This window comes from Crocodylus siamensis, chromosome 1, assembly GCF_052110815.1.
Source record: "Crocodylus siamensis isolate JL-2025a chromosome 1, ASM5211081v1, whole genome shotgun sequence".
In the NCBI taxonomy this organism is placed as follows: Eukaryota; Metazoa; Chordata; order Crocodylia; family Crocodylidae; genus Crocodylus; species Crocodylus siamensis.
In genome coordinates, this window is record NC_143395.1 from 367303968 (window position 1) to 367448146 (window position 144179).

The 144179-nt window shown below is 43.9% G+C and overlaps 4 protein-coding genes and 1 long non-coding RNA gene across 10 annotated transcripts in view; 3 read left to right on the plus strand and 2 right to left on the minus strand.

Annotated features, from left to right (window-relative positions):
* KPNA3 (karyopherin subunit alpha 3) overlaps positions 1 to 2941 on the minus strand; it is a 91636-nt gene extending 88695 nt beyond the window's left edge. Inside the window, exon 1 of the mRNA XM_090026119.1 lies at positions 2781 to 2941. Within this exon, the coding sequence (XP_089882245.1) occupies positions 2781 to 2861 (81 nt within the window). The 5' untranslated portion in view covers positions 2862 to 2941. The remainder of the gene's footprint in view (positions 1 to 2780) is intronic.
* Positions 2942 to 5400: 2459 nt separating this feature from the next.
* On the plus strand, positions 5401 to 53775 carry LOC149875025 (uncharacterized). The gene is made up of 3 exons (XR_016439020.1): positions 5401 to 6519; positions 34286 to 34411; positions 53724 to 53775. It is a non-coding gene; the product is annotated as an uncharacterized LOC149875025 (long non-coding RNA).
* An 11616-nt stretch (positions 53776 to 65391) lies between these two features.
* SPRYD7 (SPRY domain containing 7) lies at positions 65392 to 76836 on the minus strand. Its single transcript, XM_090026341.1, has 5 exons — positions 76679 to 76836; positions 76062 to 76178; positions 74457 to 74623; positions 71515 to 71617; positions 65392 to 66566 (listed from the first exon to the last, which is right to left on the minus strand). Exons 1-5 carry the CDS (start codon positions 76782 to 76784, stop codon positions 66469 to 66471), a joined length of 591 nt encoding a protein of 196 aa, XP_089882467.1. The 5' UTR covers positions 76785 to 76836; the 3' UTR covers positions 65392 to 66468.
* Positions 76837 to 89384: 12548 nt separating this feature from the next.
* Positions 89385 to 106373, plus strand: TRIM13 (tripartite motif containing 13). Of its 4 annotated transcripts, XM_090026349.1 has the most exons (3): positions 89385 to 89621; positions 92523 to 92588; positions 105141 to 106373. In XM_090026349.1, exons 1-3 carry the CDS (start codon positions 89544 to 89546, stop codon positions 106371 to 106373), a joined length of 1377 nt encoding a protein of 458 aa, XP_089882475.1. In that variant the 5' UTR covers positions 89385 to 89543. The 4 variants fall into 4 exon arrangements, with proteins under 4 accessions (XP_089882475.1, XP_089882488.1, XP_089882480.1 ...); XM_090026362.1 differs by lacking the exons at positions 89385 to 89621; positions 92523 to 92588 and adding an exon at positions 100393 to 101370; XM_090026354.1 differs by lacking the exons at positions 89385 to 89621; positions 92523 to 92588 and adding an exon at positions 101464 to 101748.
* Positions 106374 to 108304: 1931 nt separating this feature from the next.
* Positions 108305 to 115688, plus strand: KCNRG (potassium channel regulator). Of its 3 annotated transcripts, none has more exons than XM_090026518.1 (3): positions 108305 to 108889; positions 111123 to 111331; positions 112362 to 115688. In XM_090026518.1, exons 1-3 carry the CDS (start codon positions 108309 to 108311, stop codon positions 112487 to 112489), a joined length of 918 nt encoding a protein of 305 aa, XP_089882644.1. In that variant the 5' UTR covers positions 108305 to 108308; the 3' UTR covers positions 112490 to 115688. The 3 variants fall into 3 exon arrangements, with proteins under 3 accessions (XP_089882644.1, XP_089882663.1, XP_089882654.1); XM_090026537.1 differs by having other exon boundaries at positions 111123 to 111219; XM_090026528.1 differs by having other exon boundaries at positions 111123 to 115688.
* Positions 115689 to 144179: the final 28491 nt, after the last annotated feature.

The following is a 144179-nucleotide window of genomic DNA, read 5'->3' on the forward strand; positions in this document are numbered from 1 at the left end:
TAAGATTTCCTAAAAAAAAAAAAAAGCAATATTGTAAGGTAGATAAATCAGCACATATGAGTCCAACTGTCCAACATCCAGAATAGTTCATTTTTCTACTAATGTTACCTTACAAAGATCTCAGCTCACTGACCATCCCAAATGATCAGTAGTATTCCTCCTGGCTTCTGGAGTTCCTCTTTTGTTAAAAAAGTTATCTACAAACATAAAGGCAATCATTTTGGAAGAATTTCCTATATTATATAAAAAGCACCTTCACTGTGGCAAAAGGCTCAAAGCAAGCAATTCTCAACTAAGAGAGAGAACGCAACAAGTTGAAGACTAACTTGTGCCCCCTACCCTTCCTGATCTTAACTACCTCTCCTCTAGTCAATGACACCACCACCCAGTTGAATGAAATGGACTGCAATTGATCTACTTTAGAATTAGAGTTAGACTTTAAGGTGCCACCCTTACAGCTGTTACTCAATTATACTAGTTCCCAGGTCCATAGCCATATCACAGGATGTAAATCCTTTGCCTGGCATACAATTCATTTTACACTGCAATAAACCCGCAAGTCAGCACCTTTTGTTCAAAAAAACAGTTCAACACATGTGGCATTCCCTAGAGCAGGGGTGTCAATCATTGGGCCAGCAGGCCACATTTGGCCTATGGAGTCTCCCTATCTTGCCCACCAGACTGCACAGTTGGACCCTTTGGTTCTGTTGGGCATGGCGATCAGTAGTAAGCTTGGCTTGCTGCCATCAGACTCCGGTGTTCCTCCTGCCCCCACCAGACCTACAGCGCCCACCCTGCACCACAATGGCTACTGAGGCAGCCCTCCTGCCCCAGGTTGGATCCAACCTGCAAAGAGCCCTGCAGTCCAGATCCAGCCCAGTACCCCATTGTGAACAAATACCCCTGCCCTATACTAAACTAACTCATCAAGTCTTTTAAAATAATCCCAGCAGATACACTGGTATAACAACTGGTTAAAGCAAAGCTACTGATGAGGGTACTTCTACTACCAGTCTCAGGACTGACCTCCATGTTAAACAGGAAAACAAATCAGGAAGCCAACAGTTAACCAGAAATATTGAAAATCACCAAATGTTTAACGTAAACCACATTCTGACTTTTAAGAGTTCTGCTTAAATTGTTTGTTTTTTAAACAGACTAAATTTAATGTAAAGCATTTAACTTTTAAACTGAATATCTAATTTCTTCTGTGAACATAAAGCTTTTTAAGTACTACCATACTTCTTTAGAGAATAATAACATTTGGGGGTACAGAAATTAATGCTGAACAAGCTCTTTTACCACCTTTTAACTCTAATACAGAACCTTTTATACTCCACCAGGGCTAAGTATTGTGACCCTCTGAGCTGGGAAGCTTCAGGGCTAGTCTATTCAGGAAAGCTGACCACAGAATAACCATAGGAGAGTATACCATAATAAGAGCAATTAATGCAGATTAACTACTTAAGAACAGCAGCCACACAAGGGAGGTGCACCAGCATAACTGAAGCTGAATAATTCTCGAGACAGCTATAGCAGTTTCCCCTTTGTAAACAGAAACAGATCCTTTTCTGAGCTCACTAGCCACCAGCTTCAAACAAGTCCATATACCAGGAAGCCTAGATGGCAAGACATACCAAGTGAGGATATCAGCCTGCCCCCACTTAGTTCTCTAATCAGCTCAGCCAGCTGCTGGGAAGACAGAAAATGAAGATCCCGATTTCCCCAGAAACACTGAAGCAAAATCAATATTCTCAATATAGGGAGATGGGAAAAGAGGATGAATGATTTCACAGGGTAAGAAGCAGGCAAGAACCAGTAATGATAGAAGCCAGCTACTTAATCTAAGGGTGGGGTATTTAAAAAAAAATAAAGATAACAATAATTTAGTTACCACTGCTGGTCTGCCAGGCACAAAACCTTCCCTTCACGTGTGCATCCACTTTGCAGAAAGCATGATTTTCCTCAGATTAACCCCCAGCAAGTACCATATACATGGAGACAGAGATTAGTTTCCATTGTGAATGTCATCTGTACAAAGGCACGCTACTGCTGAGCTAGGCCTGCACAGACCGGCCTCCACCCAAACAATAGCAGCAAAAGTGTGAGTTCTACCCCAGCACATAGGAGCTGGGGGGAGGGAGGTGCTGCTTCAGAGCCCACTTTGGACTGAGCTGGCCACTCTCGGGTGAGCGCAGAGCTGTCAGAGCAGGGCACACAGGGCGAGGCTCCGCACCCCTTTCTTTCCGGCAGGTTGACTCTCACTTCAGGGGAGTGGAAAGAGGCTCCTGCTGATCTCAACTGGAGGACAACAGAGGCTCCCCGCCACCCGCTCGGCCTACATACAACGCGAGTCAGGGAAGACACCCGGTGCCACGCAGAGGCCTACCACGGCCCCCACACCCCGCCGGGATCCAGCCCCCTTTAGCGGCCCAGCCGCGGCCTCCCCCGCGGCTGGGAGGGAGGTACCGGGTGGGCGCGCGTTCAGCGCCGCCCCCAGGGTCCGCGAGCGCCGCCTCGAGCGCCCGGAACCACCGAGGAGGGAGGCGACAGCGGCGGCCGCAGGGCCCGGCCGGCAGAGCTGGGGTGGGGAGGGGAGGGGATGTGCGGCCCTGTCCGCACCCCGCGCCCGGCGGCGTGAGGGGGGAAGGATCCGCCCCCCTGCCCCGCGCTGCGCCCGCCCGCGTGACGGAGAATTAAAACCCGGAGGCATTTTCCTAGCGGCCCCTCGCCGCCGGGCCGGACCATGGGAGCCGGCTGGCGGGGTTCGCGGCGCTCACCTCCACGTCGCGACCCTTGTTCTTGAAGCTCTTGATGCGGTGGTTCTCAAGGCCCGCGGCGGCGGCGACGTTCTCGGCCATGGCGGCGGCGGCGGCGACGGCTCCCAGCTCCTGCGAGGCGGCTCCGGCGGCGGTTCGCGGGGGGCGGGGCGCGGACGTTCCGTGACGAGGGGCGGGGCGGGGCGCGCCGTTGGGGGAGGCGAGGGGAGGGCAGCGCCGTTGCTGAGTGACGGGGCGCGCGGCCCCAGGCATGTGACGACGCCCGGACGCAGCTGCGCGCGCTGGCGCAGAGCCGAAGCCGTTGCGGCGGCTGCGGACCACAGGACCCAGCATGCCCTGCGCCCCGCCCCGCGCGCTGACCCCCGAGGCCCCGCGTCAAGCGGCACTTGCTCGCTCGCCGGCCCGGCCGCGCTGCTAGTAAAGAGGGGGAGGGTACTCCGGCCTCAGGCTGTCGCCACACGCCCCACCCCCGGGCCTCCGCAGGGTGCAGCTTGGCCTAGGTTCCTCCCCTGCCTCCCTCCGCTCTCGCTTCACGGGAACAGGCCCCTTATGAGCCGGGTAGTCTCTGGCCCGTAGCTCCCAGTTTGGTTTGCACGGGGTCCGGGGCTTGGGCCTAGGCCCTACACCGATGCTTGGTCTGTCAAGCTGTTCCTGTGCAAGAACTGAGTTGCTCCCAAGCCTGGGCAGCTGTAGGCACTGGAAACGGGTGCGTGGGATGAGGTAGATCATCACCTATAAAGCAAAAAACACCCTTTCCAGTTAAACCTGAAATTTCCAGTACGGGGGCCTGGGGTTGTGCTATTCCCTTAGATTGAAGCAACACAGAGCAGAACAAAGAGAGTTAAAACTCACCTGCAGGGCTGTAAGAGAGGAGCTTGTTCTTGCCAGCAGACAGCAGCATGGCAGAACAGAAGTTAGCTTGACTGGTAGAACATCAAGCCCATGAAAAACAAGAGCAGGTTGCTAATGCATGTGGATGAAGAGTCTAGAAATGCTGCTAGTATTGCCGAGCAGGTGGTTGTAAACTTTAGGTGGAGCAGGAATCAAATGGGGTGCAAGTGCACTGTCTGGAGCCACCTCTGTTCCCAAGGGTGACGATTTCAATATCAGTGCCTCCAAGATTGACTTTAGAGGCCAAAGTAAAAAAATGGCATGGTTCACAAGTGGTCACTTATGCTGGAGGCTACAAGTGAGAGATGAACAGAGAGAGAAAAAAAAACCATTTGTTTTCCCTCTCAGCACCCAATCTCTGCCTCTGTGTGACACAGGATAATACTGGAAAGATGGACCTATGATCTGACTCAATAATGTCAGTTCTTACGTTCCTACAGTATCACAGAGACTTGGTGGGGCAGCTTTAATAACTGGAATTTCAGCAGTGAGAGCTACACTCTTTTTGGAAGGACAGGACTGGGAGAAAAAGGTGGCATCGCTTTGTATGTCAAAAATACATATATTTGTTCCCCAGTTCAGAAGGAAGAAGGTCTCAATATATCTGAGTGAAAATAAAATGTGAAAAATACAGCACCAATAAAATGGTGAGGATTTATCATAGACCACTAAGTCAGGATGAAAGTGTGGATGAAACACTTCAAGAAAGCGGCAAAATTTATCTCGAAGTTATGAGATTGTCCTGATGGGACACTTTGATATTCCAGACACCTACTGAAAGAATCATATAGCCAAACATAAAAAGTCAAGCAAGTTTCTACCTTGTGTGGAGGACAGCATTCTTTTCCAGAAAGTTGAGGATATAATTAGGAGATCATCTATCTTGAATCTTGTCCTGACTAATAGGGAAGAATTGGTGGAGGATGCAAAGGTGAGAAAAAGATCACAATATGACACAATTTATGATCCTGACACTGGGAAAGTGTAAGGTCAGCAGAACTAGGACACTGGATTTCATAAAGGCAGCTTTCAACTGACTTAAGGAGATGTTACTCATCATGTCATGGAAAGACAGACTGAAGGATAAAGGCACCCAGGACAGCTGGAAGCTTCTAAAGAGTATTGGAAGCTCAACAAGAAGCTGTTCCAACATGACAGAAGCATGAGAAGAATGGCAAGAGAGCAATCTGGCTGTACAGGGAGCTTCTAGGATGCTTCAAAAGCAAAAGGAAAGCATACAGGCAATGGGCTGATTACCAAGAAAGCATACCAGGAAATAGAAAGAATTTGCAGGGACAAAATCAGGAAGGCAAGGGTAAAAAATAAACTTCACCTGGTAAAGCAAGTTAAGGACAACAAAAAGACAATATAAAAATACTAGCAAATTTCCCATAAAGAATGACCGTGAGGGATGGGTGGGCGGGGATGAAGCCCCATGTCCAGCTCTGCCTCACCCCCCTGTTGCACCGGGCCCAGCCCCACTGCCCCCACTATCCCCCTCTTTCACCACTCCCCCCACCACTCCCTTGCTCCCCACCACCACTCTGGGTCTGGCCCTGCCCCGTCCCCCTCTGCCTGCTTGGGCTTGGGAAGGGCAGGGAGGGAGATTGAAACCCCCACAGTGCAGGAGGGAGTGGGGCAGGGGCAAATTATTCACCCTGCTCCTGCCCCACTCCCTCCTGCACTGTGGGGATTGCCCCATGACCCAGCCATGCCGGGGCCCCTTTCACAGTGACTGGGGCCCTGGTTTGTGAGACAATGAGAGCCCAGCAGCTCCTCCCAAGTGTGGTGCTGGGAAGCGCGAGGGGGTGGGGCAGTCTGTGCATAGGGTAAGGGCGGGCTCCGCCTCTGCTCCCTGCCTCACTGCAGCTGCTTTGACAGTAGCGCAGCGCAGCACCATGTCAGTCCCACTGTGGAGCAGGCCATGGTGCCGCACTGCTGTCAAAGCAGTACCAGCAAGGCAGGAAGCAGAGCCCACCCCTGCCCTGTGCACAGTTGGGGGACCCCTGCTCTGCTCCTTGGTGTTAAGCCTCTGGAGGAGCTGCCAGGCTCCAATTATCCCATGACCCAGCCCTGATGGAGCCCCATTCACTGTGAACAGGGCCCTGGCAAGGCCAGGGCATGGGGCAGTCAAAGCCCAGTGGGTGGTCAAGGGCCATGGTGCCAGGCAGCCAAAGGGGGGAAGAATGCGCCCTGGTTCCCCTGCAGTGCGTGCAGCGGCAGGAGCCGCCTGTCCTCAGCCCTGGAGGAGCCAGTGGGCTCTGACTGCCCCATTACTCAGCCCACCCTGAGCAGAGCCCACCCGTCCCCCTGCCAGAAACAGCCCGGCATAGCCCCAACTCTACTACCCCTCTCTCCATGGCCTTTCCCCCAGCAGCAGTGGTGGAACAGACTGCTGGATCCCCCACTCCCCTCTCCTCCCTGCTGGCTGGTTTTTTTGGGGGGAGGCTGGCATGGCCCCATGGCTCCCTTGCCCCCAACCATCTCCTCCCCTGAGCCCCAGTGCAAAGTTGTGCATGGGGCCGCCTGGGCCAGCCAATCACCACCTGCCCTCTTGGCAGCATATGCACAGTTGGGCCAGAGTGTTCTGGACGGACAGACAGTCTAAGACTTTTATTATATATTAATAAATTTTATTTATTATTTATTAGAAATTTGGCCAGAAAAGAAAAACCAAGGAAGGCATGGATCCTCAATTAAATAGACAGGCCGAACTCTTAACAAGATGTTGGCTCCAGGAGTGGAACGAGATGCATGGGTGCATGCCTGTCACGCCCCTACACCCTGAAGCCCACCAGCAACCCCCAACAGCCACAGAGCACCCCGATGACCTCCAGCACAACCGGAGGTAAGTGGGGCCTGTGGTGGGAGGGGACTAGGGTAGCTCAGCTGTGGGGAGGCAGCTGAGAGGAGCCAAGGAAGGTCTTGCCCTGCCCTGCCCTGGCTCCTATTTGGCCCAGCCACCCAGGGAGCCATGTGAACAGGATGCACGAACAGGCACACTTCTGGGCCCAGCATGCGGGTTAGTGTGGGAATTCATGCAGGAGGGTGAGTGGGAGGGCCTGAGGCCCTGCCAGTGAGCCCTAGGGAAGCTAGTGCCATCAGTAGCCAGATTACCAGCCCCGCAATGTGGATGGGCACACACCACACACCGAGGATCCCCTCAGAATCTGCAGCCCCCCCGGCACCTCAGAGGCCTCCACCCAGATTGAACCCACGGTTCCAGGCTCCACACAGATGGCTGCGGGGGTGCCTGGCACATTGCCAGGCATGTGGGACCAGGAGCATTACCAGCTCCTCTTGCAGGTTTTGCTCCACTTTGGAGACTCTGGGGGGCCAGATTGAGGATGTCCAGGCTGCAGTCCAGAGACTTCGTGCCATCAGGGATGGCAAGCAGGAGATAGACTCCTACTGCCAGGCCCTTCACCCCCTGGAGGCAGAGGGTAGACCAAGGTCACCTTCCAGGACAAGGGAGGACTTGGGGATCTCCCACACTGTCCAGCCAAGGTGGTCAATGGCCCCAAGGCCTGCTGCACCAAGGTCCCCTCCCGTCTGGAGCTTTGCAACAGGTATGAACCTCTCGCAGCCCCAGTAGAGCCTGCAGAGCTGCCAGCTGCTGCTGGCAATGCAGGTTCACCCACAACTGCCATCCCTGCTCTCCCCAAGGCCACTCATAGTGTGGTCGTTGTGGGAGACTCCCTCCTGAGGGGAACTGAGGGTACAATCTGCTGCCCCACCCCCCTAGCCCAGGAGGTCTGCTACTTCCCGGGACATGGCCAAGACGCTCCCTAAACTCATCTAGCCCACCGACCACTACCCTATGCTCCTTTATCCATGTGGGCATGAATGACACAGCTTGGAGCAATCCTAGCTGGGTCATGAGACACTACAGGGCTTTGGGAGCAGGGTTTAAGGGGTTGGGGGCACAGGTGGTGTTTTCCTCAATCCTCCCAGTTTCTGGCTATGGGCTGAGGAGGGAGAGGAGGATCGAGGTAGTTAACTAAAGACTGAAGCACTGGTGTCATTGTGAAGGCTTTGGCTTCTATGGTCACAGTCTACTGCCTCTCTCACCAAAGAGCAGTCTGCTGGGGAGAGACAGCCTCCACCTCACTCCACTAGGGAGGAAGCTCTTCTCAGCCAGACTGGCTGACCTGCTCAACCGGGCTTTAAACTAAGCCTGCCGAGGGTTGGGGGGGGTGGGATTATCGCCACTGCTAGCCCACTGGGCAACCCTTATAAATCCAGGAGGCTAAGGCACTTAAGGGAACCCACCCCTACCCAGCCCCAGAATGATCTGTGGGGAAGGCAAGGGCCCCCAGTGGGACACTTGCCTGCCTGGCCTGTACACCAATGCCAGGAGCTTGGGGAATAAACAGGAGGAACTGGTCCTCCTGCTAAACAAGAATGACTACGACCTCATAGGGATAATGGAGACCTGGTGGGACTCCACCTATGACTGGGCTACAGGTATAGATGGCTATATCTTGTACAGGAGAGATTGGGCAGATAAACATGGTGGCGGTGTAGCTCTCTATGTCAAGGACAGCTACACAACCCTGCAAATTGACATTGGCACCCAGGGAGAATGATTGGAGTCCCTCTGGGTTAAAATACGTGGGGAACATAGCCCAGGGGACACCATGGTAGGAGTCTACTTACAGATCTCCTAACCAGAAACAAGAGCTTGACCAGAAATTCACCAGGGAACTGGCTGAGGCTGCACACTCTCAGTACAGGGTTGTCATGGGAGACTTTAACTACCTGGCTATCTCATGGGAAGAGCACTCAGCCAAATCTGACTGGTCACAAAGCTTCCTCACATGTATGGACAAGTTCTACCTGACTCAAGAAGTCTATGGGCCAACAAGAGGTAAAGCGTTGCTGGACCTGGTACTGGCCAAAGGGGATGATCTAGTCAGTGACGTAAGAATTGATTGAAAGCTGGGTGATACTGACCACGAGCTGATCACCTTTACTATTCATCGCAAAGCTGGCAAGTCAGTTAGCAATGCAGAAGTCCTCGACTTTAGGAAAGCTGACTTTGACAAGCTCAAGAGGCTCGTTGTCAAGGCCCTAAGGGACCATGACTCAACTGGAAGAGGAGTCCAAGGACAGTGGTTGCTCCTCAAGGGAGTGATCCTGACAGCACGAAGGATGTCCATCGCATTTAGAAGGAAGGGTAGCAAAAGGGCATAGCAATCCCCTTGGCTTGGCTCAGCAGGGAACTTGAGGACCTCCTATGCCTAAAAAGAGAGACTTATAAAGGATGGAAGGCTGGAATCACCACCAAGGAGGAGTACTCAGCACCGGTCCATACCTGCAGGGAGCGGAACAGGAAAGCCAAGGCTGCAACCGAACTCCATCTGGCTTCACATATCAAGGATAATAAAAAGTCCTTTTTCATACATGTAGGGAGTCAGAAAAAAAAAACAATGGTAACACTGGACGCCTGCTGAACCAAATGGGACAACTGATAACTGACACCCAGGAAAAAGCTAACCTGCTTAATGGGTACTTTGCATCAGTCTTTCATCAGCCCAAAGGGACGGCCCTGCCTACCATGATGTGGGACGGCTAGGGTAAGGGCCTATTTATACCCAGCATTGATGCAGACCTAGTAAAAGGAACACCTTGACAGGCTGAACGCCTTCAAGTCAGAAGGTCCTGACAGATTACACCCTAGAGTACTCAGGGAGCTGACAGGTGTCATAGCCTAACCATTGGCAAAAATATTCAAAAACTCATGGAGCACAGGTGAAGTACCTGAAGACTGGAAGAAGGCCAATGTGGTACCCATCTTTAAGAAAGGGCAGAAAGTAGATCCCTGGAATTACAGGCCAATTAGCTTGACTTCAATCCCCAGTAAGATTCTGGAGAAAATTATCAAGGAGACCCTTCTTGATAAGCTGTCTGAGGAAACATCCTGAGAGACAGCCAGCACGGGTTTGTCACGGGTAGCTTTTGCATGACTAATCTGAATCTCCTTCTATGACCAGGTGACACATCACCTGGACAAGGGAGAAGAGACTGACATCATATATCTGGACTTTAAAAAAGCCTTTAATCTGGTATCCCATGATCTCCTCATGGAAAAATTGGCCAACCGTGGCCTCGGCTACACCACAGTCCAATGGCTGGGAAATTGGGTCCGACCTCGGACCCAGAGAGTAGTAGTCGATGGCAGCGAGTCATTATGGCGCTCCATAACCAGTGGTGTTCCTCAAGGCTCTGTCCTTGGACTGGTTCTCTTCAACATCTTTATCAATGATGTGGACATCGGTGTCAGAAGCGCACTGGCTAAGTTTGACAATGACACTAAACTTTGGGGCATAGTGTCCACACCTGAGGACAGGCTGGCGATCCAGGCTGACTTGGATGAGCTTAGTAAGTGGGTGGATACAAACCTGATGACGTTCAATATTGAAAAATGCAAGGTATTCCACCTCGGGGTGGGGGGGGGACCTGCAGCGTGTCTATAGGCTCGGCAGTGGTACATTTGCTAGCACCACGGCTGAAAGAGACTTGGGGTCATGACTGACCACAAGATGAACATGAGCCACCAATGTGATGTCGCAGCTGGTAAAGAAAACAAAACTCTGGCTTGCATCCATAGATACTTCAAGTAAATCTCAGGATATCATCCTCCCACTGTACTCGGCCTTGGCGAGGCCGCAACTGGAGTAGTGCATCCAATTCTGGGCTCCACAATTCAAGAAGTATGTCAAGAAGCTTGAGAGAGTCCAGAGGAGAGCCACATGCATGATCAAAGGGCAAGGGAACAGGCCTTACGAAGAGAGGGTGAGAGCCATGGGACTCTTCAGCCTGGAAAAGCTCAGGCTCAGAGGGACCTGGTGGCCACTTATAAGTACATACGGGATGTGCATTAGGATCTGGGGGAACGTCTGTTCATCAGAGCACCCCAAGGGATAACAGGGACCAATGGTCATAAACTCCTCCAAGACTGTTTTAGGCTGGACATAAGGAAAAACTTCTTTACTGTCCAAGCCCCCAAAGCCTGGAATAGACTCCCTCCAGAAGTGATGCAGGCACCTACTCTGGATTAATTCAAGAAACGTTTGGATGCTTATCTTGGTGGGATCATTTGACCCTAGTTGACTTCCTGTCCCTGGGGCATGGGGCTGGACTTGATGTTCTGCAAGGTCTCTTCCAGCCCCAACGTCTATGAAATAAGACAGAGCTGCTCAACAACTATTTTGCTTCAGTCTTCACAAAAAACGTTGCTGAAACCAGATAGCTGACAAGAATTATTTGGATAAGGAAGGGGACAAGCTGAGGGATGAGATAGAAGAAACAGAGAGCTTTTGATAGGTCTGAATGAATTCAGCTCAGCATGGCCCAATAAACTTCATACTTGGTACTTAACTGGCAGAGAAAAAAAATCACAGACACCATGGAAATAATATTTACAAAGTTGTGAGACATAGGCAAGGTACCAGAAGACTGGAAAAGGTCCAATACAGTGCCCCTCTTTAAAAAGGCAAAAAGGAGAACATGGAAAACTACAGGCTGGTTAGCCTCACTTTGATACCTGGGAAGTGACTGAAGTTTATCATAAGGAAGTCTCATTTGCAAGCATCTGGAGGAGAAGGCTGATCGCAAGCAGCCAGCAGGGATTTATTATGAACTAATAAATTGTGCCAAACAAGCTTGATCTCCTCCCTCGACGAGATAACTACTTGGTAGATGAAGGGAATGCTGTAGCTGGATTTCAGCAAGACTTTTGACAGAGTCCCATATGACCTCATAAACAAATTGGAGAAATATGGAATAGATAAAACTATTAGGTGGATAAATAACTGGCTCAACAGTTGCACGCAAAGGGTAATTATAGATGGATCCACATCAGAGCGGCAAGAAGTTTCAAGTGGAGTCCCACAAGGTTCTGTCCTGGTCCTAGTGCTGTTCAACATGTTTATTAAAGATATGAATGCTGGACTAGAGAGCTTCTTGAGCAAATCTGCAGACAACATAAAATTGGGAAGGACTGAGAACAAGCTAGAGCAGAGTGCAATTTAGAAGGATCCTGGCAGATCCGAAAGTTGGGTTGGAGCCAGAAGGATGAAATTCAATGCTGACAAATACAAGGTCCTACACCTTGGGAAGCATAATCAAAAACGTATACACAAGATGGATGAGACCCGGCTGGATGGCAACACTATAGATCTAAGAGTCTTGGTGTAATCACAGACTCAATATGAATCTGCAGTGTGATGCAGCAGTACAAAAAAGGAATGAGGTTTTGGGCTGCGTTGACAGAAGCATTAGGTACAAGATGCAAGAGATAACACAGCCTCTTTACTCCGAGCTGGTTAGGCCTCATCTAGAGGCTTGTGTGCAGCTTTGGGCTTGAACATCATCCCATTGCTTTACCCATGGCAGGTTAGGACACTGCTTTATGGTTGTGTGGCAGAACTACACTGGGTGGCCTCTGGCGATCCTTTCCAGCCCTACTTTTCTATGATTCTATATCAGCACGTTAAAAAGTTGAATTAAATTGAATAAACTAATTTCTAAATCAGTTTTGTGTCAAGTCCATCATGTATACTTTACTACCACTACACTATAAAGGTTCATGATAAATAATATTTAAGAACTTCTTTCCTACCCATTTCAAAATATAAGCACATAGGCTATGTCCAGATTCTTGTTGACATTTGGTTCCCTGGGGATAACCTTGTGCCACCGCTAGTTGTCCCCAGGGAACTCTGGTGCCATGCACGTTCTGGCATGCAGCAAGGTACCCCAGGTTGGGTACGGGAGGCTGAGGCCACCACTGAGTGGCTTCAGCCTCCCGTACCTGACCCGGGGTATGGGAGGCTGGATATCCAGTGGTCAAAAAAACAAAACAAAACAATAACAATAACAACAACAAAAACCCACCTCCATGCTGCTTCCTTGAAGCATGGAGATCAACTGAACATGTGTTATGTGGAACCGGAGATGCCATATAATCGCACAGCGATGCTTGTCTGAACATACCGTTTCCGAGTTGGGTTGCATACCTAGTTAAATTGTACTGACATAACATAGCAGGCTGTGAGGCCACAGCTTTTCCATCTGCACATAATTGGCTGGTCTTTGTGTTCCAGAGTATGTTTAAGACTTCAGTCTTGTATTTTCTGAGCTATTACGCAGAATAAAACTGACAGATCTTTAGACAGTCACACTGCAGATGGCTTTGTCATTTCATGTTAGTAGACATCTCCACTTTGCTTTAAGCATTAGATATTAGGAAAATTTTTCTCACTAGGAGAGTAGTGAAGCACTGAAACAGGTTACCCAGAGAGGTTGTGGAAACTCCATCCTTGAAGGTATTTAAGACTTGGCTAGACAAAGCCTTAGCTAGGATGATCTAGCTGAGGATAGTCCTGCTTGGAGCAGGGGGTTGGACTAGATGACCTCCTGAGGTTCCTTCCAACCCTAATTCTCTAATTACAGAAGCACACTGAAGCACCAAACAGCACTTTCAAAGGGTACGTCTTCACTGACAACAAGCGGTATTGTTATTGCAGGGATAAATCATGCGTGTTAGCTGTCCTGCTATAAAAGCTAGTGAAGATAAGGCTTTACTGCTAAGTAAACAAAATATTGTCAACGCCATACTGACTTCATGATAAAAATGACTACCGCCACTTTAGGATTTGTCAGTGAGCTTACTGTTATGTGTTAATTCACTTGCTCCCTCTTCAGCTTTCAGTTCTTAATTCCAATCTTGCTCTCCTTTGTGCACAGTGGCACAACTTCAACAGGAGGAATGGAGACTGTGCCTCCCACCCCCTTACCCTATAGCCTGATAGTTAGGACACCAACATGAGAAATGTAGGTTTGAACCCCCTCAGGCTAAAAAGGACTTAGAACCCAAATTTAAATTTCTTGTGGAGTGTTCTAACCACTAGTTTTACATATAAAAAGCTGGATGCTGGCTGGTTTTTCAATTAAGGTTGCCATGGCTGCTGTTCTTTGTACTGTACTCAGTTCTGTCAGTGTGTTAAGCATGCTCAGAGCATGTTGACAGGATTGGGCCTCCTCAGGGAAATTAGGCATGTGGACCCTAAATAAACTTAAAGCATTAGATGGGTGAAAAATTATAAAAAAACCTAAGTGTCTATGACCCTTTCAGGCAGCTAACTGCTTCTGTAGGTTTTTTGTGAATCAATCACTCAGACTTATGTCTAAATTGCACTTGCTCAGCCATAATCCCTACTTCAACTTGCTAGCTTGTATGCAAACATGATTTTAGAACACAGCATTTTTCCTAGTGAAGCTCCACCTGTGACTTCAAAAGTGATAGTATTTGATTCTCATCTAAAGGGATGGCTGTAGGTCAGTGGAGGCAAAGTGATGCTTTGGACACCAAGTAGGTCAAACTAGTTTGTAACCTCAAAATCATGATGATTTGAAAGAATCTGTGCTGCTTGTTTTGCTGCTGACCCCCGCCCCCACAAATAACACTGTGCTGCCACACTGATTCAGTAACAGTGACCTGCTTTTACCCAAAGCATATCCACATTTGCAAAAAAGTGTATTTTTAAACAGGTATTAAAATATATGTATTAACTGATACATATTTAAATCCTAGGGCAGATGAGGCAAGTTATGGTTTTAATACTTAGTAACTGGATGAGGTTAACCCTACCTCTCATCAGCCAAATCATATTAACAATCATAGGTTGTTTGATCCTCTCTAGGATTTTAACATATTGAAAAAGGCATCTACTAAGGTATTATCTTCACTGGAAAAAAAGAAAAGGTGTGTGTTTAGCTTGAGTTAACATCCTAATAAGAAAAGGCAGTTTGTTGAATCCCATACTGTAGCAGGCCGAGTTAAAGACTATGGGGAGAGACTTCATTAAGATTGTAACTTGCTTTAAAAACAACTCTCTCTCTCCTTTTATTTATAGTGAAGACAAGGTCTGAATCATTAAGGCAGTTTCATAAGAACCTTGGCTTTTCCTTGGTGGTCTCCCATCCAAGTATTGATCTGGTCTGACCCTGCTGGTTTGTGAGAGCTGATAGCACAGCTTGAGGTCACTTAGCTGTGGAGCTCTTAATGAGATTATATGAAACGTGCGTTAAAAGTAAAGACAGATTCCAATAACGTCTGTTCTACAAATAGGCTTCAGTGTATTCTCCAGAAAAAGCTTAAGCATTTTTCTAGCCATTCTGGTTACAGAGATAATTGTAAGAAGGTAACAAAATCTTAACCAAGGCACACTTCTCTTTATGTGTTTAAATGGGAGTTGAATTCACATCTAATTATGGGGTTAGTATCAGCATCCAAAATGCATCAAGTATATCTGGCAACAGAGATCAGATCATACTCATCTGGAAAACATTCTAGCTCATTCAAAAAGATATGCCTTAGAAACAAGAGTAGATATCTAAAATTTGCAAATATTCTGTCAGGTTTTGTTTATTAGTGACAGATAAGATTACTCAGCAATTTCAGTTTGTAAAAGCCTGGGTAGACTAAAGTGTCAAGTTTAGAAATCACATATCACAGGATTTAGTGGTGTTCACAGAAAACATGGTTCAGCATCAGAAATGGCGCTACATTTAAAAATTTACATTAAGTGGAATTTAAGAGCTGTGTTGGATCTGCTGTTAAGTAAAAAAGTAAAGAGTAAAATCTTAGGTTTTGATCCTGCAGATACAAGTATTCTAACTGAACATGAGGAGTATTCTCATGCATCAAATTAAGCACAAACATACATATGTGCTTACACCATTAGATTTCTGTCACCATTGTAAGTAGCCATCTTCTTAGCGTACACAGCAAAATGTTCTACTTGTCAGATCTGCTAAGCACGATGGTACCATTTTCTCATAGCAACTCTAAAATAGACCTGCCTGCATTCACTATTTTGGATGATTTTCTAATGCTATCTAGTATTATTTTCACACATTTTCCCCATGAAGCCAGTAGATGTTTGTCTTCTCAGCCATGTAATACCTAAATGAGAAAGAAATTGTACCCTTTTTATTGAATTGTATTTTACTTTAATTGTTAATGATGTCTTCTCCCTTCTGACTAGAATGGTTTGTCACCGTTCAGGTCCCTGCAAGTTCAGTTAAAAAAGGGAGAAACTACTAATGCAGTCAGTTATCTTTGATTAACTCCTGCTTATTTACAGAAAACGCACAATATATCCTGTTTCCCATAATGCAGGAGACATCAAACAACAGGAAGCAGTTTGCTTGATGCTCTATGTCCCAGTCAACATTTGCAGATGACACCAAGCTGTGGGGAGCAGCAGATACTCTGGAGGATAGGGCTAAGTTTCAGAGATACCTTGACAAATTGGAGGATTGGACCAAAATAATCTCATGAGGTTTAATAAGGACAAGTGCAAAGTCCTACACTGAAGGTGGAACAATTCCATGTACCAGTACAGGTTGGGGACTGACCGACTAAGCAGCAGCTCTGCAGAAGAGGACCTGGGGGTTACAGTGGACAATAAACTAAACGAGCCAACAGTGGGCCCTTGTTGTCAAGAAAGCTAATGACATACTGGGCTACATTAGCAGGAGCATTACCAGCAGATCAAGAGAAGTAATTCTTCTCCTGTATTTGGCATTGGTGAGGCCACATCTCGACAAGGGACAGAAGTTACACATAAACCAGTTTAAGTGATCAGAAACTGGTTTAAACCTGTAACAGAACAGAAGTTCAGTGCACATAAATCAGTTTCAAAATGCCTGAAACCGGTTGGAGATAAACCTGGCTGAATGTAGTATCAGCCTTAACTAACTGAAGTCAAACCAAGTTATGGAACTTCTGTCCACATTCCTTCCTGGTTTAAGTTAGATCAAGCCCTGCAGCCCTAGGCTGGGCTCTGCTGTCTGCTCCAGTAGAGTAGGGCTGGCCCCACCCCTCTGCTCTCTAGACAAAGGGGCAGGGGCATGGACAAATGCCAGCCCCCCTAAGGCAAAGGTGGTAGAGAAGGGGTTTATTCCCCACTCCCTCCCCTATGTCATCAGCACAGACCCCAGCCGGGGTCTGCCAGGCAGGGGCTCAGCAGCCCATCAGGCATTTTGCCCTGCTTGCCACTTGAGCAGTGGGGGGCATGGCCAGCCCTGGCAGCAGTCTCAAGTGAATGGGGGATGGAGGTGGGCTTAATTCCCCCCTCCCTCCCCTGTCCCACAGGTGTACCAGGGTCTGCCTGGCTAGGGCAGAGCAGCCCATGTCAGAGTCCCCCACTCCATCGCTGCTGCAGCAGCAGGGACAGGGACAGGGACATGGCCAGACGCCAACCAGCACTGCCATCTAAGGTGAAATGCACAGGGAGGGGGTTTATTACCTACTCCATCCCTCTCCCCACAAGGGACCACAGGTGGGGTCTACTAACTTTGGCCATTGCCTCCACCACTAGGCACCAGCCAAGCAGACCCTGGCTGGATTTCCCTGGGGGAAGAGGGGAATAAACCTCTAACCTGACCCTTTGCCCCAGGGGGCCATGCCCCTGCAGCCGGGGGGGGGACCTGAAACGGGCTGCTCTGTCCCAGCCAGGCAGTACGGTAGTTGAACAGGGGAGGGAGCGGGGAATTAAACCCCCATCTATCCCCCATCACTTAAGGCTGCTGCTGGGACTGGCCATGCCCCATAACACTCAAATGGTGAGAGGGGAGGGTGGGAAATGCCTAGTAGAGGCCGCTTCCCCCTTCCCTCTCCAGAGCGGGGGTCCCTGTAGGCCAGGGTGGGGTTTAAACCCTTCCTCGACCACACTCAGCTTGTTGAGGCCTCACCCCCACCCCCAGCTCAGTTTCCCTCCAGTCAATGGCTCGCTCTAGCACTCACTGTGTTCTAGCCTGAGCCACTGCAGACATGTGCCTGCATTTATGGAAACAAAAGTGAATGTCTGTTCACTAACCTGCATAAATTAAACTGGCAAGCAAAACTAACCTGCAAAGACTGAATTGATTCAGGCTTGAGCGAAGTACAGATATTCAAAAAAACCCTGGAATAGTGTCAACTTTTGGGACCCCCACCTTAAAAGAGAATGTGGACAAACTGGAGAGAGTCCAGCAAAGAACAATATGACTTATGAGAACAGGCTAAGGGAGCTGGGCTTAGTTGTAGTCTGGAGAAGAGAAGACTGAGGGGGATTTAATAGCAGCCTTCAACTGCCTGAAGCAGGGTTCCAAAGAGGATGGAGCTGGACTGTTTTCAGTGGTGGCAGATGACAGAACAAGGAGCAATGGTCTCAAGTGGCAGCAAGGGAAGTTTAGGTTAGCTATTAGGAAAAAGTTCTCACTAGTTGGGTAGTAAAACACTGGAACAGGTTACCTAGAGAGGTTGTGGGCATTTCATTCTTGGAGGTTTTTAAAAGACCTACCTAGACAGAGCCTTGGCTGGGATGATCTAGCTGGAGATGGTCCTGCTTTGAGCAGGGGGTTGAACTAGGTGACCTCCCAAGGTCCCTTTCAACCCTAATTTTCTAGGATTCTAACATTTAGCCAAAAAAGTGCTCTCAGTGCTGTCATCAGTGCCTTTTTTTGTTGTTGTTGTGCCTGGCTTCTGCTCCATTTCTGTGTCTGTTTCTTGATTTTTTTTCTTTTGCCTCTCTTTCAATGCCCCCTTTTCACTAGAAATAATACCCAGGGAAATCCCTCCATCTACAGAGGTCAGATTCATTAGTGCCCTACATGTGCCTTTGTTTTGGTTGGTGACATCAGTTCATCTTTTGGTTATGGCTGCTATTGTTCGATTAAAGGATCTTAAGTGTTTTTGCAGCCATCTTAAATGAAGAGCTGTAATTATACTTGCCAGCTCCAAATGACATTTCACTCGCATAATGTATAAAAGAAATCTAGAAGGTGGTGGTGGTGAAGGGGTGAGGTTCATACTGCATGCAGGTTCCGTCTATAGTATCAACAACCACAACTCTCATAATTCTTGTGCTAGGCCCCCAAAATCATGAGTGGTTTTAAACAATCTTGAGATTTATAATAATAAATTTTTAGCTCATTTGTCATCAAATATTTTAGCCTTTGGAGTACCCTCAAGTTGCATTTAAAAGCTTTTATTCACAGTTATAAGCAGAGGTGTAACAAGGTAATTCAGCAGCAGCATATGGGACAGTGGCCACAATCAAGTGATCAGTAGTGGCAACTGCTATTTTCCCACTCCCTGTAAGTCAGCACCCACAGCTGATAACCTGGTCACCTCCCAGACACCTTAGTTATGCCACTGGTTATAAGAACTAAAAACTTTCTTTAAATAAAAAAAAAGCTGAAAGTCTGTTAGTCTCAAGTTGTTGGGACTTGCATAAATTCTTAACTATTAAGAGTTCATAATACTGTCACACCGGTAACTACTGATTAGGAAAAATGTGATATAAAAGACTCAAGACTCAGGGTGAGGGGCCAGCAGAGCATCAGGAAGGCATGGGACAAGACAGGGCAGTGGAAGCCCAGGGAAGTCAAGGAGAAGGTCAAATTACAGCAAAGGTCCAGGTCAAAACCATGTCAGTACCATCTGTGAGGCTTGGGCTGCAGTGTAGGGGAGGAAAAGGAGTCCCCTGGCACCAGGCAAAAAAAAAGGGCAGCCTCCCGCTAATTACATTTCTTAATTAACCAATTAAGATCAAGGCATGGCAGGCAAGTAAATAGGTGGTTGGCCCATAACAGGAGGGTGGAGTCACCGATGGGAGTCACCTAGTAGAGGTACTCCCGTCACACCTCCCCTTATAAACATTACAGGGTCACTGTGTTTTAACTACACTGATATGCTGATGACAATTTACTTGAATCAGTAGGGAAATATAGTGTAGACCAGCCCCTCAGATGTAGGCTCAGGGGTAACTTGGTGGCACCCTATAAGTATATAAAGGGTGTGCACCAGGAACTGGGAGAACGACTGTTCACCAGAGCACCCCATGGGAAGACAAGGTCCAATGGTCACAAAGTCTTGGAAGACCATTTTAGGCTGGACACGAGGAAAAACTTATTTACAGTCCGAATCCCCAGAGGTGGTGCAGGCACCTACTCTTGATTCCTTTAAGAAACACTTGGATGCCTATCTTGCTGGAATCATTTGACCCCCGCTGACTGACTGCCCTTTGGGCAGGGGGTTAGACCCGATGATCTTCCAAGGTCCCTTCCAGCCCTAACGTCTATGAAATCTATGAACATATGTTCAGTTTCTATGGCCATTGTTGCACCAAGGAAGCCTGCATTAAAGATTCAGCACCCTCCTCTAGTCAATGAAGGTGTTGCATCACAAATCACAGTATGCATCCTTAACATTTCCTAGAGGTCTTCCAGCAAAAGTACAGAAAAATCAGACTTAACATCCCTGATATTTTCAAGGAAAAAGAGACAAGCTAAAAAACCTGAGTCGTCAAAAATATTTTCAAGCTTTCTTTGTAAGTTATAAAGAAACACAAGGACACACAATCATCCTTAAAATTATTTTTGGCCTCTTTCAGAAAACCAGTTTGTACCATATTTTCACTCCCTAATCACCTGCTCCTCTGTCTAGAAGCATTGTTTTGTTAATTTATTTAAATGTTAAGGTCTTTGTTTCCATTCTGTTCATCACCAAGTACACTGTCAACTCTCAGCAAATCAATATTAAAATTAGAATAGAAGTCCAAGAAAAAGAAAATCCACTCTCCCAGCTTAAATAAATATTTGGCAGACACTTGTCACAGGCTGTGTCAAAATTCCCTTAAGACATTTTATTAGCAGGGACAATAGAAAAGAGCTTATTTATTAATGTGGGTGCCATAGATAAAAAAAATTTGTTCATCCAAAAACTGAACATAGAATATCTCGTAAATCCATACCAAAGATTCATCAGTGTAAAAGAAAAAAGTACTTCCATGTATTTGAAGAAAAGATAGAGCTCTAGGTTTCAAAACATAACACCACAGTTTAATTCAAGCTTATATTTGTGACAGTGGCACAGGAGAACTCTCTGCTCTAAGCAAACACAAACTATGTTGAGTGATAGCCACTGTGCCTGAAAGCTGATGGGTTGATAGAAAAAAAAAAAGTCATTATAAAACATTTTTGTTTACTATAAATATTCAAAAGCTTAAGAATTAATTTCAGGGTAAGTTTTTTGTTGAAAACTAAGATTATTCTTTATTAGTTCAGACTCCAACAGATTTCACTAGTTATCAAGACTGATACTCTGATTTATGTTTTTTAATAGTATAGGTTACCAGAAAATGTAATTCTGGGATTCTGAAGTTGGAGATGAACTCCTCAGACTACAAGGAGTCAGGCTGGTTGGGGGTGATTCAAGATATACATTTCCCCCTAGATTTAACCTTTAGACCTAACCTTTGACATTTATGTAAAAAATCTGAATGATCTCCACGCAGATGATTGGAAACCACACTGGTAGCACCCTAGAAATACCCAAGAGAGAATGAGATAATGAAATACAAGCAATCTTTCACATATCTGACAGAAATGCATTTGAGTTTACTTAGTCAAACTCAATGTTTTAGATTATTTTACCAATATACATTCATTTTCTCAGCTTCTATCTTCTCTAGTTAATTAAAAATGTAACATTTAAATTGTATTGTTTATGATAAATATTATTTTGCATCTTGATTTCAGTTTGTGCTCAGAAAAGGAGTAAGACTGTGAAGTGATCAATTATGTATCAGATGCTCTGCACAGGCTCTCCTTAATTCCCGAATTATAATTCAGGTGGAGCTTGAATATAGTTGTATTTCTTGTAGATATATAAAAGACAAGATCTCATTACATGGTAAGAAATCTTGACAAAGGCCATTCACAGCTGTGACAGATATCATGGTGAAAGGCATATATACATATATAACAGCAACAACGTGAATAATTGTCAAAATTGTAGGCTTGTACTAGTCCAAAGCAGTAATAATTTTCCAACCTTATACATGGTAAAATAATGCCTTCAGATCCAATGATGAAAGACGCTATAGAGTGTGAAGCAATACAGTAATAAATGCCTAAGGTTACAAAAGCAAAAGGCAAGGAGGAGTATTTCTTCAGACCTAGCTGCTGCTGAATTGTCAATGCTATCTTTCGATTCATAATACCCTGTGCTGCCTTTTGATTCATAAGGCATCGTTTCCTAGGGGCCCTTCAAGACAATTGCTAAATCCACTTCAACCTTCTTCATGAGCAATCCCCCAATAGTTTTAGTTAATAAATAAATAAATAAATAAATTCAAGGCTACTAACAGAATATATCCATTCACAACTGCATGTCATAATCTTTCCCTGCCATCTTATCCTACCATGTACCTTCTTTTGTCTTTTTATATCATCCTTGTAATCTTAAAACTAAATTTAGGCCCTACTCATACAAACTACTCTTTGGACAGCAGGTAGTTACTGAAGGGAAGGAGAGATGAACAAAGAATCCAATTAAATGCTGTGTAATTCTTAAAAGACATATTTGGATTTGGGAATTTAGAAGACATAGCAGGCACTTGTATTAGGTCACAGGTGGTCCATTTAATTATATTAGTTTCTTTCCAGCAAAATCACTTGCTTTTTTTTTTTTTTTTTTTTTTTAAAATCACTCATGGAGGTCATAACAGCAGATCTTATTTGAGGTCTGGGGAGTAGGTTTGCCTATTCAAGAATGTAACACCAATATAGCCTAAGGAACGCAATGAGCTGAACAGGTGGTAACTCTTGTGTGGATTCTTAATTTGGCATGAGTAACTTATTTTGGTGTACATCAATTGACAACAAGTTTAAGTCAAATGGAAGTAAGAGTCCTTTCAGCCTTTTGCACTGGTTTAGTTATACTGGTTTAAACACTGATTTAAGTTAAACTGGTATAACTTTCCCACATGGACAAGGCATCACTCTTCCCCTTCCAGGCTCTCCTATTCCCCTTAAGTAATGGGGTTCTGATTCAACAGCACAAATCTTAACTTTTTTTTACCGATTCTGCCTTTTGACTCAATTGCTTCCTCCCTTGCTACTATACAATAGAGGATATACGAGGAAAAGAGCAGCCATAAAATAGAGGACTCTTCTTATGCCGATAGCAGTGTCTCCTTTCTGTCAGGCCCTTGACAGGAGATAAGCTGAGCAGATTTCACTAAAACTCAAGACTGGTGTCTACCTGTCCATATACTGAGAATCAGAAGAAGTGATTGAAGCTAATATTTTTAGTCTCAGGAAAGGTAGGAAGTTCCAACACTGTTTCCTTCAGCCACTAAATCATCCTCTTTGAGCAATGAGCACAAGCAGTATATAGAACTTATGTTAACTTTAATGTCTTAATTTATATGCACACATTTCAATGACATTATTTCTATATATTATATATGCTGCTTTGTTGAGTATACAAGGTATAGGATGATTTATTATATTATTTTTTAGAAGGTGAGAGTATCCTTGAGAAGTGCTAAATTGTACATAAAAACATTCTCTTCACAGCTTTTGATGGAGTATGTATACAAAGGTTAAATGAACCATTCCAGATAAATTAAAAACTGGCATAACGTGGTATTAATTTTTTTTACAAACTTTTTTATGACGAAGTGATTTCACAATGTTGGCTGATTTTGGAAACTGGGTTCCTGCTATGAGTAAGCTCCTGACCCATCCCAGCATGTCCCTGACACCAGTGACTTCTGTGGAGACAGGAAAATTTAGAGCAAATGGATCCAGCTCTGTATTTGAAGGAAAGGGTACTGAACTTTTGACAGCATCTGATTTTGGATAAACATACTAAAGAATAAATTGAAGTATAACGACCTCTTCTGGTGCACAAAAAATACCTGTGGGTCTGGGACAAGAAGTGGCAGATGGTTGTTATAATGCTATGTTTGTAGCCAAGAGAGATAAAGTTATATAAAATAATAATAGATTATTCTTTTCAGTTTTACTGCATATAGAGTATTATCATGGAAAAAAGACAAGGTCTGATGCATACACTCCACTTTTGATATCTAGCTTGTAATTTACCAACAAAAAGAGAAATGTACATCCCTTAGGCATTCTCATTATATTTAAATGACCTCTTTTCTCAAATTCGAATCATGTTCACTAAATGGACCAGCTCCCCCTCTCAGGTAATCTATAATTTATTTTCTCCCCTACTTAGCTCCAATCCTGCAATCAGCTCAGATTGGATAGACCTTTGTGTCCACATAGAGAAAGATACATGACTGGGACTTGAGAGTGTGACTAAAATTTTTCTGAATTCCCTAGCACTCTGAGGGGGAGGGAGAAGATTTAGCTCTTCTAAAATTTTGTATATGCATACATGTATTACACCTGTAGCTGTCAATCACCCATACAAATAAATAAACCTGGAGTTCTGTAATCTTTATCCCGTTAGTGTAATCCTGCATAAAGATGATGGGATCACAAGGCAATTCAGCACTAGTGGTAACTTGGGAAATATGTTGTCATCTGTGCGCTGATTTTTTGTGGTGAAAATGGGTTATTTTTTCCCACCTCCTTTTTTGTTTTGCTATCAGATTTAATCTATTGTTAGAGGTATTGTCATTTGTTAAACTTTGCTGTCAAAAGTGACCAGTGTAGAACAAGCATCTTTTTTTCCCTTTTAAAATATATCAGTAAAATTCTATTGTAATTTTAAGACTAATTGTGGGCGTTTCCCTGGGTGGAGAGAGAGGCAGGAGAGGGTTGGGCTGTGAAAGCCATTAAGTACTTGTCTATGAGAAAGATGGACTCATTTAACTAAAAAGAGTGGTAGTTAGTCATGTCATGTAGAAGGCAGTGCAGAAAAGCACCTGGGAAAACTAACATGAGTCCAAAGAAACATGAGTTTTTGCAGGCGACAGCCTCTCCAAATCAATCAGTCTCTAAAGGTGCTATCCTGCCTTGCCTTCTGCCTGATGTTAATTTTTCAACCAGAAAAATCTCCTTGTAGCTCCTCATTTTTGTTTATGCATGGCTTATTTCAGATTTGCTTAAACCAGTTCCCAACAGACTTATAACTAGATCTTTCTTGTTTAGTTTAACTAAAGTTGCATCCATGCACCATATTGTACCTCAAGGCCCTGGTTTTGTTGCTTTCTTTAGGCAAAAAGGGATGCCTGCACAAACAGGTTATAGAAGCAGGCCCAAAGGCTAGGACTTTCAACAAACATTGTACTGGTTTCATTCAAGGTCTGTTTTTACACCGATTTAGGGCCGCTTCTAGAAAATGAATCCAGGTATCTAAAACAGGACTCTGAAAGAATTCAGGTGCCTAAATCCAACATTATCATCTTAAAAACATCCAACTTAGCTGCCAGCTAACCCAGCAAGTGCCACTTTTTTACCTTAAAATTCACTTAATGTGTAAAAACTCTCCTTCTGCCCATACACAAAAACAGCTTGATTTTCACAGGATTGAGTCCAGCACCTAGCTTACAACTAACCTTGATAAAAATCCAGAAATCAAGCTTCCTTCATCTAAGTACCTTGAAGGGCTCATTTTGGAAGACATCATCAGAACATGCTTTATCTACATTGACAAAAATCAGCTCCTCACAGCATTCAGTGGCAGCCTCTACTTTCTCTTAAAGGCACAGCCAGAGGAGGAGATTTAACATCCTCCTATTTAACATCCCAGTAGTCAGAGCATTCACCTAAGACATGTGAGACCCAGGGTCAATCCCCACTTAATTTGAAAGGCTTAAAACCCACATTTCCCCCCTCCCTAATCTCCAGGTTATTGACTACCTCCGAGTTGAGGTTGAGGGCTCTACCACTCACCATTGCTGAAAGGATGCAAGATGCACTAGGTCAGAAGGAGGGAACAAAAGGAACCCCGACTCTGACACAGTTGTTATGGTTCTTACCTAGGAGAGGGGACACCTGAACTTCAGTCCCTGCTCTGAAGAAAAAAAGATACCAAAAAGAGCTACTGGAGCTAAGACCCAAACTCATATCTCCTCACCAAGAGCTAAGAGCCCCAACCACTAACCTAGAGTCATATTCACTTGAATTACTTCTCTGTTCCAATGACTGATTGTTTATTGCAGACTGGACTAGCTTTAATAAGAGAGACTAAAATTCCATCCTGCCACTCCTGGCCTGTATATACTGATTAGGGCTCACTCCTGGGAATTAGAAAATGTGATTTGAATCACCTCTAGCAGAGGAAGAATTTTAACCAAATCCTGGTCGAGTGCTGTAACCACTGCTCAGTCAGATAAAAGGGAGCTACTACCATCTCTAGAGATAGCTTGAAAACTATTTGTCAATTCTAAGAAATGGGTTTGGTGCCTTATTTCAGAAGGGGTATCAGGGGCCATGAACCCCAAATGGAGAAAAACACTTTCCTGTAGCCTAGAATACAGCATGTGCTGGCAAGGAGGACAACATAAGCAACACCCCTGTCCTTGGCCCTAATCTCTGTCCTGTTTAGGCAGCTCCCTGCTTAGCAGGCTGGCTGCTGTGGATCCCATTCTGACATGCCTGTTCTCCTGCATTTTAGAGTACACCAAAATACCTAACTCAGAACTACGGATTGCAGTGTGGCAGTTGCACAGCTTAAAGTTACCCACTATGATGCTGAACAGCACCTGAGCCCTTTCATGGATCTGAGCCCATATGACCAATTTAAAAAGTCCAAATCCAGACGTGAAAATAATTAGTCAAACCATTGCTCCAGACTCATATTTGGATAACATTAGTTTACTCAGCAAATTGAGGGTTTCATAGTAGCTAGGGTCAGGAGGGACCTGAACAGATCATCTAGCCTGACCCCCTGCCACAGGCAGGAATGAATGCTGGGTTCACAAGACCCCAGACAGGTGATCATCCAACCTCCTCTTGAATTTGCTTAAGGTAGGGGTGAGGACCACTTCCCTGCAAAGTTGGTTCCAGATTTTGGCCACCCTAACTGTACAATACTGCCTTCTGATCTCTAACCTAAACCTGTTCTCCATCAGCTTATTATCATTGTTCCTTGTCACCCCAGGTGGTGCTGTGGAAAAAGGGCTTTACCTATTTGCTGTTGATCTCCCCTGATGAGTTTGTAGGCAGTCACCAGGTCCCCCCTCAGCCTCCTCCTGCTGAGGCTGAACAGGTTCAGGTCCCTCAGTCTCTCCTCACAGGGCCTGTCCAGGTGCCCTCTTACCAAGTGGGTGGCTCTCTTCTGAACCCTCTCCAGGCTTGCCACATCCTTTTTAAAGTGCAGCGCCCAGTACTGGACACAGTATTCCAATTGTGACCTGACCAAAGTCGCATAGAGAGGGAGTATCACCTCTCTGGACCGGCTTGAGATGCATCTTTGGATGCATGACAAAGTATGGCTGGCCAGCCTCGCTGGTGACTGTTTGGCATTGGCAGCTCGTGTTCATCTTGGAGTCAATAATGACTCCAAGATCCCTTTCTGCCTCCGTGCTTTCAAGAGGGGAACTCGCCAGCCTGTATGTATGCTGTGGATTCCTTCTCCGAAGGTGCAGCACCCTACATTTATCTACGTTGAACCCCATCCTATTCTCATCTGCCCATTTTGTAGTCTGTCTAAATCTATTTGCAGCCTGTCTCTCCCTTCAGGTGTCTACCTCACCACACATCTTAGTGTCATCAGCAAGCTTGGACAGCATGCTCTCCACCCCCTCGTCCAAGTCGCTGCTGAAGACGTTGAATCATGCGGGCCCGAGGACCAGGACATCCCACCTACCAAAGATAGGGACAATCTTGGGGATAGCTCTGTCAGACCTTCAGTCAGTGCAGATGTAGTTAGGGATCTTCTGGAAGGGTTAGACATTTTTAAGTCTGCAGGTCCAGATGCCCTCCACCTAAGGGTGTTGAAGGAGCTAGCAGGGGTCATCGCCAAGCCCTTGGCCCAACTATATGAGCATTCGTGGTCATCTGGCCAGGTGCCAGGGGATTGGAAACTGGCTAATGTGGTCCCAATTTTCAAGAAAGGGAGGAAGGCAGACCCAAGTAACTATAGGCCTGTAAGCCTCACCTCAGTGCTCAGGAAGATCTTGGAGAGAATCATCAAGGAGTACATCTGTGGGGGGCCTGCAGGGGAGAGCATGCTCAGGGGCAATCAGCGTGGGTTCAAAGGCAGGTCCTTCCTAACCAACCCGATTGCCTTCTATGACCAAGTAACTAAATCCTTGGATGATGGTGTCACCGTGGACATAGTCTTTCTAAACTTTCAGAAGGCCTTTGACGCCGTCTCTCACCCCATCCTCATCAATAAATTAAGCGACTGTGGCATTGATGCCTACACAGTTGGATGGGTAAAAAAAACAAAAAACGGCTGATGGGGAGCACCCAGAGAGTAGTGGTGAAGTAGAAGAATATTTTATTGTAAGTTATTTGCTAGAAGACTATTAATGTCTTTTAAGATCTTATTTGCTATTACATAATCCTTTTTCATTTATGAATTCATACTTTAATTTTTATTTGGTTTCCCCTAAATGCTGATGTCCTAAGCACCAAAATAAATATCAAGACTTAGAAAAGGATGAACAAGGGAAAATTTTGAAGTTACTATTCATTGGTCTTTATATATTGTTTCCCACTGTTAGCCCTGTCAGAACTACATTAATGGATATCCAGAATACATTCAAATACATTCTCTGACTAGAAGGAAAATACAGAAATTAGACACTGAAGTTTAAGGAGAAGGCAGCCTGAGGTGGGGTTACTGTATCACTAGGGCTTTCATTACTGATAGACTAGAACTATGCCATGTCCAAATGGCAAACATACCATCCCTGGAGACAACATCCACAAGCATGTTGCATTCCTGTGGATACCTTACCTCAAACTCAGAGAAGTTAGCTGTTTCTGTATGGTACCGAGTGGCCTAATAAGCTTGGTGTGGGCTCACTGTAACTGCATTGCTATTAGCCCATTTAAAGTGATGGACAAACAGGTTGGCTCCAGGTTAAAAGGAAACCCATGTGGAGTAGTACAGCATGCTTGAGAGAACCAAGGCCAGCAAGTCATTTGCCATGCTAAAGTGTCCTAAGATCCTAGTTGATATGGCAAAGCAGAGGCAGGAGAACAGCATGGAAGAGCTGGGGAAGTTCTTTTGCCTTGGCTGTTTTCATTACCTTCTCCCATTCCGACAAACTTTTCAGCTCATAAGTAGGTAGAGCTCTTGTTTTGCATTTCTGAAACAAGTCAGCTTGCTTTATCAATATTTGCCCCACTGCTGAGCAAATAGCCACAGCCTTCTTGCAACCTGCTCCATTGGAGAGGTTATGCACAATGGGGCCCTGTCAATGTCTGGTATAGTCCCCAAGTGTTGACTGTGCTGTGAAGGTCCTGCAGTAAATATCCCCAGCACAGGGAACCCTTTCCTTCAAGTACAGAACTGGATCCATTTGCTCTAAATTTTCCTACTTCCGCAGAAGTCAAGGGCATGCTGGAACAGGTCAGGAGCATGCTCCAGAAGGGACCCATGCCTTTTCCTAACAGACAGCTGTAACTAGGGACCAGGAGAAAAGAAGTGACCAATATGGGCAATCCCAAGGATACAGTTAATTATTGTTGGGCTCCACATAAAAATGGGAGGCAATTTCCTATCTAGTTGTAGCATGGAACATTCCAAATTGCTTCATCCAAGTTCATGCCGTATGAAAAAAGCATAAGGAGTCCAACCTTTACCACCATTAATTATATAGACGGAAAAAAAGTTAATTTGCTACACAAGTTATAGTCAGAGACAATGCACAGACATCTCAGAAAATATGTAAATTACATAAAACTTATCAGTGAAAAAGACAGAAAAAAAATGAAAAAGATCAAATCTACATTCAGTGTAGATAAGGCACTTTTGTTAACAATTTCATTATTGCTTCTCTCTTCTGCAGGGCACACAGACTTAAAACATCCCAGTGAATAATATATCTGCAAACTTCAGAACACAGGAATTGCAAGAGGCAGCTACTTGATTTCTTAAGTTTTTCTCTCCTTCCAACTATTTGGTGTTCTATTTTGTTTGTCTTAACACTAATACATTTGGGGAGGAAAGGCTGGGGCAACACAGCTGGCCAGACATTTGTCAGAATTTCGAGGCTTTAAAAAAAAGTGCCCAACATTCCTAATTTTATTCTTAGTTTCTCAGGGCTCAGCATTTTAAATTAAAATACTAGTCCAAAGTCAACAGTTATGTCTGCATTCACACAGTTAACATAACTACAATGTGGAGGAGAAACTAATTTTACAGCACTGGCAGATTTCATTTCTCAACAGTAGGTTCCTTTCCTGACATGGCTCATTAAGGGCTAGATCCACAAAAGACTCAAGTATCTAGGTTGGCCTAGTTCCCATCCAGAAGCATGCTCTTATAACCTCTGCTCAGCTTCTGCCTAACGCTGGAGGGAATACAGACTTAAAACACCTTAGTTACTGTATTTACCCAAATCCAAGACTACTTGAATTTAAGATAATCCTCCTTCCTGTAATTAGATTCTACACATAGAAAATTATAACAAACTTAAAATATTCTATATGCCGAATGTAGTCAATGGAAGAATGCCCTAAATTCATCCCCATAGAAGCTGTGGTGGGGAAAGCAGCAGCAAGGGTAAGGGGTCATCCTACTACCTGCCCCTCTGTGCCTGTTCCTACTGCCCTTCTGTCCTTTATTTCCCATGCCTGTGCATCCCCCCAATCCACTGACCCCTCCCCTGCTCCCCCTTGCAGCCTGCCCCCCATCCCCTGCTGTCCCCACTCCCTGGTCGCCCACAGCATGCCTCCCCCACAACCCCCCTCCTGCCATCTGTACCTCCCTTTACCAGTCTGTTGCAACTCTGCTCCTCTGAGGCAGCCAGAAGCAGCACAGCCTTGGCCCCAGCTTAGCCTGGCCAAGGGAAGCAGTAGCCCTTAGCTGAGTGAGGTTGGGGCTAGAGGGACAGGAACCAGAGCAGAGGGCAGGAAGGGGGAAGAAGGGTGCAAGCACAGGTATGGAGGGGGGAACAGGGAGCATAGAAGGCTGCAGGTCTTCCCCATTCTCCCCCCTTCCCCCAGATGGATGCTTCTTCCCCCATCAAATGAGCTATTCCAGCCTGGGACAAGTGGCAACTTGGTTCCGGCTTTGACCTTAACCCTGGTGCCAAAGCCAGAGTTGAGCCTCCACTTGTCCCAGGCCAGTACTCTGATCTAAAATGAGACTCCCCCCTTCCCCTCTCTCATACTGACTTGGAGAAAAACCCCTCATCTTGGATTCCAGGAAATACAGTAATATATCCATATGCTTTAAGAAAAGCAACAGAAAATGTAAGAGAAACACCTCTTTCAAGCCCAAGCTTGGGAAGGAACCAAGCCTTATAGGTGCTTACATTTTTATATGAAGGTTTCCCAGGCACCAAACATTTTGCATTCTGGGCATGTCCAGAATGAGTTCAGTCATGACAGTGCTGAACCATTCAGCACTTACTGTAGTCTAAGGCCCAACTCACCTGCAGGCCCTGGTTGGGCTGGCACTCAGAACCATGTAGTAGACTGAGCTTTGTAGAAACTGAAGCCAAAAGGAACAGGTAGTGGTACTGCCTACTCCTACATACCTAGGGGAGTACTTCAGCTAACTAGTTACTGGAGGAGTAATCCCCCTTTATTTTCACCCAAGAAAGATAAAATAAGGTACAACCCTTCTTCTACCATGTCCTATTAGTTACTTTAGGCAACTCCCTGCTTAGCATGCCAGCTGTGAATCCCATTCAGAGGGTTCTAAAATCCTGTCTACATGGCAGCAGCAGCAAATCCAGGCACTGAGCATACCCTGCTCACAACACTAACTAACATGCTTCAAACCAGAAAGTAATCCAGCAAAGCCACTCTAGGCTTGGTGCCAGTAGCTGCTTGTAGGCATGCTGGAGAAATCAGAGCTTAAATCCAAGCACAGGGGAGCAACCCCAGAGTGGCCTTGCTGGTATAGTTCTTCACAGCATATCAGCACAAGAGAAAGTGGGCAGAACATGCACAAATCCCTTAATGCTGGAAGTTACCACATCCATGCTATAAACAAGTCTTAACTCTTTCTATTCACCCTGTACAAAGGCTGCACACTGATCTTGGGGTTATGGATTGAAGTGCTTGTAAGAATCTCTTTATGAATCTCACCTCAACTCCTCTTTCCAGCCTAGCTTGACCTCTTATGCATTCCTATGCTTTGCTTACTTGAGATTAATGAGGCCAGTTGGCCAATTAGCCGAGTCACTATTGTGATTCAGCTGCTTTCCCTCAGCTTACAGGCACTGAAAAGAATTTCTGCCTGATTATGTTCAGGTGTTTCACTTGTAGGGACAGAATCGAGAAGCAACAATATGGATCCTTACAAATGGCCTGGGAGAAATAACTGGTTTTCTATAGCTTGACAATATATGCAATTATAATTTTTACCTTTTTAAAATTTCTACATTTTTATTATTTATCTTGTTTTTATTAGAAGCTGCCCTGAGCCTTTTTGTTTGGGAGGGTGGCATATAAATTAAGTTAAATAATTGATATGAATGATGAAAATTTGCTATCAAGTAGAAAGTGGACCAGGTGCTCTGGTCTGAGAAGTGTTATCCTTCTCAGTCCTCAGAAGCTTGTGAGTATAAGAGAGGCATGAGATGACTGTACTATGAAGCAGGAATTATTGTTTCAAATCTACCTCTGACTCCTGGGAGATATCTACCTTAGATTTGTTGTCCACTTTCCTGTCTAAACTAGTGCTAAAAACTGTGGGATCTCAGGGACTTCAGACTGGGAGTTTCTTACCATGCTCAGGTAAGAACATGGTACTGTCTCAGGTTACAGTAACAAAAGAGCCTTCAAGAAAACTGGGAAGTATCAAATAGGCTGAAAGAAGAGAAGAGTATGTTCAAATAACTGAAGGGCGACTAGGGAGAGGGTGGAGATATACCAGTGGCACTCAACGTTTTGGCCTCCTGGGCCAGATCAGTGGGGTAGGGTCTGGACTGGCTGGACTGGACTTGCATGCTGGGATCAGGCCCTGGGGTGCCACACCACCCCCACCCAGCCTTGCATGCTGGGATTGAGCCCTGGGGCCCCCACGCCACCTCTGCCCCCTGCATGCCAGGATTAGGCTCTGTGCTACTCTGTGCACCTGATCTAGCATGGGGAGAACCACAAACCATGACAGCACTGGGGGCCTGATTCATCTGCGAGCCAAAAGTTAAGTACCCCTGAGATTGACTGTTCTCTGTGGTAGCAGGGACAGGACTAGTTGCAATGCACAGATGCAGCAGTGGAAATTTAGGTTGGAGACTAGGAGGAAATTTCTGACTATGAAGATGGTCAAGCATTGGAACAGGCTACTTAGAGAAGTTGCAGGATCTCCATCCTTGAGAATTTACAAGAATAGGTTAGACAGCCACTTGGCTAGGATAGTTTGTTAGGGGTAATCTTGCCTTGAGTTTATCAGGTCCTTGCCAGTCTACTTTCTTATGATCGTAAATTAAAAACTGATGTCCAAAAATAGATTTTCACACCATGCATGACTGATCTATAGACCAACTTACCACTGGATATTGTTTTAATTTAGATATATTAAAAAGGGGGCAGCATGCACTTATCAAAGGTTCTCTGTCCTCTGCCATAAAGCTTAAAAGATAGCCAACTAAGCGCAAAACTTCACAGCCCTCCCCACCCTACCCGCAGCAAACTGAGTCTCTCAGAAATGAACCTGGATTACAGTCCATATAAACAGACATGCCACTGAATGCAAAAAAATTAACCAGTTTCAAAAGATCTGAAATTGATATGGATAACAAAGATACTCTTATGGGCAGATATTCATCTATAGATAAGAGATATAAAATTAAATAATTTGACAGGAATATAACCTTGTCTCCGTTAGGGCCTAATCGTTAACTTGCTTCCAGGGAATTTCTTCTTGACCTCAGTGGTTATCTCAGATCTGTCTACTGCAGGGTTCCTTGCATCTTCATCTTAAAATGTTTGGTGCTGGCCACTGTCAGAGACAGGATGCTTCTCTTCAGAGACCACTGATTTGATCAAGTCTGTCAGTTCCTGTGTTCCTAAATATAAGACAGCGTGCAGTTGTGACTGCTTCCTCAATGCAACTGGGGAACAGATACAAAGCCCTGGCAGCACTGGAGGATGATGCAGCAGAGGAAGCTGCAGGGGAAGACACGTCTACAACAAACCCCAGGCAATCTGAGTGACAACCAAGCAGCTGGAGGAAGAGATGCTGGGTCATTGTGGTGGGCAATTGCCTCCTGAGAAGCATAGAGGGGCTTATCTGTCAGCCAGATCCCACAGCACAAAAGGTTTGCCGCCTACCCAGAGCCAAGACCCAGGACATCAGTGCAAGGATTCCTAACCATATCCAGCCCTCTGATTACTATCCCATGGCCCTCATCCATATGGGAACAAATGATGCAGCCAGGAGTAGTCCAGACTGCATCATGCATCCAGACAGGGCTCTGGGGGCCAGGCTTAGGAAGTCAGGGGCACAGGTGGTCTTCTCATCCATCCTTCCAATTAGCAGTTGCCGTCAGCATCAGGACACCAGCATCAGGGAAGTCAATCTGCGGCTCCGGAGTTGGTGCCATCATGCGGATTTTGGCTTTTACAACCACGATCCACACTTTCATGACAGAGAGATCTTGAGATGAGATGGACTTCATCTCTCTTCTAAAAGGTAAAAGTCTGTTCTCTTACAGGTTGGCTGATCTCCTCTGAAAAGCTTTAAACGAGGTTTGTTGGGGGACGGGAAACCAGAGGATAAGGAAAACCTAGGATCAGTGAGCCACAAGCAATGCACTGGATCAGCCCAAGTAAGCATTAAGGTAAGCACTAAGGGGTCTGATAGACATCAGAACAGGGGGGTACCAAGGGTACCCATCACAGGGTATTCACAGGGTATTCCTAGACACAGACCAAGACAAAACCCCCAGTTGGACCATAGGTGGACACAGGAGGGACACCAGCCCACCAACTGTTAGTGCAGACTTAGTGAAGGCGCACTTGGAGGGGCCCCATCACAAATAGGATGGAGATCAACAAAGACAAGTGCAAAGTGCTGCAACTGGGCAAAAAGAACCACCAACACACTTACAGGCTGGGGGATGACCTTTGCAGCAGTATAGCAGTGGAAAGAGATCTTGGAGTCCTAGTTGACTCCAAGATGAACAGGAGTTGTCAATGAGACAAAGTGATCAACAAGGCTAACCGCACTTTATCATATATTGGCAGATACATGATGAACAGGTCCAGGGAGGTGATGGTTCCCCTCTGCGTGGCACTGGTCAGGCCACAGTTGGAGTACTGTGTCCAGTTTTGGGCGCTGCACTTTAAGAGGGATGTGGAGAATCTTGAGAAGGCTCAGAGGAGGGCCACTCATATGGTTAGAGGCCAGCAGGCAAGGCCCTATGAGGAGAGACTGAGGGATCTAGATCCCCAGCCTTTGCAACAGAAGGCTCAGAGATGATCTTGTGGCTGCCTATAAATTCGTCAGGGGAGGGCAGCAAGGAATCAGAGATGCTGTAGTTACTAGGGCACCCCTTGGAGTAACTAGGAACAGTGGCCACAAATTAATAGAGATCAGATTTAGGTTGGCTATTAGAAAGAACTTCTTCACAGTAAGGGCTGCCAGAATTTGGAATGGGCTTCCAAGGGGGTGGTGCTCTCCCCTACCTTGCGGGTCTTCAAGAGGAGACTGGACAAGCACCTACCTGGGGTCATCTGACCCCAGCGCTCTTTCTTGTCCAGGGCAGGGGGTCGGACTCAGTGACCTACTGAGATCCTTTCCGGCCCTAACATCTATGAATAATCTCCATCAATTAATGTCTCGTTTTGATTTTTGGGGGGTTTTTTTTGCTTTATATTGATTTTTATAATCACAAATAAGTATAAAATTAAAATAATACAAAATGGTGAATGCTGCCCCCTTAAGGAAATGTAGTAGCATTTAATGTTCAGTGTTTAAATATAATGGGAGGCACTGAGATTTTAAGTGGACACTTCAACATCTCTAGGACGTTTCCCTTTCTGTCTGTAAAGCCTCATGCATGTCAGTAGCACTATACATAATAAATACTATAATTATTTGTATACACAGCATAATACTTGGGTCAGCACCTGTTTCATACCAAAGTATAGATAGAAATATCTTGTTCTGAGGTCTAAATAAAGAATAAATAAAATCAGCGGTTGTAAACTGGAGTAGCCTGTTGAAGCAGCGACATCCATTTACATTAGCTGAGGGGATCTGATGCAAATAAACTATTTTAGGGAAAATAAAATGTTATAGTAATAAGTATTCTAGATCAGTGGTGTCCAACCTTTTGGCCCTACAGGCTAGATGAGTGTTGTGGGATTAGTCCACAGGATGGATCTGGCCTTTGGGCTCAATTTAGCAGGTGTAGGTAGCTTGTCTGGGGCCCAATCCAGCACATTGAGCTTACCTGGCACTTGGTTCAAGTCCCACATGTCAGATTAGGCCCCAGTTCTGGCCCGTGGCCCCACATACCAGATCAACCTCTGTGCCAGATCACACCCAGAGCCTTGGCCCTACATGTAGGACCATGTCATTTGGCCCATAGGACTTGGAAATTTGGTGGCAGAGCTGTGGCAATTAACTGTGAAAGCCAAATTTCTATATCCAGGGGGAACCCAGGGGCTGGATGATAGAGCTTCATGGGGTAAAAGTTGAGCAACACTGTTCTAAACTGTATCACTGATGTCAGGAGGAGGCAGAATGGGACACTTATAATTTGTGCTAAAAACACTGACACAAATATTTTAGTTGTAGTTGAGTTTTTTTTTTTTAAGTGGATACATACTAGCTCAAGATGTCAACACATCTTCAGCTAGTGCTGAACACCCACCTTTCCTCTGAGGTGAAAAAGGTTTGATAGTTTTAAGAGCTCATCTCTGAAATACAGTGTGGGGAAAGGAAAGTAAGATCCATCTGGAATTATAATCCACCCCAAGGGAAGCTTTGAATTCCTTCTTAAAAGTAGTTCTGGGATTTCAATAGTTGCAAAGGGGCTTATGGGTGAGAAGGGGACTAGTGCACAGCAGGTTTTGCCATGGGTTCTAACAATACAAAGAAACAGGCAAGCAATGAATCTTCGAGAGCTGACAGGTTTGGTTATGCATGACTGGCTGGGTGTCTCCATTCAATGCACATTCTTTTACTGTGGAGCACAAAGAGGTTTATAAAAAAAAAAAAAAAAAAAAAAAGCAGGAGAGGGTGGTGATTAGTGAGTATGTCAGCAGCTTGGGCAGCACTGTGCCTACTGTAGAAGCCATGAATGCTGGCGATACTACAGGAGCAAGGATAAATTACAGAACAGGGAGACAGGAATATCTTGGTGCACCAACTCTTGTTCTAACCAGACAAGTGAACAGATCTCTGTAGGGTACCCTGAACCCTACTGTATCCAAAGCCACAGCATAGTGCTTGTAGGCAATATGCTTGTGGGCATAGAGGCCTCGAGTCCCACACTGGTTCTGCCCACTGGGGGCATCCCCTTATTCCCTAGTAGTGCTGGGTCTCTGGAGAGAAGCTGTAGGGATTCCCACCTGTAACTTTGGTGGAAGAAGCTGCTGAGAAAAGGTGATAGAGAGTCAGCTGTACTGTCAGGTCAGGATAAATCCAACAGGGCCTTGATTGTCCAGTGCTCCCCCCAGTACAGACTTCAGATACACAGGGCTCAGCTGTAAGTGGCATCAGGGAGCTGGGTTGACAAGATCTGATCAGGAATTTTCCAATATATATATATATTTTTTTTGGTCAGAAAACTAAGTGTCAAATTGTGGGGATTACAATGCCTTGCAGGACATATCAGTTACAAGAAATCTTGTTGGGAAAGGTCTCTATGGTCCAGGATGACAATTTTGGACTTGGAGATAAAGAAAGGTCAGGAGAGAGCACAACTGATGGGGAGACTCAAATTCAAATCCCTGCTCTACTTCATTCAAACCAGCAACTTGAACTTAAATGCCAGGTGGGAGCCCTAAAAAACTAGGTTATTGAGTCACTTTCTCTTCAGCTCAATTAATATTCAATTATTTATACAAAAAGTAGAATAGCTTCAATGGGAGAAACTGACCCAGCTCAGACTAGCCAGGTGGTCAAAGGATTCTTCTATAGACTAAGACACTTGGGTCCAAGTCCTCTCTAAAAGAGGAAAGTCAGAGACTTGAACTTCAGTTTCCCTCATCCCAGGTGACACTGCACCCCCTGACCCACTATTCCACGCTCTCATGCAGTCTTTGTTTTTATGACAGATTTTCTAAAGGTCTGGGTTTTATCGCAAACCAGAAAGGGAAACATTTTTAAAAGCTTTGTGGGATGAGAAAAACTTATCTCCTGCCTCACATTATCATGTGGAAGTGTGGTCGTTTCCACAAGGAGGACACCCACATACATGCGCCAGGGAGTCTTGGTACCCTGAACCCTTTGGTACTGGATGTCACTACATTTCTTTTCACATATTAAATATCCCAGAAGCTATTTCATCTGATTCACAATGACTAACGTATGATAGAGGGTGAATCCGTGATGGACATTTTCAAGTAGTTGAGACGCACAGCCTGATGACCACATCAAATACTAGTAGGAATAATGTCCACATATCAGAATTTCCCCGAATTCTGCTGGATTGGCCAAGACACTGTTCTACAGGAATGCAAACATTTAAATGGTATAAAACTCCTTAACCCAAAAGCATATGGGTTGGAGTCTGAAATTTTCCTTACCTACGAGGACAGAATCTGAGGGACCCAAGGCATGGCCACCTGGTAGTGAGTACATCTGTATTTTCTCTTCTGTGGGCACATCTACACATGTCCCTAACTGCCCATTTGGTAGTATGTAGTCATTTAGTACTAGCTTTAGCTAAAGTAAGTACTAAATGTCTGCTCAGTGCTCACCAGTACCACAGTCCCAGCGGTGCACGATTATTTTTAGATGCTACGTCACTGTAGTGGTGTTGGCGTCATAGTTTATGCGTGTTGATGCCACATTGCTACGTTGCCATAGCGACACGGCATCTGATGTAGACACCGCCTGTATGTAGTTGCTACTGGTAACTTTGCCCGATTGTTAATATTCGGGTGAACTAGTATATAGTTCAGAGGAACTTTCTTTGCCTTCTCTTGTATTTCTCCTGATAAAATAAAAAAAAAAAAGTCTCCAGACATCCTGGGTCTAATATACAGATCTCATTAGCACTGGGGCAACGCTAAGCCAATGCATTAAACACCAGCACAAGTAAGAGTACATTTAGTACATGTTTAGGACACTAGAGGGAGTGGCAGGCAAAGATGGCAGTTAGAAGCACTAGAACAGTATACTGTTAATTTCCACCCCCCATTCATATTTCAGACTTTACGCTATAGACTAACATACATGTTGCTCATGTGAAAGTAATGTTTTCCACCTGGAAACCCAACTATATGCAACTATTTGGAAGGACTTAGCCTTGGAGAGAAAGCAATTATTCCCCCCTCTGAGTTTACTGAGTTTTCAGATTTATGTACATCCCTCTGCCATCCCCCAAGCAATCTTTCCATCTTGAATTTGTAAAGCTAAAGAAATATTCTTCAATTAGAGGAAAAGACTAGTCTCTTAACTAGCTAAAAGAATAACGGGCAAATGAAATCATGCATTGTTAATGCTTCTTGGTTTAGTCACTAGGAAGAGAAATAAGGCAGTCATCTTTGTAATAAAAAACTTATACTAAGAAATTATAGAGCAATGGGTACTGACAGAGTAGGAGTACAGAACCAGTCACTGAGGAGACCTATTTAGTGCCTTATATATCAGTGGTGCTCAGCCTCCAGCCCAGAGGCTGAATCTAGCCCATAGGGCCGTGTCATCTGTCAAACAGGGCTCCCCACAGAGCTGGACATTTGGCAATGGGGAAGCGATGGCAGCATTAATTGTCACAGCATCCCAAACTGTGGCAATTAATACTGCCGTTGCTCTCCCACCACCACATTGCCAGACTCATAGGGAGCCTTGTGGACCAGATGGCATTGCTCCACTTGACAGTTTTCATCCATGGACCAAACCTGCATGCCAAGCTCAGTATAGATCCAGCATGTGGACCTATCCCCTGCCACTCATCCAGCCTACAAGGCCAGAATGTTGAGCACTACTACCTTAAATGTCAATTAATTCAAAAGATCAGTGAATACATGGTGCAGGCAGTCCATTTAAATATGCTAGCTTCATGTTGCCTATAAGCCTAATAGAAAGAGACCATCCATGTTTAAATTGTTCCAATTTAAACAGACACTTTCTATACATTTAGCAATATTTTGTCATTTATTTACTCTGTCCCTGGAAAAAAAAAATCTCTGCTTGTCCCCGAAAGCCTCTCATGCCACAAATCTTCATTTAGTGCAAGGCAACATGCGGTTATTTGGAGTATTTAAGAGATGCTAGATAATTACTTAGGATCTTGTAATAAGAAAGTGGAAGCATCTTTGTTCTGAACAATGCAAGATAATGGGGTGGGTAATCAATTTTAAACCTAGAGATAAGAATCTTTGGTTCTGAATTTCCCTAAAGCCAGGGATGGGCAATTGTTTCATCTGGAGAGCCACTTAATGAGTTTTGGTGATCTGTCAAAGTACCCTGCCCCCGGTCACCATCTTGGGACTGGAAGTCCTGCCCCTATCCTTTGCTACTTGAAGTCCCCCCTCTTGCCCCCAAGAAATACTCCTTTTGGGAAAGGAGGGTTGCTATCTTGGAAACAGAAACACCCCCCCCCAAAACAAATCATGCTAAAAGTCAAATACCTACTATAACATTTTAATTTTATTACAATAATATTTTTGTCATGATTTGCATTTGTATACTGTATATAGAGGTTATTGCATAATAACTAAAACATAAAGTCTCCCTCATATTGTATATAGGGGTGTGGTTAGGGGGTGAAGTGGTATGGTGTGGAGGGTGTGTGGCATTTGTGGGGTGTGAAGGGGGGGGCTGGGTACGCTATGGTGCACAAACCCCACCACCAGCAGCAACAGCAGCAGCAGGCAGGCACTCGGGACACTCATATCCTCTGCAAGTGCTGCCACCTGGTGGCATGCAGTTCCAACCAGTGCTGCATGTGGTGGCAAGGAGGCCAGCCAGACCAGCCACCTCTAGCACCCAGGGCTTGGCCCTGAGTAGGTGCAGCTTCTGGCACTCATGTGCCACCAGCAGAAGCCTTGAATCAGCTGCCTTCACTGCTCCCTGTCATGCAGGTCCTGGAACTCCACCAAGTGCAAGTGCATGGGCTGGGTGGGGTATAATTAGTTGGTGGTCACTCATGGGCTGGATGCAATTGCCTGGTGGGCCAGATCTGACTCATGGGCCATATCTTGCCTGCCTTGCCCTCAGCTTTGTAAAATGTGGGTCTAAAATGTAGCATGAGCCTCTTTTATATAAGGAACCCTTGGGCTTTCTGAGAAATGAGGTCCAGTAAAGGAATATGATACACCAGTGTCAATGTTAATATTTAACATTTAGGTTTGGTGTATATTACAAGGTTTTGTTCATATAGCTAGGTCTGCTAGGGGGGCAAAATTATCAACCCCAACTAGCTGGGGGAGCTCTTCTAGAAACCTCCCATCTGGACATGGTTATGTCAGAAGGGCATTTAACTTGTTTGCCTTCTACCATTCAAGGAGGTGATATACTGAAGCCAAGGCCTATACCATAGCCCTAATTTTCACCTCCACCAGAAAGCTTCACCACTATATCTTTGGAAACAGCAGCCTGGTAATGTCCCTCAATACTGTATTTTTTCCATAAAACACACCCTATTTTTGGAAGACAAATGTACAAAAAATGATTTTCCCAGTCATGGCTGACTATGTGTCATAGAGTAAGTCCTCCTGGGAACAGTGTCCAGAAAGTGTAGCACTGGGAACTTCCTGATGTGGCAGACTGTTTCTTACCATTTCCTGGATAGTTTATGTTCCCAGGAGAACACACTCTATGTCACCCATTGTTAGGCCTCAGACCCTTCAAAAGCCAGAAGCAAAAGTTATGTCTTTACTGTTAAGTAGTTCTTTAGATAAGTTCTTGTAAATAGTGTTGTTTTCACATCATGGGCCTCATCAAGATATTACCAGCAGCTCACTTGCTGCTTTGGCCATATGCTACAGTGCTCAGCTGCAGCGTCTTCAGGAGTGCTATTTTTCCAGCAAGTAAAACAGCTTCCCTGCTTAAAACATACACCAACTTCGGGGAAAAGGTGCATACTATATTTGAGAAAATATAGTATGTTGGCTTCACATGCAGCTTAGTGGGGTTTAGCATACTTAGAATTGGTTTATCACAGGGAAAAAACTTCTAGTTACAACCTGCTATGCTACCAAGGCAGAACTGTGCTCTATAATACATGACCAAAGCCAGAACTAAACACTTTTCTGGTCAGTGCAACCAACCTGTTTCCTGCTGCTAGTTCAAGAATCAAATCATGTGTCCCTGGTTCTTTTTCCACTCTTGCTTCAATTCCCACTAAATGTCTTCCTTGATGGGTTATTAAGTCATTATCACTACAAGTTTGTTCCTTGCCTTAATGGGCAATAAGGATGAAGAGAGAATGCTATAATCACTACTCCATTCACAGCAGTTTACAGGTGTGAATTAGCATTTGCTAAGATTCATTTGCCGCAGCTTGGTATTTTATTCACTTCAGACTGTCTATGCTCAATTACAGACTACTAAACTAGTGGATTTTTTACCTTCTTTTAGTTTTTAAAAGGCATTGTGAAAAGTTCATTTAACAAATAATTCATTAAATGAAAGTGGATCTCCGCCCCCTCCCCCCCCCCCAAGAAAAGGTATTCCCAAGATCCCAGATTTATTAGACCTATCACTCAATTTGTAATATTTTACTTTCTACCAGATTTTACCAATTAAGATTCCAATGTGGCACTGTGTGATATTTATGAAGGGATGTTTTTTCCATAAATGTTACAATTCAGTAACTGTGATTAGAAATATTTGTCAAAATCTAGATGAAAACAAGGATGCTATTTGCAAATGGAGATGCAAACAGGATTGCTTGGGGAGTACAGAAAGCAAGTCAGGTTGCTATTTGTATGTTTCAGTCATAAAAAAAACAAGTAACTACCTCCATGATAAATATAGGTGGGTATATTGAAATAATTTCTGTATTTCAATAGCAAAGCACTCAGAATCATACATCTGCAAACATTATTATTTTTACTACTACTACTACTACAGCCTTTACAGGATGAAATTCACCCTTGGGAAGAAGACATACACAAGGTATTGTGTTTCCCTTAAATCCATAGTTTAAGAGATGCATGGGACATTAATCTTTGAGTGTGCAAGCTATTGTTGAGCACAAATACCCATTCTCTTTGCCTGTTCAGGAAATGCGTTCCCATCATTTAACTCATTATTTTATGAAGTGCTGAGACACACGTGTTGGATATGCCTACACGTGCCAATTTAAGGTGCATTAAGGGTGCACATCTACAAATGTGCACCCTTAATGCACCTTAAAAATGGCAATTTTAGGCTATTTATGTCTACATTTGATACCTGCAAAAGCATGCATCAAATTTAGGCACAAATAGCCAAAGCATAGTGCATCTACACATGCATTATGAAGGCACATTAACACCATGTATGTCGACTGACTTGGGACCAATTTTATAGTCCCAAATCAGTTCACACACTGTTTCAAGGCGCCTTAGCACGTGCACGTGTAGACACACACCTAACCTGTCCTAATGCACATTAGACAAATGCGCATTAAGTTTTGGCACATGTAAAAGCATGTGTAGACATGCCCTTTGAGTATTAAAGAGGCTTTACAAAGCCTAATTCTCTCTTATCCTGCCGAGTCATATTGCCCGGGCTTCTTAGCACCACAAAATAAAATAGTGTTTATTTCTAAGTCTGACAATCTTTCCTCAACATAATTCATGCCTTTAAAGGGATACAATTTTATCCAGCGTTTAAGTCCCTTTTTTGTTGCTTTCACTAATTTAACATTTAAATTTTTCTCAACATAAATGTTCTTCAAAATCAGGAGAGGAAATAGTTGTAGTTAATTAATAAGCCAGATATATGTAGTGCATGTTATGTCATATTCTACTTATATTCAGGCAAGAAGTACAGCTTCTTCTTCTTCCCCCCTTTATAAATGGAAGATGTAGCCATGAATTAATGTTCCTTGACCTAAAAAAAAAAAAGTTAGGTTCTCAACGTGGATTAAAAAGAGCCATGAATTGTCTGACCTGAACTGATCAAATTTCAGTTGAAGAGGAGTCACTAAAAAACAATAAAAGCTACCTCTAATATAAAGTGACAAACTAGAATTAGACTAATCATATTAAATTGAATGCATTTAACAAGATCATACTGTTTTTGTTGTCAAATATGGTTAGGCCTAGTTTACACACAAAAGTGTACTATTTGAATTATGCTAATACCATAACCATACATTTTCCTTCCATCTCAGCTTTGAGTGCAGTTATACTAGTCTAAAAGTCCTTAAACCAATATAACATATTCCCATAAAGGAAGGGGGATATCCTTATAGCTGTTTCCACATCAGGAGTTGTACTAGTATACCGTTTCAATAAAAAAAAGTATGCCTATAACTGACATAGTTATACCAGCATGAAAACCATGTACAGATTAGTTATTAAGCTTTATTTATAGTTTTGTCAAGATTTGCCTAGAGAGACATTTTGGTTAGGAGAGTATAAAACAAAAACACTCACTCAAACATAACCAACTGCTATACCAGCAAAAGCCTTAGCGTAGGCCTACTTACAGTGGTCTTACAGTGCAAAAAATGTTATCTGCAGGTATAGTTTATTCTGTTTAAGTCTGTATAAGCCAGTGGTGCTAAACCTATCCAGCCCCCTGGTCTAGATGAACAACACAGTACCAGTCCACGGGCTGAATTCCACACATGGGATCGATTTGCAAGTCTGATCCAGTATGGGGTCAGTGCATGGGATCAGCCTGCAGGTGCAGTCTGGTGGACCAGCCCATACTAGCCCCATGCGCTGGATCCAGTGCATAATGCTGTATGCCAATGCAATACAGCATATAGGACTATGTTATCCAGGCCCCAGAACTCCCCACAGGTCTAGAGATTCGGTGGCAGAGAGGCAGTGTCAGAGTTAACTGCCATGATTCTGGGAGTCACCTCCATGGGTTGGAGATGGTGATAGAAGTGGGAGTGATGCAACTCTGCTGAGGCTAAGCTACTGCAAAGGCACGTGTGCAACCAGGCAGTCCTAGCACCAGAGAATGCCTCTCTGATCTATGATGCCACAGCAAAGAAACTACCTACTTATGAAAGCCGAGAAGAACTCAGCAGGATACACATTACCCTTTGAGAACATCAGAAAACATAGTTCTGATGAACAGCAGCAATCACCAGCATGGGAACCAGGGAGAAGGTATTCCTATTAGAAAAGTGTCTGTATTGCAATCCCATTTTCTATCCTCTTAGGACAGTTTCCTGTGCTGTTAATGCAGTTTTGCAATAAGCTTTAGGTCATTTGAAAGTCAAGTGCTTGTAAACACTATTTTTACCCTACACACTATGTTGCTGTATTGTAATCTAAGGTTTTACTTTAAAAAACCCACCTTGATGAGTTATGCAGTGAACAGAAAATGCCTTGTTGAGATTTGTCCTTGTAACAAACTGAATTGATTTCCTGCACAATCAAACCACAGTCAGTTGTTTGTAATGTAACCATAGAAAACTTCTCTCTTAGAAAGCACATTTCTATGGTAAGCTCTTATTTTTAAGTCTGGCCTGTTTGGGACTAAAGAAAAAGGCATAGACTGAGGGCCCAGCTGGCCAAGCACCCAGATGTAACAGGGTCACTATATTGAGCATGCCATATCATGGGTTGGCTTGATTGGTAGGGTGCAACTGGGCAGGGAGGAAGAAAGCAGGGAGTGAAGCCGTGACTAGCGTTGCCAACTGACGGATAACTATTGTAGTTTCACTGCCTATGGCTGCATCACCTTCTTGAACACAATGAGAGAAATTGTGAACTGAGGGAGAGGGAACAGGAGTCAGAGAGGCCACTAAGTCACATTACCAGAGGTGGTTGTCTCCATATCAATATTGACAACAGCAGTATCAAGCATTTATAATAAAAGGCAAAATGCAACAATGCTTACCAGTCTCCTCTGAAGGGACAGGAGCCTGGTCAGGAATAATGATGGGGACACCTATGCCCAGTTCCATCCACATGGGGTCTTGATCAGATTTCTGTAAACCCAAGAGCTGCCGACTGTTACATGCATCTTCGTGGAGTGCAGCTACACTGCACTATGTCCTTGTTTGTCAGCCATGTCCGAGACAAAGCATGGGTCTACGTTGGCATCCTATCCGTAAACTCTTCCAGCTCTGTTTTAGCCCTGTGTCCATCCTATGAAGAGCTGGTTAATCTTTTTCATCTTTAACCTTCTTTCAGGTCACTTTCAAATTCCTGGTCATATGCAACATGGAATGGTGTCCTGTTGCGACTCTTCTTAGCCATTCTCATAGCAACGTCCTCAAATATGCTGTTGTTTCTTTTTTCAGAAACTAGGACTTTCTGTACCTTTGCCTCTCTTCAGAGGATGGGGAGACCTAGAACCTCAGCATGGGTCCAGCTGGAAGTATGATGGCCAAGCATAGCATAATGCTATCCAAAAAAAGTGATATGTCCCTGGTAGACATGTTGATTCCTGGAGCACATTAGCACAGAGGTGTAACTTGGTTGTATGTCATTATTTCAGTGGAGATGTGGCTTCTGGTTACTGTGATCTCATAGATAAAATAAGCCAGCTAGTTGCAATAGATGTAAAACAATGGGGGAAGGTAGCTGACAGAATACCAAAATACTTCACAGCACAGATGGAACCATGTGAACAATATTGTAATGCATCTTGCTCTGATGAGAAGTTATTCCTGGTTCCAACTCCTGAAGCAAATGGCCAATTATATCAATGAGCAATCTGCAGTGTAGGGACATATGAAAGCCTTCCTGGGCGCATCTACACTTGTGCCAGACTGCACAATTGTTACTGTTCAGTCATTAAGTACTTGACCAAGTACAATCTGCAGTAGCTCCCTATGTCCATGCAGTAGTTTGCAAGTACATTAAGTACTTGCTTAAGCAAGTGCTAAATGACTGTGCAGCAATTAGTGTTACTGTGCAATCCCAACACTACACAGGTTCCCCCCGCCCCCACACACACACACACACACACACACACACACACTACTGCACACAATTCATGCCTGCTGATGCTACACTGCTGTAACAATGAGCTACAGCAACCTAGCTTGTTATGGTGACATAGTGTCTTGTGTAGACGTGTCTAGTATGTAGTAAGAAGCCAGGATCTTTGCCATATGCCAAATCTTTGCATTAACTGTCTATGTCCATGTTCTTCTCCCAAAGCAAGCAGCAGCTAATCCATGGCCTCTTAGCCCTCAATAAAACAGGTAAATTACCTTAGATTATTTTACATTTACCACAGGGTAATGCACATGGGCAATTATTGTGGAAAAGATGAGACACAGCTGTGGTACATTTTTAGGGGTGCACTGATAAAGATTTTCTTTGCCAAGACCAATAGGCAATTATTAACCAGCCATATCAGCCAATACCGGCCTGATAACTGATTTACAAGAATGCAGCTCAGCAGCATGGAGAGCAGCTCCCCACAGACAAGTCTGTGGAAAGGAAGGGGTGTGGGGGAGGGAAGGGCATGTAGGCAGCAGATTGGGGACTCATGTTGAAGGAGGGATTGGGGCAGGTACAGGGGCAGGGGCTGCTGCCCAGCCAGGGCTGTGAATGGGACTTGGGGCCAGGGCAGAGAGTGGGATAGAGCCTTGGGTGGCTCACCCAGGGGATCAGTGTCCCTGCACTTAAAAATGGCACTGGGGGCACTTAAACTAAAGCTTGTCAAATGAGCTTTACTATAAAGCACCACTGCCACCATTTTTAAAGTGAGGAGATGCTTTTAACTGGAGCTGAACCAAGCAAGGCTCGGGTAGATACGGGCTGCTTGCAGGTGCTTGAACCACCTCTGATGGCAGGCTATTCCAGGTCTTGGGGGCTCAGACAGTAGAGAAATTCTTCCTTATGTCCAGCCTGAAATGGTCTTGCAGTAGTTCATAACTGTTTGACCTCATCATCCCTTAGAGCACTCTGGTGAACAAACATTCCCAAATATGGTGGTCACCCCTGATAAAACATATAGGTGGCCATCAGATCACCCCTGAGCCTGTGCTTTTCCAGACTGAAGAGACCCATAGCTCTCAGCCTGTCGTCATAAGGTCGATTTTCCTGACTTCTGATCACGCGCGTGGCTCTCTTCTGGACTCTCTCAAGCTTCTCCACATCCTTTTTGAATTGTGGGGCCCAAAACTGGATGCAGTACTCCAGCTGTGGCCTCACCAAGGCTGAGTACAAGGGGAGAATGATGTCCTGGGATTTGCCTGAGAAGCATCTATGGATGCAAGCTAGCACTTTCGTTGCTTTACCAGCCACAGTGTCACATTGAAGGCTCATGTTCATCTTGTGGTCAACGATGATCCCCAAGTCCCTTTCATCTGTAGTGCTAGCCAGCGTAGCACTGCCGAGCCTATAAAGGATGCTGCAGGTTTTTCCTCCCAAAGGTGGAGAACCTTGCATTTTTCAGTGTTAAACACCATCAGGTTCTCATCCACCCATTTGCTGAGCCTGCCCAGGTCAGCCTGGATCGCCTTCCTGTCTTCAGGTGTGGATGCTTTGCCCCAGAGTTTGGCGTCATTGGCAAACTTGGCCAGTCCACTTCTGACTCCAATGTCCACATCATTAATGAAGATGTTGAGCAGTATGGGTCCAAAGACAGAGCCTTGGGGGACCCCACTTGTCACAGGGCACCATGATGAGCGTCTTCCATCAGTTACCACCCTCTGGGTCCCACCACAGAGCCAATTTCCCATCCAGCGGATCGTGGTGGCCTCAAGGCCACAATTGGCCAGTTTTGCCAAAAGGTGATCATGGGATACCAAATAGAAGGTTTTTGTTTGTTTGTTTGTTTTTTTGAAGTCAAGTTATAGGACATCAATCCCTCCTCCCTTGTCCAGGAGATAGGTCACCTGGTCATAGAAGGAAATGAAATTGGTCAAGCAAGACCTACCTGCAACAAACCTGTGCTGGCTATCCCTCAGGATGTTGGCATTGGCCAGTCCATTAAGGATGGCCTCTTTAATAAACTTTTCTAAAGATCTTCCCTGAGCTAGTAGTCAGGCTGATGGGCCTGTAGTTTGCCAGATCCACTTTCCTCCCTTTCTTGAACATAGGCACCACACTAATGATTGGAAGAATGCCAGACACTACACCAGAGCACCAGGAGTTCTCAAAGATCTGTGCCAGGAGCTGGGCTATGATGCTCACCAGCTCTTTGAGTACCCTGGGGTATAGATTGTCAGAGCCAGCTGACTTGAAGGTATCCAGCTTCTCAAGGTGTTTCTTCATGAGGTCAGCATTGCTGGAGGGCAGGGGCATCCCATGGGACTGATGAAAGACCAACTCAAAGTACCCATTTAATAGGTTGGCTTTTTCCTGGGCATCAGTTATCCGACGTCCCATCTGGTTTAGCAGGGGTCCAGTGTTGCCCTTCCTTTTCCTCTGGCTACCCACATATCTGAAAAAGGACTTTTTATTGTCCTTGATGCTCAAAGCTAGTTCGAGTTCAGTTGCAGCCTTGGCTTTCCTGGTTTGCTCTCTTCAGGACCAGACCAGTGCAGAATAATCCTCCTTGACAAAGTCAGCTTTCCTGAAGTCAAGGACTTCCGTGTTGCTAACTGACTTGCCAGCTTTACACCAGATGGTGAAGGTGATCAGCTCGTGGTCGCTGTCACCCAGCTTCCCATTGATCACTAGGTCACCTATTAGGTCATCACCAGTTGCCAGTACCAGGTCAAGCAGCGCTTTACCTCTCGGCCCGTAGACTGCTCGAGTCAGGTAGGTCATCCACGCAAGATAGGAAGCTTTCCAACCACTCGGATTTTTCTGAGTGATCCTCCCATGAGATGGTCTGGGTAGCTGAAGTCATCCATGACAACCATGGTCCTGGAGCATGCGGCCTCAGCCAGTTCCCAGGCAAACTCTTAGTCAAGCTCTTGATTTTAGGTGGGAGGTCTGTAGTAGACTCCCACCATTTTGTCCCCTGTAACATCTTTCCCTTCCATAGTTAATGTTGCTGCCAGGACGTGACTAGCTGTTCTCGGGCCGCTCTTCCCCGGGTGATTGGCATCGTCTCTTGCTGGCGCTCCCGCCTTCGGCCAAGCGGATGTTCTCTGCCTGACTCCTTGACCCCGTTTCCGCCTGCCATGGCTTGATGTTACCAGTGTTTGGGGTCAGTCATCGTGCATGCCCGTGGCCCAGGGTTCCCCCGGCGGTCACTCTCAGGGCTCCGCCACACCTACACCCTGGCCTCATGCCTCCTTATGGTGTTGCTAAGCTATTAGTTGTCTTGCTCTTGGATTATTACTCAAAAATGGAGTGCCAGCTTCCCTCCCTGTGACTGAGACTATGCCTACTACAGGTCTAATACCCTCTGGTCTCCCCTAGAACTCAGGGAACAGACAAATCCAACACAAAACAGAAAAAAAGGCTCAACACAAACTTGGTGTACCGCCCCTTTAATTGTCCCCCCCACGCCTTCCTGTAGCCCCCTCTGCTTCGTGCCTATGCATTCAATCTTTGCCCATTCCCCGGCACCTCACCGTCCAGCGGTGGCATATCCTCCAGAGGCATCTCTCTCTCTGGGCTTCCCCGAAGGCTTGCCTCCTCTGGCTGCCTTCGTCTGGGATATCCTTTGTGGCAACACAGGGGCAATCCCAGGTCTCCCTACCAGTCGCACCGGCAACGTCGTTCCCATGGTGTCCCCGTCTCTTCTCACCCCCATCTGGGGGTTTTTTTTTTTCCCTTTGTGCTCTGTTGCTCCTGCCTGTCTGAAGGGCGAGGGCGTTGGGAGCAGTGCTCGTCCTTCTCCCATCCTCCCACAGTGTGTGCTGCCATTTTTATTTGTGCCAGCCGGCACTCCATGCTTGCATCACCAGCCAGCCACAGCTGAATAAACAAGTGGCTGACGAGCTGCGCAGGTTTTGCCTCCCGTCCTCCATTCTCCAGCTCGGGAGGTGCCGGTAAGTATCTTTGCGTCCCGGGACAGTTAAAATCCGTGGGGAAGAATGGAAAGTAAGGGCAGAAACTAAAAGAGTCTTACAAGGGAATTGATGTTCTTACTGAAAAATCCTGCAAGTTATTAACAGCTAAGAATTACTCTGAGCCTTTCTGAATAGGGCAGAACAATAAACAACAACAGTAATAATGATAAAAATAATAGTAGTAATTCTCTACACTTGATATTTTTGCTACCTTCTATTGGCAGATCTGCTGTGGGAGGAAGGAAGTGTATAGACCTAAACTTACAGCCTAGCCCATAGCAGACATGCAAGGAGAATCTAGACCTCTCCACGAGATGGATTTGACATGCCTGGCTCAGTCAAGAGAGAGAGGCAAAGGGCAAGAGAAAGGAAGCATTATCATGGTCATTCTACAAATGGAGAGTTTTATGGATATATAGCTACACTGGTATACCGTGTCAGAAAAAAAGTGATCTTGTCTGCACATACCTATATTGGCAAAAGTGTACTTTTTCAACTGGTTTATCATGAGAGTAAGACCCTCCAGAGTGACACAAGACATCCCAGTAAAGGTGCAGTTCTGCCACTTTAATGCAGGTCAGAGATCTCCCCTCTTCACATCCCTTTCTGCCCCAAACACATCAGGAATCTGTCCAAGGTCACACAGCCTATTGGTTCACCATCTCTCCAGTTATAGGATAATAATACTGACTGCAGCAGTTTTATAGCGTTTACATGTTTTCAGAACATTATACAAACTAAAAGACAACATAACCTTCTTCCACTGAAGTAAGAAAGCAATGCTGAGATTCTCTATACTTTTAAACTCACCATATTTACAAGAATAAACATACTCTCAAAAGATTCTCTTAGTTAGAGGTGCCATCAGCATGCTGATGACACCCAGCTCTATCTTTCTTTCTCATCTAATCTGGGCCCCTGCAATCTTGGTACCTTCCCGGTACCAGGTAGATCAGATGTGGGTAAACCACCTGAAGCTGACAATGAAGAAATAGTGGTGGGCAGACTGCTTGGCCAGGTGGGTGAGGGGATGGGAGGGGAGGGCCTGGGACACCTATTAATGATAGGGTTCAGTCTTCCCTTGACACTCAGGATTACAGCCTTGGGGTGCTCCTGGATCCTCTGCTATACTTGGATCTTCAGGTGGAGACAATGGCTAGGAGAGCTTTTTATCAGCTTCATCTGGTGAAGAGGCTGTAACCATTTCTTTCAGGTCTGGATGTGGCCACCATCATCCATGATTTTGTAACCTAGAGGCTAGACACCTACAACGTAGTTACCAAGGGCAGCCATCTGGAAGCAGCACCTGGTACAGATTTCTTCTGACAGGGGTGGGTTGTGAGGACAATGTTTAACAGCACTTAGTCTGCTCCAGAGTTTACACTGGCTCCCAGTAGCTTTCAGATGCAATTCAAGGTGCAGGTCTGAATCGCCTAGGTCCTACATATTAAAAAAGGACGGCTTCCTCTCTTATGCCCCACCCTGATACCCAAGGTCAGCCAAGAAACCTTCTGCCATCAGGGCAAGTTTGCTTGACAAACTCACGGGAGTTCACTCCCAGCACTTGCTCTTTAGCTCTGGAACTCTTTCCCCTTTGAGGCCTGCTAAAGTTCAAGCCTGGACGACTTCTGGGAACACTGCAAGACCTTCCTATTTGGGCATGCGTTTAGCAGGCAAGGCTACATTGGGATGTTTAAGGAGTTTTTGTTTCCATTGTTTTTTAACTTTAGTTATTAACAAATCCAACTTATTTAATAACAAATGTAACATTTAAAGATTCATCCAATCCCTTAAAACAGAAGGGGGGGGGCAGGCAACCTACAGCATGTGCTACAAGTGACACAAGCAGCCTCTGTGCATAGTATGCAGCAGGGGAAAGGCAGCATTAGGCATGCAGCAAGGGACAGGCATACAGGGCAGAAAGCAGAGCAGCATATTGGGCAAGGGAAGGGGACTGGAGCAGCACTCAGGGAGGAGATCATGCTAGTTTGTGGCATGTCTACTGAAAACAGATTGGCTCCCACTACTCTAAACATCTACCTAGATGTATGTTTTATCTTCCATCAACAGTGCTCCCTTAACCCAAGTCAGTGTCCACAGGAGTCCTGTTTTCTTTTCTTCTCTTCCAGTCTGAGAGTTCCTTTAGGTTTCTGTTAATGTTAAGCTTTTCTGGTTCTTTATATAATAATTCAACCCTCTTTTTCAACTCCGCATAATACAAATCTTATCTTCTACTGATCTCTGCTTTTAAATTTTCAATATATTCTAAATTTGTTCTGAGGTGTTAGCTCATAGAACTTATATTTTCTTTCAACATTCAAAAAGTTTCTCCACCTTTCTGATTTGAAGGCAGGAAAAGTGTCTTTTTTTTAATAGCAATTCTAACCATTTCCACCAGATTTCTAAGCAAGCATCCCCCCCCCCACACACACACACACACACACTTCTCCCCTATAGAATACCAACTTGATAGAACAACTCTCTCATTACTAAAATATCCCAAACTTTGAAACCAGTGGTTTTAGGAGCATCTCTTTTTTTCCTGGCTTTTGCACTTGTAGTTCTTGCAGCTGCTAGAAGATGAGAGATCAATATAAAGGATTCAGAAGGCCCCCTGGAAGGCTGCACTTTAAATGCTCCTGGGCCCAAGAAAAGTTGACTCCTCTGCACATGTGTAGGCCTCGAGGACAATGCTCTGTATTAGCTGTGTGTTTGTCTTAAGTTACATCCCAAGATGTGTGGCCTATTTAACTAATAGAATGCAGAATACAAGGCCCCTTTCAGCCCTAGGAGGACAAATAACCTGGGCATAGTAGCAGGCCCTTGTGTCTGCTCTCCGATTGGCTGTTCTTTGTTATGTTTCATTTTACTGGATAAGTTGTGGCCCTTAGGTCCAACATTATGTTTTATTGCATTATATAATTAGTGTGAAGCCCCAAGTTCCTATCACTGACAAGCATGGAAATTCATTACCCAAGAAGACAGCTCAGACTGCATCTGGTACCCCCTTGCCAGGGCCTGCAGGAGAAGGCGACGTCCTTTTAATTACTCTGCCGTGAGCTGCAGCCAGATGGTTTTCTGATAACAGTGCTGTTGTTGTATTGTTCAAATAAAAGGTTTGGTTAAGCCTGACCCCCCCCAAGAACTTTTATTCATTTCCCTGTTCCTCTCATTCCCTCTAGGGGTGCGCAGATACAGTGTTCATAACATCAATTCCTTATTACTTGTATATGTTGCAGAGTCCTCAGGAAGATTCAGTGAGACTACTAAGGGTTATTTGAGAGTTGGCACCCTGTTATATCCTTCACCATCTCCTGGATGCTGCCTGATTGGAGCAGGACTGGGCAGCCTCAGTACAAGAGCAGGCCCTGAGAAACAGAGCTGGCAGTTGCTAAAGGCATGCTACTGAAGTATCATTGCCTAGCTGGAGATCTGCTGTTCCCAGGAACGTTCTGGAGGTCAGAGTAGGACCTAGGGGGAAGGAGAAGGTTCCTAGGGACCCAGGGGGGTCCCAAGCCCTGAGGAAGTGGCTGTGGAGTAAAGGACTGCTGGGTATATGATCTCTGGGGCTCTAGAAAAGCTCAATGTGAGTTGACTGCTGTATGGTGGGGCCCAGGGGGGACCCCTGCTGAGTAGGAAGGTCAGCTGCTGCCAAACTGATCCTTTGAATCTCAACTGGACAAAGCCAGTAAGCCCGCAGGCTGAAGGGCCCTTTGATGGTGGGGAACCACTGCTGAGGGAAGATGGATCAGCTAGCAAGCAGGCTGGTATGAAGGAGGCTGTAGCTTAGTCACCTGATGGGAGGTGTCATAAGGGACCTGAGAGAGATGGACCCAGTGACTGAGGGCATCTGATGGGGGATGCAGAAGAGAGTGCCCAGGACAAAATAGTCCTGGAAGAACCTCAAGGAGCCCAGAAGAATGAAGAAAGATCAGAGCAGGTAGGCCAGCAGGGGTTCTGGGGAATGACCTAAAACGACACCCTGCTAGGGTTGTTGGATGGTGTGGTGGGACTGCCTGTGGTGGGGCAGTCTTCAGGAAATGCTGCACTTGTGCCTCCCTAGCAAGAGGTAAGTACGGGCATTGGAAAGCCTCCGCTCCCACTGCCTTGTGGGTGACCCCATGGAGGGGAAAGGCTAGGGGAGTGCACCCTGAAAGACACCAGGCTTGGGCAACAGTACTGTGCCCCCACTGGTGCTAGGGTCCCCACACTGTAGTGGGCCCCAGTGAAGCCTCTTCCTTCCCCAGTAGCCTCAGCCCGATCCTCTAGCTTACAAACAGAAATCAAAATACAGGCCCTTGGGCTATAACATAATTCAAGCAGCTTGGGGTATGCTCAATCCCTTTAAACAAATCACCCTTCCCCCAGCACCACAGGTCTTATAGGCTTGGGTATCTGGTGAGCTCCTAAAATCCCTTAATCTTACCAGAAGCAGAACAGGCAGTCAAACCTCTTCACTTAGCTTCCTCTAGAAGAGCTTCTTTCCCCTTGGTTACTGGCAGATAAATGCCTCTCTGGTCCCAGCCCTGGGGTTTATATATGCTCCAGGCCCTGCCTCTTCTGGTCAGCTGACCGCTTGCAGGTGTGGGCTAATTCCCTCATTCAAGCACCCTCTTCCCAGTAAAAGCCTGGAGGTAGGTGTATTGCCACTGGGTGGTCACTCTGGGCAAGAGGAAGCCACTCAGAGGGTACATTTTATGCGGACAGAATTGGACTCCAGGGCCCACAGGAAAGCTGGCAGCCTATGGGCCTGAGGAAACCAGGGCTCTGCAGCAAGCCAGCCGGGGCATCTAGGAAGACTTCAGATAGGGGCCATACTTCTGCCTCCCCCAAGGCTCCAAACAGGGAGTCTTTAAATGAAGGGCAAGGAGAAAATGGCCCCTTGGGGTGGCTCTGCAGCCTAGGCAGAGGAAATGCTTCCAATTAGAAAGAAAGGGCATAGATATTGAGACCACCCACAAATGGACTGTAGATACTCTCACACCTTGGTCTCAATGACAGAACAGGGGAACCCAGACTTGAAAGGGTATGTAATTACAGTTCAGATTGGGAAATATTCAGGTGATCAGACCCGTAGACTCAGGTTCCACATAAATTTTTGTACATGCATACTTCGTAAGTCTAATCAACATCCTGGTGATTGTGCATACATTATGTGTATTCATGGGGATACCTGGCCATACCCCATAGCACACCATTTGGCCTACCCCATTGCCAGAGATGGGCTAGGCAAAAAGCCCTTACCAGCCAGAGGAAATGCTCCAGAAAAGGGATTGGGGTGCAACACAACCCAAAGGAGGTGGAGGATTGGGAGACCTCTGGCACACTAAGAAGGCAAAGCATGAGATTTTATTCAGAATCAAAAGGAGGATCTGGTATATTCACTTCCGTATGTCCTGCTGGGACAGGTCACTGAAGCCATAGTAGGCACACATTTAGCAGCTCAGTACCACCACTTTCAGTTGCAGGGAGAGCTCCTGACAAGGGTCACCAAAGACAAGGTCACCAGGCCCTGGTGGGCACAACTATTGGTCCCAAAGAAATATCACCAGGTGTTGAAACTGGCATGTGCCATGCCATTGAGGGGCCACTTGGGGTAGAGAAGACCCAAGAAAGTGTACTGTGAAGTTTCTTTTGCCCTGGGGTATACCAAAAGGTTAAATAATATTGTCCATCCTGCCCCGAGTACCAGCTCATTGGGGCTAGGCCTGCTAATAAATTCCCACTGGTGCTGTCTTGCTAGTTGACATACCATTTGAGCAGGTCAGGGTTGACTTGGTGGGACCACCTTGGTGGGTTCAAGGGTCCAAGTTCATTTTGGTACTGGTGGACTATGCCACCTGCTACCCCAAGTTGGCCACATTCTGCTCAGCCCCAGCACAAATGGTGTTCATGGAACTTTTATGGATTTTCTCCCAGGTAGGCACCACTAAAAAAAGGTCTTAACAGACCAGGGTATGGCCTTCATGTCCCAACTGGAAGTTTGTCTCTGGGGAACTGTGAGAGTGGAACCAGTTGCTACCCTACCAATTGTTTGCTGCATGAGAGGTTCCCCAGGTATTCACAGGCTTTTTGCAAGAGCCCTGGCAGGCCCAGGGGACAACCACCCAAAACATGGTTTGGTGCATGTTGAAGCTGCAGGAAAGGTTAGACCTGGCAGGTGCACTTGCAAGGAAAAATCTCAAGGCCACCCAACAGGGATAAGATAACAACAATAAGCAAAAATGCTTGACTCCAGATCTATCAGCCAGGAGATAAAGGAGGGGAACAACAGCAGGACTCAAGAGCAAGTTACTGATAGTGGCAGAGACCCTTCAAGGTCTACAGAGGGCAGGACACATAAACTTTGAAGAGTGTCTGGTGGGTAAATAATGTGGGTCACAGGTCTACCATGTTAATTTGCTGAAACCCTACAAGGAGGAACCCTGCTTGGTATCTACATATCTGCTACAAACTGGCCTGGAGGTTCTGGGTCCCCTCCTGGATCCAACAGCGCACCTCAAGCTAGGGGAGACATTAACTCAGCAGATGAAACTAAAAACCCTCCTGGAGGAGTTTAAGGAGATGTTTAGTGGGAATCCGGATTAGACTACATTAATAAAACTCTGGCTTATCCTCAAGGTGATATGCACCATTCAAAAGGGACACTCAAGGATCCCTGCCTGCCTGAGGTAAATGGTAAGATGTGAAGTTAAGATGTTACACTTGGGAGTGATCAAGGCACTGAATGGAGTAGCCCAGTTCTATTGGTATAAAACCCGACCACACGATCCGATTTTGCAAAGATAGACTTCTGCAAAATTAATACGGTTTCAAAATGCAACACTTACCTGATGTCCCAAATAGATGAGATGGTGGAGGGAACATGTAATGCCAAGTATATAACTACCTTAGACTTGGTCAAGGGATACTGGCAAATCCCTCTGGATCCAGCATCTTGTGAAATTACAGCCTTCACGACACCTTGGGGGCTCTTCCACTTCAAAATGTTGCCCTTTGGGCTACACAGAGCCCTAGCAACCTGTCACGGGTTAATCGACAAAGTACTCTGCACACACTGGGCATATGTGGGCACTTATTTAGATTATGTGGTAATATTTACCAATATGTGGGCCAAACATCTCCAGAGGGTAGATGTGTTGAAGTTGATACGAACTGCAGGTCTGATGGTGAACCCAGGTAAGTGTCATCTGGGATGTACAGAGACCAGGTACCTAGGCTATAGACTAGGCAACAGGAAAATCAGACCCCCTTCTGGACAAAATAAAGAACCTGGTAGAACAGGGGTGGGCAAAATGCGGCCCACCAGGCCATTCTATCCGGCCTGTAGGGCCCCTAAAAAATTTAGAAAATTAATATTTATCTGCCCTGGGCTGCCTGTCATGTGGCCCTTGACAGCTTGCCAAAACTCAGTAAGCAGCCCTCTGCCTAAAATAATTGCTCGTCCCTGTGGTAGAAGCACCAGTGCCAACAACTAAAAAACATCTAAGATCATTCTGGAGCCTAGCTAGCTACTATCAACATTTCATCCCATGGTTTGCAGCCATCACAGGTCCACTGACTGATCTGCTGAAGGAGCACCACAAAGGATATAGTGGTCATCCAAATGTGAGATGGCATTCGCAGCAGTAAAACAACTGCTATGAAGTGTCCCCATCTTGTGCAGCCCAGACTTGACAAAAGAATTTATATTACAGACAGATGCATGAGTGAAGCTTGGATGGGGGTGCTCTCCTAAGAATTTGAAGATGGGGAACACCCCATTCTGTACCCAAGTAGGAAATGCATGCCTTGGGAACAGAAATACACCATTATAGAGAAATGCCTGGCAATCATGTGGGCAGCCAAGGCCCTCTGATACTATCTCTTAGGGGCCCAGTTCCATTTGGTTATGGAACATGCCCCTTTAACATGGCTTAATGCCATGTGTGAGACCAACCCCTAGTTGACAAGATGGTATCTGTTTCTACCTTTCAATTTTACGATACAGCACTGCCCTGGATCAACACATGCAAATACGGACTTCATCTCCCAAGGAGAGGGGAGGAAGTGGGGCTGAGAGTGAAGAAAAGGAAGAATGTGTCCTGGACTCCATTCTTGGGAGGGAGGAAGTGTAACTGGGCATAGGCTACAGTGGCAAAAGAACAGCTGTGTGTGGTTAAATGTGTTAAGCTGTCCGCTCAGGAGGGGGCCAGCTAAGAGCAACAAGCCGCCGACCAGAGAAAGTTAAAAGCTCCTGGGGAGTGAAACTAGGTGAGAGAAGGAAAGGGTGATGCCAGAAGAGAGCACGGAGCTAAGTCATGGTGTCCTCTCTCTGGGTCCAAGGAAGAGCCACAACTGCGAGTTAACCCTTCATTGGTGAATACAGTTTTGAGTTGAGTACTTGTTGGTTTTTTTTGTTATGGACAGTGATTTTCCTTGTGGGGACAAGTTTGCCCTGTAAAATTAAGTAGTGAGAAATAACCTACTACACTCTTCAACTATATGTATATAAAGTAATATTCCTTCTTGACATTCCTCGATAAGGGCTATAAAGTCTTATCAGATAAATCAAAGCTCCAGCTGCCTGGATCATACAATTTCAGATGGACAAAATATTTACATGCATGCACTACAAATGGGCAGATATCATTCTGAATTTTCCTAAACAAACTAAAAAAAGAGTGCAAATGTAAGTCAATTCCTTAGCTGATGCGAAGACAAAAAAAAGATGGCAAATGTAGATCTGGATAATTTGGAGACTTGTTCAATCCTCTGTCTGCCGATACTGAGTAGAAAAAAATGCAGATGAATGCAAGTGCAAAGGAGCACTGGAACTTCTTATACCAGGAAATCCTTTTGTCATACAGTCTCCATTTTCATTAACTGTCACTGTAAAAATTAGAATCAGTAGAATAGTGTAAAAGCAGCTATGAGAATTCATCCAGGAAAGATTCAGACATTCACATCAGTCATTCAGGATGTGTTTTCATTGTTTCTTGCACATAACTCTATATTGTTCCCAGAAAAGTTTACAGAAATGGAAAAAAATAATGTACATGAAGTATTATTCACTTAAGTATTTGCATCTGAGGATTTAACACAATTATCTTTGAAGGCTGTTTTTTCAGGCTTGAAAATAAGAAGCATTCATGTTATTTAAGAAACTTGAATATATTTTTCTTGTCCAGTCTGTAGGCTGAAAAATGAAGCTTTCACTGAAGAACAAATAAGCTTTTAAAAATCAAAATTTGCTCCCAATTTACTAAAAGGAAAGAGGGTTAACCATCCAGTTTACCATTAACTGAATTAATTATTTACAGTGAGCAGCTGTTTCAGGTCTAAACATGACTCTATATCCTATTTCCCAATATTAAACTCTTGGAACATTTGTCCTTGTGAACCTCTCTGCTTCTTAATCATTCATGACTTTATGGTGTCTACTTTGGATTTTAAGCTCTCTGGAACAGTACCCTCACTTTTTTATTTACCTGTGAAGTACAATACACAACTACAGTACTAGTTAATGCTGCTGATCTACCTGAAAACTGGATTATATCCCCTGACAATCATTTCTATCACTGGAGACATGAAAATACAGATTTCAAATCTTGCTACCACATATGTGATCTCAAGACCTGGAAAACACACCATATTACAGTATATAAATCATTACACATTACTGTAATAGGCTGCCCATGTTACGGTACTAAAAGGTTAAGGAAATTATGGATGCAAAATTGAAAACCCTTAATATTTTTATTGGGAAACACACTTTTGCTACCAGTAAATACTCAGCTTATCTGCTGGTATTAATTTCACTAAAGATACGGGGACCATTAGGAGTTGGGTTTTATTTTGACAATGAAATGATTTGCTGTGAAAGAGGTCAACTCACAATCTCCTAAAACCCACTTAATAATTGTACAAAAAGTAGAAACTTTGTCATATTACTAAGGAAGAATAAAAATATCACAAGGCCAAAGCACGATTTGAAAGGAAGCTGGCAAGGCACATAAAAGGCATTAAGAAGGAATACTTCACGTTAAAAGTAAAAGCAAGAAAAAAACACAGGTCCCTTAAAGAATGCAGAAAGCAACCTAATTATGGATGACAGAGAGAAACCTAAAATAAAGCCTTTTTATACTTCACTCTTCACATACAGGGACAGCTACCAGACGATGATCACAGTTAGCAAAGAGACTGGAAAGGAAACAAACAGCCTAAAGTAGAAGAGAACAGGTTAGGGATTACTTGGAGAAGCCGTATGCTTTCCAGTCAGCAGGGGTAAATGGGATACTCCCAAGGGTACTGAAGGATTTGGCTAAGGTAATTTCACAGCCTTTGGCTATCCTCTTTGAGAGTTTGTGGAGGTCATGTGAAGTCCCAGATAATTGGAAAATGACAAATATAGTGCCCATCTTGGAGAAAGGAAAGGGCAGGACCTGGGGAATTACAAGCCAGTCAACCTGACCTTGATATCTGGAAAGATCATGGAGCAGGTCCTCAAAGAATCCACTGTGAAACACCTAAAGGAGAGCAAGGTGATCAGCAACAGCCTGCATGGATTCACCAAGAGCAAGTCATACCTGACCAACCTGATTGCCTTCTATGATAAAGGTGACAGGCTCTGTGGATGGAGGGGAAGAGCAATGGATGTACTACTATACCTTGTCTTTAGCATGGCTTTTGACAGTCTCCCACTTTCATTAACAGCTAAAGAAATACAGACTACCAGACAAAAACACTGAGGTGGATACATAACTGGTTGGTTCATTGTGCTCAATGACTAGTCCTCAATGGCTCAATATCTAGGTGGGAGGGTATCAAGTGAGTGTCCCCCAGGGTCTCTCCTGGGTCTGGTATTGTTTAATATCTTCATTAATGATTTGGATGAAGGGTTCAAGTGCACACTTAGCAAATTTGCAGATACCACCATCCATGTTGGGTGGAACTGCAGATACTCTGGAGGGTAGGGCTAGGATCCAAAATGACTTGGAGAGACCAGAGAAAAGGTCTGCAATTAATCAGATGAAATTCAAAAAGGATGAAATAACTGCATACAGATTGGAGAATAACTGGGCTAGGCTGTAGTACTGCAGAGAAAGACCTGGGGGTTATAATAAACCATAAGCAAAATATGGTATTTACATATTTGACTACAAGACAAGGTTTTTTCCCCCTAATCAGCATGGGGAAAGAGTCCCTTGTCTTACATTCACCTACAAGGAAACCTCATTAAATAGATTGTCTATCATTAAACTGCTGCCAAAAACAGCACATGCTCAGTAATGGAAACCAACTATGAAGCTGAATAAATGCAGCCAACACTGAGCATGACTATAAAACAAGTCACGGTGAACCACTATACTGCATACATTTTGACTTCCTCTTCATTGCAACAATTAAGCTTGCATCTTTCTTTCCCATTTCCAATTATTCCTGTTTCTTTATCAGCCTTGAACATCTAGCAAACATCATCAAACGAGGACCCAACCAGTTCATCCAGAATCCCTCTGTTGCTCCCTCTGTCAGCCTGCTGTATATGCAGGGGCCTACCTAACTTTAGGAGGCAGCTGGCTGATTTCACAGGCAGATCCCAGGGCTGATAGCTATTTTTGCGGGCTGAGCATGGTGGCCCCTCATGCTTCTGATTGGCCGAGGGGTCCATAGTGGCCCCCTCCCTCCCCACTAATTGACTGTGAGAGCTGTCCATCATATGGCCCCAGCCCTTGCTGCTGATTAGTTGTGAGGGCTGTCCATCATGCAGCCCCAACCCTGGCTGTCGCTTGGGGGAGAGGAGCGGGATGTGACAGGCAGCCCTTTCAGCCAATCAGTGGCAAAAGGGCAGCAACGATTTTGCTGGGAGCCCCTCTCCCTCCTCCAACAGGCTGTGTGGCCAGGCCACAGCAGCCATGAGGACTGTTGGATACTCAGAGGGAGCCAGCATTTTTTTTCGCAAGTTTTTATTTTCCATCAAGCCTACCAAAATCACAAAGCTTGCCCGATTTCACAGAATCCACCATTTTTCACAAAGCCTGCCTGAATTTACGGTTTTCATGAAGATCACACAATCATGAACTCAGTAGGTCCCTATGTATCTGATCAGTGTGGCCCCACCCTCCATAAGTTGGAGCTGAACCAGGTTACCCCATGCTTCCTCTGCATATAATTGTTTGGAGGAGCCAAGACCCATGACAAAAAACACAGTTTGTAATGAGTGGGGGCTAATTAGTACATGGCTCCTTTTCATGCTGTGGGGGGAAAGAGGAGCATATCTGGAATACACAAACATACTGAGCAGTGCTGAACTTTGGGGTCACCAGTCTGAAATGCTGTTGACTATGGGGCCCAGCCCGCTGACATCTATGCTAAATCATGAACCTTTTGGCTTTGAACTAATATCAAGTCTAGTTTATACTATAAGTAGGTACAAACATGTTGCTTAAAAGTGTGTTTCTGGAGTACCTGTGCTAAAACTTGCAGCAATTTCAGAAGAGCATCAATTCTGGATGAATGACGTCTATGGGTATTATATGCAAATTACTCCAAGTATATTTATTTCAAAGTCAGTGTTTTTAAATTTGCTTCTCCCTTCCATGTGTTCAGGGAGACTGACAGTGAGGGGGAGAAGAGACTACAGGGGAAAGAAGTTGTGGAGAGGCAGAGGGCAAGGGGGCCACCTGACTCCCCACCAAATTTGTTTTCCATGCTGCAGTAGTAGGGAGGGGAAAAATTCAAGGCAAACTTCCAATAATTACATTCTATACCTGGAAAATTACAAAAAAAATTATAAATTTTCCATATACAGAATCTAATTAATTGGAAGGAGTTCATCTTATAGCCAGGGTGTCTTATATTCAAATAGATATGGTATGAGACAACAAAGTATTCTGTTTGGGAAAAAAAAAAGCCAACAGCATACAGGGTTATATTAGCAAGAGTGTCACTTTTAAATCAGGAGATTCCTCTGCTCCATTTAGCACTGGTGAGGCCTTAGCAGGAGTAATGTGTCCAGTTTTAGGTCCTATATATCAGGAAGGATGTGGACAAATTGGAAAGAGTTTAGTAGGAGAGTGACATTAGAGGCCTACAAAGCATAAAAGAGGAAAGGCTGGGTTAGGGTTACTTAGGTTGGAGAAGAAAAGACCAAGGAAAGGATTTTATACCAGTCTTCCAATACCTGAAGGGTTATTATAGAAAAGGATGGATATATACTGTCTTCTGGAGCTACAGAAGACAGGACTAGGAGCAATGGACTCAAGCTGCAGCACAGGCAATTTAGGTTGGAGATTGGGTGGCATTTTCTGACGATGACAGAAACATACAGAAGTTGTGGAATCTCCATCTCTGGAAATTTTAAAGAACAGGTCAGACAGATTTTTAACTGAGATGGTTTAAATAGGGATAATCCTTCCCTGAGCAGGGGCTTGGATTAGATGATCTTGTAAGGTCCCTTCCAGCCATACTTTCCTGTGATCCTATTCTTCAATTTCCTCCCCTATAAAGTGTGATTAACATAACTCCTCTCCACTTTGTTAAATACTCAGAGTAAAATTGTCATTTTGAGGTGAAAAGTGCAATCCACATCTTGATAAATACATGGAAATTAAGTGTAATCACTCATTTATCTACATTACCTCACAATGTACTGGAGTGTCTCTCACTTTGTGTCTGCAATGAGATGACCTGTTAATATTTTACAATAGAAGACAGCAGGATAGATAATTCTTTGCCCATTTAAAATACTGGGAAACTAACAATGTTTTCAACTGCAAAGGTAAGCTCTTTAAATCAGCTGTTAAACCAACAACAAATATAAATACTTATATTTACTGAAACATTTTAAAAATAGACTGTATAATTTTGAAGACAACTCCCTTTGTGCTTTCAAATAAGATCTAAATTCCCTGTTTGATTCTACAGACTCATGGAAACCAGCTTGTTGGTTAATTATTAAATATTCGCTAACATATTAAACACTACGTTGTTCGCTTTCTTAAGTCTGATATAGTGATTAGAATTTCTAAAAATGTTTCTTGAGAAAAGGAAAAATAAATAGTTTCATTCCATAGCAAATAACCTCATCTTCTTACTCCTTTGTGCTATTGCTTGAGATAGTATTCAAGATATGTCATTACAGAAAGAGGACCCATGCCTTTCCATTTCACATACAGCCTCTTTACCACCTTAAAAACTCAGACTTTTTTTAGTTTCAAAAGTTAACACATTTGATTACAGAAGCACTGTACTTACTTCACCTGATATAGGGAATGTAAGTTTCAGGAGAAGACAGTACCTGTTTTTACTCCAACGTCTACAGAACAAACGCTCCTAATTTTATAGTATACTACTGAAGAGGTGACCTGCCCTGCAGGTAGAGTTCTGCTTTATGCAATCATCTGCTATCAGTTCAATTTAGGTATTGGGAGAGCTCAGAATGGTTCAGGAAAAAAGAAAGCTCAGGCACTTGAGGGAAGAAAGACCCTTTAAACAGATAGAAAAAGTTAGGAAATGAAAGGTTTAGAGAAAAATGTTTGTATTTGAAAACTTCAAAATAAAAGAAGCTGTTAAATATTTAACTAAGAAGTAAAGTACTCACTCAATCACACAAATGCATTAATCAATGGACAGCCAGAAAACCTTATTTCAAATTCTTAAAAACATACACATCAGGATACTGTAGAAAGACTTTCTTTACAAAAAATTACTAGAAAGTACACAATACATGACAAGAGAAAAAGCCATCTGAACTTTCATCTTTATAGTCATCATATTTCAGAACAGCCTCTCAACCATTATATTCCTAACTTCAGGAAAAAAAACCATTTAAATAAAATATTCCATAAAAGAATAATCTGATTTACAGTTTTGATGTAAAGCTTCATCATAATATTCAACATACTTTGTCTGCCACTGTATACATTAAGGTTAATCAATCTGTACCTATTCTACCACCATAGAAACACAGCATGATGGTCTTTATAAATACATCTTCTAGTGTTCATGGTTTTTTTTAAACAGTCAACAGAATAGCACTTGCTCTATTATTAAAATGCGTTCTATTACTTGTCATATACAAAGCAAATGAATAGCAAGGAAAATTATATAAATTATGAAACTTAGCTGTTTAAAAGAACCAAAAATGGGTAAATTACCTGTTTCAAAAAAAATTCTAGCTGCCAGTTACGTAGCATTAGTCATTGTGTTCAACAAGGACACTGCAATCCAAAATGAGAGATTATTAGGACAGTGTTGATTTTTTGTTGACAAATTACGTAACTTCTAGCTAGAAAGGGACTGGGAAAAAAACCACAACAACAGAACTACAAACCCAAGCTTTGAGGAAACACTTCCATGTATAAGAATCATTTGTTTTACAAAGCACAAATTGAATTCAAAAATTAATTTAATACTGTGTCACTTTTGCCCTTGGTTTCCAGTTACAACAAACAAATCAGAAAAAAGTTGCTCCCAAACACTCTCTCACATCACAAAACATTGTAAAAAGAAAACAAAACTAGCATTTGCAACAATTCTCTGGTGTTGCAGGTAACATACTGGTTCTGCTGACAACTATAACAGTACTTACTAAAAATACAGATGTGTTTCCTACAGGTAATGTGAAGCTTTATTTAAGATAGCAAATGCTCTCTAACAGTGCAGGGTGCAAACTTTCAGTATGAAGACATTCAGAAGATCTGCTGTTCAAAGAGTATCTTTTCAAACCCTGGTGGTGGAGTGTGATAGAATTCGCTGAACTGACAATCCAAAATAGCACTGTCATCCACTGCAGGACAAAGGGAAAATATTTACAGAAAGACATCTGTTAAGATGATATATTCATTTTATGAGTCTGTACACAAATTATGACAAACACAAAAGATATCATCTAAAGCAGGGGTCAGCAAACCCTGGCACGCATGCCGAGTGTGGCATGCAAGGCCATTTTGCTTGGCACACCACTGCCAGCCCAGGGTCTAAGCAGCTGCTGCCAGCCATGGAACCCAGGCTGCTCCCAGCAGGGAGCTGGGAGGCTGCAAGCCTTGCTGCAAGCAGACCAGGCTCCATGGGCCGACTGCAAAAAGCTGCTCCAGGCTCCGGCATGTCGGCACTCGGCACCTTCTGAGATACACATTGTGGTTTTTTTGGCACTCAGGCCAAAAAACATTGCCCACCCCTGATCTAAAGTATCAGTAACATCCATGAGTGGATCCAGGAGGGATGGTCACATCACCCATTAATTGCGCAGTACATGTGCAATGAGCTTTCTGTGCTTACCAGAACATCAGTATGGCTCCTGCCAGAGCCATTATTTTGGCACAGGTCCAGAACTCAGATGGTAAATCTCTCTCATTCCCTTTGTCCCCCCTCCTTTGGACATGGCTAAATTCACCCCCTGGGTTCCAGAGCCATCCCAAAGCAGTGGCTTGGCAGAAGCCATGCTGACAAGCTGTTAAGCTCAGGAGCTGTGCATGCTCTAGACAGTCGAAGGTGCGTGCAACTGCTCTCCTACAATCTTCGATCCACTGTGAGTAACATCCACAAAGATATTTAATAAAGTTTCCTTGGCTGACCTGCAGAAGAGCCAACAATATATCTGATAAGACTCAATCACGTTTCTTTTCTACCGTTCACTTTAGTTTGCAAACAACCCTACTGTATCAATAAGGATTTTGCCACTGGATGTCACTGCAAGTGCTAGCATGTTTTAAGAAAAGATTCCTCAATTTTTAGATTTTTTCAATGTTTTGGAAACCTACAGATCTTTGGCAGTAGTGGATGGGGATAAATGATGCAGTCACCTACCCTAGAGGTTTTCAAGAAGAGACTGGGTAGTCACCTCGCTGGGGTCACGTGACCCCAGTTGTCCTCCTGCCTACAGCGGGGCGGGGGGGCTGGACCCAATTATCTGCAAGGTCCTTTCCAGCACCTAACAATCTATGAATCTGAAAATGAACCATCACCTTTTTATCACATGCTTCCTTTTCCCTTGATCTTGAGGGAGCTCTGAAGGGTCTCCATACTAACTGGTACCACACTATCTGTTCAGGCTATGGTGACAGGACCCTGACTTATATTTAGGCATAACCAACTTAGCAATAAATTGATTTTTCAAAATAATATGACTCCCACAATTAGACTTTTTGCCTAATTCCACGTTGTTGTTGTTAACCTTAAAATCAGAAGATTATAGTGGAAAGGCAGGGACCTCATTAACTGAAGCAGTGCTTTTATGTGCTGTTTTGGTGAACTGAGATATATAATGTAGCATTACCAGTTACAAAAGCAAGACTTTTAATGTACCACTTGAAGGAACTGTATCAAAGCAAAAAACCTCAACACACTAGTTTCGTGGAGAAATTAAACATTCTGATACTGAGATACTTATTTTTCTTCAGAGCAGCCCTACATGAGTTCACCAGAACACTGTGCTCTCTTGTCTTGCTATTTATATACAAGTGCCTTCTGGGGAAAAAGAACTCTAAAGTTAATTTGGTGCATCTTCAGTTAAAACAAAAAATAAAAGTAATCACACTTTCTCTCTATAATGACTTTCTTTAAAAAAATCTCTAATTTTCTGATGTTAACCACTACTAAGTTAAATAACTAAGAAATTTATTGATCAACATGTAAATTCTTTCCCATGCTTAGGAACAAGTAACATTCAGTTATATGTTCTACCACTTCTAATCTATACCATGGAAATGTCAACAAGCCCGATTTGCAAATCATCAGACGTTACAACAATAAATTAATCTACCCAAAAATGCAGAAAGTCTTGTGAGATTATGTCAACTCCTAAAGGATGATGACAAAAAGAGGGAGATATGGCATAAACGTCACCTCACGGTCAGGTACAGACTCGACCTGGCTGGAATATGGAATAGAAAACAGAGTGGAAGATTTCATATACATTAGGGCTGGAAGGGACCTCGGAAGATCATTGAGTCCAACCCCCTGCTCCAGGGGCAGGAAGTCAGCTAGGGTCAAAGGATCCCAACAACATAAGCATCCAGATGTCTTTTGAAGGCGTTCAGAGTAGGTGCTTGAACCACCTCCAGCGGGTACCTATTCCAAACCTTGGGGGCTCAGACACTAAAGAAGTTCTTCCTTATGTCCAGCCTAAAACAGTCATGGAGGAGTTTGCGACCATTCGACCTTGTCATCCCTTGACGTTCCCCCAGATCCTGGTAAGCATACCCGATAAACTTATAGGTGGTCACCAGATCACCCCTGATCCTGAACTTTTCCAGGCTGAAGAGTCCCATGGCTCTCAGCCTCTCTTCATAAGGCCTGCTTTCCTGACCTCTGATCATGCGCGTGGCTCTCCTCTGCACCCTCTCAAGCTTCTCCACATCCTTTTTGAATTGTGGAGCCCAAGTATGCAGTACTCCAGCTGTGGCCTCACCAAGGCCAAGTACAATGGGAGGATGATGTCCTAGGATTTACTGGAGAAGCATCTGTGGATCCAAGCCAGCGTTTTGCTTGCTTTGCTAGCAGCAGTATCACATTGCAGGCTCATATTCATCTTATGGTCAATCATGGATGGCCCTCAAGTCCTGTTCACTCGTAGTGCTAGACAGCGTAGCACTACCGAGCCTATAAGGATGCTGCAGGTTTTTCTTCCCAAGGTGGAGGACCTTGCATTTTTCAGTGTTGAACACCACCAGGTTCTCATCCGCCCATTTCCCAAGCCTGTCAAGGTCAGCCTGGATCTCTCTCCTGTCTTCAGGTGTGGATGCTTTACCCCAGAGTTTGGTGTCATCAGCAAACTTGGCCAGTCTGCTTCTGATACCAATGTCCACATCATTAATGAAGATATTAAATAGTATAGGCCCAAGGACAGAGCCCTGGGGGACCCCACTGGTCACAGGGCACCATGCCAATTGACTTCCATCAACCATCAACCTCTGGGTGGTGTTAAAAGACATAAAATAAGCTAGGATCCCAAATCTCTGATGCAACAAGTAGAGTGTTGTTTTAAGAAACACGTTCTCCTGCCCAAATCCTCTCCACTGTGCTATGTAAATTTATTTCTAAGACATGGGAAAGAGGAAATAGTTAGCTACTCCACAAAGTGTATTCTCCCACTTTATACCAAGGAGTTATTTTCTAGTTACAATTCTAAGAGCATGATAGTAACAAGAATAAAAATGGGGGAAAACATATTTTTTTGTATGTGTGTTACTGCATTTTTAACAGTGCCACCAAGTGGTAAAATAATATATCACAAGACAATATGACATAATATATGCTCTTGAAGGGAAAAACCATCTTGAAGGGAATAAAGTGGTCAACGAATTTACAGCACTTGAAACCACCAAAGAAAATCTAGCCTATCTGATTCCTGCTTAGACACATTCCTAACAGATATTGTTCCTGAAGAGCTGCAGGAATGTTCCAACAATTCATTATGAAATATTTAATGAAATGAGTCATACCACATCTCAGAAGTTACTGAGTTTGGCTTAGATCAGTGCTTACAAAAAATTTTCCACCCTAAATGCTATAGGCAGTAGTAGCTGTAGGAATCCACTGAGTGGCACTCTTCTCTTTTATAATGCAGCCACTCCCTAAGTATGGTGTGTACCACGCAAAGGAGTTATTGTCTTTCAGAGATGTTTAATGGAATTCTTGGCTATCGGGGAGTTGCAAGTACCCTGGAGCTTTACTGAAATGGGTTGTTAATAGTTCTTGGCCAAATCCCAACTTTCATAATTCATAAATACTCTCTTAAACTGCCTATGAGGTACATAACTGGACATGGTATTTGCTTCCTGTTCAAAACTGTTGTGTTGATATATGCTGTCAAAACAATTTGTACGATTCACTTAAAAAATGGCTACATTTCAAGTGGTGAAGCAACTCCTACAGTGTTGGATATCACTTTTTTATAGCTGCAATAAATTTAGAGATGAAAAGTACTGCTATATCATTTAAAAATTATATTTCTATAAAAAATGAAAATATGGACATTAAAAAAATTCAGGGATTTCTGTACTTATCAAGCATGTGTCCCTAAAGAGTTATAAATACATGCTTCAGAGAAAACTTGAACTAGTGGGTTAAGAATGTCCTTGTTTAACTTCATCTATACTCACTGACTTAACAGTACATTTATACAGCAAGGTTCAACTAAACAGCAGTAACACCCCAATTTGTGGTCTGCGCATCCTTCAGTGATAGTTCACATTCAACTTGGGTCCTTATTTCCAGTTGCTAAATAACATAAAAAGCAGCTAAAAAACTCCCAAGATGCTTTCCTAACACTATTCCCCCCCATGTAACTGCTTTAGTTCCACAGAATACTATTTGATAGCAACTGGATGGACATGTTGAAAAAGAGATGGGTTTTTCAAGAGACAATACTACTGTTATTCACATGGGGTGTCTACAAATGTGCTCCACATTGGAACAAACTCGATTAATCGAGTCTGCTCCACATTCTAATTAGAATGCTCTAGCATTGCTGCAGCATCATGTGTATAAGCCCCCAAGGATTTAAAAATGGCTGCTGCGGTACTTTAACTGAAGCTTGTTGAATGAGCTTCAGCGGAAGCATCCCCAGGCCAGTTTAAATGTGTGGGGGGTTAATACGTGTGATACTGTGGTGTTTTAATCAAAATAACTCTCTGGGAACCACTCTAACTAAAATGCCCCTCCCCACTCCTGGGCATGTGTGTAGGCAGCCATGATGACCACACTGTGAAACAATATGAAAAACCCTGACTTACCATATACCACAGGATATACAGTCCCTCTGATTCCTGAAGCTGGACAATGCATATTTTTTCCATTTAAATATACATTTAATTCTACATGGTCATATGTAATACCCTATAAACCAAAGTAGAGAGTATTAATGCAGGATAACCATCAAGCTTATATGCACAAAAGTGCTTCAAATATCCATTTTTACTGGTTTCATCTTAACTAGCTAACAGCAGAGAATTTCAAGCACAGTGACATTGGCCAAGGCTTCTTTCAAAGAACTCACTTAACCATTGAACCATTAAACAATGATACTTGCACTTGCAAATGCCAGAGGTTGTTGTACAATCACTGAATCAGGAGACACCATCAATAGCATGCAACTCACTTGACCAACTGCAATTAATCAACAAAAGTTCTGTATTGAATTTGCATGGTATTTTTTGAGATGCTGTGAGCAATTCTAATAGCTTTGAATAGTATACAAATTTACTAAGTGCTAACTGGTAATTGCCAAAGAAATAAACTGAATTAATAAAAGAATGTGTTAAAAAAATGATATACTTAGCTACCTTCATGGATGATAGACCATATTAAAAAAAACCTCTTGTAATCCATGCTCTGTGCCAACAATAACAGATGATCATTTGATATGCAGTACAAAAAGCATGCACATTACAGAGAAGAAATTAAAACACAGAAAGGATCTGCCTCTGTTTTTGGTGTGGCTGAAACTGGCAATGTGCATCATTATTCAGTACAATCTTAGAAACTCATTTTTGTGGCAAACAAAGTAAAAAGACAGTTATACAGTATGCATGAAGGTGTGCGAGTTAGTAAAATACTTGTTACTTAGTAACCTTTCTGTGTTTCAGCTTCAGAACCCCAAACTACACAGGTAGAGAGAGATTTGAAGAGACTACAATGGCAAAGGCTTTCATAAAAAGCCCTTTAAGAATGGGATTTTAAAACTTTGTAATTATCTAGCAATACCCATAATAAATGTACACTGCAAACAGCAGCACTCAGAAGAAAGGATAACAAAGCAAAAAAAATCTGATGTTTTAGAAATGGTGTAAACCTTATTGCTCCCACACATCAGAAAAGAAATTTCTGACGGGATGTAAAAAAACGGCAAGATAGCAGAGCCCTCCAAATATTCAGGACAACATTAAAGATAGACAGACACTTGGCTGGGGTGATTTAGTCGGGGATGATCCTGCCCTGAACAGGGGCTGGACAATATGACCTCATAAGGTCCCTTCCAGCCCTACTTTCCTATGATTCCTATCAGCCATATTTTGGGGTGTGGCGGGGGGGGGAGGGATATGGCATATATGCAGATTTACAATCCCTTTAATTGTTTATTTCCTTGACTTACCAGCATTTTTTTTGTGTATAACCCCAGCCAAATTGCTTCTTTCTTCCTTAAACCCTGCCCCAGTTTAGCTAAAAAGAATTCCTCCAATCCCATGCATCTTTGCCATAACTTTCCCCACAATGCTAAAAGATATGACACCCTCTCTGTCCAAGTATATGGGAAAGAGATCTTAAGCTTAGCTTGGCACAACTTCATTTATATCTGCAGTGCATGCTGGAACATTGCCTGAGCTGGGAAGACCCATCTCAAATGGCTTGAGAGTCATCAGTTGGGTTTACAGACAAATAGAGAAACCCTAGCTACAACGGGATTGAAATGAAACAGTAGCACCATTTTTCTCAAAAAGATCAGCCCGATTCCCTTTAAAGGGTTTAAGTGGCAGAATAGTTAAGGTAGGGGTGGCAATTATTTGGGCTGGAGGGCCACTTACGGACTTTTAGTGAGCTGGAGAAGACCCGGGGTGGGGGGGGAACAGAGGTGCTGCGCGTGGAAACAGCATCCATCACAGGAACATATGGGAAGTGGACTGCAGCTCTGCCCCAGCCCCAGCCCCATGCTGGAACCACCCCATGATCCCAAGCCACCAGCCCACATTCCCTGCCCACCTGCAGCCCCACCCCATCCACCTGACCCAGCTAACCCTGCCCACAGGGGTCCCAGGCTGGTCCTAACAGAGACCTCATCTGCCCTCCTGCTCCATCTAGGGCCCCAGCAGTGCGTCCAGGGTGGACAGGCCAGGGTGCCTGGGCAGTGAGGCCAGGTCCAGCAGGAAGAGACACTTGCAGCAACAGCCAGAAGCATGAGAGCAGAACGAACCACAGTTCTGGGGGCTATTGGGAATTCGAGTCCAGCCTCCATGCTGCCCTTGCCCAGCCCCGCAGACTACAGCTCCCAACATGCCCAAGAGCCATGCACAGGGTTAAGGGACACTGTGCTCTGCGCCAGGCAGCACCGGCACCCAAGTTGGTAGGACTGACCACATGCCCCATGGCCTGGGCTGCACCTCATGCCTGGGCTAGGCAGAGCTAAAGGACCTGTAACGGGCCAGACAGAATCACTTGGTGGGTCAGATCTGGCCTGTGGGCCATATTTTGCCTACCCCTGAGTTAAGGCATCTCATGACGACACAAGTTCAAGTCTCACATTGGGCCTGTGCCAAGGGTGTCTGCAGTCAACCCAGTTCTAAAAGGGTCTTCCCTGGTCATTTGATTGGGAAGTCAGAAGGGGCCTGATGCTAGCCAAATCATGCCTCTAAGCTAGCCCAATGTGCTATCTAAGCTTGGGGAGACCTTTTTTTTATTGCCTGTAGTCTTGCGTCAAAACTGACAAATCCCACCCTCAGAAGAACACAGAAATATAGTGCTGAGCAATTTGAACAATGACAGTTTACATAAATACTGGTTACTGGTTACCTGCAGGATAATTTGTCACCATATTGGCCACTACTCCAATCCCCACTGGGCTCCTCTCCCTTTACTAACTCCTAGTTATTGGTTAATAATGGCTAATTTGCCATTATCTGCGTTCCTCCTTGAGTGGTGAATTAAACAGACTTTACTGTATATCAAACTGTGAGAAACTTACTACAACATCACCCTCCTGTGGAAGGCTGTTTGCTGGCAGCCTGTTCTTCTCCTCATTGTTGTGGTAGAGAGCTCCATCATTCCTCATCACCAGACTATGCACATCTCGGCCAAGTGGAATTTGATTCAAGTTTGCTTTTTGGGTTGCAACGCCAATACCCCAAATCCCTTAAAACATAATATTGACATCCTAAGTAAACTGTTACCAAAGTCTTTTGAGACACCTCAGTGCGCCATAAAAACTAGCAATTTCATAGGTCAATTTTGTTTGAAAAGCATCAGCAATCACATCCACTATGTTGAGAGACTTGAAACATATCCTTTCATGCAGAGCAGATTCCTAGTGTTTCTCTTTTACTAGAGATCAATACAAAAAGACATTGTGCAAGATCCTTACTCTGGTCCCTAGCTACGACAGGTAAAAGAGCTAAATGGCAGTTCTAGCCAAGTAAAGATTTCCAGGACACAAGAATGACAGAAGGTAACTAAAAGAATGCCTTCTGGAGATCCTTTGCAAGCCCTCATGTAGAGGGCATATGGGCAGGTAGGTCTACTGTACATCACACTATGGAGCTTCTAGGCCATACTGCATGCTACATGACAGTCAGCAGAAGCTGGTATAACACAGCCTGATCAAGGCTCTCTAAATTACACTGGGACTGATCAGCTCTTGGAGCAGCCCAGAACTGAGAAGGAACAAAAGGAACTTAGAACCATCTCTCCCGGAGCTGCAAGCTCCATATTGCACAGAATCATTCCATCAGTGGCCCAGCCTACACAGATGCTCAAACAGAGAATTTAGACACATATTTAAAAAAGCCCAGAACTATAGGGAAGCAATTTGCAGCAAATATTATTGAGCAAACTGTGCCAGAAAAAAAAGAGAGAGAACACTTAAAGACATGTGTACACTGCCTCTGACCATGCTCTGGAGTAACCATCATGAAAACATGTCCTCCCCCCCCCCCCAAACTCACTCCTACCTCACACATGCCAAGTGGTGAAAAAAATGCAATGTAACACCCGTTAGAGAGGCAATTGGTGCCAATATGAATGGTTGGGACTGATATCAGTACAAGGCAGACACCAAATAGCTACCACATTACATTTTTTCAGCACTTGGCACCCATGGAGCAGGAGCAAACAGAGCATGCCTTTATGCTGGCAATACCTAGCACAGCTGGAGACAGTATAAATATGCCTGCTGCCTCTACATGGTGTTTTATATGTTCAGGAGTATATAAACATTACTTAATTTAGCAGAGAGTAGCTCTAAATTATATTTAATATATATATTACATATACAGATAGAGCATGCAATTTGAATACTTTAATATCTGCAACTCTATAATAAATTTACTTGCCATTCTTTTTAAGTAGTAAACGCAAATTAGAAGGAAAAAGCCCAACATGTCCTTCCTTACAAGATGGTCATTTGTTTTGTCACCCCCTCCACCCCCGCAATTCTTTGATACTTCCAGAGTACAATATAGTTAGTATTATATGGCTGACAATACAGAGATGGTGTCCTTTTGCAGGCATAGATTAAATGCCAATCAAATGAAGCTTTTGAAGTCTGAAGCAATTTAAAATGTGACCGACTAACCTGTGGACTGGATTTTAAATTCAAAATAGCTCTTATTCTGATGCAAAGGTGCATTGGCTAAACAGCCTCCTGTGCCACATATTCTTCTGCCACTTTTGACAATGACAACGTCTGTTCCTGCACAGGGAGAGAAGAGGCCAAACGTCAATCGAGCCATGCAGGAAGCAGCTCCTCCAAGCCCCTGAACAAGGACACTGCTGACACCACTTTCTCCTTCCCACCCTGCACCAGGGCTTCCCTTTGGCCATCTGCTTCTCCCCCCCGAGCCAAAGGAGCCCACACGTGCCTCCTGGATCCTTGTTGGGGAAAAAAGCGCCAAAGCATCGGTGGGGTTGGGAGCATTTCTCCCCTCGCTTCATGGCTGAGCCCCACCACACCTCCTGCTCTGCCCTTCGGGGTGAAGGCGGCTCCAACCGGGCTTTTGGACAGGCCTGCTCCCACCCGCGCGGCGGCTGGCGCCCCCTTGCCCGGTTCGCACCCGGCGGGTGGCTCTGCTGCCCTCCCCGCGCAGCTGGGGACAAGTCCTGGGGAGCTTTGTGTCCCTGAGGCCAGAAGAAACCCGCGGCCCTCGCGGCTCAGGGCCGGGGGACCCCGGGGGACGCCCCCTGCCCCCGCACCCATGCGCTGCGTGTCGAGCTGCACTGCGGGCATCTCCTTCAGCGGGATGTGCCCGGCGCCGCCGTCCCCGCACCAGCGCAGGCAGCACAACACTGAGGCCGCCATCGCCGCCCCTCAGCTGGCCCGGACTTGCTGGACTGCGCCGCGCCGCGGCTCAGGGAGGAGGCTGCGTGCGGCACCGCCCCCTGGCGGCCGGGAAGACTGGAGCACGGGCGGCGCGGGGCCGGCGCTGGATTGGCTGCAGCCGCCTTCCCCCCGGCCTGACAGGAGCGGAGCCGGGCTGGCCGCCTGCTGCCTTCGACCCTGATCCCGCCGTGGGCAGCAGGCAGAGGTGCTGGGACCACCCCGGCTGAGGCGCTACTTTGCCCTGGCAATGAACAGCTTTGTGAACTGGGAGGGCACCTATGTGTGTATATGCCAGTATATGCATACCCCATGTGTATGTATGTCTTTGTATACACACGCGTATATGTGCGCGTGTGTATCCACACTAGGGTGGCCATCATTGAGGACGTGAGGGTCTTCTGCTGCTCTGTGCTCTATTGATACGAAACCCTTTATGTCTTTTTTTTTTTTTCAAAGAGAAAAATAGAGGGCACATAGGCATCGGCTTTCATCTCGGTAGAGGACAGAGGACAACTGGACTGTCCTCTATGATGGGCACCCTAATCCACACACCCACCTACCCCCCCCCAGTTGGCAATACTTTCCTTGTTACATATACATTTAAGTGTGCATGTGTACACACACACGCATAAATACATGTGTGTGTCTGTATGTCTGTGTTTATGTATACACATACAGACATACACACAGATATACATATATACACATACACATATGTGTGTGTGCTCTCCCAGTTGACAATGTTCTCATTAGTCAAATTCCTCCTTTAGATTCATTTCAGCAATGCTCACAAGAAATAAGTTCATTATTTAAATCAAAACAAGGTCTTGTAACTGAGTCACCTAGAAATGCATATCCCTACATCATCTTCATACGTACCACAAGCTTTTCAGGGTTGAGGCTCATTTCATCAGATGCTGTGAAAGGGTGCACATAGTTGTGTTTGTCTGAAGTCAAGTAGAAGGCAGAGTAAATTTGCTTCTTATACACCAGGGATGAACGAAATACAGCCCGCGGGCCAGATCCGACCCACCAAGAGATTCCATCCAATCCATGGCACATCCCTTGCCCCTGCCTGGCCCAGGTGCAGGGGGCAGCCTGGCCTGTGGTACGTGCAGCCAGTCCCACCACCCCCAAGTGTGCAGCGGGACTGGGGCAGCAGCTGCTAGACTGGGCCCCAAGGCAGAGGCACTTAGGGAGTTTTGGGGTGGAATGGGAGGGGATGCTGACCCAGGCCATGACAGCTCACCAGGACTCCCTAAGTGGCCCTCAGGCCCAAATAATTGCCTACCTCTGCTATACACTAACCAAAGTGTGTGTGTGTATGTATGTAGCCCACGCTTCCCTGGGCTGAAGCTCAATTGTTCAGATGCAGTAGAAGGAGGCACAGAATTAGCCATGTTAGTCTGAAGTCAAGTAGAAGGCAGGGTGGACAGTCAATGCTGGCTGGATCCGTGGTCACACCAGCAGTCAGCATTAACCAAAGAGCCACCACAGTGCATCTACCTTGAGGTGAACTGTGGTAAATACACTCCAGTTCAGCAGAATTCAAGCTAAGCAACAGCTGCACTTTCCAAAAGGGGAATGATTAATTAACTCCTCAAAGCATGAAACAAAACCCATTCTGCTGACATGTCCTGTTAGGTGCTGCACGCAGGGGATAACATAACAAAGCAGCTTGTGGCTCAGGAATCCTGGGTATTGGGCTGCTTGAAACTCAGTGCTTTATAGCAGCTGTAGGGATCAGGAAGGAATGGCTGCATTTGTAAATGTTGGTGTACAATTGCACAACAGCTAGGTGAGGTTGTGTGGCTGCTGGAGAAAGGAGGTAGGGTAGATATGCACCTTTTAGACTAACCAAAGAAGATATACATACAAACTCTGTAGTGTTCACATGAATTCTTTGCTTGTTTGCTTCTTTCAGTGGTGTCCCTCTCCCCACTTCCTCTCCCTCCTCTTGTCCCACCTTTTGTATTCAAATAACTAACTCCACTTTATACACTGCTCTGTGCTGTCCTGTCACAGCATCTGATGAAATGAACTTGATTTCACAAAAGCTTGTGCTCTCTATATATCTTATTTAGTTAATCCATAAGGTGCATATTTACTTTGCCTTCTGCTGCCTGACTTCAGACTAACATGACTAGCTACCTCTTTCTACTGGAGAAAGGCCTAATTTAATATGGCAACTTCTAGGTAATTATTCTATGTACTTTAGCTTACATGGAACTCTGAGAGTTATTAAGAATTCCAGGAACATTAAGTTTTCCCCATGCATCTATTTCCCTTGCCAAGCACCTTGCTTTTAAAAAAAATTCTTTCTCTTTACAGAGAATGCTTCCCAGTTCTGGATAATGTTCTCATCAGTCAAATTCCAGATTTAGATTAATTTCTGCAATGCTAATGAGAGCTTAATTCATTACTTAATCCAAAAGAAAAGCTTTTAACTGAATCACCAGAAATGCACATCACCACAACATCTTCATAATGTAATCTTTGCCTTCCTTGCCCTATCCCTTCCCTACTGATTGACATCTTCTTTTTTATTATGACACATTTAAAATTAAATTGTAAGCTCTTTGAAGCAGAGGCACTGTCTTTCTCTTCATCTTGTAAAGTGCTTTGCATAAGCGTGGAAAATATAAAAATATTTGTTGTTCTCCTAAGTGTCTGGGATGTCATGAAATTAAAGACATTGTAAAAACATCTTATTCAGAAATTATCTTTCTTGTTGTAGGAAGTAAAAATTTAAAAATATGTGAACAGTCTACCATACATGTTCCCTTTTCCTTTACAATCAAAAATAATATCTGAGTTTCTTGTGCACTTATTGCAACACTGAACTTCTCAAGTCAAAAGTAATCAAAATGGGTGAGTAAAATATATAAATAGAAATCACAGAAAATTAGGCTTGGAATGGACCACAGGAGGTCAACCTGGAAGGACATGGGCAGCGGGGTTCCGCAGGGCTCGGTCCTTGGGCCCGCACTGTTCAACATTTTCATCAGTGATTTGGACGAGGGGGTAAAAAGCACCCTGTTCAAATTTGCTGATGACACTAAGATGTGGGGGGGACGTGGGCACACTGGAAGGATGCAACAGGCTACAATCAGACCTAGACAGGTTACAAGGGTGGGCAGATGAGAATAGGATGGGTTTCAACACAGACAAGTGCAAGGTGATGCACCTCGGGAGGAACAACCGGCACCATACCTACAGGTTAGGGAACTCCTGTCTTGTCAGCACAGAGGCGGAAAAGGATCTGGGGGTCATCATTGACTCCAAGATGAACATGGGCTGGCATTGTGGAGAGGCAGTTAGGAAGGCCAACCGCACCTTGTCATGCATCCACAGATGCATCTCGAGCAGGTCCAAGGAGGTGATCCTTCCCCTCTATGCGGCACTGGTCAGGCCGCAGTTGGAGTATTGCGTCCAGTTCTGGGTGCCACACTTCAAGAGGGATGTTGACAGCATGGAGAGGGTCCAGAGGAGGGCCACTCGTATGATCAGGGGACAACAGGGCAGGCCCTATGAGGAGAGGCTACGGGACCTGAACCTGTTCAGCCTCCAGAAGAGAAGGCTGAGGGGGGATCTTGTGGCCTGTTATAAACTAGTCAGGGGGGATCAGCAGGCATTGGGGGAGTCACTGTTCCCCCGAGCACTGCCAGGAGTGACCAGGAATAATGGTCACAAGCTGGCAGAGGGTAGGTTTAGGTTAGATATCAGGAGGCGCTACTTCACAGTCAGGGCGGCTAGGGTCTGGAACCAACTTCCAAGAAAAGTGGTGCAGGCTTCTACCCTGGGGGTTTTAAGAGTAAGTTAGATGAACATCTTACTGGGGTCGTTTGACCCCAGTACTCTTTCCTGCCATGGCAGGGGGTCGGACTAGATGATCTGCTCAGGTCCCTTCTGACCCTAAAAACTATTAAACTATCTACTCCAACTCCCTGCTCAAAGCAGGACCATCCGCAACTACATCATCCCAGCCAAGGCTTTGTCTAGTCAGGTTTTTAAAACCTAAAAGGATGGAGATTCCACCACCTCTCTAGGTAACCTGTTCCAGTGCTTTCCTACCCTCCTAGTGAGAAAATTACTCCTGATGTCTAACCTAAACTTCCCTTGCTGCAACATAAGACCATTGCTCCTTGTTCTGTCATCTGTCACCACTGAGAACAGCCCAGCTCCATCCTCTTTTGAACCCCCCTTCAGATAGTTAAAGGTTGCTATTAAAACCATCCTCATTCTTCTCTTCTCAGGACTAAATAGGCTAGCTCCCTCAGACTTTCCTTATAAATCATGTCCCCCGGCCCCCTCACCATTTTTGCTGCCCTCCAGTTTGTCTACATACTTTCTGTAGTCAGGAGCCAAAACTGAACACAGCACTCCAGATGTGGCTTCACCAGTGCTGAGTAAAGGGGAATGATCGCTTCCCTTACAATAGCTTCTTCATCAACAACTTCAGTGACACATGGCAAGAACTTGATGGCTGATAGGACAACAATATGCAGCATGTGTTTCACATTTTTTAATCATGCTCAGTATCCTCTCTACATTTTTGTATATAGTTTTTGGCAGATAGTAGGCATGGTGTCAATGAACTTTTAACAACGTTGTACTAGGCCATGTGAAAATTGAATCTTTCTTGGAATTCACTAGTCAGCTTTTGACTGCTCAGAGTAGAAACAACCACATTTATGTTCTTTTTTTCTCAAGAAAGTTTTAAAAAATCAGACTCCTCGAGCAGAAAGGGGTCTAGAACCCAGCGGGAATGTTTTTAATCTCTGGGGGCCTTACATCTGTTTCTGCATTCCCTACGAATTTGCTTTCCCTGCTGTTTTTTTGTCTTTACCCACACATTCAAATTGGGTTCCATCTATACTACAGAAAGCTACTGAGGAATCCAATTATAAAACAGTACCACAAAACATTGTTGAAACATGATTCAGTCTTGTACTGTAGATATAACAGGACAGAACTATATTTTAGCCATGGTCTAAAGCCTAGAGGTTTTGGACCAGCATTTGCTTAATTAAAATAGTTTTATCTTTGTCAAACCCTAACACATAAATATGAGGGCCTGATTCAGTTCTGCTAGATGTGGGGCTGATAGGAAGACAGCCCACTCAGGGAGGAGAGCATCACAACTTGAGTAAGATGACTTCAGCTTTGCTCTCTCAAAGCATCAGAGCCAGCCATTGTTACAATTAGTTTCTTTATGCTCGCAGTGGTTCTCAACCTTTTTTAGCTTCAAGACACCCCTCATTCAGCTCAAAGCATACCATGTTCCCCTTGGAAAATACCAGCTCTTAATTCTTTACTCAGTTTTGATTACAGAAAAATAACAGAGCAATTCTTGTCTTCCAAAGAATTCAGAAAGACCAGAGCAGGCCAGAATGTTTTTAACGCTACTAATTTCTGTATGAAATCTCTGGATTCTTTTGGTGAATCCTATTTGTACACCCAACAGTGCTAACATTGTATGGCACCCCAAAGTACCTTTGAAAGATTGTCAAGGCGCACCAGGGTGCTGTGGCACACTGGCTGAGAATCACCGGGAATGATGAACCACATGGACTCATATTTCACAGCAGAAGAAACATCATAATGCAGGTACTTTTTTTAAAATAGCAGAATATTGAGAAAAGATAGATTGTGATTCTACACCTTTGCATTTCCTATGTTACAGGCTTGCATTTCCTATGTATTTCCTATTCCTATGCACCTTTGCATTTCCTTTTACAGGCTTGGCTGACCACAAAAGGCTGGCTTGGCTCCTGGTCTGTCAGAGCAGTCGTTGGACATGCCACCAGGCTACTTGACAGCCTGGAATAGCTGAAGTCCTCTAAACATTCCCCATTTCATCTGAGCTGTCCTTTGGTATGGATCTATGGTACAGGCTGTATAGAAGGCGGCACTGTAATTCTTTGCACCAACCCTACACTACATCTGTATGAAGATATTTTCTATTCCCACCCCGGTCCTCCCAAAAGGACATAAAAAGGCCTCAGCAAAATCTGCCCCACATCTCAGTTCATTTTACATAGACAAGCAAGTTTTCTTTTTACAGTTGCTTAAATTATGTGGGTAGCCTGGTCTGATGGATCCAGCTGTTTTTAAAAATACTCCCAAAGTTTATCTCCTATGGTCAATTTTAGTTCTAGACACTTTAGGCCTTACTCTCATCACTTTTTCACTGACATAACTCCACTGATATCACTCAAGTTTATCCTGATATACCCCCATCCAGTGAGAAAATGATTAGAACCAATCAAAACAATCCAAACAGACAGTAGAGAGAGCTGCATGGAGGGGAAGGGGTGTGCAGGAGAGCTTGTGGCTGGGTGTAGGGGTGGGTGTAGGGTTTGTGAGGGGAGTAGGGGCTTGTTTGGGGGTATAGGAGCTGTGGGGTTTGTGGCTAGGTATGTGGGTGGGGGGTTTGTGGGAGTGGTTTGGGGGTATGGGGTTTGGGGGTAGATTGTTGCGGGGTGTGGGTGTGGAGGGACCATGTGGGTGGTGTGGGACTGCTCAGGAGGGGTGGGTCCCTTGTCTGCCCCCTGCATAGCGAACAGCCCCCGCTGCCCAGCAGGCTATCAGAGTGCTCAGGGCCCACTCAGACTGGCCCAGATCCTGCCTCCAAGTGCCCCATGTGCTATTGGGTTGGGCTGACTCCCTGGAGGCAGGACCCAGCCTGACACAAGGGCATGCAGCCCCTATGTGCAGTGCTGGAGACCATGGGTGACAGCAAAAGTGTCCACAGCCCTCCCACCCCCACGTCCCTACTTACCTGGGACAGCCCCTGGGTCCAAGACACTGCTGCAGCCTTGCCCTGCTCCCATTTACCCCATCACGCTGAGCCAGTGTGCTGGAGCAGCAGGGGAAGAGGGTAGGCATAGAGATGCTCTGGCTAGGTGACCGAGTGTCTCTTTGGAGTCTCTGGTTGCTTCAGGGCACACTCCAGTGGCATGGCCTGTACCACTTTTTTCAGACTGTTTTTTTTTATACCAGGTTTTCCTGGTATCAAAATTAAAGTCTGTGCTCCAAGTACACAGTATGGGGAACATTTTTTCATTCCTGGTATACCTCTTGCGGCATCTCAAACCGATTTGAGACACTGCAACAAGCATGTGCTCGCACATCTGCATGAGTGACCGATGCCTTCTGAGGTTCAGGGGGCACAATTTGAGGGTGGCAGCATCAGTAGTGAGTGGCAATTGCCTGCAGAAGGCGGCAACGGTGGTGGCCAATCTCAGAGGAGGCACATGCCCCCCACACCAGTCACCTATGCTTGTCTGGATGCGCCCAATATGGTTTTAGCCACTGGCCTGCAGATAGTGAAAGGCACTAATTATCTCCAACAAATTTTATGTAGTCAAAAACTGATGCTCAGTGATTTGCAGAGAGCTGGTCACTAAAAATTGTTTTCTTCAATAATGGAACAGTTTCCCTATCAAGTCAGTACTCTACAAGGGACTAGGCAAAAAGATGCTTACCTGGAAATCTGTTGGAAATTTTTGGAATTTGCTAAAAAAAAAGATTTTTCTCCTGCCTCCAAACCAAAAAAGCTGAGAAACATTTTTTAATATTGAAGTGCAAGTTCTGTGAGCTTGGGAATGAATTTGGAATGATTCTGAGGTTTGGGGGAAGAGATGAGTGAAGGAGAATGGGGTGTGCATTGTGCAGAATTTTGTGGAGGAGGTGGTGAATTATTATGTAGAGATGAGGAAACATGGAAGCTTACATTGACAGAGGTGTTGGGGAACTGTCAGGAACTTGGGGGTAAGAGGAAAGGAGCACAAGGCTTCTGTGGATGTTGATTTCAGTTGTGGTAGTGTGTTGGGGAAGATTAATATCTGTCTTTATGTATATTTTGGAGGATTGGATGCATTTTTTAATGTTGGATCTGTTATTTTATAAGTTGGATTTATTAATCAATGCAGTAAAAAATGGTTTTCTTTAAAAGCCATATTTATCTTCAAACCATAATTTTGGGGAAACTGGTTTCACACAGCCTTCAGTTGATGTCTCTTTTTCTGGCATTTCATCTTGAGTACTCCTTTGACAATTCATTACATTGTATAACAGAATGCAGCTAATGTAACTCTCATGTGATACAGTTCAATGTAATTTTATAAACTTTTTGGACAGCAGACATCTTAGCGTTCTGATGAAATGTGCCAGTCATACCTAGACTCTCAGCTGAAGTCTGAGATTAAATGCTGTCTCTCAACCCTGTTCCTAAAAATATTTGGATTTCAAGAGCAGCTTTAAAATATGATTATTTAATTTTAATGCATTTACAGTTAGAGCCTTTAATCTCTCTGAATTGAATTGGAACCCTCTGAATCAATTCGGAAAGTTTTGGAAAGATTCGGCAGTTTGGACATGGACACAGCTTTAAATGTTTTTTCAACATACCTCTAGGTAGCAGGCAGCTTGTGAATGCTGTGATGCTGGGGCACGTGGAGTGTCCAACATAAGCACGAGGGGCTCCCCAGCATGCTTGGCAGCAGACCCAGAAGTGGACCAGAAGCACTTCCAGTCCACTTCCAGGTCCGCCCGAGAGCACACTGGGGGGGCCCCCTGTACCCTCGTCGCTCAGCAACTAGTGCCTCCTGGGTCTGGGGTGGCACCCAGGGTACCCCCATGGCCAATCGCTGAGCTGGGGGGGCACAGGAGAGCCCCCCTGCGTGCTCCCCGGCAGACCTGGTAGTGGACTGGAAGTACTTCTGGTCCACTTCTGGGTTCACTGCTGAGCACGTGGAGGGCCCCTCCACACTCCTGTGGGACACTTTATCTGCCCCAGCATCACAGCGATCATGAGCCACGCTGGTACCTCAAGGTATGTAGAAACAACATTTAAAGCTGTCTATGTCTGAATCACTCATTCTCCAAATCAGCACTGAATCTTCAGATTCAGATTGGGCCGAATCAAATCAGGGACAGTGATTCAAATCAACAAATCAAATCACTGTCCCTGATTCAGGCTGAATCTGAATCCAAATTGAATAGGGCCCGCTTCGCACTTCAAATAACTACCAACAAGCTACAAAACTAAATGACAGAAAAAGATTCCTAATATAAAATGAGCTATTAGTCCTTGTATTATCTTAGCTGCAAAGAGATCTTTACTCAATGCAGGCAGGAAGCAGTTCTTGTACAGCCTCACAGAATGGATCCTTCACTTGTTGGCTGGGTGGCAGAATAGCTTCTTGGTCTTCCCTGGACTGCACACATCTTGCTGGCAGTTCTGTCTTGCTTTATACTGTTTAATTGTATATCTTCAAAGCATTTTTCCTTGATAGCTGGCCAATTAAAGTCTGAACAAAACAGGGAGGAAAGGGTGACCATCATATTACAATTGTTAAATTGCCTGGCTCCTGTTTTTGGATTTGTCTAGATGTGAAGACTTGCATTCCTCACAGCCACTGCAATTATAGGTCAATTACAGGTGATGGGCCTTGAGTGGTCAAACGGGATGCTTAGAGGCACTGGTTACCGGAACTGCTTTTGGTTATTTTTTAATCAATGGGGCAAATTTGCAATAGTTTGTACCAGTGATATTTTTTTTACAAAACTCCAGACATACACAGAATGTTTGAAACATTTGTAACACCTTAAACATTGGGTGCCTGTTTTTAGCCACGTGAGGATGTCATGTCCAGGACATTTTTCCTGCATTCAGTGCACCTATTACAGGTTTTGCTTGAAATGTATATTTTTTCTTTTGTCTTCTTTAGTTGCTAGTTCAATTGAAATATAGATGTAGTTTCCTTGCCTTTAGTTACACTGGCTCAGCCTTTCCCTCTGGCTTTCTTAGCTTGGAGATACACATGTGATGAGTGTGTCAGGTCTCTGGCAACAATTTTAACCATCACTTTTATTATTTTATGGCATGGTTTTGGTATTGGGTACCTCAAGCTCCATTGTTTTAATGCCTAATGGGTTGCAAGCCATTAAGAGTTTGATTTTCTTATGGCAGTCTTGTTACCATAACCCACTCTTGCTCCAGCCATTGTCTTGCATTTTTGTGCAAGAGACACTGTCCAAGCCTTCACAGGTTATACCCAGAAGCTGGGGCACAAGGGTGTTTTAGTACACGGGCTGCTGGCCAGCTAGCCCCATGCCAAAGCTCCCTTATGCCCAATGCCAGCCCCTTTACGGCACATTGAGCCAGGGAGAGCAGCCCTAGTCTGGTAGGCTGACCCCTGGGCCACCCTGCCAGCTGGGGTTGCTTTGCCTTGGCTCAATGTGTTGCATATGAATGAACTGCAGAGCTTATTGCTCTGGAGTTAATTGCTCCTCCAGGTACCTGGGAGCAATTAACTTCAGAGCAATAAGCTCTGGGCTTATTCATGTGCAGTAATAGCACGTGTAGATGTGCCCAGTATGTTGCAGACTGGGATTATCCTTACATTTCTGAGAAGTATCTATGACGTAAAGGTGTTTAATAATTTATCCTTATGTAGGACCTCCTTACACCTATGGATAAGCAGGCACACAATTACTAGGGGTTTGCTGAACTCAAGGTATCTGCTGACCAATTTTTGGTGCAGATTGTGGGGTTGGAAGCCATTTTTGCAGGCTGAGTGCGATGTGGTCCCCCACACCTCTGATTGGCTGAAGGGCTCTAGTGGCCTCACCCTTCACTGGTGATTGGCTGTGAGGGCTGTCCATCATGTGGCTCCAACCCTTGTCACCAACTGGTGAGAAGAAGCCAGCATTTGATTTTTAGTAAGTATATATTTTTCAGGAAGCCTGCCAAACGCATGGAACTCATGCTTCTTTGTGCACCCTTCTTCCCCCCCAAATTGTGGTTTCTGTGAAAATCATGACATTGCTGTGACAGAAAGAAATCAGAGCCAGAGAAAAGCACCAAGGCACTCGCATGGGAAACACTCACTGCTGGTGCAGAGAATCTAGCTGGAGCTGTGAGAGGGCCAACGTGCTTCTGCAGTGCATGCTTCCTCCCAATTGGTGGACGGAGCACAAGGAGAAGTATTTCTGGCCCCAGAGGGGGACATCCAGGGAAGGACCATAGCTGGCGGAGTGCAGAACCGACAGAGGGCTTCTCATCTGACAGTGACCCATGGCCAACTGTTGAAGGAAGCAGGTAAGCCAGCTGGCAAGGGTGGTTGGAGGACCACTAGCAGAGCCTCAGACACTCTGCACCATGGGATTGCCTAAGAACAGCCAGGTGAGGACTGAGGTGGCAGAGCCAAAGGCCAGCTAACAGCAGAGCGAGGAAGAGTGAGGGTGCAGTCACTGCAAGTGGGTCAATGAGTTGTCAGGGGCACAGCTCAATTTGATTCTTGCTCTTCTTTTTGTGTGTGTGTGTGTTTTATGGTGTTTCTTTCTCATGCTAGGCAAGGGGAACAGCAAGAAGATCTGTGCTCTGCAAAAGTTAATTGACCTGACCTTGACTAGATAACCCAGGGTAAGAACCTGGGTGAAATTGTTGAGTAGATTGGCCTGAGAACTGGGAGAGGATATAATCTGATGGATCCTTGGAAGACTTCTTTCATTTAATAGACCCAGGAGCTGGGAAGGATTTGATTCCATATTTGTCTTGGGTTTTTTTGAGATTTCAGTGGACCCTTGGTAAGCTGATTTCATTCTGACAGACCTAAGAACCTGGGTAGTGAACTGATGGGAGGTTTGTTTTTATTGACTTGAGAATGGACTTATCTTAATTGAGGGACCCTGGGACCTATAAGGAATTAGTGGCAGGCAGGTCTTTGTGAGCCCAAGTGAATGAACATACCTCAAGAACTTTATTCGGTAAGCCAGCCAGCAATGGCCAGCAGTATATTTAAGCTAAACAAGATCCTAGCCCAAGCATGTGTCATCAGGGATCTGGTAAATGTGGGATATAAGGAAGGACGAGCCCCATGAAGCAACCCTTGGGGGGAAAACCTGGGAGAATCATCACTCATCCTACCCCTAACTCCCAGCAAGACTTGGCAGGTGAGAAAATAACATTTGGGATAGGCAGTGTTGAGATCATCTAGTTATCCCCAACAACACACACAAGTAAGAGGCTGGGCAGGCGCGGGCCTCAGCCTTATAATACCCCCCACAACACTCACCATTTTGGCAGGTCCCTAACAATTAGTCCCACAGAAGTTAACTTGAGCTTGTTAGATTGCCTATCACATGCTGTGGGTATATGAAAACAAATTTTTAAACAACAGATTTTAACAAAATGTATGAAACAAATATTAAAGCAGACTAGGAGACCTTTCCAGATGCAAAATGACCTCCATCTCTGCCTTACTCTGTTCCCCAATTCACCTTCCTCTTGATAAATATGTGATTGGGAAGCCAGACAAATCTTACTTCAGGCCATAAGAATCATCACATCCACACTCTGGTGGACTAAAGGGGCAAACAGTTCTAATTCATGGATCATTCACTGAAAATACTTTGTTGCAAGCTTCCTGCTATTTGAATCATGGGACTGTTAGTTTGCATACCTTAGTTTTAGCCCTACCCACTTCTCTGCGCAAGCTACCAGCCTGCAGCTGCTATGAGATAAAGTTCATGTTAATACTTGAAAAAGCGCACACAGAATACCTTGGAGGAGTGGTGTGGTGCTCTTATGTATACTGCTCCTACTCACTCTCCCCCTCAGGTGTTTTGCTGAAGCACCATACAACCCTTTGGGAAAAATAGTGGTGCTGACCCTTTTGCATAGCAATATCCTGCTGTCAAGGTGGGAGTGCTGATGTATAGGAGTAAATGTACCTCGGAGTCCTTAAAACTCCAGCTCCTGAAAAACAGCAAAGTAAAATGTTGGTCAAGAGGAAGCAAAAATTGGTAAGGAAATAATTTATTTGCTTGTGGGTTTTTTTTGGGGGGGGGCTGTTTTTTTTTAACGACAATGAAGTAACAATAATACAGTAACATATAAATGCTTTTTATGATGTTACAGCATGTTAGTTTATATACAGTTGATATTTTGCCACTGAAAGTATCACAAGATTGCCAAAACGCAAAGGAAAAAAAAGGCACCCTCTGGAGAAAAAAAAATCAGCTTCTAGATATATTGGTTAACGGTCAGTGGTTGGCAAGGGAAGAGTTAATTCATCCTCTGTTTTCTGGGTGAAGGAGTGCGCCTTTCTTTATCAGCTGGGCATAGTTTTTAGGCCGCACCCATACTGGGAACTGAATGATGTCCTACAAGTTTAAACATGTTTGTCAAACAGAATTTTAACATTATTTTCCTGAGTAGGAGCACCAGAGATATTTTTGTCTGTGAACTGTGAGATTTAACAATGGAATAGTACTGTGCTATCAATCCCATTGTACTTCAAAGATAATAGTATTTTGAGTGCCACTAAAAGAAGGCTGTCTACTGACTTAATCTGTTCTGTAACACAGAGCTTAAATCTCAAAACAACCAGCTCACATCAAACCAACAGACTGGAGCCATGGCAAGGAACAGATGGGTTTTAATGAGATATACTTGAATTCATAGGGGAGAGCTGCATACAAACTGGTTCTAGAGTCTATAGCAAAGCATGATTAATAATTCCATTTTCAGAAACACAGTTCCTGTCCATGCTAGTTCTGAAGATTGTGCCTGAACCTTGTTAGCAGCAATTGCATGGGGTTGATTTTCCACTAGCATGAATGTTGTATAGTCATACACCTGTGCACCATTAGTGAAAACTGGCTATAAAAATGCTATTATATAGATTTAGTAACATTTTCATCCATTTTGCACAAAGGTAAATGACTATGTGAAGTGAAAGAAACAGGAAAAACAACACTGTGTGTTGAAAGTAGGCCTTTCACTTACTTCAGTGGTCATTGCATTAGGCCTATGGTTTGAAGTCTGCATAGAAAATCAATTGAAAAATCAGGCTGTGCTTTTATTTTAGAAATCTTGTTTTAGCTGTACTCCCGTGAGAATTAATGTTCCAAAAGATGTCTGGTGTTTTACATAGTTAATTTGACTTCTGCCAGATTATATTAGAAATTGTACATGAACATTAATTTTTTTGTTCCTGGTTTTACTGTTTGTTTTGGAAACCACTTCTTCTGTCTTGTTTTCTTGGTATGGGAAAATGAACTGTTGATATCAATGGGTGCACTCCTTTAATTAGCTGAAACAATAAAAGCTATTGCCCGTTGCCCTGGGCCAGGTGAATTCAAGAGGGGTTTTCCTGAGGACTAACAGAAATGTCAGGAGGCAGAGCACTGATTTGTTTCAGCTGTGTTTGCTGTGTGGGTGTCAGAGACCAAGAGCAACTAGAGTGCCAAAAGAAAGCTAGCAAGCAGAAGCGGTGCGCAGCCCTGGGAATAAGTCAAGAGATGAAGCTTCTTTTGGACAGAGAACTGGCAGGAAAGGGAAACTTGGGTTTCTAAACAAGGAAACTGCCTCTAGTTGTTTGCTTCTGCTGTGTGTAGAGAAACTTTGTTATACATGCTTTGTAAATAAAAAGATTGCACCAAACAAAGACCTGATTCCGTCATCAAGTTTTCCTTCTACCAAAAACAATCTGGCAAGGCGCTGAATACCCGTTAACTGCTTGGTCCAAAGGTTAACAATATATAAAATAAGATAACATTATATCACTATTTAAAATTCTATACAAATACTAAAGTAGTTTCAATTTCAGACCTGGAAAACTGCAGCTAGCAATTTGAGTTGCTGATAACTGATATTTCCATCTTAAATGGAAAGTCTTCCCACACTTTACATTGAAAAAAGCAGCTTTTACAGAATGATAATGAGAAATGACTTCCTTTATGTACTTTCCCTCTTTTTTAAAGTAGCTGTTTTGGGGAATTTAGCATAATTCAGATGTATGTATTCAAAATACACTTCTAAATACAGAAATATGTATTTAGATAAATTAATACCTGTTAAAGTGTTAGATATGCAGAAACTCGCATCATGATTCTTAACATGGTTGTCTCTCCATTTACTTGCTTTTGTGGTACCAGTAGATTTATTTTCATATTTAGTACTTCATGGCATGATTATAAAGTGGCTCAGGTTATATCCCACTAACTAAGCATCGAGAGGACACTTTCTGTACAGAAGAGGGAGACTCAGGTTTGTTCAATGGGCATTGTTTCATCCCCTCTTCCTCTGTACTGCATACAGGCTTCCAGGGCATCCTGGAAGTGGTCATGACTAGGGCAAGTCTCTGGTAAGCCAGTTTCAATGAAAATGTGCTGCCAGGGTGCCAGAAGTAAGTCTGAAAAGTTTGGGGCTCTGCATGGTTTGCTGTAGTTCCCTATAGATCACTATGCGTTCCTTAGGGGCTGTCAAGGTTTTAGAATGAATCCTGCTGCAGTCACTCTCACTTTCAACAAAGCCAGTGCCTGGTGTTACACTACAAGATGATCTCTGCTGTGGGAGGGGCTTCCCTCCTCTCTCTGACACCATTCTGTAGGATTTTCTGCAAAAAAGGATGATTTGGGCCCTCAGTACCAAAATGTTATAGTTGACCGTGGCCCTTTCTTGTAACACAAATGGAAACAAATGATTGCATGGTAAAGCAGTAATTACAGCTACTCGGTTAATTCTTTGCAAATTCTAACATCTGTATTTTGAATGAATGGATGACACTGCCATCCTGCAGCACGTTGAATTGGGACTCCACCACCCCAAAAACCAAGGTTCTTTTGGTTTCCTTTCCTCACTAGATAATTAAATATTGCTACAAACCTGATGACATATAAATACATATTTTCACTTCCCAGGACCTTCCCCAGAAACTTCAGCTTTTGGCCACTCATGATTCAGGAGGACCGTCAGATCGCTCAGAGGTGAGAACTTCAAGCTCCGTAGAATTTTTTGACTGAAAAATCTATATAAGCAATAAAAAGCTGTGAACAGAAACCTAGGTTAGATTGCACAATGACTTGTTTATCATGAAGTTATCCCAGCTCTATTGTATATCATATCAATAAGCATAGGCATTGGTGATGCGTAGGAGGTGCACGCAGGTGCATGTGCACCCCCTGAGATTGGCAGCTGCTGGCAGTGCCTGTGGGTGGTTGCTACTCACCATGCCTCCCCCCTCCCCTCCCTGCTGACACCGTTGGTGGCATTTGTGGGCAGTCACCAGTTGCTGCTGGTGGCATTTGCAGGTGGACACTGAATGATAGTTGGCGCTCCCCATCCCTTCTCCATGCCCTGCTGCCGTGGCTGCCTGCGAGAGCTCCCCGCTTGCCGTTGCTACCTGAAGGTGCTTGCTGTGCCCCCCCCGCAGCCTCTGGGGGCACACGTCATTTATGAACATAGGCAGAAGGTAGGGCAGGGTGGCACTTTAGAAACTAACTGTTTCAGAGAGGTTTTGTAGGAAGCAACATATCTTGTTATCTGACAAAGTAGGTTGTAGCCTATTAAAACTCATACCTTTCAGAATCAGTCTCCAAGCTGCCATCTTGCCCTAAACCTTTGCCTGATTTAAGACGGCTAACAACCTTTGGGTGTGCATGTGTATATATAGAGAGATGAGCTAGTAGAATCTGTAAGTTGTATTATTTACTTGCCAAGAGCAGAGCCAGGTCCCAGATGAACCTTACCTTGCAATGCTTGCTATACAGACATTCTGCAACTGACTCAAAACTGATGCTGCAGCTGATATGACCACACTCCCTGTCTGGCACCTATAGCTTTGCAGAGGGAAGACCTGGTGGAGGGGCAGGAAGCCATTTGGAGCTTCTGCAGGCCCTTAATAAACAAGAAATGGTGCCACACTCCAAATTGTGTGTATATGTGTGTGTGTACACGAAGGAGTTGGTCAAGACTAGGGACAGCAGAAGGCAGTTAATACTAGCCAAAGGGGCTATGGGGTATAAAAAGGGATTAATAAATATTTTGCATTGAGATTTGTTTTCCCAATGTAAGTTGATGTGTTTTTATAATGTATTTTTAGATATATAGGGAATGTGATCCCCCTGTGTAAGGAACCTCTAATTGAAGTGTTGATTACGTTAATCAGGGTGCTAAAGGTGGTATATGGATAAATTACTGGCTAGGGAAGCCAGGAAGGTAATTTGGTTTAGCTCAACTGGTTATTCATTGAGAAAAACCACAAATGTGAATTCTAGAATGACAGCAATAACAAAGAATAAACAGATCAAGGGTAACAACAGCAATAGGCAACAAGTCAAGTAGGGAAATGTGGAAGCGGGCTACAATAACAATACAGGGGGGTTGGTGTTTCACACTCCTGATGGGACCAAGGCACTGGTACTTGGAGACTTTGCTGGTCACTCCCTTGGTGGGGAGATCCAGAAATCCAAAGGCCCTGGAATGAACTGGACACTCAGAATGGAGCCAACACACACAGCAGCACACTATCTCCTACACGCACACAGGTGCTCATGCTGGCATGGAGACCCAGACACCTTACATCCCCTCACCACCGGGACTGGTTTGGACCTGGAGTAGTCTCAGTACTCTCCCAGAAACCGGGAACTCCGCTAGCTAGCACCCAAACTCAGACATCGCTGACATATTTCTGTGGTGTATTGGTATAACAAATGGAGCATGGCAACTCACTGCCTCTCCGTTAAACAATCCCATGTGAATGATACTGCCAATCACTCAACTTGCAACAATCTTTGGTTCATGCCTCATTTTTACCTCAGGCATGTCACTCCACTCATCTGTCAGTCACTGTTTTTCTCTCACCACAATGTGGGGAAAAAATAGGCATGCTCTATTAACAAACGTAGAACGTGAGGTTGAAAGTTGATTTCTTTCCAGGCTTGTTCAAGCCTTGTTCCTACTACTGATGTTCAACAGGCCATTTAAAAATAACAAATTAAATCTGGGGTCTACACCTCCTCATCCTGAAAAAGCAAGTGTAAAATTAAGGTGCACCTTCTACACCAAAGCATTGTAATGAAAAATAGTTGAAATCATTATAATTAGAATTTGGCCAAAATTCAATCGACTTTATGTTAACAAGTCTTTTTTATATTTTTTTATCCTTTTTGAAGGGATGCATCTTATACATTGCATGGAACATATGCTTATGAACAAGGAAATCAGTTGTTTGATCAACTGTATAGTTGGGAGAGATGTTGGACAAGCTTTTGGGGACAAAATGCCCTGAGCTTGAAAACTTTTTCAACATATCTCAAAGCAATACAGTGGTTCCAATAAAAAGATATGATAACAAACCTCTCCCTCATACATTATTTCCTGGACCATTATGGCTACAACAACACTCCAACATTTACTTTGGAAGCAGAGTTAAGATGATGCTTAGTGCTTTAAAAAATGCTACTACTATAAAAGAACAAGAACAAAATGGGATAAAAAAAACAGATAGCTTTGCTTGATAGAAATAAAAATGGAGTTCAACTTCACACTTGTCCTTCACACTTCTCTGAGATTAGTTTTGGCTGGGAATAATAACTCCATGAATCCAATGAATTAAGTGACTGCAGGAAATAAATGAAGACATCATAAGAAATTGAATATACTAATTTTAGTACTGCATTCGATGCAGGGTTTCACATAATCTTACTCATAAATAAATGCTTATTGGTTTGGATGTGAGCACTGGGACTAACTGAAAGACCAGAAAGAAAAGGTAGTGGCTATCACTTTTCTCTATGTTAACACAACTTTCCAAACATCTAGTTGACAGGCTCCACTAGGCAGAAGTAGGACCCCATCCTGCTTCTTCTCCAGCTGTGGTCAAGGTTTTTAGGGGAAATAAGCAACTTTGTTTTCCTGTAGCTAAGTGCCTAATTGAATCAGCCCTCCAAGGAAGAACACACCCATCACTTTATGCATATGGAGAGGCATCTGGCATCATTTTCATTTTTATGAGCCTGGGTCACTAAATGATCCTTATGTGGATGCCTCCAAAAGGAGTGCCCAGGCGGAACAGTAAGCCGTTACATAGCTCAGGAGGACCTCTCCCTGCTTATGTTGTACCAGAAATCAGTGGGTGCATAGAGGATATCAGCTGCACTCAGTCTTATGTGGCGGAATTAAGAAACAGTAGAATTCTATAACTACATCCCATCAAAATAAAAATATGTTTGCTTCTCTCATTTCCCTTTTTGGGATGTGGACTTGAATGACTAGATTAGGAACTAAAAGCTATAATCATCTCATATTTCTAAGCAGTACATTCGGTCATAACAGTTAAGGGGGTTTCCTTGGTTCTCAGAAAAATAAAACTGAGGGCAAAGGAATATTGGATGGAGACTTGTGTTTCAGATTTAGTTGATATTGACTTGCTTGTTTCCTGGGACCATGGAAAGGGGTGGTATGTGTGCAAGTTGAGCAAATCTTTACCCTGGAACATACATCAATGCTTCAGAGGAAACAGTTGGCAAGAACCCTCCCCCTCTATTTGCATTTATAGAGATGTTGCGCTGAAGAGTTAAATTGTATCGGAGTTTATAGACATTGTAAACAAATAGAGGTGCTCCCTGACTGGCTTTTGCTGCTTGTATTTTGTGTATGCATTAAAAAACAAAGATCTAGTTGTGCATACATTCCTCTACCAAGATGCTGAGGAACATCCTACTCTGACTGTGACTTGGTAGATCTTCCAGTAAGGCTATGCAGAACTTCCTTAAATTAAATGTCTTAAATCTCATTTAATTGCTCTAATTCTTGTCTTTTAGTCATGCAAACTAAAGGAATTCAAGGCAGTATTATTCCGCTATCCTCCATTTCAGTGGACCTAAACCAAATTTGTCATGTTGACAAAAGGGGTGGGGGTGTAGCTCTCTATGTGAAGGAAAGCTACATGTCCCTACAAGCTGATGTTGGCGACCAGCATGGACAGCTAGAGACCCTCTGGGTAAAAATTCGTGGGGAATACGGCACAGGGGACACAACGGTGGGAGTCTACTACAGACCTCCCACTCAAAGTCCTGAGCTTGACCAGGAGTTCGCCCGGGAACTGACTGAGGCCGCTTGCTCCAGGACCTTGGTTGTCATGGGTGACTTCAATTACCCAGACATCTCGTGGGAAGATCACTCAGCAAAATCCGAGTGGTCACAAAGCTTTCTCTCGTGTGTGGATGACCTCTACCTGACTCAAGAAGTCTATGGGTCAACGAGAGGCAAAGCGCTGCTCGACCTGGTACTGGCTATGGGGGACGACCTAATCGGCGACCTAGTGATTGACGGGAAGCTGGGTGACAGCGACCACGAGCTGATCACCTTCACCATCTGCCGTAAAGCTGGCAAGTCAGTCAGCAACACAGAAGTCCTTGACTTCAGAAAAGCCGACTTTGACAAGCTCAAGAGGCTTGTTGGTCAGGCCCTCAGGGACCATGACCCCAGGGAGATGGGAGTTCAAGAAGAGTGGTTGCTTCTCAAGTAAACGATCCTCAATGCACAAGCTAAATCTATCCCAACATGGAGGAAAGGCAGCAAGAAGGCACAGCAGCCCTCCTGGGTCTCCAGGGACCTAGCGGACCTCCTGCGGCTAAAAAGGAAAGCCTACAAAGGATAGAGGACGGGATTCACCTCCAAGGAGAATTATTCTGCGCTGGTCCGGTCCTGCAGGGAGCAAACCAGGAAAGCCAAGGCTGCAACTGAACTCCAACTAGCTTCAAGCATCAAGGACAACAAAAAGTCCTTTTTCAGATATGTAGGGAGCCGGAGGAAAAGCAAGGGCAATGTTGGACCCTGCTAAACCAGATGGGGCAACTGACAACTGATGCCCAGGAAAAAGCCAACCTATTAAATAGGTACTTTGTGTCAGTCTTTCATCAGTCCCATGGGACGCCTATGCCTGCTATGGGACAGGGAGATCCGGGTGATGGGGATCCCCTACCCTCCATAAATGCTGACCTCGTGAAGGAACATCTTGAGAAGCTGTATACCTTCAAGTCAGCCGGTCCTGACAATCTGCACCCCAGGGTCCTCAAGGAGCTGGCGAGCGTCATAGCCCAGCCCCTGGCACGGATCTTTGAAAACTCCTGGCGCTCTGGTGTAGTGTCCGAAGACTGGAAGAAGGCCAATGTGGTGCCGATCTTCAAGAAAGGAAGGAGAGTGGATCCGGCTAACTACAGGCCCATTAGCCTGACTTCTATCCTGGGGAAGATCTTAGAAAAGTTTATTAAGGAGGTCATCCTTGATGGACTGGCCCAAGCTAACATTCTAAGGGATAGCCAGCACAGGTTTGTTGCGGGTAGGTCTTGTTTGACCAATCTCATTTCCTTCTATGACCAGGTGACCTATCACCTGGACAAGGGAGAAGAGATTGATGTCATATATCTTGACTTCAAAAAAGCCTTTGATCTGGTATCCCACGATCACCTCTTGGCCAAACTGGCCAGTTGTGGCCTTGGCTCCACCACGATTCGCTGGCTGGGAAATTGGCTCCTTGGTCGGACCCAGAGGGTTGTAATCGATGGCAGTCACTCATCGTGGTGCCCTGTGACCAGTGGGGTCCCTCAAGGCTCTGTCCTGGGACCCATCCTGTTCAATATCTTCATTAATGATGTGGACATTGGAGTCAGGAGTGGACTGGCCAAGTTCGCCGATGACACCAAAGTTTGGGGCAAAGCATCCATGCCAGAAGATAGGCGGGTGATCCAGGCTGACCTGGACAAGCTCAGCAAATGGGCAAATGAGAAGCTGATGGTGTTTAACACTGAAAAATGCAAGGTTCTCCACCTTGGGAGGAAAAACCTGCAGCATCCTTATAGGCTCGGCAGTGCTACGTTGGATAGCACTACAGAAGAAAGAGACTTGGGGGTCATCATTGACCACAAGATGAACATGCGCCTGCAATGCGATGCTGCGGCTAATAAAGCGACCAAAATGCTTGCTTGCATCCATAGATGCTTCTCGAGCAAATCCCAGGACGTCATTCTCTTCTTGTACTCGGCCTTGGTGAGGCCACAGCTGGAGTACTGCATCCAGTTTTGGGCTCCACAATTCAAAAAGGATGTGGAGAAGCTTGAGAGAGTCCAGAGGAGAGCCACGCGCATGATCAGAGGTCAGGAAAACAGATCTTACGATGATAGGCTGAGAGCCATGGGACTCTTTAGCCTGGAAAAGCGCAGGCTCAGGGGTGATCTGATGGCCACCTATAAGTTTATCAAGGGTGACCACCAGGATCTGGGGGAACGTTTGTTCACCAGAGCGCCCAAAGGGATGACTAGGTCCAATGGTCACAAACTCCTGCAAGACCGTTTCAGGCTGGACATAAGGAAGAATTTCTTTACTGTCCGAGCCCCCAAGGTCTGGAACAGTCTGCCAGCGGAGGTGGTTCAAGCACCTACATTGAACACCTTCAAGAGTAAATTGGATGCTTATCTTGCTGGGATCCTATGACCCCAGCTGACTTCCTGCCCTTTGGGCAGGGGGCTGGACTCGATGATCTCCCGAGGTCCCTTCCAGCCCTGATGTCTATGAAATCTATGAAATTGGCTTATTATAGGCACTGATGTTTAATCTTAAACTAGATGAGCTGTGTAGGTAGTACTGGTGATATTTGGCGAAAGCCATCAAATAAGACCAAAAGGTTTGAAGCTGCATACTGAATTTGTCCCCACGCTGGTGCAGAATATGTGGCATGGATGAAGGAGCTAGAGGCTTGTCACTGGTTGATCCTAGAGCTATAATTCTGGGGTCAGGCTAACTTTGTACTGGTGACTTGGGCTAAAAACAGACATTAAAAAAGCTGGAGGCCAAATGGATTAAATCTTTTGTGGGTTAGATAGATTGAACTACATGGATTGAACCAATAAGTAAACTATATAGATAAGCAAACTACAAACTACATAGATTGAACCGATAAGCGAGCTCCCTTGGGTTTGGTTTGGCATTGACCGTGATACTGTTACATGTTTGGGGTTTTAACTAATACTTAATAGATACGTTTTCTTAACTATTGTGTTTGTCCTCCTCCCCCTTAAATAAACCCTGTTATAGTTTGCTACTGGGGAAGTTTTGTTCATTTTGGAGCACCCAGTTAAAGTATATTTCCCAAGCTTTTGGGGGGGAGCGGCTTGAATCAAAAAGGAAAGTTCAAGGAAAATTTGTGATTTTTTAACTTAGTCCTTGTTGCTGTGGTCCAGCACCTGGCAGAAGGGTTCTGTTTCACACAGTGTGTCATGCAAGTGTGGAGCTCGTTGCCACCTGAGGTTGTGGAAGCTGACAGTTTAGCCAGGTTCAAAAAGGGATTGGACACATTATTGTAGGAAAGGGGCTCAGTAGCTCTTAAACATGGGAGTTAAGGATACAGCCTCTGAATCTAGACCTGAAATGCTGGAGGCTGCAAGTGGGAGAGAAACAGTGGGGAAAAAACCCTGGTTATACCCAGTTCACTCTCCCTTTTCAGCATCTACCCCTCTGCCTCTGTGTGGCATGGGATCCTACTAGATGAGCTGTGTAGGTAGTACTGGTGATATTTGGCGAAAGCCGTCAAATAAGACCAAAAGGTTTGAAGCTGCATACTGAATTTGTCCCCGCCTCCCTTCTCCCCCTGCCCTATCTGGGTCCACTCCCCCTTTCCTCCTGCTGCTTGGGGTCTGGGCCCACTGTGTTTGTCAGCCATTTAGAGCATGAATAAAGTGTTATGGACAGGCAGACAGACAGTCAGATTAAGGCTTTTATGTTAGACTTATAGGAGTGAAGTTTTGGAATGGTTTTCTGGACAAAGCAGTGAGGGTAAAGACCCCCAGGTGGCTCCCTGTCAAACCTGACAAGATCTGGGCTGCACACTTTGATAGAACAAGGGGATGCCTGGGTCAACAATCAGTTTTTGTGGCATGTGGATTAAAGTTTTGCGAATCCCCATGCCAGAACTGAGAGTTTTTTTTGTGAGGGAGGCACCTAGTAATCCCGTGCCTAAATCCTTCTGCTTTAGGAAGGTGTATGTTTTCCCTCATGAATACTAATTGGTTTCTCTTTTCTTTCCACCTTTCTCTGAAGGTTGCCAGCCACAGGCAATTGGGGATTTCAACGGCGTGTCCCAGTGCTCTAAAGCCTTCTCAGGTACCTAGCTGGAGGGTCCTGCTGATTGTGAGATTTGGGGTCAGGAAGACGTTCTCCCCCATGTCAGGCTAGCAAATGCTGTGCAGGAACCCAGCTCTCCCGTGTCACAGGTCACAACCCTGTACCTCCAAGCTTTAATTCAGTTGAACAAGTTCTCTGCCATCACAGCCTCGGTGGTGCCCCTCCTCTCTCACGCTGTTTCCCAGGCACAATGAGGTGGGAGAGCAGGAGAGGGTTGCGAGTGGATGAAATCGAGGCCTCTGTGGGTGAATGGTTGCCCCTGAAAGCAGCGGTTTAGGTCCTGGGGCTCGAGAGGCCCGTGTTGGAGGCCCTTCTACTGCCTTGAGAAGGGGCCAGCTCCCCGGGCCCGTCAACCCCACGGCCCTTCGGGAAGCAGCGTCCCTTGTAGGCCTCACAGGCCAGTAGCGCTGCTGTGCTCGGGACCGGCTCCGGCGCTTGTTGGGGCGGGGTCCGTCTGCCGCGGCTGGGCCGGGCCGTAGCGCCGCCCCCAGTGCCCGGCAAGGGCGGGGCAGCAGCGGCGGCGGGGAAGGTGGGGGCTGCTCCCGCTCCTACTCTCCCGGGTGCAGCAGGCGGCGGCGCTGAGCTGAGGTGAGTCCTGCCGCGTGGGGAGCAGGGGGCGACGGGGGGGCAGAGCCGGCTTCGGCTGCACAGGTGGCCGCGGGCCGGGGCCGGGGCCGGGCCCGGGGCCGGGCCCGCTGCACGTGTGCGGCCGGGGTTGTGCGAGCTCGCGCCGGCCCCTCCCCTGCTGCCGGTCTCCGCCGCCGGGCCGGGCTTGGGGCCTGCGGTGCGTTGCCCGGTGGCCTCGCTGGGAAGGCCCCGTAGGCGCCGGGCCCTGCCCCGGGACATATGCCGCGCGCTGCACGGAGCTGGGCGCGGAGGCCCCGGCCAGGCCCCGCTGGCTCCTGGGCTCCCCTTTCACAGATGCCTTGGTCCCAAGGCCGCGCCGACAGTGGGATCTTCGCTGCTGTGAGTCGATGCTCCGAGGAGCTGGCTTTGATCAGCCGGTGGGGGGGAGCCACCTTGAAACCCCTCTGCCCCCTTTCCCCAAAACCATGGTACTCCTCTGAGCACCCTCAAGGCTGGCTCCTGTGAATAAATACAGCTGCATGCAGGGCAGGAAGGCGTAGGGTATCTACTCTGGGGATCTAGCGGTCCCTTAGCGCTACTACGCCCCTATTCGTGTAAAAGCGTTTACAACTGACCCTAATTTCTCAGGCATTTCTAGCTTTCCAAGAGCCTCATGTTGTGGCCTTGTATTGCGCGTTGGCAGTTCTGACTGTAGGCTCATCTCTCTTCCTCAAGGTTTGGTCCTACTCTATTTGACTGGTTTCCATCTGCTTGAAGGCTGAAAGTGCCAGGGATTTGGGCACAAGGGCCATGGCTGGTGAGAGGGCTTGTTTTAGGGCGCAAGCAGTGAAACCACTTCTTTTTTCTTTTAAAAGACCTGTCTCTGAATGTAGTAAGTTGCCACCAATGAGACTTGCCCTCTTGTCTTATTTGGAAAAGCTTGGTTTTGGAGTAAGTGGTGGAAACATGTGCGATGTGAAGTATTTTGTAATTCTGCATTTCCTTGCTTTTAATTTTGGATAGATGTCACCTTATCTAGTAGCAGATGTGAGCCAGGTTAGGGGTGGCACAGATGATGCAAGTGGCATGGCCAGCCTATGGGACATGTGACAGGCAGGGCAGAGCACAGGGAAGGAAGTGGAAGCAGCTGATCAGACAGGAAGCACAGGGCTGGGAGCCAAAAGATGGGGCAGGGGGAGAGGATTGGAGTGGCACACCTGCCATAAGCTGGATGAACTTGTGACCTCAGATGAAGCTAGAACAGGAGGGCAATTATTTCAGGCGGAGGGCTGCTTACTGAGTTTTGGCAGGCTGTTGAGGCCCGCATGACAAGCAGCCAGAGGCAGATAAATATTAATTTTCTAACTTTTTTTAGGGACCCCACAGGCCAGATGGAATGACCTGGCAGGCCACATCCAGCCTGCATTTTGCCCACTCCGAGCTAGAACGTGCAGCATGGAATTAAACCAGTGGTTCTCTGCTGGAGTGTTGTGGCATTTTGTAGAGCATCAGCCCCTTCCAAAGGTTCCACAATGTGGGTGCTACAAACAGTTAGGCTGGCCTGCTTTAGGTTGATCAGAAAACCCTAATGTAGGCAGGATTGTCCAGCAGCTCCCTAGTTGAGAACCACTGAGGGAAGCGGAGGCAGTGCAGCATCGGTTCTCAACCAGTGGTGCTGCCAAATTCAAAAAGGTTGTGGAGAGGTTGTGGATTTCTAGATGCTAAAACGCAGAAAAATTAAACTGAGCAGGTGGGGAGGGGGGCTCCATGCTTAGTAAAATATGGAGGTTAGGGAAGGGTAGTCAGAATTCTCTGTGTCTCATTCTGCTGCTTTGGCATCAGAAGTTGTCAGAAAAGGGGATGAAAGAGAAGCAACGCTCTCCTCTGGCTCCTGGAAGGAGAAGTGAATGATGTTTCAAATTAACTTACTAGCAGAAGACTCACAGAAAATGGAGTCCCTGTGTGGGATGCAGGGACAACGTTCTGAGGAGGATTTAAGTAACTGAGAATAGACGTCTTCCTGGGGTTTTGCCCCAGACTTTACTATCCTGCCTTCGCTCAGAAGGTTTAGTTCTCTGCCTGAGTAGAAACCTAGTCATTTTCTTATCCATGGTTCCAACCTAAAGTGAAGAGGGGGATTTTGCCTGAAAGCCTATTTAGTCATTCTTCTGACTATACAGTTGATCCAATAAAGGATGTCACCAAAAAATGTTCTTGCTTCTTGCATAATTGTATAAAAAACCTGTTTGTTATATATGTCTAGCACCTGGCCCAGTGAATTGGATTTCTCACAGAGGTCTCTGTGCGCTAATACAATACAAATAAGTTATCCCAAGAACAGCATGATAAATTCTGATGATTCCTCAGGTTCCACTAAAAAAATACAGTAATTAAGTTGAATGTTGAGAGACTGGATCTGAAAATACAGGACATGTATTTGTCTGTACATACCTTGTCTGTATGAGCAGGGCACAGTAGCTTTTTTTTTTTTTAAATTGCTGAGATTTTTCAGGGATCATCTGTAAATTGTTCTTTGAAATATTTCAGCTGTGCACTGAATATCTCAACAAGAAGGTGAAGGGCATTCACTTGGTTACTGAACACTATGTGAAGGCGTGGAAGAGAATAAGGTGAAACAAATAGTCAATGGCCTTTGTTTTTGTGTGTGGGTCACCTTCATTGCTTTCCCACCTCTTTACCAAGTAGTGTTACATTTTGAATGGAAATTGTGTTGGTTCTGGGGAAGCAAAATATGATAGCTTCTGTCTGAATCTTAGTGTCTGGTCTTTCCCATGTTAATCTGATGTATTTTGTGAAATTCCAGTCTATGGATGGTGCATCAGTGCAGTGATGAAGCTTAAGTCTTGAAATATTAGTACTCTAATAATTTTCAGCTGATAGCAAAGATCATTGCTGGATTTGTCTAACATTCCTTGGCATAAATAATGAATTGTTATTGTAAGACTGTGAAAGTGGTTTTGTCTTAACACTAGGCTATCTTTTTATGTTTGCCATCTGGTGGTTTGGTACCAGAACACACACAGCCACTTCATGGCTAGACTGGTTGTGTATACACACCTAGCTGAGATGCCACTGTAAAGGGATTTTAAAAAAAAGCCTTCTTTCTCATGAAACCAGGGGAGTTACATTGATGATCTGTCTTTACAAGGGGTTCCCAAACTGTGGTACCTGTACCCCTGAGGGTATGCAAGACACCTCTGCAGGGTATGTTGGAGAAATTGTGTAATGGTGATTTAATTTTCATTTTCAATAATCAGTGGTGATTTCAGTTTTCAATAATTGGCATTTAAGGGATTCAAATATAAAATGTGTGCTGATAGGGGTACAGAGGCAGCTGGTAAATTTGGAAGGGGGTACGTAATAAGAAAAAAAATTGAGAACCTCTGGTCTATATCACTACAAACCGCCCCCCCAGGAAAACTATATTAGCTGAAAATAACTGTTAGCTCTGCTGGGTGAACCTCTTATGTGAAATGCATCAATGCTGGTGGAAAAGAACTTTGCTGTTTAGCTTGTATAATTTAGGAGGGCATTATAGCTGTTAATAAAAACCCTTTTGACATGCAACATATCTCCACTAGGGGGCTCTGCCAACAAAACTAATAGCTGCAGGGCCCCTCTAATGTAGATAAGCCCATTGCCTGTCTGGGGTGGAAATAGCTCTTGTCTAGGTTGCTGAAATCTGTTTCACATTTGAGGTTTTTTTATTGAGAGGGGAGATGGGAATGTATTTGGGAAAGTGCTTTTAATACCTGTTTTTCTCTTCATAGGATGTGATGGAGCTCCTAGAGGAAGATCTGACCTGTCCCATTTGCTGTAGCTTGTTTGATGATCCTCGGGTTCTGCCCTGTTCACACAACTTCTGCAAGAAGTGTTTGGAAGGGATATTGGAGGGGAATGTCCGGAATGTGCTTTGGAGACCATCCCCTTTCAAGTGCCCTACCTGTCGGAAGGAGACATCTGTCACAGGAGTCAACAGTTTGCAAGTCAACTATTCCCTAAAAGGCATTGTGGAGAAGTATAACAAAATCAAGGTAACGCCTAAAATGCCTGTATGCAAGGTGCACAGTGGGCAACCCCTCAACATTTTTTGCCGGACAGACATGCAGCTGATTTGTGGGGTCTGTGCTACTCGAGGTGATCACATAAAGCATGCGTTTTGCTCTATTGAAGAAGCCTATTCTCAGGAGAGGCGTGCATTTGAAACCCTGTTTCAGGGCTTTGAAACATGGCGTTGTGGGGATGCACTTTCCCGGCTGGACACTTTAGAAACAAGCAAGAGGAAAGCTCTGCAAATGCTGACAAGGGATTCGGACAGAGTGAAAGAGTTCTTTGAGAAGCTGCAGCACACGCTAGAGCAGAAAAGAAATGAGATTCTGTCTGATTTTGAGACCATGAAGCTTGCTGTGATGCAGGCCTACGACCCAGAAATCAATAAACTGAACACCATTCTGCAAGAACAACGAATGGTGTTTAACATTGCAGAGGCCTTTAAGGATGTATCTGAACCCATTATATTTTTGCAGCAGATGCAGGAGTTTAGGGAGAAAATTAAAATGATTAAAGAAACCCCTCTGCCTTGTTCTAATGTACACATCAGCCATACCATGAAGGCCTTTGATACTAGTCAGTGGAATGGTGTGAAACTAGAAGATGTGGACAAACTTTCTTTGCCTCAGGAAAACAGCATGCTTAATTTCAAGATTCATTCTGTGTTTTCACGTAAACTTACAATATCTTTCCTGATTTTCTTGCTTATCATAGCAGTCATCAGAATGCCCTTTTTGGAGTCTGTTGTTGACAACATCCAGTGCTGGAAGACTCGACTCTTTACAATTGGCTCATCCTATTTGGCAGATACTGTGGATATAGCAGACCATGCAGTCTTTTACTGGGAACAAATGACAGATGGAGCTTCACTCCTAAGAGAAAAGTGTAAAAGTTATACACTAGTAGTGCTGGATAATGTTGCACAATTTGTATGCAAATATAAACTATTATAAAGTCCACTGCCAAAGTCCAACATTCACATTCCTAAGAAGTAACAACTCTGGTGCAAAAAAATTAATTGTGTATAATTACATTTTTTTAAAGCCCTAACTGCTGATGGAAACATTTGAGATTTTGAATTATGTGTCTGAAGAGACTAATACAGTTCCTGTGGTTTGAGCACAGATAGGCTGGAAAGGGAACCTGAACTTTGAGAAAAAACACTGGTTCTGAGCACTTATTTCAAAGATGCTTTTAGAAATAACACACTTCAACACTAATTATTGTACTGTCTTTCTCCTACTAAAACTAGGACCAAACTAACAGTGTATATTGTCTAATCTGCTAATAGTTCTGTAGAATACAAATTCATACGGCTTGTGGTAAAAGTTACTCCTCCCTAAAATGAATTTTTGGGTGAGGGAAAATTCTTTGAAACTAGGAAGGATGCCTCTGATCTGAAAGAGTAGCAGTCTGTAAGTTTTGTGCAAGACTGACTACTTACTGCAAAACACTGAGTTCATTAATGAACACTTGGGACATCTTCAGTTAGAAGAGGTTAAATGTTGCTGAAGCATAGACTGACTGCTTAGGCAGTCACTGAAATTATCCTGTGTTCTCAAAATATAAAGAGTAATCAAAGTATTGGAAGTTGCTCATAGTTTTTTTGTAGAAAATGTTTTCAGATCAGAAATCTTGAACAAATAGCAGTAACAAAAAGAACTTAATGGAGATACATGGAAGAAAATGAGCTGTGAGCTAGTAATCTCTGCTCTTCAATGAAACTTACTTTTTCAGTTGCATGGTCCTGTCTAGATACTTGACTTCTCTGACAGGCATAAAACTGCATTATTTTCTCTTTGTTAGAGCTATGTTTTAAAATCTTTAAATAGCCCTAATGGAATGCCCTCATGGGTGTGATGCCTACTTGTTAAATACAGTCTAGTGTGACCTCCCTTTCAATTACCTTCGCTACTACAGAGAGGAGGAAAGGACAGGTGGAGCTTGCATTAAAGATTGGAGCTTCCATTCTGATCTCAACCATCAGAAAGTGAGTCTCTCTGAACCACAATCTTCCCAGCAGTGCTAGGGTTATGGACAGGGGAGCTACTCTTCCCTGTCTCTCCACATTTGCTTTTCATAACTCCATTAGCTGGAGAGGGGGGAAGTTCCTTGGAACTTATATGATGACATGAACAGTGTTGGTCTTGGTGCTCAGAAACTTCTTGCCTTCAGAGTAGACCGTACTCCCCCTTATCATTTCATTAGCTTCCATGTAGCTTATATCAGGGATGAATGGAGTCCAGTGAGTTTTTATGCCTTAACTCCTAGGGTAACTCTATATGTAATTAAATGGTACATTTTACATAAAGAGATACAGTATATTCCATGCAAAATATTTGTTATAGGAAAATTTGGATTATAAGCATTTATTGAAATACATGAGGGTTTTTGTTTTGTTTTGTTTTTTTTGGAATGACTTCCATTTTGGAGAGCATGACCTTGCATTCTTTACATTTAGAGTACATTTACATTCTCCTTTAGCAGAGGGTCACATGCAGTGGAAATGTGTGAAAATAGAAGCGAGTTCTGTGCCAGCAATTTACAGATTTATATCGAGTGCCCCAAATTTTGGGGTATTCTTTGGCTTTTATTAAGGATTTTAGGATCTGGGATTATCAGTGAATTGTTTCAGCCTTTGGAAGCTACGTGTGTGTTTGTGTGTTAATTCAGATTCCAGGAGTTAAAGTTGCTAAGCAACCAAGGCCTCAAACAAGCCATATAGTAGATTGTATTTACAACTCTGTTGTCTGGGAATCCTCTCTCTGCTCCACAGTTTGCCTTAAGCAGGCACTGAGATCACTAAACGGTACTAACAGTGGTTTGCAGTTCAAGAATAATCTGATTTGGATGACATAGGGCAGAGTGTTAAAAACTCTGAGACAAATATGAGCAATCAAGATGTGGTTGTTTTGAATGTGGGAGGCATGACATTTACAACATGGGCTTCCACCCTACAGCAGTTCCCGGAGTCTAGGTTGGCACGGATGTTGAATGGCAGTGACCGTGATTTCAGGCTGATGAATGGGCAGTTCTTTGTGGATAGAGATGGAGTTCTGTTTAGTTACATCTTGGACTTCTTGAGGACTCTTCAGCTGTTACTGCCCACTAACTTCTCAGACTATCAGAGGCTACAAAGAGAAGCAGACTTCTATGAACTCAACTCCTTGGCTGATATCCTAAGCCAGGAAAACTTGCTAAAGCCAAGACTAGAGATATTGGAAGTTCGCTTCTTGCTCCAGGAAACTCAGGCTTTTATACGGATCTTTGGTTCTTGCAGCAGCACTATTGAAGAACTGGCTGGACGGATCAGTATGTTTACAGAGCAGCAATTGGGACAGGGCTGGCACAATAACTCTTTCCCTTCCCAGAAGCCCCTAAATCCAGTTCCTCTGGAAAGACCTTCTCATCATGACCTGGTTTTTCAATGTGGCACAGACTACTCTGTTGCTGACCAGCTTGTGGCAAGGTATTCTTCTTGGCATGGCTCCTTAGCATGTTCATGAAATACATGCTAGTAAAACTTTTTTAAAAATAGACTATCGGATAAGCATCTGAAAGCTCAGAGTTCAGTTTTCTTTCTATCTTCCTGGTTTATGTGAGCTTCTCCCAATACTGGCATGTCTTTGATTTGTAATTTCTGATGTACTGAGCTGCACTATTTGGTAATTTTTCTTTAAAAATAACAACTGACATTTTAATTTGTTTCTCTAATTAATTTGATAGTTTACCTCATTGTTAATATAGAAAGAATAAGGAATGTGACTGATTCAGTGAGAGGCTTAAGAGTGCTGGTAATGCCACTAGATTTTAAAGACTGGAAGCCATTGAAAAGCATGAAGTTAAAAACAGTATGGGATAGAACTATTTGCCAATATTTAATTCTCTGGCTTGTTCTCATGTCCTTTAAACAATTTCTTAGGTGTTCTGGTATTCTAAAGATTATCTGTCAGAATGCATTTGCTGTTTGTGTAGTTAGTCATCATAATGCGATTGAAAATTTAAGTTAATCACTGAAGATGTTCCCTGTTGGCTGAAATGATTTAGTGATCATGGGGAGAGAAATACCATGTTTTCTCGTAGGAGAGTTTGTTAACTTAGGAGGCAAGTTACACTTTTAATGAGGAAACAAGGAAACTGACTTGTCTCCTCAGTGTGGTTGCTAAGAGTCTTTTGATGTGGTCTAGTACAAGTTTTGAAAACTACAAAATGAGTTTAAGTTAACACATGCTTCTCAGCACAAGGGGGTAGCATCTTTAGTGCCTATAACCCACAAGCTTGGAAAATAGAAGTAAATGGAGAATTTGCCCACAGGAAGTTCATCCAAGATAAATATGGAATAAGCTGTTGGGGAAATGGAAGTAAAACGGCTACAAACATATTAGTCCTCTACACTTCCTTGTGGAGAAAGAGAGAACTAAATGAGAAAAGGGCATGAAAAACAAAAGTAGAATTGAGATACCAAACTTCTCTATTCCAAAACTGTAGAATTTATGTTCTACAACAAAAACTGTGGCTGATGTTCTTGAAGCTTAGAAGCCTGGTCCTGTTTTTTATTAAAATCAGTGGGAAATCACTGACTTCTGTGCTAGTAGTATCAGGCTCTAATTATTTAATTGTATAATGGCTTTTAGAAACTCTTAATAGACAACTCTGTTATATAACTAGACTGTCTCTGTACAAGAAAATTCGAATCTCACATGTCATCTTCCCTGGCTCTGGGAACATCTGAAATTATATAGAAACTTCACTGGAATTACTTCAGTCGGATTGTTCTCTATGAACTAAACAATCCAAGGAATGCTGGGTTAAACACTTTTTCATTGAGGTTAATTGAGTAAATGCAAGTAGAATTTGGCTTTCTCGCATAGCATTTGTGAGATGTCACTTATGCCATACCTTTATAATTTATTATCATTTTAACGGAGTTTTTTTTAAAGTTTTATGGTAACTTTAAAATGAGAAGTGTTCTTTCCTCTAATCTTTTCTCTCTTGACTTTGTAAAACTTGTTTCCTTTGCAATTGAAGAAAAAGTAGATTAATCAGACAAGTCAACTTTTTTACTGTTGTCTACTTCATTTCTATTTCATCAAGCTTTTCTTTATGGTGGCATGGATTCTGTTTATCTTTTAACAGTCTTTGTGGACCTTTGTACTTCATGAACTATAGAGCAGTTAGTTCTGTCTGTCAGTTTATGGTCCTTTTGTAACAATATTTTTACCTGACTTTTCCTTGAAATGTCTGCATTTTAAAAACTGTACCTTTATACTTAATAAAATCACTTGATTTAATGTGAAAATCATTTTCATAGTTACCATAAAAGCCATCATACAAGGCAATTTGGCAGGAAATGTCACCTTTTGTGAGAGATTGCTGCTACTGGGGGGAAAAAACTCAGTTTCACAGGCCTTGCCCTAGTCTGAGGATTCTTATCTGAGTTGTAGCATGATATGAATCGTATTCAGTTCTCCATTAAATGAAAAATAGAGGGTTTTTTTATTTTGTAAAGTAACTGGACAAACTGAAAAATACCCATGTTCTGAGGGAAGGAATAGTTTTCTTCTCAAAGCATATTAATGCCAAATATTGTGTAGATGTACAGGGGCTAGTTGTGGTGAATTTCATCATTTGAGAGTTCGGCCTGTTATACTTTTTTCATTCTGCAAGAAGTCTTATCACAACTACATTTTCTCTCACTTTAGGTATGTTTCCATAAAACCTGATGCTAGGAAGCTGATTAACGGAACTAATGTATTAGGCCTGCTTGTTGACACTTTACTTAAAGAAGGATTTCATTTGGTAAGCACCAGAACTGTCTCCAATGAAGAAAAAGTTGAATGCTACAGCTTTGAAAGGATGAAGAGAGCAGAAGGCCTTGCTATTGCTGTCAGCCAAAACCCAGAAAATGCTGGTATAGTACAGATAAAGAGAAGCCAAGTGCAGAAACGGAAATAAAATCTCTTCTTTAGCTTTGCTACTACCCTTTTAAAAAAGGGGGGGGTGTTTATGTGTGGGTGTGTGCATTAAGAATAATTCTTTTGCTATTTAGGGAGGTAACAAAACACTTAGATATTCTGGAGGGAGGGGAAAAGTAGTTTTCTTTCTTTTTCCTCTGCTTTTTACTTTTCAGCAGAGACTATCAGCTGTAAAGAAACTTTTAAATATGACAATAGCAGGAGAACTAATAATAGACAACTTCAACAGAATCACTCTTTTTCCTTTACAGCGTGATATATAAATGTTTGGAGAAATGTAAATCTAAATGATCTAAAAAAATTAGTTCATCTAATCTGAATGATATTTCTGCCTGCAAAAAAACCATCCATGTTGCTACGCATTTTTACAAACATTTTTGCAGTTAGTTGAAATCAGTGTAATTGTGACATTGCAAATGATGCCCTAGTCCCACTTCTAGTATGTGGCGTAGTAAAACCACCACTGACAGGTTATATACAATATCTTCACTCTGGATAGTGCCTCAAGAGGAGCTATTAATCTGTCTTCCAGTACCGTGAGCTTATTTGTTATGGTCATACTGAAAAATGCCTGCCAGGTAATGTATGGAAGGCTCTGATAGAAGATCAATTAATTAGCTTTCCATATATAAAAGGGAAGAAAACAAAACCACATAGCTCTTCAGAAGGAGGCAAGCTAGAATAATTACACAAGTAAAATAATTCAAAGACCTTTTTGGTACCTACAAAGGGTAAAACGTTTTTACTAAGTCACCTTCACTGGTTTTTACTTCTTCACTTTCCAGGGCAACAAGGGATCAGATTATATCATAATTTAGCCTCTTGTAGCTTTTAATTTATGATGGCATGTGATAGCCCTGGGATTGCAAGACAGTGACAGGTTCTGGGTCCATCTGTTTTGCCCACCTTCATGAAATGGCTATCATGTATAATTAGTGACACTACCCCTTTAATTCTCCCTCTCAGATGTATACCTGTGTCATGGGATGTGTGCAAAGGTGGATGATTTGCTAAGGATTTCATATTTTTATGACAGTGACATAAAAGAGATGCATCATGGAAAAGGATCTAGCCCAGTAAGTTGCTACAGCTAAGAGGAGGTTATCAAGTCTAAGAAATCAAAGACTATGTTGGATGGTCATGTCTATCTGTTTCCTTTAATATAAGGTTTCCTGAAGACTGCAACCAATATTTTGGAATATTAAATTAACTTTCTCATAGACATAAAACCATGTAAGAGGCCAGTAACAATATCAAGATATATAGAAGGCATACACAGCAATCCCTCACGGGGGAGAAAAAAAGAAATGGATTTAAGATGGTATTTGAGCATTATAATCAAAACAATACCTTTATAAATGGCAACCAAGTGTCAACTGAGATGTCACTTCATAACTTGTGTGATGGAAAATACGATGCTGATTCATTTACTGCAGAAACCCTGGTAATATTTTATTATTTTATGTCATTTTGAAAAAATAAAGGCAAGCTATGAAGCAGTCCTTTTGCCTGCTCCCTTCTGGATACTTATCCTAGTTCTTGACCCACTTTTCCATGATCCAATGAGTTCAGTTTAAAGTATGCAGTAGCTATTTTCCTAATGCAGCTTTTTGGCTAGTGATAGTATTCTGAGTCTTGTGAATATTACTGTGAACCTCTCATAGCAGTTGAGTTTTATTCAGTACAAACTTAGTATTGTGGACACAGTGGGCATGTCTACATGTGCACTTTAATGTGCAATAGCCTATTTTAATGCACATTAAATTGCAGTTTCATTAAAATAGGGTACTGCAAATTAAATGTCATTTGAAAACTATGCTTTTTAGTTAATGCGCGTTAAAACAGGGTAATGTGCATTTTCCTAGTACCTCACAGTGGAGGGTCTAAATTTAATGTGCATTAACTGAAGTGTGTTAATGTATGTATAGATGTGCCCAGTGTCTTGCATACAAGGGAGCGTGGTAATGAAGGTTGGAAGCTTGCAGGTGAGAAGTGGGTCTACTTCACAGGGTCAGAATTAAGAACATGTTTAAAAATTTGTTAAATGAAGATCTTTGTATGTTTCAATTATTGCTTACTCTTACTCCTCCAATAGCAATGTGTTTATCAATTTCTTCTGTTGTGTATGTAACTGCATGAATTATTGACTAATTGTTACACATTATATTTTGTTATATAATTGATAGCTGCTAAAATGTTGTATGCATGTTAAAAAAAAAAAAGAAAAAAGAAAACATTATTTGAAACTTAGAAATTTTACTTAGCAAGTACCTCACCCATGTATGTTGAAGAATGTAGCCTTAGCTGTTGCATGGAGACATAAGGTGATATTAAGATTTCTTGAAAGATTGCAGCTTTCTAAGCTGTTCTGTGCAGAGAGTGATGCATAGGCCAGTGAGAGACAACCCTTTTGGCATGTCACAAATTAGCTCCACTAACCCGAGATCTGCATGTTAGTTGGAAATCAGACTGAGCTGAAATCATGCTGCTCTGCTGACCAGCAGCTATAACAATAGCAACGCCTTACTAATGGGACTTGCTTCCTCTTGGTCTAGTTCACCTTTATCATGTACTTTGTATGGTCACTTAGAGCAGTGTAAAGTGCTATCTGATTAGAATGCTGTTCTGCTCCAACTTTACAATGATCTGAATGATACTGCAAAGTAGAGGGCAATGGTGAACAGTACCCTGTGCCTATATTCAGCTTTATTCTTACTGATTTTTTTTTCCCCTCCATCCCCTTTTAGTCCCAAATAAATGATGATATTGCACCAGAGAGCCCACAGGCCATAGGTTGCTGACCCCTGCCATAGATAATGTGCCACAGATAAAAGTGAGTATGGCCTACAGAACTTTATGATGGGTGCTGCCGACAGGAAAGGAGAATGGGACCTGATTATGAGGCTAAGGTGACTTTATAAAATCCTACTAGTCAGAAATGTTTACTTGCAAGCTTAGCACTTTCATACATAGATCTTGGAGACAGCAAAAGCATGTCATTACACAGTACAATTCCTATGATTTTGCTTTTTTGTAGTGAAGCTACCTTAAGTGAGCTGGTCATGCTCTTACATACATCAACATTAGGAACTTCTACCACTCTGATATTCTGGTCTGGTGTCCCATCTTCTATTTCTAGTTAATGAATTGTATTTAATGTAATTAAATGTGAATAGGACTTTGAGCTTCTCTATTTTGTATTTCTTCTTTGGTCATCTTACCCACTGGTCCTTAAATCCCTCTTTCCCATGAGGGTTGAGAGATCTCCTGTATAAGCTGCAATGTCCCTAAGGCTTCATGAGATGATCATCACGTGTAATTAGTGAAACTTTCTTCGTTTAATTCTCTCTTGACTAGCAAATAAATTCTTTAAAAAGGCTCTTGAACTTTGATAGCAAAATGGCCAGTGTAGCTGTGGACCTGGGCTGGCCTTCCAGCTGAGTGTTTGAAGCAATGATTTTGCTTCTGCTTTTTTAAAAATCATCAGGACACTAGGCAGTAAAGGAAACTAAAAAGTGAGAGAATGGGAGGCAATCTGTCTACTGCAAAAGTAGCCGATTAGAGAAATGGTAATGACTTGCTCCTAGATAGACTATGATGCATTCTTTAACCTTTTTACAGCTCTCCTTTCCTTTTTAAATTCTCACTTTCATCTTTTTCTTTTTGAATTGGAACCTGGCTAGCACGTTAGGCAAGGCTCTCAAGGGGCTTTATCACCAATTAGTAGGTTATGATGTCTCTGACAAAAGTAGGTCAGCATTATTTCCCCTATAGGCAGTTAAGTAGGATATTCTATTCTACAAATTGTTGCTCTTGGGCTCTTGCATGGAAGAGGCAATCTTCTAAAGTTCTTGTTTTTCCCTTTTGGAGTGGCTTCTCTGCAGCTTTCACAAACAGTAAGCTGCTGATGTCAGGATGGGGAGAATTTGATGTGATACACTCTTAAAATAACTGCATTTTCCATGGGAGCTCTCTAAATGGTGGTTTCAAGCAAAATTCCTGAAGGGCTTTCATTCTTTAATACACTTTGTGTTTTTATTATTGCATTAGATGCTCTATGGTCTATGTGCATGACATTCTGTAATGGATTTTTTTGTAAAATACTTTTGTTTGACTTGGGAAAAGAAATGTCTTTATCTGGGTGTGGTGGCCTTGGTACTGGAAACTTACCTTTCTATATGGTTCTGAAGCATTTTTCATTTGCCTACATAGCTGAACCATATAAACATAAGGAACATTAGGCTGTGGTCTCTCTCTAGTACATGAGTAATTAATAAAAGCTGGGCAAAAGAATGATGCTGTGATAGCTGCCTCCTCTCTCTACTCCTACGCATATGCAAATAGAGGTTGGAACATCTTGCTTCTATAAGCTAGATTTTTAAGAACTTTCCTTTTCTTGCTGTCTTTGGTTACTCTCAATTTATGATGCTCAGAAAGAGAGCTGAGGGAGCTTGACCTGCTTCCCTTTGTACTTGAAAGGGAAAGAGGTGAGGTGTGTGTTATTGGTTGATGGAAATTTGCAGCTAGGGAATATTACTGAATTTACTTTTTACCTGTAAACACTAGAAGTAAACTAGAACTCCATCTAAAATTACAGGAAAGACTGCTGCTTAATTCTGGAATATTAAGTAGACTTGTTCCTGGATTGCTGGAAAGAGAATAGTAGTAGGAAGGCAGGTTGAGAACCTAACTCATTGCATCTCATCTTTCCCCTATTATTTGTACTGAACAGTTGTAGCTGCTAGACTTCAACTTGACAGGGCTCCCCTCCAACAATAAACTATAATGAAAATTATCTACAATAATATTAAAAGGAAAAAAAAGTGCATCAGTAAGAAATCTAGGTCTCCACCAAATATTACATTGTTGTGTTATCAGATGCTACTGAAGCCAAGTGAATCATGTCCAGGGATGAGGAATTCCCTGCTCTGAGGACAGTGTCTAACAATTGCATCTTCAAAACCAATCCGGAGAAGGGAATATTTCTGGATTTTGATCCTTGCGCATCTTCAGCAACCCAGCTAACTCAATTCAGTGTGATTCACATAAAAGTTTAGAAGCTTGTAGAGCTACTAGTGGTTCTGATGCTTGTCCCATCCTTTGAGACTGCTTTTCCTGCAACAGAGAGGTCATAATAATAGAATATTGTACTGCGACACAACAGATTTACCAACAACAATCTGATTAGAGTTGAGTTGACTGCTGAAATGCTGAGAGTCGTGAATATTCTCAGATGAGTTGGTGGGGTATGAATCATCAGGCATTACATAAATCTGACTTCTATTTAAAAACTGAAATGTTGCTTCTCAAGAAAACCAGAAGAAATTCAGTTGAAATAATATGGCAAATAATTTGGGGACTTGTGATTGGTCAGTATATACAATCATCTGCGTGGTCACATCTTTTTTCCCATTGCTGTGGTTGAAATGTGATGGTTTGCATAGTAGATGGATCCTTCTGGAACAACGGGTATAACCCCAAAGCAAATCCTCAGTTCAGGTGGAAACACCATGTTACCCTACTCCTGTTAATTATTTTGTTTCTTTACTTCTCCAAAGTACTGGCTATTACAATGCTCAGTTAGCTGCCTGTCTGAACTGTTTTTGAGACTTAAATGCTATGGCATTATCTACCACGTCATGATTCTTCACTGGAAAAGTAGCAGTAGATTAGCTCTTCCTGCTGAAGAAGTTGCTCATCTCTGCCCGTGCTGTAACCTCATTGGCTGTGTCTATTGCCACAGAACGTTATGACTGAAGCTGTTTGAATCCACTGGATCATGCTGTACCTTAAAGCTTCAGTGAAGCATGGATTTATTGTAATAATTTTACAAGGTGTATAAAATATCCAGAGAGCTGTGGTGTGGCCTATTCTGAATCACTTCTATAGAATTTCAAGAACTACTGTTTCATGAGGGAACAAACACAAAATATGTGCAGATAAATTTCATTTTCACCTGCAGCTCTGATCATGTTCTTGATGCATCATCAATGGGCTTGACCTGTTTTGGAAGGTAAACCTCTCTTCCTGATGCTGTAGGTAGAGATCTGTGTCACAACTGAATAGCTGACATTAGTTTACCATAACAAGGCTTTACAGACATTTGTAAGCTTATGGGATAGTGGCCAAGAAAATGAGTTCCAGGGGTCTCTAGCCTTTTGAGCTCTTTAGCTATAGTGATCTCCTACATCAAGTTTTGCTGTATCTAGATCTAGATGTGAAGGACTTTCTGAAGAAGACTGTCTGCCTCTTAGGCAAAAGAGCATTCCATAAGGAGTGAAGGGAGCCATTCTTCTTGAGAGTAATGGGTAGATACAAGGAACGAACATTTTTCAGTGCCAGTATGGGAAAGGGTGCTGGGTTCAGTTGCTGGAGGTGGTATGCTAGAACAAGTATTCTGGTACTGAGGAAACAGTTTCATCCTTGAATGAGGTCAGTGGGGGCTCTAGACCTTGGAAAGCCCTAAGGATTTATAGATTCTTGATGATGGACTAGGATCAGGAGAATGGTGTCTGCAGATCTTTTCTCCTCCCTGCCTCTGTAACTGGAGTTCACCATGATAATGACTGTCTGAACAGTGAAGGAGGAGCATTTATTTGATCTCATCTGATGTTTCCGGGTCAGAGGCTAGGTGTGTGGATCATGCAAAGAAAAACTCTTGAAACAAGATTCTCTTGCTTATTTAGCTGTCTGGAAAAGAGCTACAAATAGCATATTTGCCCTGGATACATATTGTGTCCCTCACCAGGACAAATAAGGGGTCCTATATGAACATTATTTAATGGCATCACTTTTTTTGTGAGGACAGAAAAGTTTTGAATACTGGGGCTGCTGATGACATCAGTACTTCTCTCACAGAAAGCTTCAAACAAGAAGAAAAGCTTTAAGTTCCTAAACTATGCACCTAGTTACCAGGTAATATATAGAGAATCAATACATAAAAAGGCTAAAGAGAACTTCTTACTGTAATCAAAGCAGTAAGAAGGAATGGAGGGGTAACTGGGCTTACTCAGCTCCTTGCTAGAGCAGAGTCAGTCAGGGCACATCTTTGCCTCATTACATACTGCTGGCCAAAAATCTCCAGCCATTGCATTGCATTTTTGGTAAGCAAGCATAATGTGTATTGCAACTACTGATAATCACCTTGAAGAATCAAATTAAGATTTCTTTGTAAATTATTAAGACTTTGTTAGACATTTGAATCAAGAAAACTTAGCTTGTCCTTAGGCCCTCTACTAGAGGAAAGGAAACATTGCACTGAACTTCTAATTCTGCCAAACAATTACTTTGTTTTCAACATAGAGGGTGATGGAGGAAATTTCTGTCCCCAGGACATGTTTTCTGAGAAATCAGCGTAGGTGTGACAGACCTGGAAGTCTCTAAAGGCACATCCAGATGAGTGCGCATGTGCCTCTTGCAACATCTCAAATCCCTTTGAGATTGCAAGAAGCATGTGTGGAAACAAAAATTGTTCCCTGGGCTGCAAATTTGCAGTGCAGGGGCAAAATTAAACCCCTGGATATTCAGGGGTCAAAAAAAACCCCTGGGGGAAAAACAGGGACAGGGGGCAACTAAAGGCTTGGTCCTCTGCAGAGATGCTCTAGTAGCCAGCCAGAGCATCTCTATGGCTGGCCCATGCTCTGGTGCTGAAGCACACTGTCTACCCATGGCAGGGCAAGCAGTAGTGCAGGCTGCAGGGACCTGGGCTTGGCTTCATGCAAGGTAAATAGGGTGTTGTGCGTCTGGAGAAAGGGGAGAGGGGACCATGGAGGCAGGTTGCCTGGCCTCAGCTGTTCATTCCCCCTGCCCCTTGCCCGCCCAGCCCCCCCCACTCAGCAGCAGCAGCATGCCACCACCCCACTGCAGGCATGGGGGGGAAGCAGGGCTTGGCTCAAGCTGCCTGACACCCGTGCTGCCACATTGCATGGGTGCAGCTCAGCTTGGTAGGGTGCTCTGCTCTCTTAGACCTCTGGGCAACTCAGGCTTAGCAGTGCTGAAACCTGGGTGACAGCTACAGCATCCACGAACTTCCAGACAGTGTGCGGCCCCCTGCTGAGCTGGGCCACACTTGCACAATGTAACAGCTGCAGTGTGGGTGTCAGGTGGCCAGAGTGAGCCCTCCTGCTCCCTGCCATGTGAGGGGGTGTGCTATGAGGCCCTGAGTGGTCCCAACAGCTGCTGCTGGTAAGCTGTGGGTAGCGTGAGATGCTGGAGCAAGGTGGGAGAGCAATTTGGGGGGCAGGAGCTGAAAGGGGGAGTGATCTTGAGCCTGGAGCCAATTGGGAGAGTCCCTGAATTGTCTCCAGCCTCCAGATTGCTCATCTCCAGCCTCCAGAGGACTGGGGACAGAGCAGGAGAATGAGCAGGGGGCGGGGCTGGAGATGAGCTGAAGTTGTTCCCCTGCCCCTCTCTAGCCTCCTGCTCATTCTCTTGCTTGTCTCTAGCCTCTTGAGGCTTGGGATGAGCAGGGGAACAAGCAGGAGACTGAAGATGAGCAGGAGACCTCTTCTCCTGCTGTCTCCAGCCTCCTGCTTATTCTCCTGCTCTTCTCCAGCCTAACCAGCAGGGGCTGGCAACCAGCAGGGGTTGGGAGAGGCTGTAGCCCCTGGGGCGGGTGCTGGGACCCTGCAGGCAGGGCAGTCCATGTGCTGTATGGGGGGGCTCTGCACTGTGGAGGGCAGGGGACCCACCCCTTCTAAGCAGCCCCCACACCTACCCACACACTGACCCACATTCCTCCCACCCCCATCCTGCAAACCCCACATCTCACACTCACCACGTGATAAGGAAAGCAAAAGCAAACATTAAAATATATAGATATTTAGGATTTATTTTATTATGATGCTAGGGACACTGGTAGGCTTCCAAATTGCTTTAACATTGTAAATATAGGAATAAAACATTGCCCATCTGATCAGTCCCCCTCTCTCTCACTCGCTTTTGTTCTAATTGTGGAAGAATGTGGATTTTCGGGTATTTTTAAAAGTAAATTTAGGATGCTGCTTGAGCAGTCTAGCTGACACAAGGGGCTAGCGTCCCCAGATACCAAGTGGCTGGGCCTCCGAAGCTCCTGAAGGCAGGTAGTCCTGAGCTGCTGGCCAGGGCAGGTTTTTATACTGCTGGGGCCTGGCTCTAGCTCCCCCTGGCTGCATATGCGGGAGAAACCAGGTAGGTTTATTTTGCCCCAAGTGGCACAATTTGCTCCACAACAAAATGCATGTCTCAGCATGTGCGCTAAAGCAAAAAGCCCCAGCTCAAATTTGCACCACTTCTATTTGAGCTATTGCAAATGCATGTGCTTGCATGTGTGTACTCACCCTAAGAAGTTATGTCCAGAATCTTTCTATCTGTAGACAAGTTGCATCATAGTTTGAGGAAACCAAGGAGAGTGTAGTATATTAACTACTGTATTATAGAGAACACCTCTTCATTCTGGCTTTGTCTACCCATTGCAGCTAAGTGACTGAGGCAAGGAATGCAAGATTCATGGAGTTAGAGCAAACTGCCACTGCTGTAAGCAAGAAAAACTGCCCTGCACATACATCTGGTTCCACCAGATGCATGTGGGGCAAAACCAGGAAGCAACTGTGGCAGAAAATTTTACTCCTGCCTCCCTTCGTTTAGTTGGATGGAGAATTTTGTTACAAGTTTGTTCTTGAGAGACAGGAAGGGCTAGACAAGTGAGGAAATGGTGGGGTGGTATTGGGGACTAAGCCACAGCCAGTTGCTTTGAGGATGCGAACCCAGAAACACTCTGGAAAACACCAGGAGACACACTTGGGGAAAAACTTAATATAAGCAGAAACATCCTTCCTGCTGCAACCTCTTCTTGGTCGAGCTCTGTTTGCATCCCATGGAAACAGGTGCCAGGGGATAGTGTCAACAGGTGATTGCAGTGGGCTAGCCTGAGAGAATTTATTGCATAAGAGAGACGGTGTGGATGTATACTGGCTGCAATAAGCATATAAACATGACAAAGAGTATGCAAGTGAGGCACTTAATTAAATCCTTGACTCCTCAGTCCTGCTTCTGATGAAGGTGGCTTGGTATTAATTGGTCAGCACATAGCGCCACTCTCATTAATTGCAATACTTTGACATTCCCTGATCCTGCTTATCATTTTTACCCTTGTGCTTAGAGTAGTGGTTTTCTCTTAATGGCAGTGTGGAGATAGATTTATTTCCAGGCTGCTGCACCATCATCTGGTGAGCATACACAGTTGGCTCTCTCTCACTGCACACCTAGTAAATTCTAGGTTTGCAGGCTGTGGCAAGAGGGGGTGCTCCTGCCTGCATCAAGCCTAGGTTCTGGAAGAATTTGCTGATACGTGGAGCGATTTTAGATCCTAGAACGGAGACATGACAAAGTACCTTTGGTTAACTTCTGGGTTCAGCTCACCAAGCAATATTCCAACATTTCAAACAAAGCTGTAAAAATCTTGCTGTAATTTTCAATGCTGTATTTATGCAAATTGAGTTTCTCTGTTTTAACCAACACAGAAAGAGAAAGTCTTCTGTCAGTGGAACAGGAAATGGGAGGAGCCTTTTTTGAATTCAGCCACAAATTCAAGATATTTGCAAGAACTACCAGGTTTAATAGTCTCAGTTACATTATAATATGGTTATTCATTCTGCATGTTTTTCCCATTTGTTTAAGTTTCCAGTTATTTTTTTGAAAACACAGTAATACATTTATTTTTTAAATGGAGTGCTATTAAATTTAGAAAAGTTTTATATAGGGTTGCCACAAGTCTAAAAAGGTTGAAAACTAAAAGCACATGAGCAGATGCTGGAGGGGCTGGCTGGGACATGAGGTGCTTCAGTGCGGGGGATGCCTGGTGGCTAGCCCCATGTTGAAGCACCCTTATGCCCCAGTCAGCCCTTCTGCAGCATGCTGAGCTGGGGCGAGCAGCCCCAGGCTGGCAGGATGATCCCTGGGTCCTGTCAGGTGGGGCTGCTCTGCCCTAGCTCAATGTGCTGTGTATGAATAAACTGTGGAGCTTATTGCTCCTGGGTGCACATTCAAACAGCATTTATTCATGTGCTGTAACTACATGTGTAGCTGTGCCCCCCAGAGTTCCTTTTGAGAACCTAGCCCTCAGTGATTAACATTATGACATTAACTTTGTACTTTCTGAAGCTTCACAGGGGTTCAATTATACACTACAGATGGAAGCAAAAGGTAGAGATTTTAAGTGACTTGCCTAAGCTCAAAGAAAATCTGTGGCACAGCTAGAAACTGAAGGCAGGTTGCCTAATCTAATTTCCTGTCTCAGTCTTTGTTCTCTAGGTGGCTTAGCTAAGGAGCAAACACAATTTCTTTCTTCATCTGTCACATATAGGTGGGATTTTCTGATAATCAGCATTAAACTCTGCTGCTGATGAGGTCAGCGATGTGTTCTGTAGTTTAAAACCTACTTTGATATAAGTTACCATGAAACGTGATGCATTCGGGAACTTTCATTGAGGCAATACACTTCTCCACTTTCAACTTAGCTATGCCTTCTAGGAACAAAGAAGAACTGACTGCACTCTTCGGAGCAGATGCACTGTCTGTATTATGTGAATAAAGACAAGCCTTTAAAGAACAGAAGCCTAAATGTTCACTAGTCACCTATGATTGTGTGTCAATTTGCAGAAGGTAAGGTCTTTTTTGGGCACACACAAATTGAGGCACTCCAAATCACTTGTCCCTTTGGAAAACTCAGACATGAATCTCTCTGGCATTCTGCCATCTAGAGGCACACAACTGAGAACAGTCAACTCAGGAGAAATCTGGGTTTATAGAGATCTAAGCTGCACAATGAAACAGCAGCTGACCTAGGGAGAGGTAAGAAACAACAAAATCTTTCTTGTTTGAGAGTAGGATGCCTTGGAATCACTCAGTAGTGCCAGAGATGAAAGCAGAATATTGAGTTTTCAGTAGTCCAGCATGGGCTTCGCTTCCAGTAATTGTTTTACTTCAACTTTGAGGAAGGTAGACAAACTTTTAGCAAATGCTATGTCAGGGCTGTCCATACGGTGGCCTTAGGGCCTAGTGGTTCATATGTGGTCCCTATCTCTCCACTGCTTCCCCATTTCTGTGGCTGCTACTAAAGCCAGGCTCTCTTTTCTCCCCCTCCCTCCCTCAGCTTTGTATCATCCTCTTGGCCCACAGGGCAGGGAAGCACAGTCCACAGTATCTGGGAAGCCTATGGCACAGTGCACTGGGGGAGTTGAGGGGCATTTCTGTGTGTGCAGTGCAGCAGAAGGGAAGAGGTGTGGTACCTATCGGCACATTAGTGGAGCCCTTGACCACTTAAGACTTGGACAGCCCTGGTCTATATGAATGTCTTCATTAGTACTGTAAGGACTAAATACTGTCCTCTATCTTCACTCTTAGGATATAAGCTTTAATATATCCTTTGAGAGTTTGATAGCAGGGTCTACATTTAAATTGACACAGGAATCTTAACTTGTTGTCTTAGAGACAATGGGGCAGACTTTTACTCACAGTTTGTACAACAAACAGAAGTCTCGGATTGTAAACACTTGAGACAGGTGAATTTAGAAGCTCATGCAATCAACAGGTAGCTTTCTGGCTACACGACTGCATGATTGTTTAAGCTAAATCTTAGAACTGTAGAAAAATCAGGATTGGAAGGGACCTTAGGAGGTCATCTAGTCCAACCTACTGCTCACGTCAAATCAAAGTGAAAAACATCCAGGGGTTTGTTTTAATGGTGGATTTACCACTTTACAAACCACAAAAAACAAATTTATCACCATTTTCCTTAGCCCCTTTGGCAGCACAAGACTGAACAGTGATTAGTTCATGTTTTTTATTTTCATTAATTTTGAAGTTCTGTCAGCAGAGGCATGTATGCACATGTGCAGAAATCTAAGTTTTGACCATTAACAAAATGTTAGAGCATAAACCTGCAAAGTGGTTTAATTCATGGCAAACGCTTGTTCAAAGCATCATTAACTTCAGTGTGGCTCTGTATAAGCAGTTTGCAGAAGTGATTATTAGAATCACTAGAATAATTAGGTTATTGCAGAATCTAATTATTAGATTTTCTATTGACTAGAATGAACTACTACCTGAAAAAAAGGAGCAGACAGGTAAATTTATAGCCTTTTACAAGACTGTCCCAACCACTAAGTCAACAAGGAGGAGTTACATGGGCAATGTACAAACTATTTCTTCCTTTGTGGCTGCAATAAGACACTCTAGACTGTCTAGATCCTGGTCAATAAATTAAGCCATAATTCTTGAACTGAAGGTAATACATTGCTACCAAGGTACATAATCTTTTATTGGATATTTGTGATTTTAACTGTTACTTCCGTAAATGGGGAGGTTAGGATATCAAACAACGGAGAGGCATAAAGAAGGGTAGGTACTCTGGGAATTTATACATAAGCAGCAAGGCTGCTCTAACGTGCTGTAATTACAGAGCATCAGAGCAGGCTTGATTAATCGAGTCTGCTGGAGCATGGTAATTACTGCACGCCAGTAGACTCCAGTGTCCTGTGTATCGGCATGCCTGGACTTAAAAATCATGGCAGGGCACTTTAGATAAAGCTTGTTTGATGAGCTTTAGATAAAGCACCCCCACTGCCATTTTTAAGCATGGGGAAGCTGATGCACAAGATGTTCCAGGCACTTTAATTAGAGCAGATCTTGGAGCAGCTCAGATTAAAGTACCCTCCTTCTCCCCAGTCCTGAAGCACATGTATAAACATTTGTGCCCAAAAGCTCATCCAACATCTTTCCCAACTGTACAGCTGGTGATATATCACAAAGAAACCCCCAGCGCCTTGGCCCCTTATGCACCTCCTGAACCATCACAGCTATACCACCACTCACTTCCTATTACAAAAGAATGACTAAGTTAGGTCATAGCGTGCCTAATTGCTACTTATGAGTATATTCATTTCTTTCTTAAGAGCTGAAGTCAGTGTTTTTAGCTGTACAGTTTGAGTATTTGTTTCACTGCTAAGATTTACAAAAAACCCAGCATGAATTTGATTATTATTTAAACGCATGACTTAAACTAATGAAACAAAGACCACGTTTTAAAATTCTGTTTAAAGTTAGATAAGGAATGGGAAATAGAGGGTCATCCTCAGTGTACTATGCAGGAAACTGAAGACTTAGGGTAAACATTTGCAACTGATTTGTTTAGTTTTCATAGACATTTGGGCTGAAAGGGACCTTGGAAAATCATCGAGTCCAGCCCCCCGCCCAAAGGGCAGGAAGTCAGCGGGGGTCATAGGATCCCAGCAAGATAAGCATCCAATTTGCTCTTGAAGGTGTTCAATGTAGATGCTTGAACCACCTCCAGTGGCAGGCTGTTGCAGACCTTGGGGGCTCGGACAGTAAAGAAATTCTTCCTTATGCCCAGCCTGAATAGTCTTGCAGTAATTTATGACTGTTTGACCTTGTCATCCCTTGGGGTGCTCTGGTGAACAAACGTTCCCCCAGATCCTGGTGGTCACCCCCCATAAACTTATAGGTGGCCATCAGATCACTCCTGAGTCTGCGCTTTTCCAGGCTAAAAAGCCCCATGGCTCTGAGCCTGTTGTTGTTTCCTGACCTCTGATCATGTGCGTGGCTCTTCTCTGGACTCTCTCAAGCTTCTCCACCCTTTTTGAATTGCAGAGCCCAAAACTGGACACAGTACTCCAGCTGCGGTCTCACCAAGGCCGAGTACAAAGGGAGAATGATGTCCCGGGATTTGCTTGAGAGATCCCAGCACTTGCTTGAGAAAGCAACTCACAGAAAACAAGGTGCCTAACTGAAGGTACATCAGACATAAAGGGTGCTGACAGAAGTGACACTTGTTGTGTGACTGGCCCCCTGAAAGCCTTGTACAGCCATGCCATGACACACATGCATGGTTGATGATCACTTTAAAAGTGGCTGATTGCATGACAAATTAACCTTCATCTAATGAGGGATCGGATGAAGGCATTCCAAAGCAGAGTGCCTTAGGCAACTTCTGCAATCCTGACATGTGACTGGGGTGGGGTGGGAGGGGGAATTGATGCAACTTCTGCAAACCCTGCCCCTAGTGCTGTCTGCAGGGAGGGGGGATGGAGAGGGAGCTGTAGGCTGGGGTTTGCTCAGCCTGAGCTGGAGAGGGGCAGCTGGATTGAAACTCCCCCGCCTCATGGCCCCTTCCACCCCCTCTAGCTCAGGCTGGGCAAACCCCAGCCTGCAGCACCCTCATCTTCCCCAATGCTCCCTCTCTTCCTGCAGACAGCATCAGAACTGAGGTGGTAGGTGGGGCTAGGGGGGAGAGGCTGAAGGTAGGCAGCTCCTCCACTGGATTGGCTCATTTCCTCCCTCCCCTGAATCCAGCAGCAAATGTCTATTGGGTCAGGGGGTTAGGAGGGAGGCATCACTCTAACTCTTGGCACTTTCTGTAAAGCACCATGAGTTAGAGTGGGGGAGCTGCTTGTCTGTCAGTGCCCAACGGCTCTCTGCTCCATAATTCTGAAAACCAATGAACAGGTGAATTCTCCAAAACAAGCTGATTACTTTATATCTCAGAGGGTGATCCAGCAGTAGTAATTTGTTGTCACCCCATAGTCACATGCCCATCTATAATACAAAATAGAACTGCGTCATACATACTTGCTAAGTTACTGTATTTACTCAAAACCAAGACTACTTTGAATTTAAGATAACACCCTAATCATTATCTTTTATACATGGAAAATTTAGAAAATTAACAAATTTATACATTTCTACATACAGAATCCAATTATTGGAGGGTTTTCTTTAATTTGTTCCCCCCACTGTAGTAGCAGGGAGGCAAGTAGCAGTGGGTAAGCAAGTGGCCTGTCCTGCTGGACCTAGTTCCCCCTTCCTCAGTGCTGCCTGCTCCCTCCTGCAGTGTCTACTCTTCCCTCACCCCCAGTCACTTGTCTCCTCTGCACCTTGCCCAAGAAACATGGTAACTCCAGCTCTCGCTGGCCAGGCAGCAGTAGTTGTAGGCATGGCAGGCTCTAACATAGGAGCTGCCTGTCTGGATGGGGGCCAAAGCTACCATGTGCTCTGTGCCCCAGGCTGGAGCCATGACTGAGGGTAAACAGTAGTGGGGCAGAGGAGGCAACAACTGCAAATCCAACCCTGAGCTTGGATCAGGGCTGGAGCCACAGCATACCCCCGCTATATCTCCCTCCCCTACAGCCTCTCTACCCCTCCTGTGTTGAATGGGGGAGCTCCCCTCCAAAAAAACCCCAAAACCAAAACAAAAACTTGTCTTGGATTTGAGTAAATATGCTATTTAAGGGTCTTTTTTCATCACAGTTCCTTTATGCAGTAGAAAACTTAAAAGCATTAGAGTTTTGCTGTGGCTCTACTTGCAGTGTAGCCCTAGAGCTGAGGAAACTGTTAGGGATGTCTTCCTGCTCTGTGCCAAAATTGTATAAACTGTTCTACTAGGAATTCACCAACTTGCAACCTTCCAGCTAATGCCATGGGAGAGACAGAGAGGTTAATAACAGCCTGTATAGACAGTTGCTATGTATAGTTCTTTGGTTAGATATCATCATTCTTGCCAGAGCAGGGACATTCTGAAACACCTTCAGAACCACTTTAGTTTCATAGTTAGGATAATCTGCTAAACAATTAGCCTTTGGACCTAAAAACCCAGTTCTAAGGGCAATGAAATTAGGCCCAAATAAAAGGTTCTTCAGGGCTTTGAGTCCATCTTAGGGCTGTGCAAAGCTTCAGTAGCTGATTCGATTTGATTTGGGGACCGAATCCATGAATCCAAATCGAATCAGGAGACCAAGTAAAAGCTCCGAATTGATTGGAAGTATCTGAATCGATTTGGAAAAGCTTCAGGAAAAGATTTGGCTGATTCAGAGGTTCAGCCATAGACTAAACAGGCAGCTGACACAGCTGCCTCCAGCTGGTAAGTCTGTTGGGGTTTTGGGGGGAAGGGACATGGTGGGGGGAAGGAGGGATTGGGGCTGGGACAAGCTACCCAGCCGGGGTGGAGAGGCACATTACGCAGGTGCAGCAGCATGTGGAGTGGGGGCTCTGCCCTGCTGCCACTTGCCCAGCCACGGTGGGGGGGAGCGGGGGCTATGCCCGGTTGCTGCCTGGAGCGAGCCCCCTCACACCAGCTGGGCAAACAGCAGCAGGCCAGAGCCCCTGTGGCTCCCTCTGCCAGGGCGGAGGCAGGCACAGCAGGAGGAGCCACAGGAGAAGCCTCTATGCCTGCCCTGCCTGGTCCAATCCCTTGCCCAGCCCAGCCTCCCAGCACTTGGGGGGGAGGAAGGGGCAGGGGTGGGAAAAAAAAAAAAAGCCGGCTCTGGTTGGAGGGATTAGGGCCTCTGAGAGCTTATGGCAGAGCCCCCCCTGCTTGGCACCTGCACGGTGGGTGCCCCATGGTGCAGGTGTAGCACTTTTTTTTTTCTTTGCTGCATGGCTCAGCAGGGCACTGTGCGGTCTGGGAGCTAGAGCCACTGGGGCTGAGCACTGCTGGGCTCTGGGTGCCTGTTGAAGCTGCCCCAGCTCCCAGGTGAATTGAATCAGGGGCTGGAGAATTGAACATGGAGCTGGGGAAGTGAACTGGTTCACTTCCCCAGCTCCCTGTTTGATTTGCCTGGGACCTGGGGTGGCTCCATGTGACACCCAGAGGCCGACAGCACTCAATCCCAGTGACCGCAGCTCCCAGACATCACACAGTGCCTTGCTGAGCCATGCTGCATCCATGCCAAGGGGCAGCTACTGTGTGGGTGCCAGGCAGGGGGGACGATGCCCGCTGCCCTGTGCTGCACAGGGGGGCTCTGCCACCAGTGCCTAGAGGCCCTGATTGCTGCTCCTGCAGCTGGCCTTTTCTTTTTTAAAGTGCCAGGAGGCTGGGCTGGGCGGGGGATGGGGTCAGGCAGGGCAGCCATGGGGGCTTCTTCTGCAGCTCCCCCAGCCTGATGAGAGGCTCTCCCTGGCTGATCCAAATCTCTGAATCAGCGCCAAATCTTCTGAAGCTGATTTGGCTGAATCAATTCAGGACACTGATTCAGAATCACTGTCCTCTGAACTGGTCGAATCTGAATCAAATACTTCCCTATTCAGAGGCCTAGTCCATCTTTATCCTTCCAAAGGCATTAAATACCAAAAGACAACTTATCCTGCCAATACTGTGTATTCAAGCAAGTTTTGATAAATAAGTGATTCCTTCACAAGCAGAGGAAGAACACACTGGTTTCAGACTAGCTAATGTAATAGAGAATTGAAGTATAGTCTCACTCTTTACAAAAAATATCATGAGGCATGATTAAGAAAACCTAGATGTTCCATCTACTGGAATATCTGCTGCTTGAGTTTTGCCTTCCTTGGGCAGCAGAGAATTAAGTAGAGACTTCAATAGAGCTGTACTCCTGTTTCTGCTGTAGGAGTGTATGAGTATACATTTCATTAGTGCACTGCAGAAGTATTAGCTGAGCATTCAGGGCTTTCACATAGATAAGAGAGGCAAAGAAAATTTTAAGATCCATGAAACCCATACAATTCTGTGAACATTGTGGGGGAAGAGGGAAGCATTCAGATTAGATCAAGGTTGCTCAACCCTGTCCATAGGCCTAATTTGGCTCTTGGTGCTATGTCATCTGGCCCAGGAGGGCTCTTGATGGATCTGTAGGGAGCCCTGTGGGCTGTACCTCTGCATGCTAGATACTAATTCAACATACTGGGGTAATGCATAGCCCAATACAGACCACAGCCTGGACTGTTCGTTCATTTGGCTTGAAGGGCCAAAACTGTGGGTACCATTGATTAAGCCAGTATTTCTCAACCTAAGAATATTTGCAATGATCATGAGCAAACCCCAGAAAAAACACGGGAAAGCATGGGTTTCCCTTTGCAGGCTGGTAGCATTCTAGCCTGCAAGGAACTGCTTGGGGAGATTGGAGTAAGTGGGCACACATTCATCTAAACATGGCTGGCATGCAGCTGGGCAGGGTGGTGGGAGCAGCCCCAACAGCTTGGTACAGGTAAGTCTGTGGGGAGCAGGGGTTGAATGCTCAGGGCTTGGGGACTGTGTGCAAGGGGGGTGGGTGCCTACCAGCAGTGCAGGAAGGTGACCGTGTGCCAAGGCTGCAAGAGGGGCAGAGGGGCAGGTGTCTGCTCTCCAGCAGGGGAATGGGGCAGCAGGGAGCTGCATGGTTGGCCCAGCAGCATAGGGCTGGTGCCCATAGTTGTAGGGGCCAGGAAATGCTGCTCAGCAGGGGGAGGGGCTGCTGGACATGGCATGGGAACCCCAGCCTAGGGCAGGGAGTGGTGCTAGAGGCCTCTCCATCTTTCCTCCAGCCCATGCTGGAGTCAGACTCACTTCACTGAGGGCTGTGAGTAAGCCCCTGTGCTCTGGCCCAAGTGGGCCAGGGGCCCCCCTTTGGCAGTGCTGGGGGGTGGGAAAAGGGGACTGGGTTGGGAGTGAGGGCACTGGCAGCACCAAAGCAGGGGGGCTGTGGGTCAGAACTGGCCATAGAGATTTTTACAAATAGGTCCTGGTACAAAAAATGTTGAGAACCACTGGATTAGGCAGATAGACTATTTATGTGATGAAGTGACAAATGAAAAAAGAATAAAGGTTTGTTTAAAATATTGTGTAGACTGGTATTGATAAATTTGAGGTATTCCATTAATGCTGGAATTTACCACATCACAAGTGATTTCAGAGGTATTAGACACTGCACAACTTTGAGGCTGTAATTCTACAAAAAAATATTTATTTATTTTTCATGTTATTGAAAACCTTGTTATCAGTTCTGCCTTTCTTGTATGCATACCAGCCTCTCTGGCTTCTTTACTATTCATTCTATCCTGGACGAGCACACACCAACTGCAGATGTTTCCTCATCCTGGTGAAGGGTTTTTAAGCCTGAAAGCTTGCTAAGAAAAAGAATTCCAACTATTTAAGTTGGTTTAATAAAAGATATCAGATTCACCCAAAGAACCTTGTCTGCTTATGTCTTTAGACCAACATGACTACAACCTACACCCTTGTTCTCAGTTGTCATTTCATTATTGTACTGTTTCAGAATTTTTCAGTAATAAAACCAAAATTTTTAACATATTTCTGGACCTTTATTGAAATGTTTTTATAAAAACTAGACAGAAGCATGGAAAAAGTCAATGGAAGATGCCACAAACAACTTCTCCCTTAAACAGCAAGAACTCCCCAGTTTTTGCAGTTTTGCCTAACTCTCACCAGTGGCTAGAAACTTTAGAAAACAGAAGATTATGGACCTGTTGTTCTTCAAATCTGAATCCTCTTATCTCCTTCCAGAAAGTAATCGAATCAGACACACTCCAGACTAAGATGCTCCAAAATGGATAAACAATGCTGCTGCTAATACTGATTTTATCCTTTATGAATGAATTTAGGAAATAATTCTACAAGAGTATCAATATTGTTTTACGTAATTTATTTTATCAACATAAAGCTCTCAGGAAAACATGGTAAAATACAGCATCAATATTTATTAGACAAACACCCAGCACTCATAGCTGGAAGAACTAATGAAGGTAGGAAGATGAGGTCACCATGTTTACATCATTATTCTCTTAAATCTCTATAGGTCAAATGTTTCTTTCAGATGCATATAAGACACCTTCCACCCCCATTCCCACAACTTTAGGAGGGAATGGGGGTTAACATACACATTAGATTAAGATTTGGGATCAAGAAGATCACTAGATTTCGTATTTATGCAAAGAATCATTGTTCGATCATTGAGTTAAACTAGAAAAGGAGCAGTTGGCAACTGCTCACAACTTTAGATGTACTGCTATTTGTTGGGATCTGTATGCATTTGTTAACAGAAGTTCATAAATGTCATGTTTATAAAGCTAGACAAAACCATGAAAAGAATTGATGAAGATGCCACAAACAGCTCCTCCCCAAAACAGCAAATTTTAGGAACAGTGGGAACCAGCCTTTGTTACATGTACCACAGTCTTCCTGATTCACCCCCTCTGCCCAATTAGCTCCTCTGTCTGCTCCCTGCCCAAATCTGGGACTGTACTGTCCATTCCCTCCTTGATCTGCTGTGTGCCACGCACAGTGGCTGGTCATGTCACAGGTTGGCTACCCCTGCTTTAGAGGATGCGAGCTGGAAGATAAAAGCTTGTGACAGCATGACAGGAATGAAACGTGCTGCAAAATCTTAGCTGGTTACTTCTACCAGAGGAGAGTCTTTTTTTTTTTTTTATTATTATTATTTAGTATCTGCCAAGATATGGAAATGACAACTGAAGAACAGTTTAAAGGAGAAATTTCAATGTTTCCCAAGTTGCATGCCATAAATAAATATGGAATTATTTTCAGAAACAGTGGCTGCACAAGATGCTGACTGCACAGTAGTAACGAGCTAGTCAGCATCACCTAAAAGCTATCTAGCAATGCTACTGCACAGTAACTCTTGTTTATTGTGCAGTCATTTAGTACTTGTGTATGCAAGTACTAAATAACTGCAGTAATGACTGAGCAGTCAGCATCTCATGTAGACACTGCCTGTTTTTCAGAGTTTACTACAAAATGTTCTGAAAACATGAAGAACAAGGACCAACTATGTCCTGCACACACAGTAGGAAGTATTTCTGCACTTTATAAAAGTGTAATATTATTCATAAGAAATTAACAGTTGAACTTACCCATTCTTCTGCATTTCAGTTCAATTTTTGGCACAATATGCACGTGAAGCATTTGCCACAGTACAGAATCTTTGTAAAAGCTAATATCCATGTTTGAGCTTCTCTTTGCCATATCTAGTTTATAAAAAAAACAGATCTAGCTGTCTGTTAAATACTTGTAAGATAACAGAATAGACTGAGAGCAGGACAGGCTGGAGTGTTTTGGGGTGATGGTGGTGGAAGAATAAAAGCCCATCAAGCAATTACAAGGGACTTGGGTAGCCTTTTCACTAGAGACATTTCAAGCTGACAACAGCAAGGAAAACCAATCTGAAGTCTGCCCTATACTTTATTTACTGCATAGCATTCAAATACTCCTCTGAAGATAGACTTAGTAGGGGGGTTTCTCATCTCTATAACATGAGTGCCTCACAGCTATTAACAAATATATTTTTATATTACTCCATGTTATTCTCAAGCACAAAGTGACCATGATTTTTTTTTAGGTTTATAATTGGTCTTAATTTGGGTGAAGTTTCATACATAGGGTATTAAAAACTGCATCCGACTGAAGCTGGATGGGAGCCTTGGTGCACCAAAAAACCAATTGGAAGGAAAAAGCATATTTAGTATCTTGGGTTAAGCTGTCAAAGCCATGCAAACAACCTATAAAACCAAAAGCATACAATGTCTAGGATCAACTTTTTAGCTTAGTATATGTGCAAATGCAGAACATATCCCCAGTTCTGGGAGCCCAGACAGAAATATTAAGATACTGGATTGACATGAAAAAGCTAATCTACAGCTAACTTATCAAGCTCTTTGGAAGAAAGGAGTATTCGGGAAAGGCAAGTCACTTACGTAGTGACCCTCCTAGACAAGGATTCATATGAAAATGAATTTATTCTTAAACAAAAAAAAAAACAACAAAAAAACAAGCCTCATGTGGCAAGTATAACAGAGGGGCACAGAAAAACAGCACATTGCTTTTAGGAGAAGCCCCATTGGGAAAGCTGCCTAATTCTGAGCCAGGTACACTGGGCAGTCTCATATTATAACATATAAAAAAAAACTAGACTTTTTTGGAAGTTAATTATTGCTACTTAACTGAATATTTATTTTTTAAACTAACTGAAAAATGATACTGAACTGCTTAATAATACACCGGGGTGGTCAAACTTGCTTACCCTCCCTGTCACAAATCAAAACCTTGACACAGCCCTGAACCACGGGACAAAACTTTTGGGATGTACATGCCTCAGTCAGTGATCTGTACGTAGTACTTCAGCTCAAAATACGTTACTCTTAATTGGCCACCCCTGTAATAGACAATATATACTGAGTATTTCATGATAATGAAAAATAATTTTATTAGGCCAGCCTTCCCCTGGGCAATCTGAGAAGTTTAGTCATCATTAGACATCCACTGGGCCAGTTTAACCAGTTCAGGCCCATGGATGGGCAATGTGATTTGCCCTGGTACAGCATGTCTGTTTGAAACTGTGCATGATAAAAACATACAAACTGTGGCTTATGAAAACAGCTTTATTTAAACTACACTGGGGTTTTGCACCTGTACAGTTGAACCAATGGCAGGCTAAAGCAGCTTAAGCTTGGGACAGATCCCTAGTGCAGACAAGCCTGTTTTATTTGTAAAGCATAAATTGTGCATATACTTAAGTGGTCGAACATTACTCTTTGAGGATATGTATGTTTTTAATAGGTTAAATAGTATAGGGATAATAAAATTAGATCTTGTCAGCAATACTGAGTCATGATAGTGAAGAATGAGTTCTTAAAGGAAACACTTTCTTTCAGATCATAACCATCTAAAATTAGTGACATTTACATAACCCTTAGAGTCTACATTTGACTCACCAATGCAGTTACAAGTTGTGTGTAAGAAAAAGAGACCCAGGTAATTTCCATTCATACAGAAGCAGGTTTCAGTTGTCTCAATGAAAAAGTTCCTCTGTAGAAAAAAAAATGTTTACTGGAGGATGGAAAGGGGGGCGGGGGGAAGGAAGGCAATGTGCAAACAGTTATACAGGATAAACTTCTAAAATCTGTTAAAAAAAATGCTTGTAGTCAACATGATTTGACAAATTTTAGAATTAATGGTTTAGATTGGTATTTCCTGGACAATTTCATTCATTCAGCTTCATTTTTATCTACATCTTATCAAAACAAACGCTTGGCTAAATATAATTTTTGATTTGCGTTATAATTGAAATGTGTTATTCTGACAGCATTTCACTTTACTAACCTTTAAGTCATGGACATTATACACCAATTTATATTTGTATAATAATGTACATTTACTTGCAAGAAATTTGTGACTATTCCTTTAAATTCAGCAGTCATACAGAATAAAAAAACAAACTCAAAAAGACAGACGTTTTAGATTTACTATTTGGTACAATGTGGTGCTAAAAACAGGTAATAACGAACAATCAAAACAGAATAAAAAACTTATAAGAGTAGAATTCATGAACTGACAGCATGAATAAAGACCACTCGGAGAAGCCAAAAAGATCAATGTACTCCCCTCTCCCCCATGACTCATTTGCAGACAGGCCAAACTTACTTCAGCAGCACAGTTAATACTGGAGATATTTACAGAGTCTTAACACCAATATTTACGTGCTGCTAAGGTACGATTGACATCATGATCATTAGTTTAATTCATAAATGACATTTCACTTCAGGAAGATGAAACCCTTGTATTTTTGAGGCAGCACAATATGGCCTGCACCTTTTCAAAATCCACAAACCATTATGTGCTGCTACATTAGGCCAAGGTATCTACTAAACTTCAAGGGAAGAAAGACATTAGTTGCAAGGCAAACTCTGTATTTTCTTTTTAAAGTTAAATATTAATTCTAAATTAATAACATTAGCTATTTTAATACAAGAATGCAAATTCTTTATTACATGTCTCATTTGAACATATGTGGTGTATTATTTACAGCAAGGGTCATTTTTAGACCTTTCTGTGAAGTTAGCACATGAGCTTTATGGTTTAAATTTCAGAAGCTCGTCTACCTGAAAGCTGTAAATAGTTCTCCTCTGCACAGAAGCACCAAATTACAATTTCCAGTGTACAAATGTCAGTTAGTTTTGGCATTAGAAGAATTTAAAGAAAACAGAACACATGTATTCTCCATTCTAGCTTTCCCCTGAATGGAGATCTTTGATGTCATTATTAACTTACCATTCATACAAGATATTCGGGATTGGGAGGGGCATAAAAAGGAAAAGGATAGCAGCAGCTCAAACTCCAAGTAAAACTAGCCCAAGTCAAATTAGAATTCAGACTCTCACCCCAGCCTGATTTATACTAGAAAAGGTTTATTATAGATATACTGGCAAACCTGTTTGGCATAGGCACCACTTACACTGGTTTTAAAATGTAGACAGTAAGACTTTTTGTAGTACATTTATTTTTTTTAAATATATAATACTCACACACAAAACCCATGAGCAGTATTAGCATATTGACAAAGGGTTCTAGTGTATACCTAACCCAAGCCATTAACTTTGATGCTTGTTTCCCCATCAGCTCAGACAACTAAAACAGAAGTTTCACTTTTGGGTTTTTGTTTAACACCTAGTTTCTCTGGCATGTACTAGTGGACTAGGACAGTGCTGTGTTATTAATGCACATATTACAATCCTTTTTGTATTATGAAATTATGTCTGTTCCTTCTCAAAACAAAGGTAGGGGTTAATTTGATCTTTGTGTTCCTTAAAAGCTACCCTGAAGTGGGTGTTAATTAGGGGGGGCAGATCCAGTTCTTAAGGATACTTGCAGGTTAAAATTTATGAACTTAAAGTATTATGTATATACAAAAATAAGAGATTCCACTAAAGAAGATTTTTCAAAAAAAAAAAGTGAAGGAATTAAATAAATTTAAAAACCAACCTGTGACCAGTATAGCAATGATCTACTACTCTACAGCTCAGACTTAAGTGTTACCACATTCAGTTCATTCACCAAATGTAACAGAAACTGGACCACAGCCATGCTAGAGAAAAAAAAAAGGTAAGAATACTGACTTCTAATTAATATGAGAAAACTGAGTAAGATCTTTAATTTGTTCTTGTGACAAACAGTTGTAAAATGCTCTAAAATGCACCTCTTACAGAGCAATTTTCACTGGAGGCTAATAGGCTATTGCAGTCCACATGTAAATAGTCCAACCTCTTCAAGTTAAACAGGGACAATTATTTAAGAGCAAACTTTTTCATCCAATCTAAGTTCTCTCCTACCTCCAAATCTATTGCTAAAACATCTTAAAATAAACCCAATTAGCAATTTGGGTGATTTTCTTTATTTAGTAAGGGTGGGTGTCTGCATTGACACAACTAATTTTTAGGATGGAATTAAGGTTTAGTTTATCATCAGTAACTCAAAACATAGACCTGCCATCTTTAAGGAAAATAGGTGGCCCATGAAAATTTCTCTTCAGTCATACAGACCACTTCCTCTTCCAGACATGGAAACATCAGACTGGGAAAGCTCCAGCAACAGTTCATAAGTAAGATTTATGAATGGAGCAGATCCTCAAGGAATCCATTTCTAAACACTTGGAGGAGAAAAAGTTGATTAGGAACAGTCAGCGTGCATTCACCAGGGCCAAGTCATGCCTGACCAACCTGACAGCTTTCTATAATGACATACTGGCTCTGTGGATGTGGAGAGACCGGTGGATGGGGTGCAATTTGATTTTAGTGAGGCTACTGATACAGTCTCTCACATTCTCACAGGCAAGCTAAGGAAGTATGGGCTGGATGAATGGACTGGGCTAGGTGTCAGATTTATAGAAAACTGGCTGAAGCATTGAGCTCAGAGAGTAGTAATCAATGGCTCGATGGCAGCCAGTATAAAGGGGAGTGCCCAAGGGGTCAGTCCAGGGGCCAGTTTTGTTCAATGTCTTCATTAACAACCTGGAAGATGGCAGAGTGCACCCTCAGCAAGTCTGCACGGCTGCATTGGTAGGAATGTTGCCAGCAGATCAAGGAAAGTGATTATTCCCCTCTATTCTGTACTGGTGAGGCCACATCTGGAGTGCTGTGTTCAGTTTTGGGCCCCCACCACAGAAAGGATATAGACAAACCAGAGAGTCCAGCGGAGGGCAACAAAATGGTGCGGGGGCTGGGGGACATGACTTATGAGGAAAGACCAAGGGAACCTGGGCTGATTTAATCTAGAGAAGAGGAGACTGAGGGGATTTAATAGCAGCCTTCAACTACCTGAAGAGTGGTACCAAAGAGGATGGAGCTAAACTGTTCTCAGTGGTGGCAGATGATGGAACAAGGAGCAAGTCTCAAGCTGTAGCAAGGGAAGTTTAGGTTAGATATTAGGAAGAATTTTCTCACTAGGAGGGTTACCCAGAGAGGTGGTGGAAGCTCCATCCTTGGAGGTTTTCAAACCCTGACTAGACAAAGTTTTGGCTGTAATGATCCTGCTTTGAGCAGAGGGTTGGACTAGGTGACCACCTGAGGTTCCTTCCAACCTTAACTTTCTATGATTCTAATAAGGTGCCAATTTTGTTTCTATCATTGTAATTTAGTTACCGAAAATAGAGGTGAAACAGCCACAGCCTGCTTCTACAGAATACTTGCTCATGGTCTGTTGATCAACTGGAGAACCACCTAAATTAAAAGTAAAAGAAGTAGTGTTACATAAAGCCATATGACAAAACTCAGAAATTTTAAGTTAAAAAAGTGCCTGAACATTTGGAAATGCACAATCACTGTATACTAGATAAACTTAATTTTTTTTCCACTACTATTTAAAAACCAAACTTTTTTTCATCCAATAAAAGTTTGCCCCTATCTCCAAGGAATTTTCCTAGCTTATGTTTACATGTGGCTTAAATTAAACCCAATTAACAATTTGGGTTGAGGTAACCATATACTTCTGACATTAGTGTGCCTTGTACAATTTATTGAATGAGTTGCACCAGAGGTGCTCAACCTGCAGCCTGTGGAGCCTTAGAATTCAGTCTGCAGGTCTTCCCCATGTGTCAGGAAAATTTGGCAGCAGGGAAGCAGCGGCCCTTAATAGTCACATTCCATACCTTGCTAAATTCCCAAACCCCAAGCCCCACACAGTCTGTTGGAGCCAGACTGTACCCCCTCCCATGCAGGGCCAGGCCATGCTGCTTGGGTCCCCCACAACCACCCAGCCAGGTTGGAGCCAGGCCACATCTCCTTCTCTCTCCATGTGGGGCTGGGCCATGCCTCCTACCCCTACTCCTCTGTGGGGTTAAGCCATATCCCTTTCCCCCCTCAATGGGGCCAGGCTACCCCCTGTCGCCCTCTGCATGGGTGAATGGTGCCCAACATACCCCACCAGGCACTGGATGACAAGCATTGGCTGGATCCAGCACACGGGCAGATGGGGCACTGTCCATCTGGCTTGGGGAGGTAGAGAGTTACACACTTGAGCAAAAGCCAATATTTGCAGATCGGCTGGAATGAAGAAGGTTATCTGGAGGCCCATCTACAAGAGATGTCTATGGCAGAGCTGACTAATCAGGTCTGCAGTAGAACATCACCATCTACACGTGTAGAGCCATTAGGATTGAGTAAACTAATCAACCCCACTGTAGGATAATACTGCCACACAAGTACTATCCTACCATGGAGTTATTTACGCTGCCACAATTCCAGGGTAGATGCACCTTGGTCATCTGATTTCAAGTCTTTTATTGGAATGGTGCCCAGTATTTAAAATCTGTGGCACATATGCAGGAAGCAGGGTGTCTTAGCCTACTGACAGATGTTTATTTAAAAGCACAATGGGATCTGATCCATAATCCCAACTATCATGCCTCCTGCCATATGTGTGCAGCACAATGTGCAATTTTGGGATTAGATCCCAACCATGCCCTACTTGCCAGTGCAAGGAGAAACCATGTTAGGGTCAGGACTGCACTGGGGTCATGATCCCAGGCTTCCCCTGCACTGGCAAGTTGGAAGTCAGATAGCAGCCAATCAGCTGATGGTTAGTTAGCTCTTGGATGGCACTGGGGCTTTAACTAGTCAAGGTGTAGTTCCCAGATCCAGATGGTGATCAGCTAATTGGCTGGTGGGGATCACACTTGAGCCAGTTAGAGACCTTGGTGCAGTCCTCACTCTGCCACGTTTGATTTAAGGTGCAATGAAAACTAACCACAAACATATTACACACTTCTTATGCAATATTTTTGTGGCACCATTAATTGCCTAACACGTGGACGGGTAACTATTCAAGACATGATTAAGAAGATGATCTTAAATGTAAAGTCTTCCAGGGGCTTTTGAAGGCACTTCCTAAATTTCTGAAGGAGTCCGCAATAATAATAATAAAAAAAGGTCAAAAACCACTGTCTTAGATATTAGCTGGTGTCATAGAAAAAAGCACTGAAGTAATCTGATGTATGCAGCCCATGCTGTGGATGCCTAATGCTCATCTGAGTACATAACTAGTCTTGAGGGTTTTCAGGTCATACAGAAGATAAAAGGCACATGGGATGGAAGGATGTTTTATGAATTGAAGTGTCATTATGTAGGCATGCTGAAATTGTTTGGAATAGCTTAACATTGTATTTCCCTATATTTAAACATTTTTGAACTGTAATCTTTGAACTAAGGTTGTCTGCTCTGAATTTGAATCTAGTGAAACAAAAATAACTTCTCTCTTTTAGGACACTGATTACAGTATTACGTTAGATACGCTTAAGCTCTTTGTTTCTCTCTCTCTTCAAGGAAATGGTCTGCAATCAGTTGAAGTATCAACATGATTTCTAGGTCAGGAAGAACTTACAAGGTACAACAAGATCTGGGTATTAACAAAGGTTGTGCATGGAACAACAAAAATCAAGGTCCTCTGGTTTTGAAGTTAAGACTTACAAGTTCCTTTTCTAGAGGCCTATGAGTCCATTGTATCTTAGGTATGCACTAAGGCAGAAACCTGCGTGTGAACACTTGTTATCTATACCGATTTTCTCTGTTTGAAAGCATGCATACAAAATTAAATTCCAGGATCAAAAGAAATAAGCCACTTTACAAATTCCACAAAGTTGGCCAATGCTAGGTTTCTATACCCTATTTTGAAGGAACTCCCGCCCCCACCATATAAATACCTAAGCTAGCATAAAATGGCCATTCTAGATACGTGATCAGCAATCTTTTCAGGTTGAAGGCTGCAATGATCCCAGCTTAGGGTCATTCCAGCTGAACGGCTGTAGATTGCTAACCCCTGTTCTAGCGGAAATAATGTTCTTCTTAAAGGAACTGAGTTTCTAGGCCTTTTTTTTTTTTTTTTGAAAAATAGAACAAAAGACTGTTAGGAAAAACCAAAACCAAAACAACGTCTTCTGAAAGTTCTTCTAAAATCATGGATCGTAGAAATTGCTTTGCTGATTCACATGCTATTTTGCTAAAAGATCCCCCCCCCTGGCTACAGGAGAAAGAAGCAAAACTTCTAAGTAGGCGGAACTTTTCCTGAGGAATAAGGGGAAAAGTAAACAGTTTGGGTATAAGCTTGTTGCCTAAAAAACATGATTTGGTGGAAATGACGACTGTAGAGCAAGGTTGGGAAAAATGTGGCCTGCCAGGCCATTCTATCTGGCCTGTGGGTCCCCTAAAAAATTTAGAGAATTAATATTTGTGCGCCCCGGCTGCCTGTCATGCAGCCCTCAATGGCTTGCCAAAACTCAATAAGCGGCCCTCCGCTAGAAATAATTGCCTGCCCCTGCTGTAGAGAGCGTTCAATCTTTTCTTCTTTTCCACCTAGTGGGTGGCAATATATACCAGCTCAAATGATCAACAAGGACACATCCATAGTACTGACTTGTTTGCCCACCTGGCTGTTTTCACTGAAAATGGTTTCCTCATTAGTCAAAGCATTTCATATTACCTATTTCTGTAATATATAAAACCTTGAGTGAAAACTCTTCTTTTCCCAATAAAACCCACTCAAGCAACATCTGACTTTTTCTAGCACCCAATGGACACAACCACACTATGGCTACATGAAGATGAGTGTAGTTGTGCAGTATGTGGCACCACAGAACCCTCCTGTAGCGCAACACACTGTGCATTTAGGCATTCCCCATGCTGCTACTTTGCAACACACGGGGGCAGGGGGAGATCCTGGGGTCAAAAAAAAAGTTAGCTATCCATGCTAATCATCTACTGTATTTATTTGAAGTGATGACGGTTGTAAGTCATAAGTGAAGGGAAAAATTTCATGGTTTGTGTGAGCAGACTCTGGAATAGATGCCCAGTGAGGGCGGTGCAGGCACCGACCCCAGAGATCTTCCAAAGGAGACTGGACACACATCGTGCTGGGGTCATCTGACCCCCACAGCCTTTCCTGTCCAGACCAGGGAGCCTGGACCCAACGATCTCCCGAGGTCCCTTCCAGCCCTAAACTTCTGTGCATCTGTGTAATTAGAACATGGGCCCTTTGTGGATGTGTGGCAGGGAGGGGGGCAAGGGGAAGGGAAGGTCTATCTGGAGTATATACAAACATACTGAGTAGTACTGAGCTATGGGATAACCATGGAAGGCAGGGCCACCCTAAATCGTATGTGCTAGACAGAGAGGGCACAACTGAGGGATACTGGGTGAACTGTATGCAATGCCATGGGGCCCAGCTTGATGAACTATGTGATAAATCATACACAGTTTGGGCTTTGGACTAATACTCTGCATAGTTAATACCCGATATAAGTAGTGTTGCTCAAAACTGTGTTTGTGAAACTTGTGCCAAAACCTGTAGCAGTTTCAAAACAAGGTTACATGCATCAATTCTGGATGAGCCAACTGCATAGGTGCTATATGAAAACAGTTATAGCTCTGTTTAAATTTCAAGGTTATTGTTTTCAAAGTTGTTCCTCACTTCCACAAGCTCTGGGACAGCAGGGTGACAGTAAGGAGAAGGGGCTACCAAAGAAGAAGTTGGGTGCAAGCACAAAGCAAAAGGGCTACCTGATCCCCCATATTTATTCTCTCTGTTGTAGCAGGGAAAGGGACAAATTCAAGGCAAACCTCCAATAATTAGACCCTATACATGGAAAATCATTACAAATTTATACATTTTCCATATATAGAATCTAATTATTGGGGGGGGGGGTCATCTTATAAGTCAGTCGTCTATTTGCTTAATACCATATTTGAGTAAATACTCTATTAAGCAAATAGCAGTTTTCTTCTTGGAGATGCTTCCCTACTCCCAAGCTATATGAAGTGGTTCTCTGACAACTGAATTGTATATCATGTTTCATGCATCAGAAAGGGTGTATGTACGAGGGAAAGGAGAGAATCACTTTCACATGTGCAAAATGAGAATAGTATTTTCCAACCTCAAGGGTACTGTAGAGGTAAACCAATTCTATTAGTAATTTAACAGTTCAAAATGTCATTATTTATTAAACAAGACTTGGAAAGAGACAAATTTTCAAAAACAGATAATTCTGCCCCCAAGTTAATAGCCCATTTTGAGTCAGACTAGGAATGAAAAGATTAACTCAGTTAGAACAGACAAAAAGATTCAGGTAAGTTAGGTAAATTCAAAGACCTTACTTTAAAATACCGTAACACTCTCCTGTTGTAAGCACTTCATTACCTTCAAAATACAAATTTCTTGTTTTTTTTTAATGGAAGCATATTCTTTTGATCTTACTCTGCACCACAAGTTTCAAGATGGCTGTTCCCCATTTTAAACTTTAGATTCAGGAACAATCTTAGTTGCTGGTTCTTTCTGAATTAAATTAAGTGTAAGAACACCTTACATTATACTATATTTTTTCTATAAATACAGAAGGCCCAGGCCTACAGTATGAGGCACCCCATGTCTTTTTGGAGATGACTCTTCTTCCTCATCTTCCAAGAATTACTGGCAAAGATTTACCCAATTGTCCTTGTGGTGAACAGAAGCCCACAAGTTAGGAGTTGATGCAAACTGGCAGTTTCCCTTTCCAGTTCTGAGTCAGATGTATCATCTATTTGTTAAGGGGTGGGAAGGTACTGCCAAAATAATCTCTTCTTCAGAGTGCCAAATGAATGTACCCGTTTACAGATAGAACAGAACAATGGTGTAATGTTGGTCTGTAGCGCATTACTGCAATTTATTCTTGGACCTTCAATATT

Coding starts and splice junctions, on each gene's coding strand:
- TRIM13 (XM_090026349.1), top strand. CDS start 89,544: ATGTACCTCGGAGTCCTTAAAACTCCAGCTCCTGAAAAACAGCAAAGT. Junction 89,622..92,522: donor TCAAGAGGAAGCAAAAATTG/GTAAGGAAATAA, acceptor TTCACTTCCCAG/GACCTTCCCCAGAAACTTCA. Junction 92,589..105,140: donor GACCGTCAGATCGCTCAGAG/GTGAGAACTTCA, acceptor TTCTCTTCATAG/GATGTGATGGAGCTCCTAGA.
- KCNRG (XM_090026518.1), top strand. CDS start 108,309: ATGAGCAATCAAGATGTGGTTGTTTTGAATGTGGGAGGCATGACATTT. Junction 108,890..111,122: donor GCTGACCAGCTTGTGGCAAG/GTATTCTTCTTG, acceptor CTCTCACTTTAG/GTATGTTTCCATAAAACCTG. Junction 111,332..112,361: donor CCAAAACCCAGAAAATGCTG/GTATAGTACAGA, acceptor TCTCCCTCTCAG/ATGTATACCTGTGTCATGGG.
- SPRYD7 (XM_090026341.1), bottom strand. CDS start 76,784: ATGGCGGCCTCAGTGTTGTGCTGCCTGCGCTGGTGCGGGGACGGCGGC. Junction 74,624..76,061: donor ATTTAAAATCCAGTCCACAG/GTTAGTCGGTCA, acceptor TTATGTTTTAAG/GGATTTGGGGTATTGGCGTT. Junction 66,567..71,514: donor TGTATATCCTGTGGTATATG/GTAAGTCAGGGT, acceptor TTTGTCCTGCAG/TGGATGACAGTGCTATTTTG.